Source organism: Elephas maximus, chromosome 19 (genome assembly GCF_024166365.1).
Source record: "Elephas maximus indicus isolate mEleMax1 chromosome 19, mEleMax1 primary haplotype, whole genome shotgun sequence".
Taxonomy (NCBI): Eukaryota; Metazoa; Chordata; class Mammalia; order Proboscidea; family Elephantidae; genus Elephas; species Elephas maximus.
In genome coordinates this window covers 46,332,434-46,449,347 of record NC_064837.1, presented here as the reverse complement: position 1 = coordinate 46,449,347, position 116,914 = coordinate 46,332,434, and the positions used below count along the sequence as shown (strand labels likewise).

General features: G+C 47.8%; 5 protein-coding genes and 5 non-coding genes across 10 annotated transcripts; 8 read left to right on the top strand and 2 right to left on the bottom strand.

Moving 5' to 3' along the window:
- Positions 1–4,004: 4,004 nt before the first annotated feature.
- LASP1 (LIM and SH3 protein 1) lies at positions 4,005–45,024 on the bottom strand. The gene is made up of 7 exons (XM_049859756.1): positions 44,796–45,024; positions 37,300–37,394; positions 27,757–27,841; positions 20,268–20,375; positions 8,871–9,027; positions 8,320–8,423; positions 4,005–7,039 (listed from the first exon to the last, which is right to left on the bottom strand). The coding sequence occupies exons 1-7, from the start codon at positions 44,862–44,864 to the stop codon at positions 6,866–6,868; spliced, it is 792 nt and encodes a 263-aa protein (XP_049715713.1). The 5' UTR covers positions 44,865–45,024; the 3' UTR covers positions 4,005–6,865.
- A 706-nt stretch (positions 45,025–45,730) lies between these two features.
- TRNAC-GCA (transfer RNA cysteine (anticodon GCA)) lies at positions 45,731–45,802 on the top strand. Its single transcript has one exon. It is a non-coding gene; the product is annotated as a tRNA-Cys (tRNA).
- A 1,761-nt stretch (positions 45,803–47,563) lies between these two features.
- TRNAC-GCA (transfer RNA cysteine (anticodon GCA)) lies at positions 47,564–47,635 on the bottom strand. Its single transcript has one exon. It is a non-coding gene; the product is annotated as a tRNA-Cys (tRNA).
- A 1,644-nt stretch (positions 47,636–49,279) lies between these two features.
- On the top strand, positions 49,280–49,351 carry TRNAC-GCA (transfer RNA cysteine (anticodon GCA)). The gene has a single exon. It is a non-coding gene; the product is annotated as a tRNA-Cys (tRNA).
- Positions 49,352–52,611: 3,260 nt separating this feature from the next.
- Positions 52,612–58,276, top strand: RPL23 (ribosomal protein L23). The gene is made up of 5 exons (XM_049860822.1): positions 52,612–52,683; positions 53,264–53,347; positions 53,631–53,759; positions 57,808–57,921; positions 58,050–58,276. The coding sequence occupies exons 1-5, from the start codon at positions 52,671–52,673 to the stop codon at positions 58,130–58,132; spliced, it is 423 nt and encodes a 140-aa protein (XP_049716779.1). The 5' UTR covers positions 52,612–52,670; the 3' UTR covers positions 58,133–58,276.
- Positions 53,378–53,513, top strand: LOC126063353 (small nucleolar RNA SNORA21). Its single transcript, XR_007514293.1, has one exon. It is a non-coding gene; the product is annotated as a small nucleolar RNA SNORA21 (small nucleolar RNA).
- Positions 58,277–60,983: 2,707 nt separating the features above from the next.
- C19H17orf98 (chromosome 19 C17orf98 homolog) lies at positions 60,984–64,331 on the top strand. Its single transcript, XM_049858723.1, has 3 exons — positions 60,984–61,190; positions 63,195–63,294; positions 64,174–64,331. Exons 1-3 carry the CDS (start codon positions 60,984–60,986, stop codon positions 64,329–64,331), a joined length of 465 nt encoding a protein of 154 aa, XP_049714680.1.
- Positions 64,332–65,338: 1,007 nt separating this feature from the next.
- TRNAC-GCA (transfer RNA cysteine (anticodon GCA)) lies at positions 65,339–65,410 on the top strand. The gene has a single exon. It is a non-coding gene; the product is annotated as a tRNA-Cys (tRNA).
- Positions 65,411–67,979: 2,569 nt separating this feature from the next.
- CWC25 (CWC25 spliceosome associated protein homolog) lies at positions 67,980–89,532 on the top strand. The gene is made up of 10 exons (XM_049860126.1): positions 67,980–68,158; positions 70,971–71,143; positions 78,603–78,839; positions 80,645–80,714; positions 81,411–81,538; positions 82,258–82,321; positions 82,973–83,184; positions 83,742–83,840; positions 86,553–86,714; positions 87,230–89,532. The coding sequence occupies exons 1-10, from the start codon at positions 68,141–68,143 to the stop codon at positions 87,342–87,344; spliced, it is 1,278 nt and encodes a 425-aa protein (XP_049716083.1). The 5' UTR covers positions 67,980–68,140; the 3' UTR covers positions 87,345–89,532.
- A 68-nt stretch (positions 89,533–89,600) lies between these two features.
- Positions 89,601–112,456, top strand: PIP4K2B (phosphatidylinositol-5-phosphate 4-kinase type 2 beta). Its single transcript, XM_049860128.1, has 10 exons — positions 89,601–89,885; positions 100,106–100,203; positions 102,406–102,502; positions 105,021–105,173; positions 106,602–106,748; positions 108,652–108,690; positions 109,238–109,351; positions 110,832–111,090; positions 111,560–111,663; positions 112,299–112,456. Exons 1-10 carry the CDS (start codon positions 89,727–89,729, stop codon positions 112,377–112,379), a joined length of 1,251 nt encoding a protein of 416 aa, XP_049716085.1. The 5' UTR covers positions 89,601–89,726; the 3' UTR covers positions 112,380–112,456.
- The last annotated feature ends 4,458 nt before the right edge of the window (positions 112,457–116,914 follow it).

Below are 116,914 nucleotides of genomic sequence, written 5' to 3'. Positions count from 1 at the left end.
GACCAGGCCTATGATGGCAAAGAACATCAGGATGAAAATATCCAGCATTATGGAGCCCTTGGCCGATGAGGCCCCTGGATTCCAGGGAAACGTGAGCTGTGACAGGGAGGTTGCGGTCGGCGAAGAGAAATGGCTCCCTCCTGCCTTCACTGCTCACCCCTCGTTCTTTCCCCTCCCCCTCCCGAGGCCTGAGACTAAGGGTGCAGCAGCTCCATCAGCAGCTTCCTTCCCTCCCCTCCATCTCTACCTCACAGTCAGCCAATCACAAAGCCCCGGGGGTGAGTAACCAGGGAACTGCTAGATTTAGACCAGGCAGAACTGAAGAGGTTCACATTCTTCCCAGGAACCCTACCCACCAAATGTAGTCTGTATCTAAATGTAGTCTGCATGATATGGATGTAGGAGGGGGTGTATCTCTATCCAGACCTTGAGATGCTTTTTTTTTTTTTTTAAATTGTGCCTTATGTGAAAGTGTACAGAGCAAATTAGTTTCCCATTCAGCAGTTTATACTTAAAGTGTTCCAAGACATTGGTTACCTTCCCCTCAATGTGTCTGCACTCTCCCCATTTCCACTCTGGGTTCCCCATTTCCTTTTGCCCGGATTTTGTACCCCTTCCTGCCTTCTCATCTTTGCTTTTGGGCAAATGCTGTTCTTTTGATCTCATATAATTGACTGTTCTAAGGAACATGTTTCTCTTGGGTGTTATTATTTATTTTATGGGCCTGTCTATCGTTTGGCTGAAAGGCGGTCTCCAGGATGGATTTAGTTCCAGGTCAGAAGGGTGTCTTAGGCCGTACCCTTGAGGGTTCCTCCAGTCTCTGTCAGCCCAGTAAGTGGGGTCTTTTTTGTGAATTTTATTTTTTGTTCTACATTTTTCTCCCGCTATGTCTGGGACCCGAGTCAGAGCTGTCAATAGTGTTAGCCAGACACCATCTAGTTCTGGTCTTGGGCTAGTGGAGGCTGTGGTTCATGTGGTCATTACTCCTTTGGACTAATTGCTTCCTTGAGTCTTTGGTTTTCTTCACTCTCCTTTCCTCCAGGTGGGAAGAGACCAATAGTTGTATCTTAGATGGCCATTCAGAATGAATTCTCTTGACTGCCTCTCTGCGTCCTTTTTCCTTGCTGGCAAATTGTGGCCAGAGAATAATAATAGTTGGGAATTGAATGGGTCATTTGCAAGGTCTAAAGTTCACTTTCCAACGCCCGTCTGTTAGTTTGTCTTTTTAGTTTATGGTGGCTTGCATGCTGCATGCTGGAAACTATGTCCCCAGTATTTCCAGCAGGGTCACTCATGGTAAACAAGTTTTAGCAGAGCTTCCAGACTAAGATGGTCTAGAAAGAAAGGCCTGGTGATTTACTTCTGAAAATTAGCCAATGAATATCCTGTGGAATACAACAGAATATTGCCCCAATACAGTGCTAGAAGATGAGCCCCTTAGGTTGGAAGGCACTCAAAATACACAGTGGCCACAACAATGGGCTCAAGCACATGAACGACTGTGAAGACAGCCCAGGATCGGGCAATGTTTCATTCTGCTGTACGTGAAGTCATGAGTCAGAGCTCACTTGACAGCAACTAACAACAACAACAGTAAAGGTCACTTTAGCGGGGCGGGGGTGGGGAATAAAGGTCTCACCACGTGAGTGTCAGCTGGCATCCCTGGTGATGAAGCTAACATTTATGGGATATCTGCACCAGATATCACACACATGGTATAATTTCAACCTCCCTACAACTCTTCTATCGAAAGGCTCAGAGATCCATCAGTAACTTGCCTTATGTTCCACAGCTTTGAAATGGCAGCAACCAAGATTCAAACCTAGGCTTGGCTGACTCCACAGTCCATACTCTTTCTATTGCCCACACTGGTCTGAAAGGCCCGTCAACCCTACCTGTGCTGCTCAGTTTGCCAGGCATTTTGCTCACATCCATTTACAGTACGAGTTTGGCAGTCTTTCCATCTGTTCCTTCATCTCTTTGTAGCCATAGCCCATAGGCTTGTTTTGTTTCCTCTCTGGAGAGCTCAGCAGTGTATACATATAGAGGACACTGAAGAATTCCTTTAGCCCCATACCTGTGTAAGTAAGAGTTATCTAGACGTGAAAATTCAAGATAGTGGTTTCCTCTAAGGGAGAAGGATTGAGTCTTTTTTAAGCTGGATGGTGAGTATTCAGTTATATCTTGTGTTGTTTCTTGTTCTTATTTCAAGTTAAAAAAAATTCCCAGTGACATATCTGAGGCCTTCTCTTTGGCTCCAATCCAAGTAGTTTTTTTTGGAGGTCCTGAGGGTAACGGTATTAGTACCCACGCACCGCCCCCCCATGCCAGGCCTGAGGAACTTAGGCCACTTCTAGTAGGGTGTCTAGAGACTCTTCCCATTGGCCCACCTCCAAGAGGCAGAGAACAGAGCTTTCTGTGAGCTGGGAGTGAAGACTTGGCACCTATGCTCTCCAAAGCTTCAAATCTCTCTGATAATGAATGAAGCCTCCTGGGGAGAGTGGGCTACAGCTGCAGACAAAAGGGGGCAGGTGACAGAAGGCACAATTTGCCAACTAATTCCCCTTTATTGGGAAAATATTAGGCAGCCAGCTCCTTTGGAGGGGAGCAGTGTCAGTATTGTCTTTAATTATACCACCCAATGACACAGACACTCCCACACTCCTTCAGTTCTGCTGACTCTGTACATATCATTCTCCTGATTACAAACGCTCAGTTCAAGGAAAACCCCTCTCTTCTCCCTGCTGCTATCCTGAGGCGAGAGAATGCCTTAATTCTGAGCCGAAAACGGGAAATACCCCTCTCCACAAAGCAGCTGGATGTGAGGCTAACTGGTGGCACAAGGCTGGAGGGGCTGAAGGTGGAAGGGACTGAACTTCTTGCCCTACCCGTACTTCCAACCCCACACAGAAAGAGGGGAGGTACCTGGCCTTCTGGGCAGAGGTCACAGACCCTGGGCACCTGGGGCAATTGGTGCTGATAGCAGAGCTGCAAAAGGCATGAGCACACAGGGAGCGTAGCATAAGACTATGAGTGCTGCCCCGGCGATCCTAAGACCCACAGCTCTGCTCTTATCTATGCAACTGCCACCAAACCACTTCCCTTTTCTGAGTTTTGGTGAACCTCATCTGTAAGATGGACATCGCGGTAGTTACTTCTCCCACAGGGCTGATTTAATCACAAGATTAAATGAAAGAATGTGAGTTAAAGATCATATTCACATGGCACTGTGGATACTCCTTTGGGTTGCCAGACCACCCTAGTCGGGCTCAGGCCTTATCCATGTTTTATCCCATGGCAAATTGTCCCAGTCTGTCATTTCTTTAATTAACCAGGCAGTGGTAGAGAGTTCTATAACCGTTCCATTCCCAAGCTGAGCTCATTAGTTAATTGAATAAATATTTATTGAGCAGGTATGTGCTCGTCCTTGGGTAGGTTCTGGGGAATTAAACCCATTACCTGCCCTCATGGTCCCTTGGGTGGCACAAAGTTTAAGTGCTCGACTACTAGCCAAAAGGCTGGCAGCTCGAATCCACCCAGAGGCACCTCTGAAGAGCCTCAGCAATCTGCTCCTGAAAGGTCACAGGCTTGAAAATCCTATGAAGTGTTGTTCTATTCTGCACACATGGGGTTGCCATGGGTTGGTATCAACTTGATGGCAACCAATAACCTGCCCTCATGATCGTTTGGGGAGACAGAAACATAACTAAGTCAAAACACTAATGAGATTACAGGAGCTAAGGGAAGCTTCTGGCAGCATCCACAAGCTGGGCAGAGAGGGATGAATGGGCCGTAGCCAGGAGCAGGCTGCTGGGAAGAGGGTTCACAAAGGAGGAAGTAGGTACCAAGGCCTCAGTAGGGAAGGCAGGCAAGCTGCTCTTTTCTCCCTCCCTCCCAGGCTGAAGTCTTCCAATGGGCTTGTTCTTCTCGCTGGAGGGCGTCCCAAGCAGACAGGGTAGGCGCACACACACCAGAACCTCAGAGCCAGAGAGGAAACCAAGTCAGCAGGTAAAAATTATACTTTTATTTGAGTCACCAGGAGAAAGATTCACTTGTGGTTCAAGTCAAATGTTCAGAATAACAGGCCAGAGAGATTTGATCCCAAGCACAAGCCCACAAGGGAGGGGACCAAAACAGACCAAAAAAGACAACAATCCCATATAAAAAGATGAATGGACGGCGTCACACACACAGATGAAATGTTTAGACAGAGGCAAATTTTGCATGGTCGTTTGTTTCTTTTTAAATACAGGTTTGTGGGGTGGCATTTTTTTTTCCCAGCTATAAAAAAAAAAGGCCCAAAAGTGCATATGTGAGGGGAAAAAGGCAGAAATTAAGCAACCGTATTCCCTGGAGGGACATGAGGGAGAAAACAGGAAGCAGTGCTAGGAGAACTCACTTTTCTCACCATTGGGCTTCTTGTATTTTATTATTGGTCCACTAAAGTTATATTCACATTCTAGCTTTGATGAATCTTTTCTGGGATTAGATTTTGGCTAAGAGACCTCTGTGAGCTGTAAGAAAAGACCAGGGACTCGGCCCAGCCCTCAGGGTTCTGTGCTCTTCTAGGCATGGAAGGTTCTGGCAAGCAATAAGGACTCCCAGCAGCCCCTGGGTCCCTCAGCACCAGTGCGTCAGTTCTTCCTCTCTCTGGGGGTGTGTAAGAAAACGTTACCTCTATTTTTAGGACAGGAGGAGTATAAGGGCAGGCACCAAGATTCCAACGGCTGTCTTGCCTTGTTTTGGAAGGAAAATTAAACTGAAGGAAAACAGGTTGCTTCTTGTCCTCCAAGCCCTCTCTGTGAGGGGAGGTGGAGCTCCTCCCATCCACTCACCCTCCCAACCCCAGGTCCTCCTAACAGATGTGTGCCTGTCCTTTGGTCCCAGAATCCACATTGTGCTTTGAGATCAAGAGGAAATGGAATGGACCAACCTCCCCCAAGGCTCCCAAGATTGCTTCCTCCTGCTTCCCTCACCCCCCAAATTGCCCAATATAAGATACGCCTCCTGCCCTCACCCCCATCCAAAAAGGGAAAGGGGATTGGTCAGGCAGGGGCTCCTCCCCCAGCAGTCATTTCCTAAATGCTCGGATTTGGGGAGAATATTTCCACATCAACTAACACACCGTTGATAAAAATACCTGTGATGACTTGGTTGGATAAGCCCCCCAGTACCTTCAGGTCTCCTCCCTCATCAAAGGCCCTGCTGGGTACAAGTAGGCAAAGGGACAAGATGTTAACTGTAGAACTTGGTTGGCCTCAGGGTTATGATAGTGGAGTAGGGGGCAGAAGGGTGACAGGAAAACCCAGAGATGAATAAAACCAAGAAAGGGCTGTCACAGCTGCCAACAAGCAGAGAGAAAGAACTTGGGTATAGCACCATCTTTTTCTTCCTCATCTCGGAGTCTGTACTTCCAGTTATGTAGCCCTGGGACCCTCTCCCTCTGCTCCAAGGGGGCTTTATGCAAGCAACGGAGAGGCCTGAGGGGAGAGCCCACAGAGTGAGGCACCCAAGAGGAAAGTAGGAGTTTTCAACCCAAAGAACACAAAAGGAACTTTGCTTCCCAGGGCCCTCCCCTCTCACTGTGGGTTTTGAGGAAACCTCCTCACTGTGGGTTTTGAGGAAAGTATCAGATGGCGGCTCCAGGTACCCTCACAGGTACCCACCTGCACATAACCCTAGAGATACCTGCAGACACACCCCTTTGCCTCCCTTTCTCACATTCACACACTCGCCTTTCACAGACACCTACAGACAAACACACTCCTTCCTCCCCACATACTAGGTCCTGGAGACACACAAGTTCCTGCTGGCTTTGCACAGCACCAAGTCTGTTTGGCTTTGGGCCAGAAGGGAAGGCTATGGAAGGCCCTGGGCATCTTCCCATGAGTAGTAGGGAGGAGCAGCTCACCTAACCTGATCACAGGGAGCTGGGGATGGCATGGGCAGAGAGGCCCCAAGCCTTCCTTGCCCTACTCTTTAGGACTATGGGCTTCTGGCCAAGGAAGCAAGCCAAAAGGTCCCTGGAGATTGAGAGTGGGAGGGAAGAAAAAGGGCTACAGGAGAGAACACCCTGTTCCCCTCCTTCGTCACAGCTGTCCCTAAAATTAAGAAAGGCAAGAACTTAACCCAAGCCATGCTTCCCAGCGAGCTTTTCACCTACACCAGGTTTGCGTGGGTAGGAGGGCAAAAATCACAGTATGAGAAGGAAACACATGTGGGGAGGGGAGTGATTAACCCCAACACAGGAACTTTACCCTCCTTTGCTGTCCTTAAGAAAGGGAGACGGCAGTGAGGGAGACCCACTGGTGAGCCAGCAGCCCCATCTTTGAGAAGTAGAGATAAAGCCCATCGGCCTGGTCCCTACACAACAGCAGCCCCCTGTCCCCATCCCAAGGACAAGGAGGTAAGGTTCCACTCCCCAAAATGTGTGGAGCCCCTCCCTCTGGGGATCCTGGGACTCATCCCAGTCCTGGAATGTTTGGGTGTGTGAGGGGGTGGGCAGGAGGGTCTGAGGGGACAGAAAAAAGAAAAGGCAGCCGAGGCCTGCCTCCCATTCCACCCAGCCCTCCAGGCCACGCCCTCCCCCAAAGAAGCCCACACCTGTTCCATCCAGAGAAAACCGAGAAGTTGGTCAAGGAGAAAACTGGCCAGAGGAAGGAGCCTGCAGGAGTGGCAGAACAAGGCTTCAGTTGGCAAAAGAAGCTGGGGCGCCGGGGGGGAGAGAGAAACAAGCTGCTGCAGATTGAAAATAACAGAGACTCCTGAGGGGCGGACAAACGGATGGCCGCCTCAGGACGGATGCAATGCTGTGGAATGCACTGAAGACGGAGGGTGGGGCAGGGGCGCCACTGGCTGGCAAAGCTCAGATGGCCTCCACGTAGTTGGCTGGCAGCATGCCCGTGTCACCGGTGCGCTCCACGGTCCCGTACATCCAGCCGTCGTCGATCTGCTGCACGTTGACGATGGTGTCCCCATCCTGGAAGGAGACCTCGTCCTCGTCGGCTGCGCTGTAGTCATACACGGCACGGTACCGCTTCTACAGAAGGGAGCATAGTCAGCCCAGTCCCACAGAGCCATTTCCTTCTGCTACCCTAGGACCCCCAGTAGAGCCCTGGGTCAGGACTGAGCCACGAGCTGGGAGACCAGGGCTGAACTCTGCCACAAATTTTCTTAAGTTACTTAAGCTCCATGTCTCTCTTTCTAAAACCAATCATACTTTTGACAATGTAGGGTCGCTGTGAGTCGGAATCTACTTGACGGCATTGGGTTTGGGTTTTTTTTTTTTTTTTTTGGTTTATGAAGGAGCCATTAACCTGGTGGTGCGATGGTTAAGAGCTTGGCTGCTAACCGAAAGGTTGGTGGTTCAGACATTCAAATCCACCAGCAACTCCGCAAGAAAAAAGACCTGGCACTTTGTTCCCGTAAAGATTACAGCCTAGGAAACCCTATGGGCACCTCTACCCTGTAGAATCCACTTGAGAGGAATCATTTCAACAGCACTCAACAACAACATGGGCCAGACACAAGATACATGCTGAGCTCACAGTCAGTTCTGCCCCACCACCCAAACACCAATGCAGTTAGGTTCAGTGGACATGATATGAACGAAATATTTTTAAAAAGACGACACGCCGTATAAACTACTGTTTTTATTATTATAAGCACCAACATTTTCTTTTAGAAGCGTAGGGTCTAGCTTCTCTCACAAGTCAGGACAAAGACCTTTTCTTGGAAGAAGAGTCTCCAGGTGACACAATAGGTGTCTAATAGGTTCTACTTTCCAAACCTCAAAACCAAATAACCTGTTTCTAGCTCCAGGAAATGTCTAGTAAACGCACCCGGAATCCATCAGTTGTCTCGGAGGTGGGCGTGCGTCTAACGTCCTCTGACCTTCATTGCCTTTGGCATTGGCTTGTCTCTGGGATCAGCTCAGCCTTTGTTGCCCCCCAAGTCAGGCCCTGGGATCTGTATGGCGTGAGGCAGTAGGGCAAGTCCCTCAGGAACCTTCTCAATCTGCCCCTACTCTCCACCCCCACTGATGGGACCTAGGGAGGGAGGGTCTCTGAATTCAAAGTTCTCATCTCAATACCAGGCCAGGGCGCTGACCACTACACCACACTTCCGCTCAGCTCAAAAGGCTGAGATTCCTCTCACCAGCAGATAGATAACAGGGGCCAGGGTCAAAGATCAGGAGAAGCCAAGCCTCCTGGGTGGGGTTTTTAAGGAGAATCCACGAGCTCTGTCCAGGAACCCTTCCCTGAGGCCAACCACCTCTGACCTCTAGGATCCCTCCCCTACCCCAGGATGGCTACTCACCCCACCACCGCCTGAAGAACTGCGCTGTGTGGACACTGGGGCCGCAGGCTCCTTGTAGCCACCGTAGGACTGGGCCATCTGCTGCTGCTGGGGCTGCTGGTAAACTGGAAGATGGGCGGAGACAGGGCCTCAGAAACTGTCCTGCCAATCCCTCCCTCCATGAAGCCCACATCACATACTTCCCCTGAGGCAAACTACACCCTGCAAGCCTCATCCCGCACCCATCAGCCTGTGATTTATCACTCTTGCTCAACCTCCACTTCTCAAAGGTTTATATCTACGTGGGCACATTTACATGTGTTGTGGATTCTCCAGAGGGACCGTGTCCCCAGCACACAAAGACCTCCGAGGTGGAGGGGGAGGCTGTGTGCCCCTATCACACTGGGGGCCTGTCTTTCTGCTCCCCTGGCCCCAGCACAGGCCTGACCTCAGTTCTCACACCCTTGGTGGGGTGGGACCTAGGGGTTCTGAAGCAGTGGTCCACCTGTGTGTGGACAAGGGTTCTCTCCGACCTCCCTCCCACCTATCTGCCCCCACAGGCTGGCCCTCACCTGGGGTGCTGGTTGGGACGTGGTGTGGCTGCTGCTGCTGATGGTCCTGGGGCCGCCGGTAGCTGCTGCTGTCCTGGGAATCCCGGCGCTCTGGCTCTATGCCCTCGCCCCCACTGGGGCCCATGCGGCTCTTCTCAAACTCCTCATGGTATTTTATCTATAGAAGCAGAAGGTGCTCAGTGAAGAATCCCAAAGCAAACCAACCTAAGCACCCCTCCTATCACTGCTCAAGACGCTGGGATAGAGGAGACTCCCAGGGGGGCGGGGGTGGGGGAGGGTTGGGTAGAGAGAGCTAGCTGAATTTAACATTTATCCCCAAAGCCCATTGAACAGTGCTGTGATATATATGGCCAGTGTCCCCCACTCGGTGGCAGCTCCTGGAAGGTGGTGAAGGATCCTATCTTTCTAATCCCCAGGTCCAGCCCTGCACCTCCCATGGCACTGCACACTCCAGGCACTTGGCAAGGGTTGGCTGAATTGAACAAACCAGAACCCTGGAGACCCTCCAGAGCTGGGTTCTTCAAGGACTCGTCTTTGGACCAATTCTTTCTGAAACACCTGTGATCCTTGTTTGAATGCAGGTTCTGGGGCTTCCACGGACCTTAGAATCAGTGCTGGGGTTATGAAATATGCATGATTGAAGCTTCCTAAGTGAGTGTGAACCAGGCTCAACTTTGAGAACCGGTGGCCTAGAGCAGAGGTCAGCCAACTATGGTCCATGAGCCAAATCTGTCCACTGCCTCTTTGCATAAGGCCCATGAGCTAAGAGTAGTGTCTCTATTTTTTTTAAATGCTTGAGGGAAAACAAATCAAAAGAATATTTCATAACAAGTGAACTTTCTATGAAATTCAAATTTCAGTGTCCATAAGTAAAGTTTTATTAGAACATAGTCACACTCATTCATTTACCTATTATCTATGGCTACTTTCATGCTACAACAGCAAAGCTGAGTACAGTCATGAGCCGCGTAACATCCGTTCTGACAGTGTCTGACCACATATATGTCCGTGGTCCCATAAGGTTATGACAGAGTTCAGAAATCCCAATAAGAGGACAGAACATAGCGGATGTAACCGGACACAGCGAACACAACAGCTTCCTGCACACAATACACGTATCTCATGTCTCTTGTATACAAAGTGACTGCACTGCTAGGTACACTACAGTATCCCATATAACTTTGCTAAGTGTATAATATGGTGTCTGCACAACGTCCAAATTAAGCACCGTCCTGTTTCCTTATCATGGATGTTATTCGATGCATGACTGTACTTGCATCAGAGACAATATAGCCTACAAAGCCTAAAACATTTATTATCTGGCCCTTCACAGAAAGTTTTCCAAGCCATTTGCCTGCATACGCCTATTGGTAAATTATTTTTGAGCACAATTTCCAAAATGATGTAAATGTTATACATTACATATATGTATCGCTTTACAAATATGGAACGTATATTGTAAAATTTACACAAACAATATGAATTAAAAAAAGGATGAGATGAAAAAGAGCCAGAACCAGGAGTTCTAAGGTTTTCTTCCTGCACCCTCAGTGGGAGATGTTGCCCACACCCCACTTTGAAGACCCCTGATGGGGTCTATTCTCTACTTTTCAGAAAGGAAAACTGGTGTATGGGGAGTGGGGGCTGGGGGCGCAACCAAGGAAAGGTGCTAAGGCCCACAGTTTGAGGCTCTGTGGGGCAGGTGTGTTGGGCTGGCTGCAGGCCCTGGGGAGGAAGTGGGATAAAGAGTGACAGGTAGAATAGCCCCTCCTCTCCCCTGCCCAGGGGAAAGTTGGAAAGCAGGACACAGCAAGAAATCAGTCCTGTTCCAGGCAGGCCCAGGCCCTGAATCCCCTCCAGGCGTTGGGCCACTTGACTGGAACCTCCCTTCTCACCTCCTGTCACCAAGATCCTGCCCTGTGACTCTCCCAGTGGAAAAACGGATGGGGAGGGATAGGAAAAGGAGGAGGGCCAAAGCTTTCCTAGAGCAGAAGGAACCAGTGACCCTGTGCCCCAGGAGCCTCTGGCCACAGCCTGACCCAGTGCTATCCAGCCCCGGGGGCAGACCCCTTGGCCATCCACTCCCCACTTTCTCTGCTGCCTTCTCTCTTCCTTGCTATTCACTGTGCAAGGACAGCAGGAGTCAACACTCGGCCAGGCAGGGCTTGAACATGAATAGCTGGGCTGGAGGTACAGGCCAGGCTGGATTGGGAATGCCTGCATCATTTTGTCTCTGCTGGCTAAATGGCCGTTATTTGCCTCCTTGGGCTGACAGGTCATGCAGAACAGCCACAAATCCCAAGACAGAGTTGGGGAGGGGTCTGGACTGGAGGCAGACTGTCTCTCTTAAGAGTCTGGATCAAGACCAGCCCCCTCCTGTCCCTGCCCTTTCTCTTCATGACCAAGTGGGGACCTACCCTTAAACGGCAAAAAGATTTCCAGGTGAGCCTAATCCTGAGGGGGAGATAGTCAGTCCTGGCCAGTTTGAAGACCCATCTGTGCCCCCAACTCCCACTCCCACTGAGAAGGGCACCAGGGGTGGACTTCTCATGGACATAGGGCCAGTACCCTGCTCTCAGATCTTTAAAGACAAGGACAAAAGGTTACTCTCCCCAGCCCCACTCCTAGTTTCTCCTGTCCACTGGCGGGGGAGAGGAGGTGATCAGGGAAGAGGACATCCCTCCAGAGGCCTATCTGTGTCACTTCTTGACTCAGAAGGCAAACTGTCCTTCTGACTTTTGTCCTAGGGGTGGGACAGGTTAGTTTCCCATTTACTTTCTGTTAATGAAAAGACCTGACCCCTGAAGCTGGTGACCAGGGAGGAAGGTGCTCATGTGAAGATGGGTGGAAGCCTGCACTGAGCCCTGAGGACTGAAGGGACAACTGATGCTGGGGCACAACTACCCTAGGTGACCCAAAAAAAAAAAAGACGCACCGTTGAGTCCATTCTGATTCATGGCAACCCCATAGAGTTTCCAAGGCTGTAAATCTCTAGGAAGCAGGCTGCCACATCTTTCTCCTGTGGAGCTGCTGGTGGTTTCAAACCACCGACCTTCCAGTTAGCAGTCAATCGCTTTAACCACTGTGCCACCAGGTCTCTTTACTGGGGGACAGACCTTTTTTGGGTGTCTGCATTACTGAAGGGGTGACAGGGAACCCTGGGAAAGAGCACATGTCTAGGCCCTGGCTCCTCCTCCTTGCCAAGGGCGCAGGCCAGCTAAGGAGCCTAGGCCTGGTTCTATTCCCCATCATTGTCCTGCAGACTCAGTCCTTAATCACAGGCTGTACCCCTCTCCCTGACCCCCAACTCACATGCCTCATCCCTCGGGGATCTGAGCCCTTCGCCTGACTCATGTGACCTTGGGTGAGTCCCTTTTCCTGCTGGGTCTCAGTTTCCTCATCTGTAAAAACAGCCATGGTACCATCTGTTCCCACACGGTCTTGAGGATCCTGACCACTCTAGGAACCTAAGCAAACTCTAGAGCTGAAAGTAAGTATGGACACATGTGTATCTCCACAAGTGGCTGCTGGAATCGATCTTGCTCCTTAAAAAGTCACTATGCGTGGAAGGATATATACATAAAATTAGAGCCAGTTGACTCAGGTGGACCAAGCTAGTAGTAGCTTGAATACAGACGACACATACCACTGATGTACACACCACCTGTTATAAAAATAATATTAGTAACCCTTCATATTGGCACAGCTCTTCACTTTGAGTTCACAATCACGAAAGCTCCTCTCGTTCTCTCCCTTGATCCTGGCAAAAATCACCCTAAAAAATAAGTCAGACATACACACTTTAATTCCCGTTTTATGGAAAAGGAAAATGAGGCTCAGAAGTTAAATAATTCCCAGGCAGGGCTTTCATTACTCAACAGCTGAGGATGGAAACCCAGGGACAAAGTCCCAGCCAGACAAGCCCCAGTTCACACCTGTTGTTCTAGAATAAATATTAAGAGCACCCCCTTTCACTCACAAAAGGGATGATAATCATAAAATCACCCTAATTTGAGTGAGAAGGACGCCGGGCATGTGAACCCAGGAAAGGCAGAGTGGGAGGATCAGTGGACTGAGAGGGGTGACCTGCCGGTCCCTTCTACCTGAGCCCACCTGGATAAAATGTCAGTACTCTTCACTTCTTCACCCTCTCCTCCCCAGCAAATGAGGAAATGTGTTATTATTTTGCTGGTCAATTTAATGGCCTATTAAAAAAACAGGCACATTAGAGGGTGTTAGCACATCAAAAAGGTAAAGAAACATTTTCCGGACTCCAAGGGTCTGGGTGATCCCTGTTTCAAGCTTCTCAAAGTTCTGATCTTCTAAGAATCCTGAATGAGGGGCCACAAGCCCAGAAATGTCAGGAGAGCCTTGGCTTATCAACAGAACAGTCCCAGGCCTCTGTGGAAGATACCAGAATCTAACTGTGCCCGTGAGATTCAAGTGCACATGGGTTTGGGGGCTCACTTATGACAGGAGCAGACGCTGAAGGTCCTCACCCAGCCAGGCCCCTGCTGGCTGGAACTTCAGGACAACTAGGTGCGGGTCCATTCCAAAGCTAGAGAGACCTCATTTTCCATGCTAGCTGCTGCTCTCAACACCCTGTTCTCCCGACTCTGGTGGAAAACAAAGGTCTGACCCTACATGTTACTGCCCACGTGATTGAGCATCACAGCTAACAAAGGGACATCAGGCTTTGAATGGAATAATCAACTCACCAGCCACGAGCTGTTTTTACAACAATATCTTCCATTTGCCAAGGGCCTATTTGGTGCTCTGATATGCTTATACTCATTTCCTTTTCTCAGCCACGCCAGGAGCAACACACCATTATTATCCCCATTTTACAGATGGAGAAATCAAGGCTCAAGAGGTAAGTGGTGGCTATGTCAGAATGCCGTTCTAACATCAGATCCTTAGTTCTCAACCACCGTGCAATACCCCCCCCATTAGAGACTAACAGTATTTTATTTTTAAAACAAATTTAAATCTGTGCTCCACTTCATTAGCAATCAGAGAAATGCAAATTAATACCATAACGAGATACCATATGCACAGCAAAACGGCTAAAATTAACTAAGTTTGAGGATGTAGAGCAGTGGTGGTGGGAGGGTAAATCAGTAAAGCCTCTTTGGAAATTATTAATCCAGCATAATCTGGTAAAGTTGAAGGAATATAGACTCTAAGATGCAGCAATTCTACTCCACATAAGCACTAGGACACATATCTTATTTTTATGCAGATAATGTGTGTCTTCTACGTTTGTTTACCAACTGCACCCTTCCACCCTGAGGTATTTTTGTAAGCATGCTATGCTAATTTTTTTTAACAGCAGCATGTAAAAAAAAAATTGGCATAATGGCACTTAAGAAAATACCTCATGGGGGGAGGGCACGGTTGGCAAACCAACGCAGAAGACCTGCATTATTTGTGTAAAAATATGGTATATGAAGATGTCCATAGCAGTGTGGGTACACCCAAACATTCATCAACCTCAGAATCAATCAACATGGTATATAATCAGACAACTGAATAATACATAGCTACAAAAAAGAGTGAACTACAACTACATGCAAAAACATAGATGAACCTTCAAACCCAGTGTTACAAAAAAGCAGACAGACATAAAAGAATATATATTACATGTTCAAAATAAAGAAAATCAAAACCATATAGTGCTTAGGGATATGTACTTAGGTATTAAAAGCATAAAGAAAAAAAAGCACACACTTTCCAAGTCAAACTAAAGGACCGTCTAACAAGTCTGCCGATAGGCCATCTGACTCTGGAGAATGACCTTTGTTTGACTTAAGTATTTAACTACTGATTAGGTTCACACTCTGAAGGCAGAATCTATCTTACATAATAAAAAAATAGTTGCTGTCAAGTCAATTCCTACTCATGGCAATCCCATGTGTGTCAGAATAAAATTACACTCCACAGGGTCTTCAATTCTTGATTTTGTCAAAGTGGATCACCAGGCCTTTCTTCCGAGGTGCCTCTGGGTAGACTCAAACTGTCAACCTCTTGTTTAGCAGGCTAGCCCTTTAATCATTTGTACTACCCAGGGACTCAGCTTGTAGAATATAAGCTGCTAATTATTTTTGACTAATAGGCATGCAAATAATTTCTGCCTGTAGAAAACACAGCTTCAAGGTTTATGGTTTCACTGCTTCGTAGGGCATTAACTAGTTCTGTATCTAATCGGATCCAGAACTTTCTTTTGCTGACTAGGCATCTGCCTCTGCCTCCCATTATCCAGCTTTATTCCGCCAGCTGGTTCCTTCGTTAAGCGCTCACTACATGAGTGTTGTTTTTTTTATTGTGGTAAATATATATGTAATGAATTGTTTCCTTTATAGCATTCTTCACAAGCCCAATTCCGTACATCAGTTATGTTTATCATGTTGTTCAACCAGTACCATTATCTGTTTCTAAATTTTTCCATCACCCTTAACAGAAGCACAGTGAACTCTAACTAGTGAGTTCCCCTCCCTCCCACCCACCTCTGGTAACTACTGAGATTTGAAACCTTTTCTTTTTAAATAATTGCTGTGCAATGGATCGCTTTTTGAGGCCTTTCTCACCAAGGTCTTGTAACTCACCCAATCATAATCACTTGGGTGGGACCATACAAATAAGGTCTATGGAACTCTAACAAAGGGCTGGGTCAGTTTTGCCATCCCACTAGGCTTAAAATAAGCCATCCCAGAGGCAAGAGCTCACCACCACCAAGGAAGAAGAGCCAAGAGTGGAGCATGCCCTTTGGACCTGGGATCCCTGCACTGAGAAACTCCTGGAACCAGCAGACTGAGAGAGAGAGAGAGATCTGTAACAATGAAGACGGTGAGAAGCAGTGGCAGAGAAACAGTGGCAGGAGAGACCAGCAGGAGACAGCATGGTGGGCAGGGAGCGAGAAAGCTGAGTGCCTTCGGGCAGGAGGATTGCTGGCAGAGTAGGTTGTCTCTGGGCACTTGGTGGAGCTAGGCTTTGCTGACTCAAGGACCTAGAGCTGGGCACTTCTGGCTAGAGGCTTATTGACAGAGTGGGGTGCCTCTGGGCATTTACTGGCAGAGTTAAAAGAGCTTTGTAACACTTGCCTGACCAGGGCAGAGGGCAAGAGGCCAGAGAGAGGCCTGTCTTCAGGAATAGCTGAAAAAAAGCTGTCCTGATGGAAGAACTGTACCCTGAGTGTTTCCGAACCTGAATTGTAACCTATTACTTCCCTAATAAACCCCGTGAATATGGTCTGTGGGTTCTGTGTGGCCACTGCAATCAATTATCGAACCCAGCAGAGAAGTAGTGATTGCCATGGGAGGGACAGTTGGTGGCAGAACTGGTAAAGACGGCAGAGAGGAGAGGCATGTCTGACCTCTGCCTCATTGGAATCAGCCTTGGGATGCTGATCTTGACTCTCCTTCCCCCACGTGAAGTTAAGGGGGTCAGATGCTGCCACCAGTCATTGCTGCAATAATATTTTATTGTGCTTTTGGTGAAAGTTTACACAGCATTTTAGGTTCCCATTTAACTAATATCACCGAATAATTTCTACACAAATTATTCGATAATATTAGTTACATTTTTCATAATGTGTCAACATTTTCTTTAATTGCATTCTGGTTGTTCCGTTTCCAGTACTCTAGTTTCCTTGAAAACTATATTTTGATCAGGGTATAGGAGTGTTCTATTTCTTGATCTGCATGGTGAATACACAGGGTTTACTATATGTGTGCTACATTTCAGAAAAGAAAGTAAAAAGTTACAGAACAAAAATTGTCTATAAAAAACAACCTGTAACTAAAAAAAAGGGAGATCCTCTGCCTAAAGGGAGCGCTGAACCTCTCTCCCCAGGGGCTCAAAGTGGCTCCAGCAACTCAAGTTTCCAATCCATTTAAGCCATTAGAGCTCATGACCAAAGACCAGGATTCCCAATGTATAAACTTGCATCCCATAACTTCACGCACAGGCCTTTCAACTCTATAGATGCCTAATGAAGATACAATTACCACAAATGTATATAACTTACTAGCATAGCATCTTTCTTCAAAATTTTCCACGTTTTCTGTACTGGACAATGGCCAAACTTTAATCCATGTCCCTACTTTGGCCATGATGTAGAAAGCAGACAGGTCTGCCTTTAGAGTAATAATAATTATATTGATAACATTTATCATATGCCCAGTGCTGGACATTTTCCTTGCAACCGACTTTCAAGGCAGGGCCTATTACCCTCCTAGATGGGGAAACTGAGGCTCAGGGAGACCTGCCCCACAGCTGAGTGACAGAAGGTGGGATTTCTGCCTTTGCTGTCTCCTCCCACCTGCCATCTTGTCTCTTGGCAGGGCTGACATCACACACGTCCAAAGCACACACCACCTAGGGAGACCAGACACTTGTCTTTTCTAATGCTCTCACTGGTTAAACCTCTGGCCTGCAGCATATTCCTCCAGGGAAGCAAATCTTCATTTCTTTTCAAGACGGTCTGACCTTTGGAAACAGCTAGGAATTATTTGGTACCAATCTGGGAAGTGAGTGGCAAGCTATATACAGAAACATTATTTTGGATACAAAACAAAAGGTGTGGCTCTAAACAAACCTTTTCCAAAACTCTTCTGGAAGCTGGGATAACTTAGCAATTGTTCTAAGTATGGCTTAAAGTTCCCTGGGGGTTCTGGGACATGGTCAGGTCTGGCACTGACTTCGGGGTTGGCAAAGCATTTTTGGACTTCAGTGTAACTCAGGGAGTGAGTTTTAAATGCTGGTTCCTGGGCCCCGATTCTGGAGAAGCTAATTCAAGCAGCCTTGGGTTTTTTTAGGGGAGGGGAATCTGTGAGTCTGCATTTTCAATAAACTCTTCAAGTGACTCTGGTAGAATTGTTTGGAGGCTCACATTTGACAGATTCTAAGTGCATTCACTAAAACCAAATCTTCCAGCCTTGTGGTCACACCTCACAGGGACCAGCTAAAGCTGCAAAGCAGCTCCTGGGTCAGGTTCAAGTCACCTCCCCCACCTCAGAGCAGAGGAGGACAATCAGCTAATTGCCCTGTGGTTAACTATAAGATGGTTATCTTCCTAGGTGTGGATGTCTTGGCCAGAGTGAGTTTTGTTACCAGGGATCTCAGACATCAATACCTCCAATAGCTAGGGAAGAAGAAGAAGAAGAAGAAGAAAAAAAAAAAACAAAACACACTGCCACCGTGAGTCAATTCTGACTCATAGTGACCCTATAGGACAGAGTAGAACTGCCCCATAGGGCTTTCCCAGTTGATTGTTTTGGTTAGTAGCCACAGCTCCTAACCCACTGTGCCACCAGGGGTTCCAGGGGAGAAATGTAGGTAGAATAGGCTAGGTATGGAGTTTTCTGGAAGCTTTCCAGAAAGGGAGGCAGAGATGACTGGGCTTCCTCGTTAGTCCAACCCCCAGCCCCCCAAGTCTGAAAGCCCACAGGCCGGAAGCATGAATGAGTGTGTTGGAGGGTGGGAGGTGCAGACCTGCAGAATGGGGGCAAATGTCAACCAAAAAAAGACAAGAGTCTTCAAAAGGAATAGCCACTGGCTGAAAAGTCCAGATTCCAGTTTTGTGAGCCATTCCAGGTTTTCCCCATTACCCAAGGCAACCCCCTCCTAAGGAGTCACTGGATGGTGACTACTAACCAAGAGGTAGGCAGTTCGAACCCACCCAGAGGCGCCCCAGAAGACAGGCCTGTGGATCTACTTCCTAAAAGTCCCAGCCTTGAAAACCCTCTGCACACATGGGGTAGCCATGAGTTAAGAGTACTAGGTAGCAACTAACAACAACAACAACCACCTCCCTTCCATGTTAATAGCTTTAAGGCTCACCTTTTGTATTCTCTTGGTTGGAGCGTGGGGGGGTCTAGGGTATGAGCCCAGGCCTTTACTAGGCCCTGATTTATAAAGAGATCTTTATAAATGTGACAGGTTTTTTGGGGGGAAGAGCCCTCGGAGGTATGCCCTCCTAGCCAAGGGAAGCACTCCACTTCCTCAAGCCCCTTTTTTCAAGCTGCAGGTCAACAGCCAGACTGCGAAACTCATTTAGTGGCTCTGCAACCAGCATCTTTAAAAATAAAATAGAACAGAAAATATCTGAAAGCCCTCCAAGTTATAAGTACTCTTTGGTGAAAACTTTTGATTCTGTTTTCTCTCTAAATAAATACATGCCTGTTTGGCAGGTCACAATGTAAAATGTACTTCTTACTGTAGGCTGCAGTCAAATGAAGTTTGAGAGCCACGGTCATAGGCATGGCTGGCCTGCTGTCTGCCTGGCTGCTCCAGCTTCAGAAATCCACCTGACCCACTGCTGAGGTCCACCGGAAGCACGGTCTAGCCACCCTCCAGAAGGAGCACCTCACCAAGGAGGCCTGGTGGAGGGGTAGAGAGGGGTGCGGAGCCTGGGGGTGGATGCTGGGGGCCAGCTGAAGCCTGGGGCCCTTATCCAGCCTCCATCCTCCACCCCCCAGCCCAGAGTAATACTGGGCAGCTTGCCAATCCCCTCCTGTTACAGTTGTGAAGACAACTACTTGCCCAGTCCCTCATTGTGGAGGGCCTCCTAGCACAGGCTGGCTGGGCACACCCTGCCACTCTGTCCCCAGGCCCTGTGCACGAGGCCTTGCCCTCTGTCCTCTGCTCACAGCAGCACCGTGCCCCACAAGCCTGGGGCCACAAAGGGTGCTGGTCTGTGGCTCTGCCAAGCAAGAAACTGAGGCCTGCTCTCCAGTCATGGGTGCCACGGAGGGTGCATGATGCTGGGGGCTGTCACAATGCCCACTCTCCACTTGCACTCCAGCTATAGCCATGCCCTGCTGACCATCCCAGGCCCAGGAGGGGCCAGGCCAGGGGGTGAGGGGAAGAGGGCAATGTAGCCTGGGGTTTTTACACAGGAAGGAAGAGCAAGCCAAGGTGGGGGAGGAGGTCGAGGGAGGGCGGAAATGACTGCAATGTCAGCACCCAGAGCAGACAAGGAGGAGACTGGCCCCTCCCTGCCCCTACACCCAGTTTTGACCTTTGTGCTAAGATGAAACATCCAGCCTGCACCCTGACACCCACGATATCTAGGGAAAAAACAGCTTCAGAGAGAGTGGGGGTGATTTCACCAACAGCCCTCCTACACACCCCCACAAAAATCCAGTACCTTCAAGCGGGACATACTCGGTGGACTGAGGGGGCAGTGAGAGGGAGTCTGGGGGCACACAGAGAAAGGGTGTCTGGAAACTCCAAACCTTTCCCTTTCCTCTGCTCAAGCAGCAGCCAGCCAGGCCTACCCAAGAGGGCAGGGGCAGCAAAGAGAATTGGCCCCATTCATGTCTGCCACGCTGGTGGGAGGGTAGGAGCAGAGAGGATAGTGGGTCAGGGTAGGTACCTCAGGGGCAAGGAGCTTACATTACTAATCTGGTCCTGGGTCTTCTTGATTCTCTGGAGTTCCGGTGTGTCTGCCACCACGCTGAAGCCTTTGCCCTTGTTCTTCTCAAACTCTTCCTTGTAGCGCACCTGGAAGACCCAAGAAGTAGGGAAGGGGGACTGGAGTCAGGCCAGGGTCAGCAAAAAGGGCTTCAGCCCATGGCTACCTCTGAGGCAGCAACCAGCCAAGAAACAGGCACAGGGAGCCAGGAGCAAGATGCTGACCAGAAATCCCCTCTGTAGTAATACCCACCCCAACTCAGAACAGAAGCCCTAGCCAAAAAGCATTAGATCAATAATAATAGCCCACTAATATAAATCAGGCAATGAAAACTCTATGGATCACAACAGTCCAACCTGCAACCCATCACGGGGATGGCGCAGGACCGGGGAGCATTTCACTCCCTTGTGCATGGGGTCACCATGAGTTGGGAGCTGACTCAATGGCAGCTAACAGCAGAAACATTTATTGAGTGCATTCTGAATGGCAGCACAGTGCCAAGTGCCTTACATGAATTATCTCACTTAAGTCTTAGTATATATTATTATTAGCCCCATTTTACAGACAAAGAAACTGAGGCACAGAGAGGCAAAGTCCCCTATCCAAGATCACATAGCTTAGTAGCAAATGCCCAGAGCCACCAGGATGCAACCCTTGCCGGCCTGACTGACCCTTCACTACTGGCATACCCTGCCCGAAAGCTATAGGAAGGCTCTTCCCAGCACTCCTAGGACTGCCTGGCCCTCACCACAGCCAGGATGGGGCCCTACCCATGGGGGAGGTTTTGAGAGGCCAGCTGAGTAAAGGCTGTGCCAAGTGACAAAGTTGGCATCCAGAAAGGAGGGCACTGAGACAGCCACAGGAAAACTCAATCAATGAGCTTTTGACAGGCTCTGGCGGCTTCCTGGAGCCTGCCAGGCTGCCTTCTGAGGCCACCACCACAGGAGGGGAGGCAGCTGGTGGGGGATAGACAGCACTTCAGAACAAGATTCCAAGCTCCAAGGAAGAACCAACTACTCCACCCACTGCCCTCGGCTTCTGAGAATTTCACGAAAAACCTGAGTACTAGAGGGACTAAAGGCAGATAACAGAAAGGACTTCCCTGTTACTAAAGGAATTAAAGTATGAGAAATAACTTGTCCTCCTCTGGGGGTTCTGAAGAACAGAATAGAAGCCAGGAGATGCCCACGGGACAGGAACTGTTTCTTGGCTTCCAGAGACTTCACTCTCCACCTCTGTAGCCAGCTGTTCCAGACTCCCCACCCCCCACCCCAGCTGCCTGGATTTCCTCCATGGTGGATGCACTGTCCTGGAAGGCAGGTCAGCCCAGGACATGAGGCCCAGGCCCTTGGGAGTTTCCAGGATGACGAGCCCAGGCGGCTCCTGGGCTTCGAGTCAACCAGCAGCTGTGCTGAGCTGTGCCCCTGACCCCACATGTATGCTGCCAAAGCCACACCTGCCAGTTCCTCTGCACAGCCCTCAGGGCCCCAGCTCACCCATTGTGGGGTTCTTCTTCCTAAAAGGTTCTGGAAGAGAATGGCGGAGTTGTGGACCTGAAGGCCTGAATATGCTGGTTCCCATCAGACTAGAAGTTAACAGTGGATACAGGCACCAAGCCACACAAGGGCCGAGAACCTGCCCAGCGTTGGCCCTTCCAGGAAGCCCTGGGTCAGCACGGTGACTTTTAGTGGGGAGCTAGGGGGTCCTCAGGGAAGAGAAGGCACCAGTCAGAAAGACAGTACTCCAGATAAAGAAGTCCTGAATCCAAGGCCTCTGGCTTCAGGTTGCTCATCTGTAAAAAGGCTGTCACAGGAATCAAAATGTGGGGAGCCCTCCTATCACCAAGTGTGGGCATAGAGCCAGACGGAGCTGATAATCACGCAGGCTCCGTCTCCCATTTACTGAGTAACCTTGAGCAAGTGACTTAACCTCTTAAGCCTCAGTTTCTACATCCATAAAATGGGGATCATAACACTAGTCATTCCAAACCAAGGTGCAGATTATAGACACGGGCTCCAGGGCAGCAAATGTACCATGGAGCGCACAGTGGGGCTCAGTAAACACTGCTAAGAGGGGTGTCAAAGTGCTTCATCAACATTTAAGTGCTGGGCCCATGGCAGTCCCCACTCGTTCCTCTACTTTCCAGCTTCAAAGGGTCAGGCCTCTAATCAGGGAACAATCACCATGGCGACACTGCAATGACATCAACTGGTTCCCAGGCTCAGGAAGTGCCTCTGCCTCCCTGCTGCGGAAGGATAATACATTTCACTCCTGGCTCTGCAGGCCCAGAGGGTGGGGCTGGAGGCCCAGGGCATGAGGCTGGGCGGAGTGGGGCTGAGGAAGGAGGAGGCCTAGGCTCAGCACCACTTTGCTGTGTGTCCCTGGACAAGTGAATACCTCTCTCTGGGTCAATCCCCTCGAGGCGGGCTGACTACTTGATCTCTACAAGTCCTCTAGGCTCTGGAGTATGGAACCATTTTTAAGCACTTCCAGGCCCTGACTATGGAGAATCCAAATGAGGAGTCTCTGAGTGGCCTTTGGTGCTGGTGGGAGTGGCAGAGTTAAAGGGTGGGAGCCAGAGAGAGGTACAGGGAGGGCCCTGCCCAGTGCCCACCATCAGGGCTACTGATCACCCAAGAGGGAATATTTGCCTTCCTTGCCTGGGATGGCTCATCAGGATGTGACGGGGGTGCCTGTGGAGGGAAGGGACCTCCCCAAGGTCATGTGACCAGTTAGAGGCAGGGCCAGGACAGATGCCCAAGGGTTCTCGTCGCCCAGCCCAGTGCTCCCTGTAATAGCGACCGTTGCCCATGAAATCACTCTACTTTCTACATGTAGGTTTATTTCATCACCCTCCCTAGATCTGCCTGCTCATCACTTATCCCAGCACACAGTAGGCATGAACACATGTTGGTGGAATGAGGAATGAATTAATGCAGACAATCTCCCAACCAGGCAGCATAATTAGTTGCTTAAATAACTGCCCCTTGCTGACCCAACATAAAACGAAAGACCATGGCTTAAAAAACATTTATTAAGCAAAATACAATACTAACAATTTCCACTTACTAGTGCCTACTATGTGCTGGGCCCATATAATACATAACCCATCTCTCCTAACAAAAAAGAAATCAGTTTTAGACTAGACACAGTCACATCAGCGGCCACCCAAACGTGGAGGACATTGTGCCCATTCCCCACCAAGCTCCATCTTTTCTCCTTTCCAGGAGATTAATAACGGCAAACATTTTTGAGTGCTTACTCGTTGCCAGTGACTTCCTCCAAGTGCTTAACTATACCAGTAAACTCACAACCACCTTTTGAGAGAGGCAATACTATCCGCATTTTACAAATGAAGGAACTGAGGCACAGAGAGGTTAAATAACTTGTCCAAGGCCATACAGTTAGTGGTAACAGACCCGTGATTTGACCTTAGGTCAGCTGGCTCGGGCAGGCATCCACACTCTTAACCAGTGTGCTGTGTCCCTGAAGTCAGAGGTGCCACGTGGGGAGGAAGGGAAGAGAGGGCCCAATGGACTACAGGGTTCTCACGGCACCCTCTTCCCCCTTCCAGAACAGCACCATGAAGATGAAGGGCACTCTCCTCACAGTTCTGCCTGGGCTCACGGGGCCACACAGGCACCCCTAACTTGGTCCTACCCCAAAGCTGCTGTCACCACTCAGCGTGGTACTAGGGGTGAGGAAGAGGAGAGCTGGGGCCCAGCTGCCAGCTTCCTGCCTTGGCCAGGCCTGGGCAGGGCCACCCAGAGGGTCATTTCTGGACAGTACTGTGGTTACTTCCCCCACAGGGGAGGTTCCAGGTGTCCCAGACACCCAAAGTGCCACTTTGGGAACCAATATAGAGACTGGAAAACAAATAAAAGTTGAAATAACACAGGTAGCTTCCAAGAGCCAGAGAAGTGCTGAGACACATCAAGGCAGGCCCAGGAAAGGGGCCCTGGAAGGATACCAGCTGACACCCTGGTGGGTGGGATGGGCCAGGGCGGGCAGAAGAGCCTTCCACTTCCCCTCCTGCCAGCCACAGGCAGCTCTAGACAGCTCTGCCCCCTCAGCGGCCACAGGAACCAGAAACTGTCACCATCCACAGCCAGGCCAGCTCAGCACCTGACCTCTAAGCAACTGGGGTTTGCTGTCTCCATTACTACTCTTGAGGAAATGGACCATGGCCTAGAGAAGCAAGCAGCCAAACCAAATCACACAGCTCTTAAGAGCTAGAAGAGAGACAGAGCCAGGCAAAGAGGCCAGACCCTAATCAGCCACCTGTCCCTACACCTGTCCCCAGCCCTCGAGGACCAGAACTTCAGGGCATGAGGGCTATGCCCTCAATATAAAGCCCTAACTTTCATAGCGCATACCCCTCAGAACAGAGACAGGATAAGCCTGGTCTGTCTGTTCCTGCTTGCCGCCCTCTCCACCCACCAGCCTAGATCCAAGTCTGCCAAAAGGCCTGCATCAGAATCACCAGGGGAGCATGTCAAAATGCAGATTCCTGGGCTTCACTCAGAGCTGCCAATCAGAAGCCCTTTGGGTAGGGGCTAGGAATCTGCATTCTAGCAAGCCCGTCCTCCAAACCTGCTGGTAATGCTGGTGCATCCTGCAGGTTGAGAACACAGGGCCGTATGACGCAGCAGACTGCAAAACTATTAAGAATAAGACCAGGTTTTAAATCTGTCTCCCACTGGGCTGTGGACAAATGGTGTAGCCTCTCTTAACTTCAGTCTTCCCATCTGTACAATGGAGATAATAACAGTCCCTTCTTCATCAGGTGGTTGTGAGGATTAAATGAGATCAGGTGTACGTGCAGGGCCTGGCCCTCCCCAAGTACCTAAGAGTGGCTGCCGGTCTCACAATTTCCCCAGCCTACCCAGGGGAATGGAACCTGGCAACCTGGAAGCCCCAGGGGTGAACTGCAGGCCGGTTCCCTAGGGAGCAGAGGGCACAGGTGGGGCAGAGGAGCCTTCAGACCCTGTGTGTTGTGCCTGCTTGCCCTATGTGGGAGCAGAAGTGGCCCCTGCCAAGGCACGCCCTGTCTGCCCACTCCATGCTGCTCACCCCTGGGCAGAGGGAATGGCAGAGGTGCTTCCCCTACAGGCCCTGCCTTTTAGGGATTGAGTTCTAGGGGCAAAAAGGGCTGCAGCCGTGCTTTTGTGGGACTGACAAAGGCTGAGGGAATTAAGATCCCTGCCAACAGCCGGGTTTGAATTTCTCCTGAGAGTAGGGTGTGCATGTGTCTGTCCCTTGCCTCTGCTTCTGTGTGTGCCACACTTCAGGACCCACATCTTTTCCGAACACCTGCTGTCTCCTCTCCGTATTTCTTCCTCTAGGTTCCCCTGCCATGGCTCCCACCACCTGGGGTCCTGACTGCTCCTCTCAAGCTGTGGGGAGAGTACAGGCCACCACAGGATGCTCTGGCCTGCCTGCCCTGTGAATGTCACACACTCTGCCTCTGGCCTCAGTGGGCTTCCCACAGGATGGAGAGTATGGAATGACAGGGCCTCGCTAGTGTTGGGCCAGGATCATTCCTGTGCAGACCAGCCCCTAGCTGTCTCTGGCCCCTCTTCCTGCCAGCTGGGCCACCCAGCCCTCCTCAGTTGACAGAGGCCTGGCATTCACACCCATACCCCCAGAATTGCCGCTTTCACACCACAGCGGGGGTGGGGTCTGGGCTGGCAGATGTGAGCTGTCACAGCAGGAGAAGCCAGCTTCCCCCACTTCCTCCCTACTTACTCTGGAAAGTTCCGGAGTGGGGGTGAGCCTCAAACTCCACCAGGCTGTGCATGGGCAAAGTCACAATACTTGGGGTGAAATGACCAAAGCCCAAACCCTGAAACCATCACTTACTGTTGTGTGTCACTGGACACAGCCCTGGGCCTCTCCCAGCCTCAGTTCCCTCATGTGTAAAATGGGGACAACAGGTCTTCTACCTCCCTCCAGAGTAAAAAAAACAAACCAAATCCATTGCCACTGAGTCGATTTCAACTCACAGCAATCCTACAGGACAAGAGTAGAGCTGCCCCATAGGGTTTCCAAGGAGCGGCTGATGAATTTGAACTGCCGGCCTTTTGGTTAGCAGCTGTAGCTCTTAACTACAGCATCACCAGGGCCCCTTTCCCCCAGAGCAGGGTCAAGGAAAAACGAGACGTGGGAACTAAAAGCACTTGCTAAGCTGCAAAAGATCTCACCAGCATAAGGGATTATCATTTTTATCATTAGAGTATAGCATGGGAAACTAGAAAGAACAGAAGTGTCTGAGTAGACAAACCTGCGTTCAAAGCTAGCTCTGCCACCTGCATCGGTGTCCTCATCCGTAAGGTAGGGGTGATACTGCCAACTGCATTGGGCTGTTGTGAGAATTAAACACGCTGATACGTGCAGAGCATTAAGCTCTTGGTACGTTTATATGGTTAATTCCTCTGCTGCTACCTGTTCAATTTTAGCAAGTCCCTTAACGGCTCTGAGCCTCAGCTTCCTCATCTGTACAATGGGAATAACAATACCTTCACCACAAGGTTACTGGGAGTATTAAATAAGAGAACTATGTAAAGCCCTATGCAGTCAAGTCTGGTTCTCCCCGATGGGGCCTACTGGGAGATGGGGACCCAGAGATGTTGTGTCAAGATCGGGCACCAGAAGCCCCACACTGGAGGGATCCAGAGAGATTCTCTCCTCTGTGGCCAGGGGGATCCTCCACATTTTCCCGACCCTGAGCACTGTGCCTTCTTGGCTAAGTATCCAAGGGGTCTTTCATGAAGCCTAGGCTCACCCTGTCCCACCGTTGGTCCAGGCCAGGCTTATCCCAGAAGCCCTCCCTGACCCCTAGGCAGGGTTAGTTGCTCTGGGCTCAGGATCCTGTGTTTATCCCTCAGTGTCCCCTAACGACAGACAGAGTCCTCCCTGGGGCAGGAACCTGTCTCCTCCCCCAGGAAAGAGGCATGCCCCTCTCCCCACTCAGTGGGTGCTCAGGGAAACTGGGCCCAAAGGAAAAGGCAGGGCAGGCCGTGGCAAGGCCCCCTGCACTCTGCCCACCGAGCGGGGCAGGAAGTCTGGGAATGTGGCCATAGAGAAGCGGCTGTGTAACTCGAGGCTGGCATGAGACTGGAGAGGGGGGTTCTCTGATCTTCCCCAAGCCCCTCCTTTGTGGGTAGGTGGAAGTAGTGAGGAGGAGAAGGGGTACTGCTTCCTGGAGGAGGTGGGCTTTAGGGGTCCACAGAAAAAATCAAGGACGACTAGATACCTCCACCTCCCCAACCCAAAGGAGCCCCAACTCCTTTGCTAAAGTCAGGAAGCATGAAGTAACTGGGTAGGGGGGTGGGGGCAGGGAGACAAGGCAAAGGCTAGGATTTTAGCACCTTGGTCCTGCTGAATAACACAGAGGGAGGGAGCCCTTGCCAAATCTGGGGGTTACAACGGCCTCCCCACTGGGCCTTTAGCACTGGCCCTGCCCCTCACCTGACTCTGGAGCTCGCTCTGCTGCTTGAGGCGGAGGTTTTCCGGGGTGTCAGCCACCATGGTGAAGGACTGCTTGGGGTAGTGTCTGCAGGACAGAAAAAACAGTGGGGGTCACTCTAGGGAAGGAGCAAGAATCTCTGGGCTTCTCACAGCCCTTGGACTCACTCCTAAAAAAAAAAAAATAGCTACTTCTTAATCTTGGAAGCCCCTACCCCTGCCCTAGCGGCAGGACCAAGAGCTTCTCAGCCTCAGCCTGGGTCAACCAGTGAGAAGACACATCAAGTTTGAATGGCTGGCAGGCCAGCCAGGGAACACAGTCCTGCACCAAAGGGAGGCCATCAGGATACTCTCTGAGGGTTTCAGATTGCCCTTGGTCAGGAATAATTCATGCCCTAGAGTCCACCACATGGGAGGGAGATGGGGCTGGAACACCTTGAAGGGTCCAGCCAGGTTAGGGCAGAAGATGGGCATGGGAAGAGGACAAAGCTTTCAGTTAAGACCAGAAATGGAGACCTACCAAGCAGAGGAAGACAAGAGGGATACAGAGATAGAAAAAGAGGAAAGGGACATGGATATCTGGGGGTCTTCCTAAAGTAAGTGGTAAGAGACAGTGCACACAACCAAAGCAGTGCTGCAAATGGCTAACATAGTCCAGTTTCACTGGAGGGTGGGCAGGAAGGCTGGCTTGTGGCCAGAAAGATGGTTAGCCACAGGTGACAGACAACAACAATAACAACAATTAATGCTGGCCCTGTGCTAAGGGCTTACATGCCTTAGTTTATAAATTCTCACAACCACCCTAGGTGGCTAATACTGTCATTGTTCCCCTTTGACAGATGAGAAAACTGAAGCTCAGAGAGATTAAACAAAGTGGCCAGGACACATAGCCAATAAGTGGTGGGATTCAAATTTGCAGCCAGATACTCTCTCCAGGGCCCAGCACCCTGAACTAAACCCTCCACTCCCCAGGCACAGGACAGGGTTCTGTCCCCTAGAAAGAGGGCTGGCTTGGGGGTAGGAGGAGCTAGGGTGGCCCACAGAGTCAAGTGTGCAGGGACTTCCAGGGCCACCTGGTCCCACCTCCTCATTTTACAGAGAAGGAAAGAGGATGGTGGCCCCAGGCACTTACCACCTAACGGGCTTCATAATTAACTTATTTATCACAGTGATTTATTGTCTTCTCTCCCACTACTTCTCCATGAGAGGACGGTTTTTTTGGTCTCTTTGGCTCAGTGATTTATTCCTAGAATAGTACCTGGTGCTCAATAAATATTTGTTGAATAAACGAATGTCATATCAGGTGTTAAAGCTGGACTAGGGCTAGAACTCAGGTCTCCTACATCATGACAGGTCCTCCAGCAAGCCAGCTACAGCAGAGGCAGCCCTGAGTTACCATGGTTTGTGTGTTTGTATGTGAAAGAGTTGGGAGTCCTCATGAACCACAGATGGGGGCGCTCTCCAAGCAGGAACTAGAAGTCTGGCCATCTCCAGCACTGAGTGGCCATATCCCATCATAGCTGTGATCCCTGGCTCACAAGCTGCCCCAGGTGAAAAATGGATTACCTCCTGGGACTCCTTTAAGGTATATCCCAGCCCAGTTGGCTATCATGCCCTCTAGCTGGACATGAACTGCCCACCTGTGTCTGTGCTTATGTTTTCCACCCACCTATATCACCCTGAGCCAGAGATACCTGCTAAACACAACTTTCCTCTGGGGGACGGCTCATGGAGGGGCAGGACTTGGGGTTTAGATTTGGAGAACTGAAACGAAAAGGGCAGAGGTGGCTAGAAAATGCAGCGGCTCTGACACTGACTTGCTGGGTGACCTCGGCAAATCCATTTCCCCTCTGGGCTAGTTTCACTGCCCTGGGCCTGGATGATTCTAGCTGTGCCCTTCTCTGCCAGCCACCACAGCCCTGCCAGGGCCCTGCCTCCACCCTTAACCCTCATCAGCCCAGGCACACAGCTCCACAACAGATGGAGGAGGAAACTGAAAAGCAAACACAGGTGCCTGCAGCTGGCAACAAAAAGAGCCCAGGAATGAACGAAGAGCTGAGGCTGTGGGTCCAGACCCCACGCTTGGCCCAGCTCCATGCAGCTAGGGCCACCCACAGATGAGTAGCTCCATTCAAAATTCCTGAGCAGCTCCAGTGAAAGGGAGGATCAACTGGGAATCTGTTTCCAGGGACTAGGAAAAGAACAGCAGAAGGGATTAAAGTGAGATCTCTAGCAGAACTGGCTGGTCCTGAGGTTCTAGAAGGGAGGGTTTGGATATGCCCCTCCTCCCACACTTCTGAGCCATTTGGAAGGTATCGTGGGGCGGGGGAGATGATGAAGAGAGCAACTGTGAGCAGAGACCCATGTGGTGGAAAAGGGAGATTAGGTCCTAAAATGGGATGAAGGAGAAGACCTCTAGACAGCTCTGGGAGAGAGTTTGAAGGGTCAGTTCTGAGAAGACTGTGCTGGTTAGTGTTCAGAGGGGGAGAATGGAGGCAGGCTAGGCAAGCAGATGTCTGTGGGAGCCAGTCTGCAAACCCTGGAGCTTCCCGTTTGCCTGAAGGTATAGAGTTAAAATGGAGTACCAGCTCCCGGGGCCCCAAGGACAGCCAGACATGTGCGCCTGACGTGCCCCACCCACTCCGCAGCTCCTACACACTTAGCATGATTCCCTCACACACAATGAATGTATAGACAGACCCTCTGCAGCGATGCCCGTCTCCTAGACACCGAGGCCAGCAGAGCCACAGGTGACGGCGATCCACACAGACCACACACTCACCTGCTACACCTACACCCTGCCCTCTGCTACCTCACACTGCACCCAAAGAATCTTTAAAATAGGGCTCAGGAGACCCTCCAACATGCAGCAAGTGCCTCTGGACGGGGCTGACGCGTACCTGGTCATCTCTTTGGAGCCACTGCCTAAGGAAACCACCATTACCCTTAGATCCCAGACCCCACAGCAGGTATACTAATCCCATCAGAATGATGGGGGGGCAAGAACAGCCTGAATGTTGGCTTAATCCAGGGGGAGGGATTTTAATCCTGTATCAGATTAACTAGATTAATGGGAGCTCCAGAGCTCCTACCCTCGCCCCCTAAGGCCCAGCCCAGGCCCAAGGGAGGCAGGTGGACGTGACTATAGGCTGTATTACTCCTGCTGGGTCAGCCCTGTCCCCTCCTTACAGCCCCCAGCCCTGGCAAGACAACCCTGCCTTCCCCTTCCCTTGCTCACTGTGCTTCAGGTTTCCATGGCAACCTCATCCTCAGCTCCAGGCAGGAGAGCAGCACAGAGCAGGGAAAGAGAGAGAGAGAGGTCTATGGGGGTGGGGGAAGAGACACAGACAGCAAGGGTGCCCTCAACTGCGGAGGAGCGCATGAAGGCAAAACCAGGCAACTGGGCCTTCAGGATCCTTGTGGACGATTCAGGAGAGGAAGACAGGTGTCAGGGGTTTGTTTTTAGAAAGGAAGGCAAAAGAACATCAGTACTGTACCCCTCCCCCACTGACACGCTTGGCTTCAAAAAGGGCTCCGATTGATGTGACCTCTTTCCAGAAACAACTGCTGGGAATGCTACCTTTTCCCTTCCTCTCTGTGCTCAGGTTGAAACTTACCCAATCCACCATGCTCAGATCCCAGTGGGTTGGATGGATGGATGGATATGCCAATGTGGGCACTGAGACAGATGAGGGGCTCCACTGGAAGCCCAGCCCCACCAACAGACTGGGCCATGGTGAGGGAACAAGGGGCAGGGTGGGGAGACGGGCATTTCAACCCCAGCCTGGAACTGGGTCCAGAGCACAGCTGTCTTTTGTACTTTCTGTGGGCCAGCCTGTCCCTGGCCTTATGTTAATCATTCCAGGCAGGGGGCTTCTCTGCTGATACCCTCCCCACCCTTCATCCCTGCTATCAGTGAAAGAGGGAGGCATGGAGAGGGCCCACTAGGGCAGGAAGCCTGTGGGAGGCAGGAGGAGCAAGGACCTAGTATCCATGAGGGTAAAACCAGGAAAAGCCTCTCCTGCTGAGGAAGCAAGGCACGGGAGCAGGGGCAGGCAATTAGGCAGCTGTTGGCAGCAGTCTAGGCCTCCAGGAGAACTGACAAGCATGCAAAGCAACTTCTTAATATACTGTAACCCATGCACAGTCTCCCTTGAAAACTGTCACAAGGCTTTGAGCTAGAAAAGCCAGACATTAGCAGTGTAGACCGTTTTACAGATGACGAAACAGGCTCAGTGTCAGGGACAGAGATTGCCTTAAACCACAGCTGTCCAGGAAGCCAAGGGCTGGCTGACGTCTCTCTATCAGGCCGACTCTCATCCACCCCCAGCAATCAGAGCTCTGGGGAAAGATGTGCTTGGCAGGATGACTAGGGAACAAGGTAGTTCACCCTCAAATCCAACCCCTGTTTCCAAACTTGTCCAGTAGAAGAGACCACCTGGGGTCTCTCAGCCACCCCCAGTCAGGAGCCACCTGCTACTTAGAACTTTTCAAAAGCAGGTGTTTTAAGAGGCTGGACAACTACCTGTGAGAATATAGGAGAGGGGGGTCCTACCTCAGAAGAAGGTTTATCTCTGAGGACCTCTGAGGTGCCTTTCTGTTCAGAAGGACTACAAGGGCAGCGAGGATGCCGAGAAGCTACAAGGCTCCAGCTTACAAGGCTCCAGCTTATCGGGCAGTAGGGACAGTTTAAAGGACACCACACCCACTCCTCAGTCCTGTCTCAGCTACATTCCAGAGGCAGAAAAATAACAGACCAGAGACCCTGAGAGCCCAGCCCCCCTTTCTCCATGCCCTTCCAGCAGGCTTGGACCTCTTCGAAAACCACAGCTTTTTGTTCAAGGAAGAATAAAAATACATCAATGAAAGCAACAAGGAGCCTTTGGCTTTACCAAAAGGAAAAAACAAAAAACAAACTCTACATCCAGCCCCTGGAAGGAGCTGCAGATTCTAAAAGCCCCTGCTGGGACCACTGCCGAGGGGCAGGGAAGGCTCCCTTCTAACCCAGTTTCTCACCCCAGTCACCAGGCCTAAGGGGCTGAAGTGGTGGAGGGGATTGGAAGCAACAAGGAGGCATTGTTTGACCAGACAAAAAAATGAGCAGCCAAAAAGATCAAGGCTAGACTTAAGAAAGAACTTACCAGCCCTCAGGCCTTGCAGACAAAATGAAAAAGAAAAGAAAAAAACCTGCAGTGGCCCCTGATGGCAAATGAGGAGAAATGATTCTGCCAAGTTGGGTAAAGCACTGAAGCCTCATGCCTCAGTTTCCTCAGCTATAAAATGGGGTTGTTAGGGTACAAGGTGATCCCTGAGGTTCTTTGAGGCCCTGACATCCTTGAGTGTTAGGACTGGGCAGTTGAGAATGAAATGAGTGGGCATCTGCCTGAAGACTGCATTTGGCCACTTGGGCTGCCCCTTTGAGCTTGCCAGGAGTCCCTGAGTGGTGCAGTTAACATGTTCCGCTGGTAACCAAAAGGTTAGAGGTTCAAGTCCACTCAGAGGCACCTCAGAGGAAAGGCCTGGCAATCTATGTCCAAAAAACCAGCCACTGAAAACCCTATGGGGCACAGTTCTACCCTGACTCACGTGAGATCACCACGAGCCTGAATCAACACTATGGTAGCTGGTTGCTGGTTGAGCTTGCTTTCCCCACCCCCAAACACATCACACCCCCCTCCCAGTTCTCTCCAGCTCCCTAAGACAGTTGATCTCATTTTTCCCTGTCAGAGGCAGAGAATTCTGGGGAAACAGGAAATCCCCAAGCCACAGACCTGGATTTGCCACCCACTGCCCCACCCCCTAAAAGCAGGGGGATTAGAAACAGTTTCCTGGAATCCAGGGACACTTGAGCACCCAGGCCTGCCCGGCACAGATCCCGCCCTGCTCCCAGTTAAGGCCTGGGGGAAGAGGCAGGACCACACTCTGTAGTTCTCTAGAACCATGAACATTTCCAGCCTCCTCAGCCCCTCATTCAAAACAGGAAAGCCAGAGAAACTGAAGGATATACCCTAGAAATACCCACCCCCACTTAACAACCCCCAAAAGCTGGTTCCCTAGGATGCAACCCCACTGCCTATCTTTAGCACCCCCCATATACTCTCACCAAAGAGGAGAGAACAGGCATCTCTCTCCCCTTCCCTGTGCTGCCCCAACCTCCGGCTCTTAGACCATTTGCATGGAGACAAAGAAGCAGGTTTGTACCAAGCTGGGTGTGTGGACCAATCTGCCCCACTTTCAGAAAATCCAGTACACAAAACAAAAAATAATAGAGGGCATAAATATTTCTCGAACAAACAGCAGTCTCACCCCACCCACCTAGAAGCTTCGAGAAAACCCGTTTATCAGTGGTGCTTCCATTGCTGGCTATTGTGAAAAGCAAGCCTGCACGCCCCTATCTTGCCACAGCAATGCCTGGGTGGCCAGGCTGGGAACATGCGAACACAAACGCAGCCTGTTCAGTCTGCCTCCCTGGCGCTTCTGCCTGGCCCCAGCATGTGTGTCTGGGTACACACCAGGCACGTGTGTAAGTGCACGTACGTGGGGGTCCACCACTGCCAGGCGGGCACCGTGAGCCCTTGCCTGTGTCCTCTTCTTCCCTCCCTCACCCCAAACAAACCTGACACAAAGACAGAAGGAGAAAAGGCCTTTTCACGGCTTAAAGTTGCTTTCCAGAACTTAAATCCCTGTTCTGAGAAGCCACAGGGGAAAGAAAGACATTCTTCTTCTCTCTTGACCTCCCTCCTGCAGGACCCTGGCTCCCTTCTGGGCTCAGGGACTGGCCAGAGACAGGCAGAAGCAGATGCCTCTGTGTATACCACACACATTCACTTGCTGGCAAAGTGCCAGGAGAGATCACCTGCCCCTCTATGCCCTACACTGGACAAGCCCAGTGTGGAGAGGGTAGTAATGTGAAAAAGGCAAGGCCCAGACAGGAACTAGGAAAATGCTACATCCCAGAAACCCCAGGATCTGGGATCTGGATGCCGCTGAGGGATGGGGCCAGAGGCAGGAAGGGAATGACAGTAAACGCTTGCCACAGTGCCTGGCACATAGTAGGTGCTCAATAAGTACTCCTAGGTCTAAGGGCCAGCATTCATGCATAGGAATTTTTATTTCCATCTCATCAATGGGGAAACTAAGGCTCAGAAAGACCATGAGGCCACTCTGCAGGGCAGTCTGTATCTGGTCTATACCGCCCCACTTCATGTCTGGCTTTCTGGCTTGCTGGCACAGACACTGCTCAGCAGACGCTGGATGAGTGAGTGTAAGTGCCTTGAGCAAGGTGCTACTACTGCTGGAGTATAAGTAAGCTGGCTCACAAATCTCCCTGGCTCTTCCCAGGTAACATTCCTGCCAGGTCAAAGGTCAACAGGGTGTGGCAGGAGCTGGGCTTAGAGGAAGGGGAGGGTAAACCTGCCTCTTGGGCAGGAGGCCAGGAGAGATAGGGGCACCTCTGTCTCAGCAGGTTGGAAGTAGCATCCAGGGAGGGGCACTTCACCTTCTGCCTTCCCTAGAGCCTCCATAAGGAGCCCTGCTGGTGCAATGGCTAAGCACTCCGCTGCTACTGAAAGGGTGGCATTCAAACCCACCCAACGGCTCTGTAGGGGAAAGGCCTGAAGATCTGCTTCCATAAAGATTACAGCCAAGAATCCTAGGGGGCAGTTCAACTCAGTGGCACCTAACAACAACAGAGCCCCCAGGCCCCTGAAGAAGCCCCCGCACCCACTTGCTGCAGCTTCCTCTGAAGGCTGTGGGAAAGGTACGCATGGACTTTGGCACTAGGCTGAGAAAATGCAGACAAAACAAGGACAAGCCTCTGATTTCTTTCTCTAACTCCCAGTGCTCACTGATTCTAGGCTACTGGAGTCTTAGGAAGTGAAAGGAAGAAGCGCCGAGTCCCTGCCACCCCCTGGGCTGATTTCTGCGGGGGGATGGAGGCTTAAAGGCTGCCCCTAAAGGAGCCTAAGCCCCAGAATCCACTTTGAAGTGGTCCAGCAATCAAGGGGTTAACTGCCCCAGCTTCTCTGAACCCACCCCACTCCCCAAAGAAGGGAGGAAGCAGCAGAGAATCAGGGCTTGTGTGAGCCCTTAAGAATTCAAAGAATGTCCCATTTCCCTTGGGGGGCTGGGAGGGGTTGGTAGGGGGAAGAGGAACAGAGAAGAAGCTAACTGGGAGAAGGAGTAGCTAAAGGAGGGGCTGGGACAGAGCTGTGACCCTTCCTCCATCCGTGGCGACCTTCCCAGTGCCCCAGTCCTTTCCAGAAGGGACAGCATTCATGTTTCTTGGGCTTGAGATTTTATCAGAAATCTGTTTTCCCAGTACCTGGCACAGGTTGGACAAATAGCAGCAGACAGGCAATACATGTCTGATGAATGATCAAACCCCCAAGGAGACAGGGCAGTGGTAACAGCAGCTGGGGGGAAGGGTCAGGTACGGGTGAGACAGCCATCAAAGGTGCTTTAGCCTACAACCCCTTTTAGGCAAGTCCCAAACTTCCCCTCCTGGGTGAACTTTAGCTGTAATGAGCCTCATGACTGAGAATTAAAACAAAAAAAGCACTCAAGTCAGATCCTGAATTTGAAGACCGACCCTGCCACCTACCACAAGTGTGACTTGACCTTCAGAAGCCTCAGCCAGCAGTGCGGGATCACGGCCCTCACCCAGCAAGCAGGGGGGCTGTGAGGCTGTACCTGGCACTGAGCTGACACTTGCTAGGCATGAGGTCAACTTGAAGATGGAAGGTGTGACACTCTGGAATTGGGAGAAAGGACTCTGCATGGGATAAGGGTGTCTCTCTGGGACGGGGTACCCCCGCCTCAACCCCAGGCAGCCCAGGTTGCACGTTGCAGTGCGGAAGGAACAGAGTCTAAGCCAGCTCCACCAGGAAAGGAAGGAAGATCTCCAAAGGGGCCTTTACTAGGCAGGGAAAAGACTTGCTCCAGCCACGCCACGCCCTTCATGGCACCTCCACTTCTCAAGAAATGAACACCACGAGGGGCTTGGAGCCAGGGTTTCAGAGAGTTTTCTGAAGGAGGGAAGCCAAAGTATCTAAAACCCTCTGGTCAGGGAGAGGTGAGGTTAGGAGACAGCCATTTGCTGTGATGCAGAGAAATAAGGGAAGAAAAGGGAGAACAAAGCCCCCAAACCCAAATACAGCTCAACAGAAATTAGCAGAAACCAGGGGAGGTCGCTCATCCTTGAAAAACCCAGTCCCTCTCCCAGCAGTGTGCAGTGGAAAGAACATGCTTGATTTATGGCCCAGAGACTGGGCTTGAACCAGCTCCTCACTTGCCATGTGATCTTGGGAAAGTCCCTTCCCTTCTCCAAGTCTCAGCTTCCTCCTCTGTAAAATAGGGATAGTAACAGCCCTCACTTCACCCAGCTCTTGTGAGGACTAAGTATGATCAATATTACCAAGTAGAGTATGGAAGCACTCAGCAACGTCACCTCGTGGTTATTAGATGGGAAGATGGTAGGTAGGGAAGGAAGAACACAGGGAGGGAGCCCAGGTGCCTACCCAGCCCCCTGCCCAGGGCAGGACTCACGCGTTGCAGTAGGGCTTCTTCTCATAGCCCTTGTAGTTCTTCATGTTGAGTGTCATCTTGCAGGTCTCGCAGTGGAAGCATGCTTTATGCCAAAACTGGGGAAAGAGGCAGAGGGAGAACACCCATCAGACACTAGGACTTTAGGAAGAGGAGCTGAGGACAAAGGCTTAGGTTTGATGAGGGGACATTTGGGAGGGCTCCATCCTGGGGTCTAGCTCAGGCCCACAGCTGTGGGGAGAACATCGAATTATGCTGGGTGGGCTGGGGACATTTCAGGTCACAGGCTCTGGCAGCTGATGACACTGCTCTCCCCTTCCCTGCCCTTCACCAGTCAGCCATTTGAGCTGTCAGGAAGGGGAGAAGGCCCAGACATGATGGGTGAGTGGTGGCAAGCAGCCCCCAAAAGGTCAGCTCCACCTCCCCACACCACTCCTCCTGCCCCAGAGTCAGGAAGGCCTAATTGCTTATGCAAACCTGCACTAGGGTTGCTAAGAAGCAGCTGCTGGACATGAAGGGGCAGCTCCTCTAGCTTGATGGGGCCCAGAGAAGGCGAGAAGAGCCCAGCCCCCACACACTCAGGCACTCTCACCTCCCACACCAGGACCTCACAACGTACACAGAAGCCCCACATAAGCCCTTGTAAGTCCCACTTCCTGTGGGGCTCCAACCAGAGGAGTGAGGTGGGCATCCCAAGCTCTAGCCGCCAACACCTACACCCTTTCTGCCCTTCCCTCATCCTTCTCCCACCCCTGTGTGGGATATCAGGTAGGAGAGCACCCAACAGCCTGTCTCCCATGAGAGGAATGAAGAACTCTGCTTAAAAGTCTTGGCAGTGGACACTCTACAATTGGCATCAACTGCCTTTCCTATGTGACCATGGGCAGCATTCCACACCTCTGGGACTGTTTCCACATCTGTAGAATGGGTATAATAATACCTATCCCTTCTGTCTTGGAAGAAGTACAACCAAATGCTCCTTACTTAGAAGCAAGGATGGTGACAATTCGTATCATGTACTTTAGACATGTCATCAGGAGGGATGAGTCCCCGGGAGAAGGATATCATGCTTGGTAAAGTAGAGAGTCAGCGAAAAAGAGGAAGACCCTCAACAAGACGGATTGACACAGTGGCTGCAACAATGGGCTCAAGCAAATGATTGTGAGGATGATGCAGGACCGAGCAGTGTTTCATTCTGTTGTACACAGGGTCGCTGTGAGTTGTAACTGAATCAACGGCACCTAAAAACAACACATCCCTTCTGGGACCGTTGTGAGGAAAAGCCCTCAGCACAGCATCTGGCACCTTTCAGTATTCAAATATTCAGTATCAGGTATTAGGCATTGCAGGTATGAACCTCAGCCGGGAGCTCAGTGGGTCACACTGGAGGTGTGTGTGTGTGTGTGTGTGTGTGTGTGTGTTGGGATGCAGGTGCGGCTCTGCTGTGCTCAACCAGTTACAATGTGTGCATTCGAGAGTAAGGGAGAGGGGAAGACTAGCAAAGTCCAGAGACGTGCAAACGCTCAATCAGAACCGATCCAGGGCAGCTGATGGAGGGAACATCATACAAGGCAATGAGGAAAGGAGAAATGAAGAAACAGAAATGACCCAATCCCTGAGAAAACTGTGCTCCTCAGCTAATGCAAATGAGATACACATCCTCCCCTGGCACCCCAGGATGAGGGGTCCAGCTGTCCAGACCCTCGAATCCAGGATGCCTGGGTAGCCTGGCTGGCCTGTCCCTAACCCGTTTCCCAGCAGCCAAGGAAACTTCTGACCCCAAAAGGAGGGGGTCAGGAGCCCAGGAAGGGTTGAGGGAGACTTTTTAAGGTATCCAGCCACACAGTTGGTTCTTGGCCATCTGTCAGGGAATTCCCCCAAGACAGTGCTTTTCAAAACGTGTTTCCCAAGCCAAGAGGTGCACTTTGGAGGACGGGGTCGAAAAGAAAGCTGAGAAGTTGGAGTACTACCTTCTCTCATCCCAGTCCACTTCCACCAGGGAACATGGAGGTCATTTAGGAGGGCAATCGCCTTCTAATAGGGTACTTTCCCTGCCAAGAAGACCCAAAGGAATCTCTTACGGTGGACTATTAAACACTGTGATAGGAGGATGACTCTTATGGGAAAAAGGCCAGCTGGAAGTCTGGAAGCAAAGGGATGGCTGGTCTATGTTTGGGTCTGCAGTAGCGTTCACAGCCCCCCACCCCAACAAGTCCTTCCAGGCTTATCCAAGAGCCCCAGCCACTCAGCATCTTCCAGACTCCTCCTGGTACATAACCCAATACACACAACCCCCTGGAAAACTAAAATAGGGTAGCCCCTGCCTCATCAGCCTCTGAAATGACAGTTCCTTTCTCTTCCCAGGACTGTGAGGCGCTGGCAGAGTGCCCCAGCTCTGTCACCACCCAGTCTGCTGGCCTCTGCCTTCTTAGCTGCACATGCCCCTGCCTGGGCCCCTGCCTCCCCCCACCCCCACAGGGGCCTGCCAGGAAAAACATTCTCTGGAATCCAGACCATGACCCAGTTTCACACACATACAAGGGAATATGCACTGTCCTAGGACTGGGGACCTCCAAAGGTTGCCTCTTGATTGACTTGGGGGAGACAAAGACAGACAGACACTCCCTGCCCCAGCAGAAGGCCAAGTCCCCACCTTGGAGCCAAGCTCCTTGGGGGAGGGGGACAGAGTACACTGACCAGGCTGGGGGGTTCCACAAGATGCCTCCAGGTTGCCTTTGTAAAGGGATGGTGCCCACTTCCATCAGTAGCTTTTCCCCACCTCACCCTCAAAGAACCCTTGCTCTCAGCTAGACACATTAGAGACTGTGAGGATGGGGTGTTGGCCACCCGTCTCCTTGCTCAGGGAAAGCAGAACACAATAACGAAATTGAGTGGATTGAGTGCCTTCAGGCTTGCTACTGACTGCAGTCTTCCACATGGGAACAGTGAATCTAAACCCACCATCTGGGAATGATGGCAAGAGTGATGAGGTGATGCAGGCTCTGCACCTAGCGTGGTGCCTTAGCTGCTTCATGTTACTTCCCTCTCCTCTCTGGAAGAGTACCCCAAGACTAGAGAAAATCAGCAGCTCCTGCCACTGCCCTCTTTAGAGTAAGAAAGCAGTGGGGAGGGGAAGCAGAATGTGACAAGTCACTCAACAGCCCCTGTGGGCCAACCTAGGCCAGGAACCAGGGAACTCAAGATTAAAGAGACCCAACCCTGTCTCAAAAATGAGGGGGTCTGATGAAAGACACAGTCATGCAAATAAGTCAGTATGTTCCCACAGTGACCCTCTGCCTGCCTCCGTCCTCTTCGCAAGGCACCCAGCCATGTCCCAGAGCAAGAGTACCCCTTTCACAGAGGCCCCAGGTAAGAAGATTTCAGAGAAGCATTCCTGAAACTTGTGACTCAAGAGAGCAAAGAACAGCTCTGGGTGTGCAACTGTAATCTATCCTGCTTCCTGATAAGTCTATTGTTTCTGTATTAACTGCCCCCAGGCGAAACCTGTGAGGGCTCTTAGGAGCCTCTCAGCCCAGCAACCAGGCTCTAGCTGAGCTTCACCTTCACACTCTGAGGCTCCAAAACTACAACCCACTCCACAGAAAGGCAAACTGAGGCTGATAGAGGCAGAAGCTCTGCATGAGATTTCCCTTAATTTGGGCTGGACTTGGGCCCGCCCCACTCTTTCAGAATCACCATTTGGAGCTAGGGAAGGGTGGCCTCATGAGGTTCTCAATGGTGGGGGGGCGGGCAGAGGAAGGGTAGCAAGCTTCAAGTAGCTGCTTCGACTGCAGCCTGGCTCTTTGCCCTCTGCACCCGAGCTATGACTCAGGGTTGGAGTATGAGCTCTCTCCTCCCTTCCTGTCCACCAGGGTTACAGTTTCTCCCTCCTCCAGGGGCAATACCAGCCCCACCCTGGCCAGGTCACCAGCCTAGCTCAGCTGGCCACCTGGGCTGCTGGCTTAAACGCACAGACCCTCTCTGAAACTTTGCTGCATCTCCACAAATTCCAAGGGATTTTTATTGCTAGGGTCCCAACTGCCCAGGGTCAGGAAGAACTGGGACCCACTTCTGACACCAAAGAGACAGTGTAACTAAACATACTTTTTTGCAAACATACTAGGCAGAATAACAGGGCAGAAAGAAGTGTGGAAAGTCAAGCCACATTACACATCTGAGCCTCAGTTTATCAGGTTCATAATTTACAGTTGCAGTAACACCTGCTTTGTGAGGTTGCTGTGAAGACCTGGCACCTCATAATAAGTAGTAGCTATTGTGAATGGAGGGTAATCGTGGGGTCTTCTTAGCTTCAACTTGGAAAATCCGGTACCACAGCTCCAAGGACCTGTCTCCTTTTCATGTCCTTGAATCCAGGGATCCCACTGTCCAGACCAGCCTCCTTCTACCTTGCTGTCTCCTGCCCAAGGGCTCAGATAACAAGAGGCAGAGAGCCCCACCCTAGTGGGGATTCCAGGGGAATTATGGGCAGACCAATCTTCCATCTATCTTCCCAAGTGTCTCTACCTGTTTCCACGCACCTGGGAAAGCTAGGGAAGAGGGGCATGGCAAGATTCTTGACAATGTAGGTCTCCAGAAACAAATGTTTCCCAAAAAAGGCTTGTGACAGAACTTTCCACCTCAGGCAAAACGTAGAGGACACATGGCTGACAGGAAAGAAAGACAAGGCCTCTCTCCCTCCCCAAAGGCCCTGTGGCAGCCCTCCAGAGTGCCTGACACAAAGTAGGTGCTCAATAAGTATTTGTAGAATGAATGTGGGAATGAGGTCACCTTGTTTCTCCCCCAACCCTAATCCCAGAAATCCTCTGGGGAAGAAGTAAATCTCAACCTCCTTCCTCAAACATAGTCATCAGCGAATACATATTTATTCACCGTGCAGAGCACACTGGGTACTGCAGGTTGGGGGCAGGGTGGCCAGTCAGAGGCGACAGCATTTACCCACCTATACCTTGGGGAGATATGGCTCAGGGAGGAGAAAAGGCTAATCCAGAGGAAGTAGCTTGTGCTTTGGGCCCCGTTGGGGATTAAGTGCTGTAGGGGACTTGTAGAGGAACGGCCAAATCTAATTTGATTTTCCTGTTGTAACAACCTCTTGTTGTAAACGGGAAGCCTCAGGAACTTGGCTAGAAACAGTGCTTATGGGACGGAATTTTCCCCCATCCCAGGTCTCAGCACAGTGTCCTCCAGCACCAGTTCCTGGGTCCAGGTGCCTGTCCTTACTGCCAGGAGGGGGTTGGGAAGAGTAAGTCTGATACCTGGATATTCCAGGCCTCCTGCTCAGTGCAGGGGGCGAAGTCTTCCTGGGGTCACCTCCTGTAGGGAGAGCTCTAAAAAGAGGGAGGAATCATCAGCTCCCACTCCCCTGGACAACCCCCACCTGACTGTCCCCTTCCAGCTTGGGGAAGTGAACAGCTGCGGAGGGCACCTTGAGGAATCTCTGCCCCCTCTCCCCTTTGACACACAGCATCAAAAGTCTTTACAAGGGAGCTGGGTGTGGGGCTAGACACAGGATCTCAAAAGGTAGGGAGGGCATAGCCTACCACAACCCCTTGTGGGCACTTTGGCAGGTGCTTTCCAAGTACACTGCCCCACCTCCAAGGAAATGCCATCATCATACCCATCTGACAGATGGCAAAAACTGGAGCCCAGAGCTGTTCATAAAGCTGACAGGAGCAGACTAGAACTAGGACCCAGTCTCCCAACTCCCAGCCTAGTAAGTCCTCCATCATATGGGCCTTACATGGATAAAATTGTCTACTGCCTCTTCCCAATTCATGACTGTGGAGAAAAAGGGGGCACAGGGAATTCAAAGTGCAGAAGCCAAAATCTCTACCTCCAGAGAAGAGCAAAAAACCCAGGGTGCAAAGACAGATAAACTTCTCAAGGGAACAATTCTTGATCTAGCCCTCCAAGCTCAAGTCCCACCCTCCAGAGGCTGGAATGGTCATTGGGAAGGTCAACAACTTCCCCTTCTGCCCACACATCCCCCCCTCTCCCCGCCCAGCCAACCCAGGACAGACAGTGAAACAGCAGCAGTCTTATATGCCCTCTTCCCCCAAGAGCAATTTCAAACGTATTTCTGAACCTCAGAATCCTATCCCCTCACCCTGATCCAGAACCAAAGGTCACAGAGGAAGTTTCAGCCCCAAAGGGGAGGAGAGACACAAAGTATCCAATGAGCTATTCTTTCCCAAACAAAACCAGCTTCAGGTCGGCAATGAACTTGGCCCCAGGGCTCTGCAGCCTTCTTCCACCCTGAACCCCCTCACCCCTGCCAATTCAAACAGAAAGGTGGGAATATTTGCACTTGGGTCCGCTTTGGGAGGTGGGTGGAAAGGCACAATGGAGAGAGGAACAAAATCCCAGTGGCCTCTGCTCCTGTCTGGGGAGGGGATGTGGAGGGGGTCAGATTTTGCCTTAGGGTCCTAAGGAGCTTCCAAGAGGACCGGATCAGACCCAAACTGTGCTGGAAACACCCAATTCTATTCTTCTCCCCCCCCCCCGCCAAAGTATAATGGCAACCAGATGAAGGAGTCTAGGATGGGGGTGGCGCGTATACGGACCCCCAGGGGACAGTGAATTTCCAAAAGGCCACCTTCCTTTCCCCCCAAATACCTTCCCTTTTCCTTGGATTCCTCTGAACTCAGCCAACCCCACCCTCCATTGGGGAAACCTGCTTTGAAAAGTTAGCTCTTTGTTCTACAAACCGGTCTCCAAGCTCTGAGCACAATTTCTGGAGATCTCTGTGAAATATTCCCCACACACACCCCACTCCAGCACCCGACCCCGCCCCGTTCAGGCTGGGCCTCACAGCACCCGGAATTGGCTTTTAATTTGAGGTGGGGGTTGGGAAGCGAAAGGAGGAGGTCTGATAGTTCATTAACCACCGAATCACCAAAGGGACCGCATGTCGTGCAAAAAGGGGGTCCCGCTGTGGGGTGCGTGTCCTTATCCGAAACCCCCTTCACCATATGCAACACTCGCCGACTCATATTCGCCGCCTCCCAGTCTCCAGCCAAAAAGCTGGGCCATCCGCGACCAGAGGGGACGTCTTCGCATGCCACCCCCCGTCTCTGCCCCGCCCCCTTGCCGCCCCCTCCCCCAGCGCCCAGCGCTTCCGCCTACTTGGCGCTCCGCGCAACGGGGAAAGGGAGCGGCCGTCTCCTCTCACTCTCCCGGCCTTAGGGGGTGGGACTGCACCCCTAAATACCCGCCACACACACAACCGGCTTCTCCGCTCCCCTTCCATTCTCCCACCCCCGGCGCACAGAGCCCACTCTTCTCTTGGAGTGGTCGCCCGCCACGCGTGGACTCTCCGTCTCGCCTCAGATCTCCTGGATTCCAGACTGGGGTCTGCCCCCATATCCCATGACACCGCCCTCCCTCCCACCTCCCGGGATCGCCTTAGACCCGGCCCCTCTCTCCTCCCCCAACCTGAGCACTCCGGGATTGTAAAAACGCGCCTCCGGTTGCGGGCTCACCTTATCCAGGCAGTTCACCTTCTCCGTGGGGTACACGATCTTACTGCACCGGGCGCAGCTAGGGTTCATGGCTCCGGGAAAGGCTGGAGCGGGAGCGCCCGAGCTCGCGCGCGTTCTCTGTCCCCGGCGCGGGCTGGCGGGAGGCGGCCGCGGCTGCGACTATGCAGACAGCGACGACGGCGGCTGGAGCTGGGGAACTGGCCTCCGCCTCCGCCCTCCTTCCCCTAATAAACACGGCGAGGAGGAGGGGCTGCACCGGGGCGGGGACGCGCCGCAGGCGCGAGCAGGGGCGCGCGCGGAGAGGCGCGCTCCCCGGGCGACGTGGGGCTGCGCGGGGGTGGGTTCCGGGGAGGGCTGCGGGGCTGCGGGTGCGCGCCTAGGTGTGTCCCAAGGGCCCCCGCGCCCCTGCATGCCCTGGCAGACATCCCCGGGAGAGGCGCCCCCGAGCCATTCTAGCGCTAGGAGCAGTGCGGAGCGCGTTTGGGCGCACACCTGGGGCGCCCGGGCTGAGGGAGGTGGCCAAACCCCGCGCACCTGTCCTGAACGCCCGACCAGATTCACCGTAGGGCATTATTCGGGGACTTTCCTTGTACCCGTCGGTACCTGGTGTGACCCGCAGACTGAGCGGGAACCCTCCCCGCCCCGCCCCTCAGTTAGCACCCCTCCCCCATATATCCGTTCCCACATTTGTAAGGCGGGACCTGTCGCTCCCATCCCAACTCTACGCCTGGCGGCCCTGGGTGGTTCTTCCCTCCCCGCGCCTCTGCCTCGTAGCTTTCCCCCGGGTTCTTCGGATTCGGGTACCTTCTGGTTACCGCTTCGCCCCCATTCCTCCTTCGTTCCTTTCACCTAATCCCCACGTCTCACGCTCAGTGTAGTAGCCGCAAGTGTATCTTAGCACTTAAAAGAGCGAATTTCAGGCGGTGGAACGGCGCGGGGGTATAGCTCAGTGGTAGAGCATTTGACTGCAGATCAAGAGGTCCCTGGTTCAAATCCGGGTGCCCCCTCTAAAGTTTTTCTCTCTCCCTTCCTTATAACTACTGTAACTTTCTTTTTAGTTTTTCCTTCACTCTCATATTTTAACACTGGGTCCTAGGTTAAAAGAAAAAAGCCCCTTCCTCATTTTCCAGCCTCAGCGGAAAGCCTTCGGTTTTGCTTTGTGCTCAGCGGAGGGGGAGGGTGCGCGGACAAATCAGGTACAAAAGCTGCCGGAGGGGTCGGGATTTCTGCGGCCACAGCTGCCAGCCCCAGATGTGTCAGGCAATTTGAGGTGCGGGATCAGAGGACAGGATGACTTCCCCAAGTTGCCATTCCGTTCCCAGTGGGGTGTAGGGAGGTGGGTCAAGAGAGGAAAATCCACAGAGACAGCCCTTCTCCAACTTCAACTTCCTTTATTATATCACCGGAGACAAGGGCGTGCTGTGGTCACCCTTCCCTATTATTCATGACACAGGCAGTGCGAAACCACTTCGAGAACGTTAAAATGCCCAATGCACACCCCTAAGCTCATTTTTAAGTACAAACTTAAAAGTTTTAATCTGATGCAACCGGATACAAGCTAATACAGTGGTTCTCAAACTTCAGCGTGTATCAGAATCACCCCCTGAAGGGTTTGTTGTTTGAAAAAAAAAAAACAGTTTAAATATCCCCAGAAAAGCACTTTTCTTTTTTTCCTGAGCACCCTAGATCTGATTCGGTAGGTCTGGCCCCGATAATTTGCATTTCTAATAAGTTCACAGGTGATGCTGATGTTGCTGGTCCCCGGGGGTCACCCTCTGAGAACCACTGAACTAATAATAATACCAGGCCATCGAGTTTCATAACCTAATGGAAACATATCTGCTGTCTGCCTCACTGACAGTATCACCGTTGGGCAGGAGGGAAATGTAAAGTGTGAAAAAAGGAGAAGCAGGAACGTCCCTCTCCACTGGGTTTTGCCCAAAAAAAGGAAAAATAAAGGAGAAAGGGAGAGGCACGCTGCCTGGGTCAGGGGGCAGCGGCAAGATATTTTAGATCTGGAATCTGGTTGTGTCATGCCTCCGGCCCCGGGGGAGTACTCGGGAGCCTTTTTTTTTTCTTTTCTTTTTTTAACATGGTTTCCATTACTGTGAGCTGCGTGGCAGAACTGGACATGAATAGAGAGCGAAAATTCTGTCTGATACCAAACACTCAAAGAATAAACTAGTTTTTGCTTATTTCCCCAAGACCAGGCCCCGAACTTAGAGCCTACAAGTTACGCAGGCAAAAGCTCTAATCTCCATGGCAATGTAAAGAACGGAGAGTATGGTCTTTCACCTTGTCTTCCATGTGTGCTGTGTCCTCTTAACGGGTGTACAAATCTTGTAAGTTTGGATTCGTTCTTTTAGTTTTCCTGGTTAGAATACAGGCTAGGCAAAATAATACTATTTCCCACCACGCCCTGCTCCCAACACGCCATTTTCATCCAGAAACGAAATTACAATTAACATTAAACCAGGTAATAACCAGTGGGTTTGGATCAGCCTCGGAGTTCGCTCGGCGCCTCGATTCTGCTTTGAAACAGCACGCGTGGATTTCTCGCCGGCGAGTCGGGGTACGCGGCTCAGACTTCTGGGTTGCTGCTCTGGTTCTCTGGCTCGGAGAACATGTGAAAAGGTAAACCAGGTGAAAAACGCTGCTCACGGATCGAGAAAAACGTCGCATCTGTGGGCACAGATTCAGATTCTGAACTGGCTGATTTTTAATTCGAGTTTTTGTTGTGACTAAATTCCTGCCATAAAAGTGAGAAGAGGGGGCACCCGGATTTGAACCGGGGACCTCTTGATCTGCAGTCAAATGCTCTACCACTGAGCTATACCCCCGCTCTTGGCAACCGTCTGGTAGATTCTTTTTACACCAATTCCAAAACCCCTTTATGCTGGAGATTATTTGTAAAAAGTAACTTTCTTCTTTCTCATGACAAGACACAATTTTAGACATCAAATTCAAGACATGGTAGTTAGAAAACATGAATTTATGTACCAATCTGCCTTTTCTAGGCTCAATTCTTTATCCACAATCCCATTCATCTCTCTCCCCTAACAAGTCAGAGAACAACGTCTTTCAAAACTAGATAGGGAATGTTTTCCCCTAATCTCTCTAAAAAGAATACAAACACCAGCTTAAAAAGCATCTCCGTTTACACTGAGAATAATTCCCTGGCCATGTTCTCTAGTGGTCTCCTTTCTTTCTTTCTTTTTGGAGCACTTATGTGCACGTTTAGCTCTAGGCGCAGGAGTTACTTTCAACAGAGAGAAACAAGGTTCTCATTCTCACTGCCTTAACAGTCTAGTGAGGAGTATACATTAGAAATAAATCCACAAATAAACGAGAAAATACCCGGCAGTGATAAGGAAAATGACTGAGGAATCTGGCCATCTGGGGAAAGTGTGGCATTCAGGTAGAGGAAATGACTACTACAAAGGTTCTAAGCCCAGAACGGCTGGAGAAAGGCGGACAAGGGGGAGAATGATTCAGGAGAGCTGGAAAAGTAGCAAGGTCTGTGGAGGGCCTTGTAGATCTCAGTAAGGAGTTTCGATTTTATTCCAAATGTATAGAAAGCCACTGGACGGTTTTCAGCAGGAGTTTTTTTTAAATCGTCACCTAGACTGCTAGAGATAAACACTCAAAGGGAAAAAATAACATACCACGAGAAAGCAAATGCAGAGGGTAGTAGAACTGGGGAGACAGGCCGTTGATGAAAAGGGAAAAAAAGTCACAGACTTTCTTAAAATTTGGCATTGAGAAAGAAACCAATGGGGAGGCAATCACAGATAAAACAAGAATTTCCCAATCTAGGAACCTGTTGACACTGGAAAGAGGTGGAGTGGTGATTGAAGATACCGGGGAGAATAGAGACAATGGGGGCAAGTCTGGGATGGGAGCAGAGGTGGTCTTAGGAAAAGCGAGAGAAACACTTCCTCTTGTGTGCAAATCACTGGGTTGGGGATTCAGTGTAGATCAGGTTACATGCAGAGAGGATGGAAAGTAGACTTAAAGAATTCCCAGGTGCCAGAGTAGAAAAGGCTGTAGTGATGGCGGAGAGACACTCCATTGCACATGGCACGGACCTTTAAGCCTGGGTCAGAAGCGACTTCTCCCTACTTTCCCACCATTTGGGCCCAGATTGTTTAGTGACAAAAGCGTAACAGCCTCTGTGATTTTTTTTTCCCCCCTCCAGCATCATCCGCTCTTTTTTCTGGCCCTGGGAAACCTGAAGTAGTTAATTATAGCCAAAAATCGAAACAAAACCGTTGCTGTTGAGTCGATTCTGACCAAGCGGCCTCTTAGATCAGGGTTCCCAAGGAGCGGCTGGTGGCTTTGAACCGCCAGCCTTTTGGTTAGTAGCCAAATTTCTAACCACTTGGCCACCAGGGCTACTTGTATTAAGCTGCTATCAATTACCAGAGGCACTGTCCGTTCAGGAGACATGACAATTAAGCTGTAATCTAACGCTTTCCAGCAGAGGGGGTATAGCTCAGGGGTAGAGCATTTGACTGCAGATCAAGAGGTCCCCGGTTCAAATCCGGGTGCCCCCTAAAGCTTCAAGTTTTATAAAAGACTACGTATCTTATCTACCCTCAAAGTGAGCCCTGGCAGTGCAGCAGTTGAGCGCTCGGCTGCCAGGTGACAGGTCCGTGGTTTCGGTAAAGATTTACAGCCTGGGCAACGCAATGGGGGCAGTTTTAGTCTGTTTTATAGGGTCGCTATGAGTTGAAATTTGATTTGGTTTGGGGGTTTGGTTTGCTTTTGGTTAGTCATCCTCAAATGAACAAAATGGAAGACAATGGAAGATATTGAGTGAACGCAGTTTAAGGCAGAACCAACTAGAAATTCTGGGAACAGAGAAAAGTTAGCGCTGCTTACCCCGCTGACAATTTTACAACCAAAAAAACCCCCAAAAGATCCTCCAATCCAGGAAACAAACTTCTCCATCGCCCAGGTGTATACAACTGAGCAAGTATTCTGTTTCAAACACTCTGGGAATACAGAAAGGAATAAAAATGCCTTATCCTCCTGAGCTTCACCTTCTAACATCAGATCAACATACAACCAAATAAATTACTGTACAGTGTGGTATCTCTAACATTTCATTCATCCTCTAAATCACTGGTATCTCAAGTGTGGTCTGAGAACCCTCAGGTATCTCGAGACTATTTTAGTGAGTCTTCCAGGAAAAAGGAGCTATTTTCATAATAATACTCACCCATTATTTGCCTGTTTCATTCTTTCATGAGTATACAGTGGTACTTCTACGTGAAGGGTGATATTGCAACAAATTAACTGTAGAAACAGATATGAAAATCCAGCTGTTTTTCATTAAGCCAGACGTTAAAGGGATTCCTCGAATATATAAAGCAATGCCACTCTTCTCACTAAATTATTTTTGTTTAGAAAAATATTATTTTCACTCAAAAATGTTATTTAGATTAACAGGATTATTGTTATCTTCAATTAATAAATAAACGTTTAAGCATTCCTCAATTTTAAACTCTAATTCAGTAAATGTCGATAGATAGAACCCATATAAACCAAAATTCTTTGCGGCCCTCAATAATTTAAGAGTGTTAAGTGTTTTTAAGGTCAAAATATTTGAGAACCGCTGATCTAAGAGGTGGTTCTGGGGGAGAGAATGCTGGGTTTGTGAGATGGCAAAGGGAAGAGGTGACATTTGAGCAAAGTGTTGAAAAACTCATAGTGGGTAAAGCAGAAAAGAGCACGCACAGATACAAGGAGGTGTGAAGCAGAAGAATGTGTCCAGAAATCCTAGGCAGTTGGGGGTTGCTAGAGTATGAAGTGTGAGAGGCAGAATGGAAGATGAGGCTGGAGAGACAGACAGACCAGTTCCTGAACAGACTCCAGTGCTATGCTAAGGAGCTTGGACTTTTTTCCCCAAGCACTGGAGGGCCAGCACAGGGTTTTAAGCCAGGGGAGGTTATGGTCAGACCTTTCAGAGGCAGTTGCGATAGTTCACATGAGAGCCTGAACCGAGGGCAGATTGGGAGTCATGGACAGAAAAATTCAGGAAGTAGAGTCAAGTAAACACCCGTGGAGACTAGCTCTGGGAGCCTAGGGGGAGAAAACGAGAAGAGGACAACCAGTCATGTCCTAGGTTTCTGAACAGTAGTGGTAGCACCAACCAAGAAAGCTAATACAGGCAAAAGAGCAAATTTTGGGAGAAAATGATTCTTCCTGTTTTGGTCATGGTACGTCTGAAGTGCCTGAGCAGTGGAGATGTCCCAATCAACAATTGAAAATATGTGTCTAGAGCTAAGCAGAGATGTCTGGGCTGGAGAGGAAGACTGGAACATTTTTAACACCAAAAAAAACCATAATCCCAAATAAAAGTGAAAACTTCTTAGAAGGATGCCGATGTATGGAGACCATTGAGGTAGACCTCTCCATTTATTAAGCAATCATTCAACATAAATTTATTGAGCGAGGCCAGGCCCTACGCTAAGAACTGGGGAAAGGCTGTTGACCAAAAAAGACGTGGATCCTGCCCTTATGGAGCTTATAAACTTAGTGGGGGAGTCATTAAATAAATAATCACCGAATACATATTTAAGAATTGTAATAGATGATATGAAGAAAAAATATAGGGTACTAAGAGCTTGGAAACCCTGATGGTGAAGCGGTTAAGAGCTACGGCGGTTAACCAAAAGATCGGCAGTTTGAATTTATCAGGCGCCCTTTGGAAATTGTATGGGACAGTTCTCTGTCCTACAGGGTCACTATGAGTTGGAATCAACTCGACAGCAACAGGTTTTTTTTTTTGTTGTTGTTGTTTTTAAGAGAGCTTATAACAGGGGAACCTGAGCTAGTATAAGGATCAGGGCAGGTTTTCTAAAAAAAGTGACATTTAAACTGAGATTTCAAAAATGAGAGGATGTGAAATAGGTGATAGGGGTAGGCAGGGTAGTGTATCGAGGTAAAATTATATATATGTCTTCCTTTGCTTTTTTTTTTTTTGCCCATTTTTGAATTGGGTTGTCTTTTTGTTGTTGAGTTATGAAAGTTCTTTATATATTCTGGACACTAGACCTTTATCAGTATATGATTTGCATATTTTTCCACCATTTTATTTTTTAGGTTTGTCTTTTCTTTTTGATAATGTGCTTTGATGTACAAGTTTTTAATTTTGGTGAAGTCTACTTTTTGTTTCTGCTGTTATTGTGTTATCTAAGAATCCATTGCCAAATCCAAGGTCATAAAGATTGACCCTTATGTTTTCTTCTAACAGTTTTATGATTTTAGCTTATATTTAGATCTTTGGTCCATTTTTTGAGTTCATGCAATGTATTTTCATTTTTATTCTAGAAGCAATAGAAACAGAATTTTAAGAAAGCAATATGGTAATAGTTACATTTTTGAAAAATTATTCCTGGCCACTGTATGAAGAATGAATGGAGCTGGAGCGCTACAATGGCACTTCTCAATTTTAACACTTTCTAATGAAACTGCTTAAAGTTCTCCCCCTCCTACGCCCTAATTCACAGCACATATAGCCTTTTAATCACTCTAGTGTCTGGAGAAGTGCCTGACGTATATAAAGTTCGCAAAAGAGTTGTTGGATAAATTAAGAATGTTTCTACGTTCCCAACTACTTTCGAACTCGTAGAGTTGATCTCTACCAGGTCTCAACAGCTTCCGCAGCTCTTAAAACCTGCACCCCCTACTTCCCAGGGAGGCTTAGTCGCAGGTCCAGGACTTATTACGTAATAAGGCAGCGCCCTGGGGAAAGAGGCGGGCCTAACAAGCTCCGGTTCACGTGACAGGAGAGTGGGTGGGACCTTAAAGTTCATATCCCAGTGTCCTTTGTATCTACTTCCTTTCTGTCTTTTTCCGGCGTCCAAGATGTCGAAGCGAGGTGAGGATTCGTCTTTTCCCAATCTTCCGCCATCTGTCGCACAGTGACTGCTGGCGTCGCCAGTAATGACGGCCCTGGGCAGCTGGGGCACTCCGCTCTCCTCGGGCCGGAGAGAGAGGCGGGGCCCCGCGAGAGCGCTGGGGAGGGCCCCCGAAAGTGGCTCGGGGGCAGGGGAGGGCGTTGTGGAGCGTTGACCTAAGTAGGATCCCGACCTGATTCTAGACCAAACCTAGCGCGATGGTCACGACGCTCGTAGCGCTGAAGTAATGAGGCTAAAGTTCGACGATCGTGATTCCCAGATGGGGCGACCTGTGGAGTCTCCCGTCTTACTGAAGGGACTGTGTGGTGCAAAGGTTGGAGCAAAGATTCAGTTGTCCAGGCCCTCTAAAATTGATTAAAAGTGTTAGTGAGGAATCGATTATTTGCCATGAGAACAGGTGGCACATGGGGAGGGGGCTAGAGAGAGCCAACCTATAGTGTACTTGCGCGGGCGAACCTAAAACGGGAGAGTGTGAGCCTAAGTCTGAACCGTGTCTTCTCAGTTATCTTTCTCCTGGTTCCTTTCCCTTCCTATTCACAGGACGTGGTGGGTCCTCCGGTGCAAAATTCCGGATTTCGTTGGGTCTTCCGGTAGGAGCTGTGATCAACTGTGCTGATAACACAGGTGAGAGCTTAAGCACGCCTTGTTGCACTCCCCCTTTTAAAAGCACTCATTGGGGCTTTTGCCAGTGACCCACTGAGCCGTCAAGAAAGGGCAGAATAAAAACACTGCTTTTGGGTGAAGCGGCAATATCTTGTGTTGTTTTGCTTCAATCGGTGGTGTGACAAGGTGTTCCACCTTGGGGACTAACTGCTGTGTGAACGGGTGGAGAGGCTTTGAACTGGGTGTTAGGAAAATGTTACATAGGCCCTGAAAAAATGGGATTTTTGTTTACATTCTTTTATAGGAGCCAAAAATCTGTATATCATCTCTGTGAAGGGGATCAAGGGGCGACTGAACAGGCTTCCTGCTGCTGGTGTGGGTGACATGGTGATGGCTACCGTCAAGAAAGGGAAACCAGAACTCAGAAAGAAGGGTAAGTAAAGAGACAGAATCGTTCTCATCTCCTGGTAGACAATTGAAGTACTACTCCCTTTATTGGGAAATGAAACAATATAGTTCTTAAGACCTTTTAACAATTTGATTTCCTTTGAAGAGAAGCTTAGTAGACTTAATTGATCCCCTCCTATACTTTTACAAACAAAAGCCCTGTCTCTTGGGATTCCCACTCCAGACCTGTACTTCCAGCCTCAGATCCTTTGTACTTGCCGTGCCTCCTACCTGGAATACTGTAATCCAGTGATTTTTCACTGTTAAATCTATAGCTCACTTTGGTATTGACATCTCCCTCACCAACCCACAAAAAACTGTTTGGTAATTACTATGGTATTTTATGATATTTGTCCCTAAACAGTTATACTTAAAGTTCCGTGAGAACAGATGACTAGTTTATTCTTTGGTTATAAACATTGCTTAACACATGGTGGGTATTTTAAAAAATATGTAAAAAAAAAAAAAACCCTAAGCGAGACCCACTGCCGTCAAGTCCATTCCGACTCATACTGACCCTATAGGATGGAGTAGAACTGCCCCATAGGGTTTCCAAGGAGTGCCTGGTGGATTTGAACTGCAGACCTTTTGGTTAGCAGCCATAGCTCTTAAACACTAGGCCAGCAGGGTTTCCAATATGTATGCATACAGTAAATACGTGTCCATATTTTTGATTGGTAGAAGATTTAGAACTAAATGGGTGGAATCACAGCTTTGAGACTTATGTCACCGTAAGTGATTTTCTGGAATTAACTAATTTTAAAAAGGATAGTGATTCTTTCTCCAGTGGTTGTGAGAGTCACGTGGTGAACTGCCAAGCATGTAGAGCATCTGGCCTGTTACCTAGCATTTTTAAGTCCAGAGTAACATGCTATTCTCCTTGCTGTAACACAGGTTTTACTTATAGGTGAAATCAAGATCGTGGCTTGAAAATTTGGCATGATGTGTTTCAAATCTCTTCTGATAGAAACTAAAACAATGAGCTGTTCATTGCCTTATCATGGGCTACGATCCAGAACAGCTTTTCTTGCCAGATAGGTAAATTTAAAAAAGGGGGAGGCATGGGAGCACTTCTGACTTGTGATGTCCTATCTGGCTTTAGAGTTTTAGATGTTTAGTGTTCTTTAACTTACCAGCTCCTGAACTTTTCTGCCTGGCACAGTCTGTCTCTGCCCTGGAATATCTTGCCCTTACAGAGAAGTCCTAACCATCCCTGACATACAGGACAAGTGTGACTGTATTGTAGTTACTCCTGTATACCTGTATTCTACCACTAGACCGTTAGCTTCTTGTTCAGAAATCTTAGTTCATTCACCTTTAGTATTCTCTTGAGGGTTTGGCAGGCAAGGAGTAAGTAGCATTGGAAGAGTCAGTGTGTTGAGTTAGAATCAGGATGCAACTGGACAGGCTTTCCGCTTTTCAGAACACTTGCTGGGCCTGATTGGTGGCCTGGATAGCCGTCAGGGAAGACGACCAGTGCTTTATGGGTCAGATGGCAGCAGGATGTGCTGTTGGTCTCAATCGGTGGGACAGGCCAGAAAACACATAACAGTCTTAAAAAATACTTGTGCATTTCCAATCTGTTAATGTCTTTTTTGGTTTTTGTTTTTATAAAATAAATCACATTACCTTGGTGTTAAGTAGAACAGTCACAGAGATGTGGAAAGGGCAGGACTGGAAGTCCAGAGACCTGGGGTTTTGGCCTTTTTTATCTACTTAGGGCCTTTGGTTAGTTTGTGAGAATTAAAAGGGCTATAAGTAGAAAAGAATCCAACAGAAGAGGTTCTTGGTAAATATTAGTTTGCTCCCACACAGTGTGTATCCCATGATTAAAAACTTGATCAGTCCATTAACAGATGAATGGATTCTTTAAATGTGGTATATACATACAGTGGGATATTATCTAGCCATAAAAAGGAATGAAGTTCTGATATATCCTACAACATGGATGAGCCTTGAAAATAAATAAATGAAATAAGCCAGCCATAACAGGACAGATGTGGTATGCCATTTAACATGAGATGTGTATAGTAAGCAAATTCACAGAGACAGAAAATAGATTAGAGGTTACCAGGGGTTGTGTGCAGGCTGGGTGGGCCTGGGGAGTTATTAGTTAATGGGAACAGAGTTTGGGGTGATGAAAACATTTTGGAATAGTGGTAATGGTTGCACAACATTGTGAACGTAATTAACGCCACTGAATTGTACACTTAAAAATAGTAAATTCTGGTATGTATGTTTTACTGCAGTTTTTTTAATTTTTGAAAATTTCATTAGACTGTCTACTTATGTAGCTTTTTGTGCAGTACTTGCCTGAAGAATAGCCAGGATCCTTGTCCTCATGAAAATACTGCATTTCCAGTGTCTGGTCTTGAATGTAATTGACTCGACGGCACTGGGGTTTTTTTGGGTCTTGAATGTGGAGGTGTAACTATTATCCCGATCTTACAAGAGGAAAACTTTAACATCCAAAGATTAAATAACTTGCTTAAGGTCTCCAAGCTAGTATTAATCAGGCTTTGAACCCAGACATGTGAATCTAAAGTTCCTTCGACCGCTGTCATCTACTGCATTCTTTTTTAGGGAATAATCTGCTTATAATTGCTTTTGGAGGTCTGGAAAAGTGTCCTGTTCACTTCAGTGCAGGTAGTTTTAAAACGTTACTTTTGACAGACACATGGCTCAATGAAGACCCATATTTTTTAGGTGTTTCCCCCCTCTCTTCTGGGTATAGATCTAAACTTCTATCATGAAGTAATTTTAAGCATACTAATAATAACAAGTCTTTGTAAATGTCTTAGTAACAACTCAATTCTTGTTTAATTATGTAAGAAATACTGCATTTCACTCACGCGACTCTTAGACCTCTAAGAGATGATCATTAATATTTTTGCTTTTCTTTCCTGCCTCTTATGCAAAAAAATGGACTTGTAAACTATCGTATATAACCATCACCATTACCATCCATCACCTGCTCTTCAAAAATATGATGGTCCTTACAGGAAAACTACAGATGTGGATAATTATTCTAATGGTTTGTACAGGGTCCATTGTATACTACGTGTGCCACAGGATCGTTCTAGCAAATTCTTGGAAGCAGTTAATTTTTAGATAAGGTGTGTGTACAGTTGGCCCTCCGTTTCTCCAGGTTCTCCATCGTCAGATTTAACCACCCACGGATTGAAAATATTTTGGGAAAAAAAGTGATGCATAGGCATACCCTGCCGTAGCCTCTAAGTGTTTCACAAATCCTCAGTCTCTCTCCAGCACCCATTGTTGGAGCATTCATCCCCTCGCATCTGACGTGTACTGTGCAGTTAGGCCTAAGATGGTTACATCTGTACTAAACGTGTTCAGACTTTCCTTGTCATTTTTCTCAAAACAATACAGTATAACTTTTTACATCGCATTTATATTAGGATTATAAGTAATCTAGAGACGATTTAAAGTATGTGGGAGGATGTGTGGGGGTTATATGCAAATAGACGATTTTATATAAGGAACTGGAGCATCTGCAGATTGTGGTAACTGCAGGGTCAGGGGGAGTCCTGGAACCAATCCCCTGCGGATACTGAGAAATTGAGAGGTTTGGGTACCTACTGTACTATTGCAGTATACGGAGTATTGCCTCGGGAGGGGTTAATAGCTTGGCCTCTGGATTCGTTGAGTCTGGGGATCCCATATCCAGTTGATCATAATAGTAGCCGCCTATTAGGTGAAATGGCTAAAAGTATAGGCAGTGTTTGGCAGCTTTCCTGCTGTTATGTTGTTAATTGTTCTCAAAGAAGAGAGTACAGTTTCACACTTGGGCAAAGATGCCGGCAGTTTTGACAACACGTGAATAGGGTCTTTGAATAAGAAGTGATTTTATGTTTTAGTGTTTTCGTGTGCTTTTAGAAAATGAAAAGCTAATGTGAATACATTCTGTTCAAACAGGGAAAGGAATGTGGGAGAGTTGGTCAAGGTGTAAACTGCTTTTGTGGTGGCACTGGGACTTGACAGGTTAATGACTGCTGTCCTTTTCCCCCTCTTAGTACATCCAGCAGTGGTAATACGACAACGAAAGTCATACCGGAGAAAAGATGGTGTGTTCCTTTATTTTGAAGATAATGCAGGGGTCATAGTAAATAATAAAGGCGAGATGAAAGGTAAGAAAGCAGTGCACATTATTCCTTAGGTCTCTGAGAATGGATAATTTGACTCCTTGGTCTGTGAGTATAGGTAAAGGACCCTCTGATTTACCCTTTGATTCCCACCTCCCTTTTCTTTTATGTAGGTTCTGCTATCACTGGACCAGTTGCAAAGGAGTGTGCAGACTTGTGGCCCAGGATTGCATCCAATGCTGGCAGCATTGCATAATTCTCCAGTGTAATTGTAAAAATAACATCCACCTTGTATGTTTATTTGCCAACCATGGTCCATTATAAGGTTGGCAAACAAATATAGAAGCAGTGTTATTTGTGTAAAAATGTGGTACAGCTATTAAAAATTATTCTTTCCCAATGTTTGTCTTCCTATTCATTTCTACATGTCACTCTTAAAACCACCTAAATCTTGCCTTCTTTGTGAAATGAAACTATACCCACTCCTTGCTTACTGGACATTGACATGGTTAGGGTCCAAAGACCAGGTCATGCAAAAAATGTAGGATAACTACATCGTTACATAACTGCCAGACTTCCGAGAATCATGGCCCAGCTAAATTGACACACAACGTTAATCCTTACAGCCAGCGTAACTGGCCTCATACCCCAGCCAGGTAAGTTGCAAGTGCCATCCAATAAGTATATCCTGAGGACGATGGCTATGGTTTTAAAAGGCTGTCTGGAGCCCTTGTCCCCTCTGCTGATGCATTCTCAGGGACCCTCACCAACCGCCTCCTCCCCCACCAATTTCATCGGGTGCCCTCTGGACCATGGCAGGCGGACAAACAGCACAGACCCAGCTGCTACCCTGAGATTTAAAATGCAAGTTCTGGACCCCAGCCCTAATGCTTCCCCGAGGCCACTCACTTAACATGCTTATTGGTCCCACCACCCTTTGCTACACTTAAAGAGTCTGCCTCACAGGAGCCACTACCAAAGTTCAAGGAAGAATTCTACCCCTTAGTTCTACAGAACTAGCTTACAATGGGCAATGCCCAATCACTTGATTGGGAAACTTGCGCCAGCCCTGTCCAGCCTGTCCTGCAGACTTCTGTTGAGGCAGGATGCCGTTACTGCCTGTGGAGACTGCCAAACCTCCCGGGCCAATGCAGAGGGGGGAGACTACAGGCACTGGCCAATGGCAAGTGAGAGCTGCCTATTATTAGGCAAAATGTCTCCCGATAACTGAGGCAGGGAATTGCTAAACTTGATATGTTAGCAATTTTAGTCAATGAGTGCTTGGGCCAGTGGAAGTGCCATGGCCAATGCGAAATAGGAATAGGATGGTAAATTTAGGGGCAACCATGAAAAGTTTATCATACCCATAGTTACTAGAGGGGTGGATACGCAGGACTACAAGGGAGCACTCTTAACCATTCCTTGCATTCCTTACTGCCAGAGGTACGTAGTTAATGTGCAAAAAAATAGTGGGATAGTAAATTTTTTATTGTAACTTAAATATATAAGTAGACAATCACAAGTGAGGAGTGAAAACAGCATTTTGGTTTGTTCTAAAGCCCTTAACCCCTTGTTAGCTTACAGAGCTTTTGGGACTTATAATTTCTGCTGTAAAAAAGATATTTGAATACAGATAGTAGATGGTACCTGATAATTGGTAACCAAGTGCCCTACAGTTAGGTATTTGAAAGAAATTACCGTGTAGGTTCAGATCCCGGACACACTCGTGGAGTTAAAGGAATAATGTGGGTAGGAGCCAGGCATGTGTACATAACACATAGCAATTACAGATTTCCTTTGGGTAAAATGGTATGTAAATGAGTCAATACTTGTAAAACCTAACACGTGGTAATTGCCAGGTAAGTTTACTCATCTTAGGCCAAACCCACTGCTGTGTAGTCGACTCCAACTCATAGTGACCCTATAGGACAAAGTAGAACTGCCCGATAGAGTTTCCAAGAAGCACCTGACGGATTCGAACTGCCAACCTTTTGGTTAGCAGTCCTAGCACTTAACCAGTAAGCCACCAGGGTTTCCCATCTTATGGCAGATGGTCAGATTGTTAATGGTACCTGCGTGTTATCCGTATTTTCTGACTCACAGGTAGGATGACTATAATTTATCCTTCAAACCCTCATTTGAAAAGGAAAAGGGATAGAATTATGCCTTCACGACAGGCATAAATCCTGTTGTGGACCAAGGTGGATGGTTACCCTGCGAACAGGTAATTCTGCCAGATTGTGTTGAGATTGTCAACATTCTTTCCAAACCGTGAGTAGCATATCAAAAAAAAAAAAAAAGCATATCAAGGGCCTGGTTTAAAAAACGGACTCATCCAATTTGCATCAATGTCACCACTGACTCGTGGTGACCCCATGTGTCAGTAGAACTGTGCTCCATTCGATTTTCGATGGCCGATTTTTCAGAAGCATATCACCAGGCCTTTCTTCGTAGGCACATTTGGGTGGGCTCCAAATTTCCTGTTAGCAGCTGGGCATGTTAACCCTTTGCACAAGAAATTAGCTGTAAGAAAAATTTAGTAATGTGTCAAACTACCAGGACTAACAGGAATACAAGCGGAAGAAAATAATTGAGGATGGGAAGGCGTGCTACTAGTGGACTGACTGGAAGTCAGGAGACCCGAATTCTGGTTCCGGCACTGCCACTGACGGGATTTGGGGAGTCTTTCTTAGCTTCAACTTCCAGCTCTGTAAAATGAGAGTTGGAAGTAGATGCCGTCTGTACACTGATGCATACTGAACATAAACTTTTCAAGGGAACTGAGCTGAGGAGAGTGGAAGGGAACACCATCTTGCTCGTCTTAAAGGAAAACTTGAAAAGCTGGGCCCAGTTACACTTAAATTTCCCACATTTATTGGTTCCCTCCCTCCCCCCCCATCTCCCACTCCTCGCGCATAGTTGGTCTCCTGGTCACCGCTAACCTAAAGGTCCCCGACTGGTCAACCCAGAGGGGATGAGAACAATACCGTTTGTGTTGCTGGGGCCTCAACAGTGGCATCACGTAACAATGCGCGCAGGTTCAGAGGGAACCCCCACCAGGGCCCTCATTCCCACCAGAAATACTTTCCCGGGTTGCGGTAGTTGGGATGGCGCACTTGTGCGCGTGTCCTCTGCGGCTGGAAAAGGGCTTCATTTTGGATGGGGTGGCCGTGAGCAGCATGGCTCGAATCTATGAGCGCACGAGGCCCAAACTCTGGTCTGCAATCCCGCCTTACAACGCGCAGCAGGACTACCACGCCCGCCGCTACTTCCAGAGCCACGTGGTTCCTCCCGTTTTGCGGAGAACTGAACAGGTATAGGAGCGCCCGAGGACCCTGCTCTCTCCTGCAGAGGATGGCCCCGGTGGCGGGGCCGACTTCCAGTAGCCCAGTCCCCAAATCCGAGTGTCTCACTCCAGTGCCCTCACACCAGGGAGGCTCTCCTATTCTCAGCCCTTCAGTTTTCCTAATGAAACCCCGGGACTGGAAGAGGGAGGTGACAGGTATTGCCTTGGAGCTCAACGAGCTCACAGGATCACCTTCCACCTCTGAATTTCAGAAAAATCTCCCTGGGGTTTCTGCAGGGCTAAGGAAAAAAAAAAAAAAAAACTGTTCCGTCGAGCCAATTCTGACTTACAGTGTGACCCTATACGAGAGAGATACAATTACCCTATAAGGTTCCCAAGGAGGGTTTGGTGGATTCAAAGCACTGGTGTGGATTTGAACTGCTCACCTTTATGCCTAACAGTCATAGCTCTTAACCACTAGGCCACCAGGGGTTCCCTGAATCAAGGAGCCAAGCTCAAAACCCATCTCTCCCAAACCAATCGGTTTCATTGTCCTTTGTGACGTCACTGACTTGCCCTACCCGGTGACCTCCTGCTGAAAAAAAAAAATGAAGATCCCCTAAAAACGCGAAAACCCTTGTGACGTCAGTGGACAAGACAAAGTGGCCTGACTTGACCCGCCAGTCCAGGGGCCTTCCGCCCTGTGACGTGATAGTTGCAAAAATGTTCTTGGCCTCCTGCTTGTCTAGGGCTTCATGCTGCCTCAGTTCTCACCCAGGCCTTTTCCCTCAGGGTGCTGGACCATTTCTAGCTGAGTACTTTCACAGGATCAAAGATTCTGAGACCATTTGCTGATGGTTCCAATTTTTTTCCAACACTTTTGCCTCCAATATTTGTGTTTTTCTTTATGTCAATAAGCAGCTCTGGTGGTGCAAATGGTTAAGTGATCAGCTGCTAACCAAAACGTTGGTGGATATAAACTGCCCAGCCATTGCTCTGGAGAAAGACCTGGTGATCTCCTTCCTTAAAGATTAAAGCAAAGAAAACCCTATGGGTCAGTTCTACTCTGTCACATGGGGTTGCTATGAGTTGGAATCAACTCAGTGGTACCCACCAGCAATGACATATACATCAATGGTGTGGAGAGGCAATGGGGTATTAATAGGGCTGCTCTGTGAACAAATCTTGGAGCGTTTTGTAGTCCAGGGAGTTTGTGTGTGTTCAGTACCTGTATATGGACATACAACCTGTGTGTGCTGTACTTGTGTGTACCTGCTGTCTACTCAGGTAACTTTTATACACAAGAAAGGAGCCAGAGTCTGGGAAAAAAGGGAAGAACTTGAGTATTTAAAAACTTTTAAAAAGTATGTTGTACACACTTTTGAGACTTTGTATGTTCAATTTTATAAGCAACCTTTAATCTGCACAACAACCATTGTGGTAAGTATTGTTTTCATTTAAATAAAGATAATGTTTACTTTATTTACAATGCCAGGCCCTTTATCTGAACCACCTCATTAAAGTCTCACAGCAACCCTCATTTTATTAATAACAGGACAATAAGCTTCCTTTTCACATATACATGTCTCTCTAAGAAAAGTTACAAAATTGTGGAACATAATTTGGTCATATTCTTAGATCAAAACCACAATAAAACAAAAAGAAAGGCATTTTGAAGTAACTAAAACTTACAAACTATTAAATAACAATATCATTTTATTAATGAAGAAACTGAGGCCTAGAAAAGCTGTGTAATTTGCCCATGAAAATTACAATTTGCCACCCAGCTTGTTAGTGACAGAGCTGGAACTGGTACCCAGCCTGTGTGGCAGCAGAGACTGAACCTTTAACTGACAAGGTATTCAGCCTCTCCTCTTCATATGTCAAAATGTGTATTTAATCTGTCTAGCTCAGTTTCCTTGGACCGAAGCCTCTTTCCCCTCCTCCCATCAAGCCCCAGGGGAGTTTGCTACTGTGCACCTCTCAGCAGCACCGAAGCTAACCTCGTCTGTGTTTTTTCTCTCACCTTCAGGATCATGGTGGTACAGGAAGGGACGGCTGGATAGTAGATTATTTCCATATCTTTGGGCCAGGACAGAGATACCTCAACAGGAGAAACTGGGCAGGGGCAGGTAAGTGTGCTCTCACCTGCCAGCCTCACCATGCTCCCAGCTAGGAAGAGTGATGTGTGTCCCACAGTTCAGAGAGAGCAGCTGGCCAGAGAGGCCTGGTTAGGGGGAAGAGGCCCAGGGACCTACGTCCTCCAACTTTTTCTTCTCATCCATGAGAACACGGCCACAGTGCTCCCTAATACTTAGCTATTGAGCACCTACACTATGTCAGGTTTTTTTTACCCACATATTTTTCCCATGTTACAGCTGAGGAAACTGACATTTAGGAAGTTAACATGATTCATTAAGAAGGCTAAGCTGGGATTCTGATTCCACTCTTTTCAACCCCAATGCCTGGGCTCCATTCGTTGCTCCATGAGCAGGCTGAATTCTGCCCATTTCCAGGCCTGATTTAGCAGCAAGGAGAGAGAGTTGAGAGATGTTCTGAAAGGATGAGCCCTCCTCCCACCCCAAGTCCACCGCCCTTCTGCCATATCGTTAGTCACATGTTCCTTTGCACCATTTGGCTAAATTGATCTCATCCATTTTGTCCAAATGAGTCAGAAGCACGGGTGAGGTTTTCTTAGTTCTCCTGGGAGTAAGGCAAATTCTGCAAGCCCCGAACTTTCTGGCACCTTCTGCCTCAGCACAGACCATTCACCCTCCTCCTGCTTCTAGTCCTAGTACAGGGTTTGGTTTCTAGGAAGTCCTCTGTCTCCTTGACCTTACCAGCCTTGGCTTTTCAATCAAGAAGCTGGGGAGATTTGAGGACTGAGGATTCCACTGTGGGCTTGAGGACCACAGTGACTGACTGTAGTTGGGTTGGCATCCCATACTGGCCCTTTGAGAAGGCAAGAAGGAAGGTGAATTCAGGTTCAGGTCTCTATCTTTGCCCCCAAGGGCATTCCTTCCAGCAGGTGACTGGGCATGACCACTACAATGCAGATCTGAAAATGTTCAAGGGATTCAATGGTCAGTTTGGCTACCGACGGAACACCCCAGCCCTTCGCCAGCGCACATCCGTCTTTGGAGAGGTCACCCAATTCCCTCTCTTCTAACAACATCTCTTCTCTTCACAGCCCTCAACTTGAATTTCTAAGACAGATGTTTAGATAAGCTCCAAACGTTATTTTATATTAAAAAAAAAATGTTATTCCTGCCTCCAAGTGTGCAGTTTCTTCCTTGAGGTTGGGGTGGGGACTAAATTAGTTCCAACATCCTCAGCTTCTGTACTCCATGGAGATGAGATGAGAGCAGAGATGGCTTCTCAGGCCTACACCCTTACACTGCATGACAGGCTTGAAAGGAGATGCCTCAGTTCTCTCCCGCCTTGTGATAAGAAGAAACAATACTACTTAAATCCATTGCCCTTGAGTAGATTCTGACTCATAGTGACCCTATGGGACAAAGTAGAACTGTCCCACAGGGTTTCCAAGGAGCAGCTGGTGGATTCAAACTCCTGACCTTTTGGTTGGCAGCCAATCTCTTAACCACTGTGCCACCAGGGTTCCCAAGACTGCTTAGTCCTCAACAAAGCACTTCCCAGTTTTCAGCAGGGCCCCAGGTTGGAAACTGGCTACTGTTTCCACCAAGAATAGAATAGGCAGCACAACTGCAGGGATTGGTGTTGGCTGCCCTAAGAAGGATTTCCTGATTTTCCCGATAGGGTATTCCCACCAAAAATAACTGACATCTTCCTTTTCCTTTCCACCCTCAACTCATTAGAAGGCAGGGGATGAACAAGATGAAATCTAGGGGTGCTTTTTTGCCTAAGGATTCTGACACAGTGATACTGTGCTTGTGGGTAGCTGGGGACTGTGGAGTAAAATCTCTCTGCTATGGTAGTTTCCTTTTCAGCTAGTTTCCAGGCTGTCACTTTCCAGGATGTCCCTTTTCAAGCACCCCCACCCAGTTTATTGGTGGCCAGGAGAAAAGCCAAAGCAGATGATGGATACAAAAGAAGGTGGAGCTTTAGAACACAAGCTTGCCAGAGTCCCAGTGTGGGTGGAACCTGATTGTTTTGAGTCACCATAAATAGACAAGGAGGAGACCTCTAGAAGGACCTGGGGGTATAGCTCAGGGGTAGAGCATTTGACTGCAGATCAAGAGGTCCCTGGTTCAAATCCGGGTGCCCCCTCCCTAGTACCTTTTTCCCTGACGTCCTCCACCCAGAATATCACTAGAGAGAACAAGGAACTTTCAACTTATTCGTGTCCTGAAATACTAGTTTTTCCCACATTCCAAATGACAGCTTAGGACAGGCCCCTTAGATTGCCCATCCCCCACTCCACCACACCCAGGACTTCAATTAAGACAAAGTCCCTGAGGCGATTCTAAATTTAAGATTAGATTTGAGGGTTGTGAACATAATTTGGCCATCTCTCCTGTCCCTGTAAAATTAGAGATGTTCATTCAACACATATTTATGAGAGCTTAGGGTTCTGGGTAGTAGATACAAGATGTATTGAACCAAAAATTAAAGAGTATCCCTGTCCTCTGGGAGTTTTCAGTCTAGTCCAAAAAACCAAACCCACTACCTTAGGGTCAATTCTGACTCATAGTTTCCAAAGAGTGGCTGCTGGATTCAAACTGCTGACCTTTTGGTTAGCAGTTGAGTGCTTAACCACTGCACCACTAGGGCTCCTTTCAGTAGGAGTTGACGTATTCTCAGGTGGCTGTAAGATAAACTCAACAAGAGCATTTGAACCCACCCAGCAGCTCTGCAAGAGAAAGACCTGGAGATCTGCTCCAAACCCATGGGGCAGTTCTGCTTTGTCATGTGGGGTCACTATGAGTTGAAGTCAACTCTGTGGTGCCTAACAACAACAACTACTCAAAAATAAGAGTTGCCCAATCTTCCGTGGAAACCCTGGTGGTGCAGTGGTTAAGTGCTACGGGTCCTAACCAAAGGGTTGGCAGTTTCATCCATCAGGTGATCCTTGGAAACTCTATGGGGCAGTTCTACCCTATCCAATAGGTCGCTATGAGTCGGAATCAACTCAACGGCGATAGGTTTGGTTTTGGTTTTCAAATATTTTCCACCACAAAACTATGGCACCACTGACTTTTGGGACCATTTCTTTCCTTCTAATCTCTGGTGTCAATCAGGATGGAGCCCTGGAGGAGAAGTTACTATGGGTATTAATAACATTGTAGATAGAATTGTTATAATTTATTGAGCACTTACTGTCTGCCAGGCACTATGTGCAAAACAGTATTGAATCTAAATCCCACAACAACCCTGGACACTAGGTTGTATTATGCTTATTTTAGAGATGAGAAAAAGTCCTCAGAGAGGTTATAAACCTAACTTATACATGATAGAATGGGAACTCAAACTCAAATCAAAGCCATTGCCTTTTCAAGTACACAGTTCTCTTTATTATTGTACTATTATTAATACTATATTAATGATTACTACTATTTCTAAGACGTTATGCCCCAAGGAAACACCGTGGTCAACTTTTGACTCCAAAACACAGGGCCTTTAAGGATGCATGCATGCGCATCCATTCATTATTTAACAACACTTCATTGAGCAACTACTACGTGCCAGAAACTGTACTATGTGCATAAGGGACACAAAGTGAACAAAGGTCTCTACCCTTATGGAACGCACAGGGATACAAACAAGTGAACAGGCATATGGTGTGAGAAGACCTAAGAGAACCTAAGAGACAGGATAAAGAAAAACAAAAGTATCCCCTGAGAAGGGTACAGAAAAGTAAAAAGAAAATCAGGAGAATGGTAGGGAGAAGTCAAGGAAAAAGTGCTTCAATAAGAAGGGAGTGGTCATCAATATCAAAGGCTAAGGGGTGTCAAGATGCAGATGAAATATGTCCTTTTGGATTTAAATACAAGGGATTAGTGAAGACCATGAGGAGAATCAATGAGGTTAAATGGAAGATGAAGCAGAAGCAGGCCCTGAATGGAGATAATTTCGCTTGGCTTGGTTAAGTTTGATTAAGAAGGAGAGGATAGGGCAGCAGCTGGGGGGAAGAAATAAGTATTTTTTTAAGGATAAATTGAGCACGTTTAAAATGCTGAGGACAAAGAACCAATATGGAGGGAGACTGAAGATATAGGAAGGAGGAATCAAGCAATAGGGAGGTCTCCCAGAATGGGAGGGATGGGATCTAGAGCACAGATGAGCATTCGGGCCTTAGGAGACACGCCTCTTCCACTGTAACTGAAAGGAAAGAAAATGGGGACATTGGCAGATTCTGCGGGTTTGGTGAACGCAGGCTGATGGAAGTTCGGCCTGATGGCTTCTATTTATTTTTGTAAAGTAGGCCTGAAGTAAGGGGTTGACCGTGGGTCGAGGTTTAAATAGAGCGCTGGCTTGAAAAGCCGCTTTGGAGAACCGGGGTGTGTGAATGTTGCGGATTATAGTGGGGAGGTGGCCTGGGCTGGTGCACACCGGAGTCTAGCCAGGGAGATACTGAGTTGAGCTTCGAGAAGGAGGCCATGGTGCACTGTCATGGCAACAGAACCGGGGGAGAGGCCCATCGCTTCTGTAACTGAACAGAGCTGTGGCATTTAAACTGACAGTCCAGGAGAACAGCTGCAGTACGGATCCGAAGTGGCCAAAACGTGATCACAGAGATAACAACATAAAGACCTCAAACTCTGCGTGACGTCACCGTCATATAGCGCGACGGAGAGTACTAAACGCCATTGTTCAGCGACGCAGACGCGGAAATATGACGCACTCCCGGAAGTGGTCTCTGTATCGGTCAGTGAAAGTAGCTGTCGGTAGCCTCCGGGACCACACTCCGGGAGGTCGTACCTGAATTATTCTGTGCGTTTCCTCTCGATCGTTCTTGAGTCTTCCGTTTCCGCGTTGTGAGGAAAAGTCTTCACCGACATGGGGGGCGGAGACCTGGTAAGTGAAAGGTTTCGGCGGGGGAGGACTGAGGCCGGAGACCCACTGGGGCTGGAGTCCAAAATTGGCGGGGAGTGGATAACTCTGGCAACCGAGCCTTGGTTTCGAGGGGAGGGGACCGTAGCCGTGAAGACAGGGATGGAAGGCTAGGGCCTCGGGGGGGACCGGTCCTCGGTTCGCGATACTCTTGAATAAGGTGTGCGAGGTGTGTCGCCAACCGCGGCAGGTGATTGTGTTTGTTGGCGGCGGGGGCAGGGGAGAGGGTGGTGGGACTCCCAGCTGGAAATTCTGGGAACGCCGGGGAGGGTGGCCGCTGGAACCATTGCTTGGAAAGCAGGCAGATATCGAGGCCTTATCACGTAGACTTTGTTTTGTATGTCTTATTTTGGGACACATCGCTCTTCCACAATTAGGAGTTCAGAGTCTTGTCCTGAGCCATAGCAGGGGTGGTTGGTGCCCCAGTCTCCCAGTCCCTGAGCTATGCCTCGGAGTCCACTTTAAGTCTGAAGGGATCTTTTTCACGTCCACCTTTCTTACCTGGTTTGTCCTTCAATGCTGTATCCTGATTTGTCCTGACAGAGCTTTATTTTGAGTTCATAGCACTTAAGTTATGTGGCAATTTCTCTTAAACTGTGTAGTTTATTTGTAGGAGGCTAAGATCCCAAATAAGAAGCCCTAGTAGCGTAGTGGTTAAGTGCTGGGCTGCTAACCAAAAGGTTGGTGGCTCAATCTACCAGGCCCTCTGTGGGAGAAAGATGTGGCACTCTGTTCCCATAAAAATTACAGTCTTGGAAACCCAATGGGGCAGTTGTGCTCTGTCACATAAGGTTGCAGTGAGCCGGAATCGACTAGACAGCAACGGGTAAGGCCCTAGATAGGGTATGCGTACCCACAAGAGTGTGTTGCAAGATAAGGAAAATACTAACCTCCTGAAAGTCAACTAATTGAATTAGCAAATAGATCCCTTTAGTCACCTGCCCAAGTAATTTGTTCTATCAGAGCTTGTCAGGTATTATCAATTCAAGGGAGTTCTAAGACTATCAAAATTTGTCTAATTTAGTGTTTTCTTCAAGCAACTGCCCTCGAGTTAATTGCAACTTATAGCGACCCTATAGACAAGAGTAGAACTGCCCGGTAGAGCTTCCAAGGAGCGCCTGGTGGGTTTGAACTGCCAACCTTTTGGATAAGCAGCTGTAGCATTTAAGCACTACACTATTTAGGCACAGGGAAGCTCTAATCCAGGATTTCTCAACCTTAGCACTATTGACATTTTAGGCTGGATAATGTGTTGGTGTGTGTTTATGGCGGAGTGGTGGGGAGTGTTGTCCATGCACTGTAGTGTTAGCTGCATCCCTGGCCTTAGCCACTAGATGCTGGTAGCACCTCCCTCCCCCAGATGTGACAAGTAAAAATGTCTCCAGACATTGTCAAATGTCCTAGGGGACAAAACGTTTATGATTGAGGACTACTGCTCTAATCTATTTAGTGATGACATGACCCAAGTTAAGGATGTGTTAACCTGAGCATAGACTTGCCAGATTTAACCTCCTCCCCTAAAGCAAAACAAAAATAGCAAAGAGTGAGAGAAGAGGGAAGGAAAAAGGCAAGGAGGAGGGAGGAGGGGAGGATCAGGAGGACAAGGAGAGGTGGGGAGGAAGGAAAGAAGGAAGGAAGAACAGAAGGATGGACCAAATGAGGGGAAGGAAAGACAAGGAAGGAGAAAGAAAAAGACAAAAGGGAACTCTCATTGACCTTCCTCATGCCAGATACCTTGTGTTCACCATTTAGACTTCTTAGCTGGTCTCCTGGTCTCCAGTCTTGGCTCTCTCCAATCCCTTCTTCACATGATATCTAGTCATACCACTCAACTGCCTATGACTACTCAGCGTTTCCTACTGTCAACAGGATAATGTCCAACCCTGTAGCATGGCTTATAAGGCCCTTAATCTGTTCCTTTCTTAGTTGACTTCACTTTGTGCCCCTTCCATGTCAGTGTACACTGTATCTCCTGCCATGCTGAATTATTCGTTCTATGTTCTTTCTCACCACTGGGTCCTGAGTTGCATATCAGGATACAGCTGTTCCCTCTGTTTAGAAATCTACCCTTACTCTCCCCTTCCCATATCACTGGGCTATCTTATAATCATTCTTAGATGTTACTTCCTCCAGGAAACCTTCCCTGATTGGGAAGCCGAATTAAAACAGTGATTGATAGGGTGGAGGAAGAGGAGAAGCATTCCTTGAAGGTGAAAGGGAGATCAGAACCAAGGGGAGTTACCTGGTAAGGGAAAAAAAGAGAACTTGTACATTGAAGGTTGAAAGAGGTACTATGTGGGGTTGTAAACTCTGTAAGTTTAGGGCAGGTTAAGTGGATTCAAGGAAAAGAAGGCTGTGTTCATAATAGTGAATGTCCACCAATGTCCAGTGAATGTCCAAAGGTGCTTTGAGTTCTCCTGTCTATCAGAATATATACCTTTCCACCTCCTTGTCGCATTCCTCCTGTATGGTCATCACCAACCCCCACCTCAGACATGGCCAGTAGAAGTCAGATTCATATGTTTTCAAGGTCAAAACTTTTTGAAGGGAACCCAGGAAAGACCTATCTGATTCTGTAACTTTATGGACTTGAATAAAAACTTCCCAGATGTGTGGGAGATTATTGGGTACAAACCTTGCCATTTTAATGACTCCTTGTCCTTTATGTGCCTGCCCTGGCATGAATGGGGTACAGCGAGGTGAATGAGGCAGAGCCAGTTATACTCACCACCCACCCACTCCCAAATTATTCTCTCCCTCCTTTCATTTACCACAGAATCTGAAGAAGAGCTGGCACCCGCAGACCCTCCGCAATGTGGAGAAAGTGTGGAAGGCCGAGCAGAAGCACGAGGCGGAGCGGAAGAAGATTGAGGAGCTTCAGCGGGAGCTGCGAGAGGAGAGGGCCCGGGAAGAGATGCAGCGCTATGCAGAGGATGTTGGGGCCGTCAAGTAAGCCAGAAGCTGAGGGGCAGCAGGGCAGTTTGGGCTGGGGGTGTCCTGTTGTGTAGGGAGTTGCTGCAGATGCATCATCCTACTTGTCTCATTGCAGCAGAGCTGAGTGATTAAGAGCAAGGCCTTTGGCCCCAGACTGACCTGGGCTTAAGCCTGGCTTTGCATGTATTAGCTGTGTAACTGGGAGTGAGTTTGGGAGTCTTGGTTACCTCAGTAGAAGCATGGAGTGATATAATACCCAATTCCTTAAGGTTTGTCGAGGATCAAGTAACAGGTAAAGGACTTGGTGTAGGCCAAGCCCATAGTAGGTGACTGATCAATAACTGTGATTGAAGATAACTTAAAACCCAGGCTGCCTTTACCTCGCCTCTCAGAATGCGTCGGTAACTCATAGTCCTGCTTTGTGTTTATGTACTGCAGGCTTATTTTAGGGGGCAGTGAGGTCCCAGGGAAGAATGTGTGAACTAGAAGTCAGATGTAGATTCAGATGGCGTCTGTCGGTAAAAGCTGTGTGACTATGAACAACCTTACTCAGTTTTACCCTGCTTTGGTTTCCTCTCGTGTGTTTCAGAGGTAGTTGTTGTTAGTTGCTGTCGAGTCGATTTTGACTCATGGCAACCCCACGTGTGCAGAGGAGAACTGCTCCATAGGGTTTTCAAAGCTGTGACCTTTCAGAAGCAGATCACCAGGCCTCTCTTTGGAGGCACATCTGAGTGGGTTCGAACCTCCAAACTTTCGTCTGTTAGTTGAGTGCTTAACTGTTGGTGCCACTTAGGGACTCCATTGATTTAGAGGTAGCAGATAATAATCACCCTACCCATTCTCATAAAAGGAGATGGCAGTAAATGTGGTCTAAGAAAATAAGAAACGTAAACCATGCAGTGCATTCCTAAATCAGAATTAAACACAAAACAACAGATAGACTACAACTGAGTAATCTGTAGTATTGTTCTGCTTTTTCTTAATGCCCTCGCAGGCAGGTCTTCGTGGTGATGTATGGGATACTTTCTCCATTGGATATGCAAGGGCTTTTCCTTATTAATTTTATGACACAAAGACTTGTGATATTTATGTTTTTTTGTGAGACTTAGTTTCAATTCATGGAAATGGCATTATGGAATTTCAGGGAAAAGATCACGTTCTTCCAGGATAGTGGATGGGGGAGAAGGTCATTCTGACTTAAGTATGAAATTTGGGACTTTAAAAAGAAATGGAGTTTTGGATTTTTTAAACATAACACAGTACATCTAGAGCATTAATAAATAAAGCAGGATGAGACATTGAAATTTTATATATATATACATTTTTTACCATAGACCCACGTTAAATAATTTTACATAATTTAATGTAAATAAAAGATCTTCCACACATTAGAATTAATTCCTGAGCCGCTTATAAGGCGAACACACATTGTGATACATGAAGTTTTAGATTTTATGAACCCTTGATTTTAAAATGGCAGTTTTAGACTGAATGCCATTTAGTCTTAAGAGTTTATTTTCCTACTAATTTGAAGGATAACAGATTATTTGGAAGTTTTTATTCAGCACGTTGTTACATTTCATGTGCCTGGCGTGTCAGAAGTTTGGGTTTTGTAGAGCCTGACCAGTGAGGTCGGAGTGTAGCTGGACGGCTTCAGAACTGGCAGTCAGATGCACCCCCTGTAGCTGACCCTCATCCTGCTCATCTGCAGTGAATGGGGGAAGGGGATTTTATATTCTTTTGATTTTTATTTATTTATTTTTGTTGAGAATATACACAGCACAACAGTTTCTACATGTACAATTCAGTGACATTGATTATATTCTTTGAGCCCTGCAACCATTCTCACCCTCCTTTTTTGAGTTGTTCCTCTCCCATTAACATAAACTCATTGCCCCCTGAGTTTCCTATCTAATCTTTTGAGTTGTTGTCAGTTCGATCCCATATAGATATACCTTTTTTTTTTCAATTCTGCTTTAAGTGAAAGTTTACAAATCAAGTCAGTCTTTCATACAAAAACTTATACATACCTTGCTATGTAGTCCTAGCTGCTCTTGCCCAACGAGGCAGCACAGTCCTCCTCTCTACCAGGTATTTCCTGTGTCTGTTCAACTAGCTCCTATCCCCCTCTGCCTTCTTATCTCGCCTCCAGACAGGAGTTGCCCACATAGTCTCTTGTACCTTTGAGCCAAGAAGCTCACTCCTCACCAGTAGCATGTGGCTAGATCTTAAAAGAGCATAATGCTCAAGGCAGACGTTCTTCACTAGTTGAGCTAAACTATTGTTTGGTTTTAAGAAGCCTTCAGGGGATTATTTTTGGCCTAAGGTTTAAAAATGGCCTCAGGCAGAAAGGGCCACGTGAACTAGAAACTTAAATCATCCTGAGACCAGAAGAACTAGATGGTGCCCTGCCACAACCGATGACTGCCCTGACAGGGAGCACAACAGAGAACCCCTGAGGGAGCAGGAGAACAGTGGGATGCAGACCCCAAATTCTCATAAAAAGACCAGACTTAATGGTCTGACTGAGACTAGAAGAATCCTGGTGGTCATGGTCCCCAAACCTTCTGTTGGCCCAGGACAGGAACCATTCCCGAAGACAACTCATCAGACATGGAAGGGACTGGACAATGTGTTGGAGAGAGATGCTGATGAAGAGTGAACTGCTTGTATCAGGTGGACACATGAGGCTGTGTTGGCATCTCCTGCCTGGAGGGGAGATGGGAGGGTAGAGAGGGTTAGAAACTGGCAAAATGGTCACGAAAGGAGAGACTGGAAGGAGGGAGCGGGCTGACTCATTAGGGGGAGAGTAAATGGGAGTGTGTAATAAGGTGTATGTAAGCTTATATGTGACAGACTGACTTGATTTGTAAACTTTCACTTAAAGCACAATAAAAATTATTTAAAAACAAAATGGTCTCAGGGCAATAGTTTTGGGGGTTCCTCCGGCCTCCGTGGCTCCATAAAGCCTGGATTCCATGAGAATTTGAAATTCTGGCCTGCATTTTCCCCCTTTTGATCAGGATTCGTCTATAGAATCTTTGATCAAAATGTTCAGTAATGGTAGCCGAGCACCATCCCTTTCTTATGGTCTCATGGCAGAGGAGGCAGTTGTTCATGGCTACGCTTTTGGTTTTTGCCCCCTCACATAGCCTCCAACATTAAAACACAAAGGTGAGGATGTGGGTTCTTTGTCTGTCTTTCCTATGGGTGTATTTAGATAATGTGCTTGAATATGACAGAGAATTGTCCATCTGGTAGGTTTGTGTAGTTCTTTGCATGGTATCTTGCTTTTAGAATAATTTATCAAATAAAACACCAATAAAAACTCTTTTACAATTTCCCTCTACTGTGGCTCAGAGCATCCTCTATGTTTGTAATGTGTCTCTTTTAGAACATTCTTAGAACAAATAGAAACCTTTAATACATGTGTTATCCTAAATCTCCAAGTCTCTCTGCAATAAAGCACTGCTCTAGCATTTAATGATGATGTTAGGAAATGATGTTTCCTAGACAATGGTCTATATTCGTGTTTTTCAACCCTTGCACAAAATGGGCTTGGAAGCTTAAAATTAGGATGGTGGCAATTCCAACCCCAAGCTGACTCCCTCAAATGCCAGGGGGTATATGGACAAGGGCATTTGTATGTTTGAAGAGCTCCCCAGGTGATTCTAATGTGCAGCCTAGACTGAGCACCTGGTCTATATCCTTAATGGTAGCAGCAACAAAAATCTGTAGATCACTTTGTTTTTATGTGGCTTTCCCCCAGAAACTTAAAACTCAGAGTAACAAGGAGAGGCAGGCGTGATTAGCTTCATTGTAGAGATGAGGATGTCAAAGTGCATGGAAGTTATTTACCCAGAGTTACTCAGCTGGTTAGTGGTGGAACCAGAAGCCAAATCCTGTGGCCCTGGATCTCAGCTGTGTGACATGTTCTCTTACTAAAGGGCCTGAGAGAACTGGTTAGTTGGGTCTTTTTAAGACTAGATTCTCTGGATTGTGCAAATGGTTTGTGCTTGGCTATTAATCGAAAGGTTGGCACTTTGGCACCACAGAAGAAAGTCCTGATGACCTACTTTCATAAGATTTGTTGTTGTTGTCTTGTGCTGTCCAGTTGATTCTGACTCATAGCAACCCCCTGTGTTACAGAGTAGAACTGTTCCTGTCTTGGTTATCTAGTGCTGCTATAACGGAAATACTACAAATGGGTGGCTTTAACAAACAGGAACTTATTTTCTTACAGTTTAGGAGGCTAAAAGTTTGAATTCAGCATGCCAGCTCTAGGGGAAGGCTCTCTCTGTCCACTCTGGGGAAGGTCCTTGTCTGTTTTCAGCTTCTATTCTTTGGCTCCTTGGTGATTTTCATGTGGCATGGCATCTGTCTTCCCCCATCTCTGCTTGCTTGCTTGATTGTTTGCTCAATCTGCTCTTTTATATCTCAGAGGAGATTGATTTAAGACATACTCTACACTAATGGAAACCCTGGTGGTGTAGTAGTTAAGTGCTATGGCTGCCAAACAAAAGTCAGCAGTTTGAATCCACCAGGTGCTCCTTGGGAACTGTATGGGGCAATTCTACCCCGTCCTATAGGGTCACTATGAGTCAGAATCGCCTCGACAACGTTTTTTTTTTTCTATACTAATAATGCCTCATTAGCATAACAAAGAAAAACCATTCCCAAATGGGATTATAACCACAGGTATAAACTCCCCCCCTCAAAAAAAATTAAACCCGTTGCTGTCAACTCGATTCCTACTCATAGCAACCCTATAGGACAGAGTAGAACTGCCCCGTAGGGTTTCCAAAGAGCAATTGGTGGCTTTGAACTGCTCACCTTTTGCTTAGCAGCCAATCTCTTAACCGCTGTACCACCAGGGCTCCAACCACAGGTATAGGGGTTAGTATTTACAACACATATTTTTGGCGGACACAATTCAGTCCATAACATCTCCATAGAGTTTTCTTGGCTGTAATCTTTACGGAAGCAGATCACCAAGTCTTTTTTTCATGGTGCTGCTGGGTGGGTTTGACCCGCCAAACTTTAGGTTGTCAGCTGTGAGCAAACTATTTGCTACCCAGGGGCCTTCCATAAGATTACAGCCATCGAAAACCCTATAGAGTACAGTGCTACTCTGACACACTTGGGGTCAACATGAGTTGGAATCGACTCCACAGCAACAGGTTTGGTTTATGGTTTTTTAAGACTAGATAGAGCCATGCAAATACTGTTTTATGGAGGTGTCTGTCTCCATTTTTTGTATCTTTTCTTCTGTATTTGACCCCATTAGCCTTGAAACTTTCTCCTCCTTTGCCTACAAGTTCCTGGTCCTTCAAGCTCTTTATATCATCCTTTCTCTTTCCTTCACTTACTTAGCTTCCATCTTCTCATCCCTTAACTGCGAATGCTCTCCAAGGCTCGCTGCTCTTCCCCTTTATTCTCTCCTTGAAGAGCTCCTTTGTTTTCCTGCTACCAGTTATTTATTTCGTGCTGATACTTCCAAATTTGTTACATACAAACTTCAGGCTGTTCTACTTTGGGTCCCAGAGTTACCTCATCTCAGCATGTGCCAGCTCTCGGGAGCACCGTTTTGTGATTTGTTCGCCTATGTTCCTCATCCAGTAGCCTATAAACATCTCAGCTGCCTCTATATTTTTCATTCTTCTGGTCTTACTCATCTGCCTGGCACATAGGAAGGGCATTGAGTAAATGTCTGCAAACGAATAGGCGAATATTCATTCCCAACCTTTAGTGTCAGGCATGGTCCCAAGAGTCATCTTTAGTCACCTTTGATGTGTCCTTTTAAAATTCCCTCACCCAGTCACTAAGACCTGCTTTTCTTTAAAAAAAAAACTACCGCCTAGTTCCATATCCATTGCCATGGAACATCAAACACTGGACTCATGGTAATTAAGCAGTTGTCTAAACTTGCTGGCAGACAAACACATACATAAATAACAAAAAGAACAGCTAACATTTATTTAGTACTTTGTGCCGTGGAGTCTTCTGAGTACTTTAAAAATCCATGCACTTAATTGTATGTTATGTGAATTTCACCTTGATTAAAAAAAAAAAAAAAATCCGTCGATTTATTTAATCCCCAACAACCCTGTGAGGTAGGTGCTATTTTATTTCCATTTTAGAGGTGAGAACACCAAGTCCCAGAAAGGTTACTTGGCTTAATTTCCCTTGAGCTGGTATGGAAATGTTGCCTGACTTCCAATGTTGTGCTCTTAACCATTGTGCTGTACTACCTCTCAGGTAAGTGAGCTTCCCAGAGTATTCTAATCACCATTGATCTTCCTCCTCAGACCTCCCTAGGATCTGATGTAGACTGTTCTTCAGAATCAATTCTTAGGTATTAATAGGTTTTGGGGATTTTTTTTTGGTTTTTTTGTTTGTATTTATTTTATTTTTCATTTTTTTATAGACAGTAGTTTTAATCAAATTGATTCTTTTGATAGGAAAAAAAATTAAAAGGTCATAGACCATCCAGTGTTGGTTTTTATTAAAAATGCCTAAGCACGCAATAGAAAGAAATTCTCTATCCTTATAACAGTTCAAATCCACCAGGCGCTCCTTGGAAACTCTGTGGGGCAGCTCTACTCTGTCCTATTAACCTTAAAACAAAAACAAATACACAAATTAAATTTAAAAAATAATTTTAAAAAATGTAATGTTATGGCTGGTATTGTTTTGATGAAATGGCATCAGTGTTTCCATCATGAATATGATACGGGCTGCATCACCACATGCCCTTATGAATTCATTATGCCTTTACTGCCTGTTGTGTGAGGATTCAATTGTTGCAGCCCTTTTTTCTCCCAGAACCACTGGCATATATTTGTTGGACAAGATGTTATGACATAATCTGCCCCCTCCCTTTTTTTATTCAAAAGCATTATTTACTTACTAGGCTATCTCTGTTCTCTTCTCATTATCCCCCTAAGTGCCACTGGTGCCAAGTGACAATAAGCAACAACAAAAAAAACACAATAAATACAATTGTGTATGTGATCACTGAAATTGTTCTTGATAATACAATGATCTAGAATATGCTTATTGTTTTAGATTACCCTTGAATGAAAGCATAACATAAAGACTTTCTGAAAGAGACTCAAAAAGCCCTGAGCAAGGATCCTTGCTCTAGATTAAAGAACATTGTTTTCCTCATAAATTGCTTTGTGTGTAAGAGAATTACCACCTTAATAAATTACAAGCTGCATGTAGGCAAGCTTGCGTGCCACATGGAGTCCCGTGCTTCACCCTTGGAAAGTGCCAGTAGAATGAGTCCTGCTCGGACTAACTGTGTTTATCTACCCCTTACGTTCAGGTTTTGTGTGTAGGTTTGCAGGAGCCTATTTTCGTTGTATTTTTTTTTCTTTCTTTCTTTTTTACTGTGCTTTAGGTGAAAGTTTACAGTTCAGGTAATTTCTCATATGAAAATTGGTGTTTTGTTTTTTTTTTCTTGAACCAGGAAAAAAGAAGAAAAACTAGACTGGATGTACCAGGGTCCCGGTGGGATGGTGAACCGTGATGAGTACCTACTGGGGCGCCCCATTGACAAATACGTTTTTGAGAAGATGGAGGAGAAGGAGGCAGGGTGTTCTTCTGAGACTGGACTTCTCCCAGGTTCTATCTTTGCCCCATCTGGTGCCAATTCCCTTCTTGACATGGCCAGCAAAATCCGGGAAGACCCGCTCTTCATTATCAGGTACTGATGAGGGGTAAGGAGGAGGGTTTTGTTACAGAGACGCTTTGAGACTGTGCTAAGGCCACTCAGTCTCTGCTTTACGGTTGGTTTCCCCTGGGCTCTTATCTGCCATGCAAGAGGACTTGTTTCCATTTGCTTCTTATGTTGGGCAGGAGGCTCCATTAAAGGTGCCTCATCTAGGAAAGGGCCACATGAACCAGCAACTACATCATCCTGAGACCAGAAGAACTAGATGGTGCCCGGCTACAAACGATGACTGCCCTGACAGGGAACACAACAGAGAACCCCTGAGGGAACAGGAGAGCAGTGGGATGCAGACCCCAAATTCTTATAAGACCAGACTTAATGGTCTCAGTGAGACTAGAAGGACCCTGGTGGTCATGGCCCCCAGACCTTCTGTTGGCCCAGGACAGGAACTATTCCCGAAGCCAACTCTTCAGACATGGATTGGACTGGACAATGGGTTGGAGAGGGATGCTGGTGAGGAGTGAGCTTCTTGGATCAGGTGGACACTTGAGACTATGTTGGCATCTCCTGCCTGGAGGGTAGATGAGAGGGTGGAGGGGATTATAAGCTGGCGAAATGGACATGAAAAGAGAGAGTGGAGGGAGAGAGCAGGCTGTCTCATTAGGGGGAGAGTAATTGGGAGCGTGTAGCAAGGTGTATATGGGTTTTTTTGTGAGAGACTGACTTGATTTGTAAACTTTCACTTAAAGCACAATAGAAATTATTTAAAAAAAAAAAAAAAATGTGCCTGATCTAGGCCATATGGAAAGATACTGGCAGAGGTACTGGTCTAGTCCACATTTGTTCATTTACTCTTGGCCTTTAAATAAAAATAGGGGGCAGAAGCAAGATGAGAAAGGCTAGCAGCTTCTTGCAGATTTGCTGACATGTATAGAGCTGGTTAAGTGAGTGCACAGGTCTTCCCTTGCTTTTTTTCTGACAGCAGAATCCTTTAAAAAGAAACTTTAGAACCTAGCTTAAAACCCTAATATATAACAGATTAAAGTCCAGCTGCTCCTGAGGTACTAAGTGGGATCATACTGTGCATATTTTTTAAGAATTTCTTTTTTTCTACCTAATCATATATTTTGAACATCTGTGTCACTAAGTATACTTCTGTAACATCATTTTTAATGTCCATATTATACAGATATATCATGATTTATTTTATTAATACTTTCTTGTTGGACCCCTAACTTGTTTCCAAATTTTCATTGTTAGAGTATGAACAACTTGGTAGTGGCCTTCCTTGATTATCTCCTCACAGTAACAAATTCTAGTGATAGAATTTGGGGGATCAAAGAGTAAGAGCAGGCTGTGATAAATGCTGCCAAATGGTTCCCCAGGAAGGCTGGCTGATTTATTACTAGCAGTATATGGGAGTAAGACTTCTCAAAAGAGGAATCCTCTCTTTATATTTACTAGCTGGTTATCATGCTAAACAGCATAGGTAGTATTTGAGATATTGCTTTTCAATAAGCAATTGACACACAGGATGACACTCGTTTACCCAGCCAGTTGGGGATCCCTGAGCATGAGGCCTGTCAAGAAGCAGGCCAAGCTCTATTTCTTGCATAGAGGAGAACCAGTCTGGACTCTCCTCCTGCCCCCTCCAAATTCAATCTCTTACACCGGCCTGGGAAAGATTTCTGACTTCCCCAACATCAAGCAGACTTCAGCGCAGAACCTGTCAGTGTGCATTTGGAATAAAGAGTGCTGTATAGACTTGTGGAGAGTACAATGACTTAATCCCCTTTGCCAAAGAAATTGTCATGATTTTCTTAATATCCTCTCTTTAGGAAGAAGGAGGAAGAGAAAAAAAGAGAGGTATTGAATAATCCTGTGAAAATGAAGAAAATCAAAGAATTGGTAAGCAGTGCAGCAAATAAGCACCAAGAATAGCTTCCAGCTACTTAATATGAGAATTTCTCTCTACTTACTCTTCCCTTACAAGAGGGAAAACGGAATGGTGTTTTCACTTTTTGTCTGCTAGAGATCATCTGGTGGTTTTATGCAATTCTAATTAAGCTTCATTTCCTCTTTTATATCTTTTGGTCGGACAAAACACTATGTGCTGTTATTTTTCCAGAAAAAGAGGGGTATGGAATATGCTTGTGTAGAAAGCATGATCATTTAGTATCTTCAGAATCTCAGAGTGTGTCCTTGGTTGTGATATAGAAAGCCTCTAGGGCTTTCATGTGGCATGAAAGTATTTCTTGCTGCAGCTGGTAAGGAAAATGTAAAGATTAGCCTTGCTTTCAGTGGAGCTGAGCTACTCTGACATACAATGGAAACTACTTGGCAGTGGTTCTGGGGACTGTTTAAAAACACAAATTTCGAATCTGATCCACTGGAGATTCTATTCAGTAGTCTAGGCCGGGCTTGTGTACAACCAGGGTTGAGATCCTTTCACTCGTGGTCAGGGAACCCCTGATAATGTCCTGGACCCCAGTAGACCCAGAGGCATATAGTCAGGCAATTTTGCTTGACACAAGCAAAATCCTCAAAGGGGACTGAGGGAGGGTTTCAAGAATCTTACGTGGGCATGTTCTGGGCATTTTCTAGTTGCAAATGAGTCTGGAAAAAAAGGAGAAGAAGAAAAAGAAGGAGAAGAAAAAGAAGCACAAGAAACACAAGCACCGAAGCTCGAACAGTGAGCGTTCCAGTAGCGAGGATGAGCGTAGCCGGGGGAGGTGAGCATGTGGAGACAGGCCTCCCTCATTGATTCACTTGCACGTTCGCTCATTCATTCCACAGATATTAACTGAATGCCTGCTCTATGCTGGGAATTGTCAGCCACTGGGGTTTCAGTGGTGAACACTCGGACATAAGCCCTGTGCCCACAGAGCTTGCCATCTAGCCCTGGACTTTCTTGGAAATGTTAAATGTGGGTGGGTAGCATGCTGCTGGAGAGAGACCCCTAAGAGCGCTGACGTTAGCCTTGTAGATCTTAGGTCAGACATCTTTGGTGTGATTCCTCCAGGACCGAATTGGGTTTTGTGTCAGCTTTTTTCTCTTTTTAATGGATTAATGGGCCCATCTGGGCCTGTTCTATGTGTCTTCCCCATGGGAGCAGTCGTCATTGTTGCTGCTGACTCACTATTAGTCCCCAGAATAGCAGCATGAGGTGAGAGGAGAATGTATTCAGGGCTTGGGGCTGAGAAGCTAGGCCCACGGTTTTTCACAGGAAAAACATGACTATGCTGATGGATCTTCCAGCAAAGATGGTCCAAATAGAGTAGAGCACTCCAAGTAACAGCTGGGGGAGGGGAACAGGACTAGGAAAGGTCACACGGGAAACAGGAAGTGTGTTTCACCACAGGAGATTTAAACTGGACCTTTATGCAGTTTCTTTTTCAATGAGTGTGTGTGTTTTCATCATTTGTTTTGGGTGTGTGTTTTGATCTCTTAGATCTCAAAAGAAGATGGCCAATTCCTCCCCCGTTTTGTCCAGAGCCACTGGATATGGCTTACAGGTAGGGATGTGGGCTTCCCAAAAGAGGTGGATGTAGAATGTGCCAGCTGGACAACGTTTTTGGCTGTAGGGCATTTTTAGCAGCCAATCAAACATCATGTGGATGGCATGGCCGGGGATACTGGGGAATAGGCCGACTCTTTTCCCGGAGCCTCTTACTGTGGCTGAGGGCCCTCTGAACAGAGAAGCTAAACCTCCAAGAGGGCATTTGGGCTCTCTACTGGGCATTTTGCCCATCCCTCTGCAGATAATTTATATGAAGTGCACACATTTTAGGTATACAGATTGATGATTTTTAACATGTGTACATCCTCTGTATTGTGAACCTTTGGTCCCATCCTCCATGCTTCTAGCTCTTGTTCCTTATTAGGGTGCAGGGAAGAGCCAAGCAAAAAAGTCATTGTAGATGGCTGAATGGCTGTGTCCTTTTAGGGGATTCTAGAAATAGCATTTATCAGTTTGTATGGTTCTTGGCGATAACTCGGTTATTGACGTGCCTGTGTCTGGCGTCTTACATAGCCCCAGTGCTCATTCATTTCCCTGTTTTACCACACTCTTTCCTGAACTGGTGGCCTTTCTTATGAATAGTTTTTCTCTTCCCTTTTTTTTTTTCTTAAATGAATAACTTTTCTACTTTTTGTTAATGTTATAGATCAGGGACTCCAACCATAGCCAGAGACTGCAGGGTCCTCTGATGGCTGAGCCAAAGGGAGTGCACAACTTGAAGAACCATTCCAGGTCCAGAAGCTCCTCCCATTCACCTCCCAGACATGCCAGCAAGAAGAGCACCAGGGAAGCAGGGTCCCGGGACAGGAGGTCTAGGTCCCCAGGCAGACGGTCACGGTCTCCAAGGCCCAGCAAACTGTGAGTGGGGGAAATAACTGGTGGATGTGGAGACCTGGTCACAGCAGGCATTTGCTTGCCATGATGTCCATTCATCGACTTTTCCAGATGTCTTTGCTTTGTTATTTCCTTTATATCATTTTTTTTTTAAACTGCAATTTAAAGCTCAGGTTCCTGGAACGATGTATTTGTAGGTATATACAGTAAAACCTGTGAGAGCCAGAACTTGACGAGATTGCCTCGGTCTTGCAAGTCTCCCGCCTTTGACAGGGTGCAGTCTTCTATCGCCATTAGTGGAAAATATTCAAGTTTTCCTTCTCTGACATGTTTCCGCCTTACACAGGTTCTGGCTTCTGTGGCTTTTACTGTATTATGCTAATGGAATCTCTAGGGTCAGTTTAATATCAAGTCTTATGTATCCCTGTGCCTTTGTTTCACTTCCACTTCTGCCCTTTACTGTCCTCAATTTGGATTATAGTTTTGAGACTATTAGCTCTTATTCCAGTGTTTGAGGAGCATAATATAAGCCCCTGTATTGAAAAGGCTTTTCTGCCTTCTGTTCTCTGTGTCCATTACAGGCACAATTCTAAGGGAAACAGGAAAGAGAGGGGCCGAACTAAGAGCCCATCACCTAAAAAAGAGGTCTACCAAAGGCGGCATGCTCCCGGATACACCAGGTAAATCAGGAGCCCAGTAGATTACCTTTAAACTCTACAGGCCTGAGTCCAAGAGTGGCTCACACCAGGGCGATGGATAATCTCTATCACTTTTTTACCATACCAACTTTTACTCATCTTGCCAGCTTTTAGTGGTCTGGTCCCAGTGTCGTGCCAGGCAAACCGTAAGGACAAAATAAGTAGTTTTGACTTAATGAACAATTGACTAAGTGACTTGTCTCTCAACATCCGTGAACATGTTAATTCTCACAGAGATTTCCGCAGAGAAGCTTTTCTTAAGAGAATATTCCTTTCTTGAGGCATCAGCTAGAAGGGAAACAAGATGCTCTCCTTGAGGGCAGACATCCTAAGGCTGACTGTGTGCTTTTGTCTGGGGAGGGGGTCAGACAGAGACAGGGGCATACATCCCTGGGACCTGAGGAGGGAGGGTTGGCTGTGCCCATGTAGGCTGTCCCTGAGGGTCTAGGTTGCTCTTAGTAGAAGTTTGGATGAAGCGGGCAACCTTTGTGAACTTCGTTTTACTCCCCAGTGGGATGTATAGACTCCTGCGGAGATTAAAAAAAAAAAAAAAAAGTCCACTACCTGGCCATACACCAGCCCAATTACATCAGATCTAGGCTTCAGAGTTTTGTAAAACTCCAGTTTGCAGCCAACACTGAGAACCACTGATGTCTACAATGTCTTTTGTATTCACTATGTTGTTAGAAAAGAGGCGGACCCCTAAGGTCCCTTTCAACTCTTAATTGTCTAATTCCCTGAGTTTTCAGGGAACGGAAACTTTTTAAAAAGGTTTAAGTGTTTTGATTGGTAATCTTTAAGATATGTTACATATTTCCCTGCTTTCACAGACAGAGGTTATTGAACATAATTTAGTCTTCTGTTATCTTCTGTTGGTGGCTTGGGGTCAGTTCTTTGGCTGTGCTGTCATTCATGCTGTCCTTGGGAATGCTAATGAGTGTATTTTTTTATATTTTTGTCTAAGGCTGTTGGTCACTACATGACTGTGCTTTTTCAGATCCTGCTTTATATTTTGTATTTTTTGAAAGAGAAATAGTACAAAAATATACCATAAAGCACAGTCTTCTGACCTACATGCCGCCACATGAATGAGCCTTGAAAACATTATGCTCAGTGAAATAAATCAGACACAGAAGATCAACTGTCGTATGATCCCATTTATTTGAAATATCTCTAATAGGCAAATGCATTGAGACAAAAGTAGATGAGTGGTTACCAGGTGCTAGAGGAAGTTATAATTTAAAAAAAAAAAGATCACCAATAAAAAGAAAAAGAAAAAAAAGCTGAACATACTATATGTATGAGCAGGGCTTGTATACTGGTGATTGGCTAATTACTGGCCTTTTGGCTCAGGGACACTTAGGACTCAGTATTTTTGGTTCTCTTGTCTGGGGCCATTCAGTTTCTTGAGAGAAAAATCATCTGGTTGCCTGATGACGGGCTATAAGTCTGGCTGCTGGCATTTGGGAGGCAGCATAGATCCCAGTGGGGACTCAGGTGTCAGTGTTGAATATGTGGACTTCTTCATCCCCTCTATGCAGTCTGGTGGCCCTGCCAGCCCCCTCTGCAGTGCCTGAAACCTCTGCATCCTCTCACCTCCTGCCTGGTTCATTTTCTCCCAAGGGTGAACCTCATGTCTCCGGTAGAAATTGGGGAGAGTTGTCCTCTGGCTTCCCCTGGCTGGGCATTGCTCCTTATAGAGCCTTTAAACTAGTTCCTTTGTCTTCAGCCCTGTACCTCACCATCATCCTTCCTGGTACTCGATGGCTCTTGTCCCTGAGCCTGCCCTGCATTTTCATCGTGAATCCGTTTGCTTCTCATCAGTATGAGCACTTAGGATTCAGCTTTCTCTGATCTGTAAAAGTAGTCACCACTCCTTCGTCCATGTCCATCTTCTAACAATCTGTTGACATCACTTATCCAATGTTCTCTCTTCTCCCATTCTCTTTATGGTTTTGTAGCTTTGATTTAGTGCAGTTTTTGAACAGGGTTCACACTCCCTTATGGAGCTCCGATAATTATTGTTCTTTTACAAGGGGGATCTGTACCTCACACCCATTTGAAAAGCAGTGGATTTGGATGTCTGACATTGTTAAACAGTGATGGAGCTGCTTCATCTCTCTTCTTCTGGCTCTCTAACTTTATTTGGAGCAAGTGACAGGGAAGATCGACCTGTTACTTTTTGAGGTTAAGTTAAATTCTTCAGGCATTCTGGCCTCTAGCTTCACCCTGAAGTGGGGTACTCATGGGCTGCATTCATGAATTTCTAAGCATCTCCAATGGGTAGATAGATGGTAGATGTCAACAGTCACGTATATAACCTAATCTTTTATTCTGTAACTTGTTGAGCTTCTGTAAGTCGTTGGGATATAATTGCTGTAGGTTTATGCTATTGATTAGTTTTCAATTTATCTCATATTTAATGTTTCAGAATAGTTATTTCAGAGATTACTGAGAGTATGAAATCCTTTACTAAAATTCTTTGAAATTTGGATGAAACCCCTTGACCAATATGTTAAGAAGGAAGGAAACTTATGCTGCGCTTGACCCTGAACTGGGCGTTTCCTTGGAAAGAGCAGTGAGCTGGAGATCCTGGAGTTCTATCTGGTTTCTGTTCTCCCTGTGCTATTTCTGTTCGTTTGTTTGTTTTTTGCTGGGAGAGAAGACTTGATAGAATGGTTTTGTGTTCAACAGAAAACTCTCAGCAGACGAACTAGAGCGAAAACGGCAAGAAATGATGGAAAATGCCAAATGGCGGGAGGAAGAGAGGCTGAACATCCTCAAGAGGCACATGAAGGATGAAGAGCGGGAGCAGAGGCTGGAGAAGCTGGACTCCCGGGACGGGAAGTTTATCCAGTTAGTGCATCTCCTTTCCACCCAGGGGCTTTCACGGGGACGAGCTCCAGTAGGCAGCTTGGCAGCTGGCTCTTTGTGTTCTCAGTGTTTCTGTGCCAGTGCGGAGAGAGCACTGCTCCCAGCACTGAGCTCAGCCTCCAGATGGCTTCTGTTACTACTCCCAGTTTCTGGTCAGATAGTGGGGTGTTTTTGAGGAGGGGAGGAGAAAGGAATTGGTATTTTCTAAATCACTGAAAACTCCGAGGCCTTCCTTTTAAATAAGAATTTATGGCTCAGGAAGCCCTTTTCCAAAGGCCTTGACTTATTTTCCAAAACAGGTAAATTTCCCCTTACGGACACTATTTAAAACAAATTTAGATACGGATGGAGTGACTTGAACGTTATCTACGTGGGCTTAAAAGTGCTTGTGTTTATATAGCTGCTTTAAGGCTAGCAACCTGTTTCTTTGAATTCTGCCCGACAGTTGACCAATTGAAAACAAATGGTTTTGACTTATATTTGCCTTTTGTTCCTAGCCGCATGAAGCTAGAGAGCGCATCTACTTCCTCCCTGGAGGATCGGGTGAAGCGAAATATCTACTCTCTACAGAGAACTTCAGTAGCTCTGGAGAAGAACTTTATGAAAAGATGAAAGTCATCCCCTCTCTTGCTGGTTTTCCTGAGTTTTCCAGGGAGGCTGCTGACCCCTTAAAAATTCTCTTTATAAGAGTTCAAATGACTTCTTCCAAAGATGTCAGACCACCACTGTTCAAAGTGACCCTCCTCCATCGATTCCTGGCACAGCTCACTCCCTCCGAGAACAGGTGTGACTTGCTTTATGGGACCTGTCAGTCCCTCAGGAGCTTTGGCTGGGTGTAGAGTGAGTTTGACTGAGTTTTTTGATGGGTAACTGTCTTGGTGTGAGTACCTGTCCTGCTCTGGAAGGCTGCTGCCTGGGGTTGTCACACTTACCTGGACCACCTGTGTGTCCAGGCCCATTCCACCACCTCTGTAGACCGGACTTTTCAGAAACCTCTCTCTCCAGAGTCACCCAGGTAGCTTGCACTTAGTAGTAATATACCGCTTAGCTGGGGTAAATGAAGATTCACTTGATTCGTTAGATAATGTGAGACTGATGTCAGGTTAAGGAAGAGTGAAGAACCATTTGGAAGGGAAAATCATACCAAAAAAAAAAAAAACCTCTGAATGGACTGTTAAACTCAAGTTTGGTCTTTCTTTTGAACTGTAAAAGTGTAGTGTGTATATGTGCGAAAGTATAATTTTTACATGCTTTTAAAACATTTTAATTCTGTGAGAATATCTTGTTTGGTAAGTACTTTAATATGTAATGGAATCACACTGAACCTTACTAGTGAGTAGTACAGTAAGGCAGTCAGTTTTTTTTTTTTTCTCTCTGAATCTGGCTGGTTTAGGAAGTAGTGTATCTGTCCTTTCACACAGCACTGTGTAGGGTCTCTAATGTGGTCAGTGCAGTGGTAAAGTCAAAGGATTTTAGGAGTCAGGACCAAATTACCAATGTGGACCCGAGTTCTTAAAAGAAAATAAAGTAGAAGCTGTTTATTTCATGGTTTCCCTTTTATCGTGTAGTAACCTTATTACAATTTTAGGATTTCAGAAGTTGTTGGCAATTTTTTAGTCAGATATTAAAAAAAAAAAATCCTCAAGGGACCAATCTCCTGTCTTCACTCCTTTCTCTCCTCTATTCTTTCACTAGGAGTTGGCACTTGACTAGGGAACTTCTAGGCACTCTTGACTAGAATGACTGGGAGGATTCATGTTTTTGAGCATTTATGATGTCAGCCACTTTCATACTTAAAACCAAGTCTTCCCCAGAATGTAACATTGGCTTGTTATTCATTTAATCACCTCATCCTACTTCCCTATTTTAGAGTTAATTGCTTTTATTTTACTTGGCAATAAATGCTACATTTATTTTTGTAACTGTTTAAAGAGCAACTATGCCATCTCTGTGCAGACTACCGACTTTATGAAATCCCGCACAAAACAGTGTTGACGGGTAATTTGTACTAAATATACGGAGATATCTTCATCCAAGATGAATTATGTAACAAAGCGTGTGCAGTTTACTCAAAGATTTCATGAAATGAGCTAGAGAGAATAAGACGGTTATAATTCTCGGCTGTAGGATGGGTGTCCTAAGGTGCTAGCGGCCTCTTAACACGACCCTTTGGCGGGAGGCGGCCTGGCGGCAGGTGGGTGAGTGTCAGACCCATTCATAAAACCCAGGGTTCCCGGCCGGCTTCTCTCATTGGCCCTGGAGGAAGGGGCGTGCCCTGCGGGCGGACCGGGCCCTAGGCCCAGGGGAGTGGGTAGATCCACGCCTGGGTGGAGCGAGGGGGCCGTTCCTTGGTTTTCCAGGCTGGACTTCCTTTTCCTCTTGCTGCGTTCCTACTCTGTCCCCCGGGTGGGGATGGTACGTCCCACCCTCCTCGCATTGCCGCCCCTCCTCCCCTCTCGGTGCCTCGGTACGGCCGCCATCTTAGCACGTCAGGTTGGGGGAAAGAGCCAAACCTTGGCTTTGGGGGGCCCGGACGGGAACCCCTTTCAGTGGTACACAGCGAAACCTACCCATCCCCGTTCCCCTCCCCGCTCCGCCGCAGGGCTTTGAGGTGTGCGGCAACCAGCTCGGCTCGGTCCGGCTCCCGTCAGGCCCGGGGAGGAGGGCGGGCGAGGCGGCCGCTGCCTCCCCGGGACGGGCGGTACCATCTAGGCGGGGAGGACACGGCCTGGTGACGGCGGGACGGCACCGCCCGGGGGCGGGGTGCGGAACGGCACGGCCGGCTCTCTGGGGCGGGGCCCCCGGGCCGGGAGGGGCGGAGCGTGGGGCGGACGGAACCACCGGGGCGGGGTGGGGAGGTAACGGGACGGGCGCGACCATGGCGCGGTGAGAGAGCGGGGGTGGGGATCGGTCCGGGGGAGGCCTGGGGCCGCTAGGTTGTGCGCGGTCTCCGCCGCCCCCCCTTTCGCCGCCGCCGCCGCCGCCGCCCCGGGCATGTCGTCCAACTGCACCAGCACCACGGCGGTGGCGGTGGCGCCGCTGAGCGCCAGCAAGACCAAGACCAAGAAGAAGCATTTCGTGTGCCAGAAAGTGAAGCTATTCCGAGCCAGCGAGCCGATCCTCAGCGTCCTGATGTGGGGGGTGAACCACACGGTAACCAGCTCCCCCGCGCGCGCCCCTCCGAGCGCTGCCCCGCGCGCTCCCACGCCCCCTGCAGCCCTGGGCCCTCGCCCCGCGGGCCGTGCCAGTGACGGCTGCAACCCTTTGCAAAGCCGCTTGCACGCCCACCCCACCCTTGCACGTCGTCCCGGCCGAGTGTGCATTCCCCGCGCGCCACGCGAGGCCTGGTGTCTCCGTGGTACGCGGTCGCCTCCTCCCCCGCCCTCCAGACCCTCTTGCTTCCTGCGTCTGGTATCCTCGCTTCGGGCAGCCCCTGAAGTGCAGGGGGAAGGCCTGGGTGCGGTGGAATAGCTTTCATCCCCGTGCCCTCTCTTCTCCGCTCACCCTGTTTGCTGCACTGTTTGCTCTCTTGTTCCTTATAACAGCCTGCTAGCTCACTGTCCAGTGAATGAGGCTGGTGGCATTGGCCTCCCTGAATATTCCTCTATTTCTGGTCATTTTGGTTAGTGTGGCTGCAAAGTTTCCCACCCTCCAGGCCTCCTTACCCCCGACTGTGGATATTCTCCCTGGATTTCCTTTTTTTCTTCTTCTTGAACAAGATAGTTGTACCAGTTGGAGAAGCACAGGCTTCCTTGACTGCTCCTCCTAACCACAGACACTTTATCAGAGTCTCCCTGGGTTAAGGAGAAGAGGGAATGTAACCATTTCAGAGAAGGGGAGGCCTGATTATAAGGACTATTCATAGGAGAAATAATGTGTCTTCCTGTGTTCTCCTATGGTGTTTGCCTCAAAGACTTTGACTTCCCATTTGTTGAACTCTATTTCGTGTGGTCCTGAAGGGGTGATAATGGGTAGTAATTAAGATGAGTGAGAGGTTCCCTGGATCCTTGGAATGCTTTGGGATTGTCCAGCAGCCCCTGCCAGGAAGTCGGAATTCCAGCACAGTGTTTGAGCTGGATGACTTTGTTCACGTGCTGTTTGTTTAGGATCCTTCTTTCTCTTCCAACCACTTGTGCCTTGCTTCTGCCCATTTCATTGTCTGAGAGTCCCTACACCAGAAATGAGCAGAGGAAGTAAAAGGACCTGAAAATACAACTTCACCAAAAAAGTTTGGAGTGAGGAAGATGAACCTAATGGCTTTGAGTGGCTTGAGTTTTCCATGGATTTTAGCCTCCCCTGACTTTTCTGAACACTTGAAATTGCCCACAAGACCAAATCAATGGCAAGGAGCCCAGGGCCAGCAAGACTTTTCACTTAGCTTTGGTAGACATACCTTTGGCTGGATATCGGTGTACCATAATCTGAGAGAGCTTTTAGGTCTTTACATCTAATGTAGAAAAGCACACATGAAGCCTTTGTTGGTTTCTTGATCATGGGCTTTTTACTGTTTTCAGTGTCATCACTAGGGTTAGTGAGGGTCTTGGCCAAGGTAGGGAATACCACTCATGTAAGCCCCAGGCCTGTAGGAGCTGCTTTGGACCACTAGTCCAACAGAATTTGCTCTTCCTGCTTCCTCTTGCCTCAAGGGTCATCAGACAATTTTGCAAAGAAAACCGGGTCATCAGAATATGAACTCTGTGTCCCTGCCTGGAAGTCAGTCCATGATTTTGTTCTGCAGTCTGCTTCTCACTAGAAGGCATCCTGTCTGTATAGTGAACTGACTGGTTGGAGAGTCAGGAGTGGTGCAGCTAGCTGGAAGGGACCATGGGTCCCTTGTTTTACACGTGAAGAGATGACAGCCCCAGGTAGAGGATTAACTTGTTTGTAGTCACATCCAAAGATGCAGCTCTTTGTCCAGCACTGTGGGGCTGTGTTCACCAATGGTGGTGTTGAGTGGCAAGCCTCATTTTCTTTGGCTCCACTTCCCTGTCCCACCTCTCAGTCAAGTCCCAAGACAGATGGGAATTATGGCCTTAGTAGAGAACCTGAATGTATGTTCCCGTGTGTGAGCCTGTGCATGCCAGTTCCTGGGAGTGTGTGGTGCCTGCTCTCCTGATAGGCAAGCAGTGGACCTGCCCAGGTGTGGGCATCAGATGGAAGCCTCTGCCTGAGAGATGGATGGGAATCTGTGATTCCGGCTCTTGTCATGGCTTATTGGATGAGACGTTCATCTTCTTTTTTAAGTTTGTTTGAGGGCTAGCTGCAAAAGCATTGACTTGAAGCAGGACCCATGCTTCTGGGCATAATGAGCCAGTGCCTCAGGGGAAATGCACAGAGTACCACTGCCCTAGACAGGCTGAGCTTTGGAGGGCAGTTTGTCCCAAGTTTTATTGCTTCATTTTGGTCTGCAATAAGATCTAGTACTTCGATGTCCCCATCTGGGAAGTGGAGACATCTCCCCAGAAGAAGAGTGTAAAATCTTGCAACTTTTAGGGAGTCATGACCACTCTGTTCTTGGTGGATTGCTACCGTTCCTTGGGGGTTACTTTCCCTCAAATGCCCACTGTTGTTAACTTTTTGAAATTTAAGAAGGTTTCAGATATCACCTTTTCTTTGATCTTTTTAGTTTCTTACCCATTTAGGGATTTGGCTGTGGTTGTTGTTTTTAGGTGCTGTCAAGTTGATTTCAACTCATAGTGACTCCATGTGACAAAGTAGACTGCCCCATAGGATTTTCTTGGCTGCAGTCTTTGCAGAAACAGATTGCCAGGTCTTTCTCCCACAGAACTGCTGGGTGGGTTTGAACCGCCAACCTTTCGGTTAGCAGCCAGGTACTTAACCATCTGCACCATGAGGGCTTCTTCAGACCCTGGTAGTCTATGGCTAATGGTGTATGTGTTTTGAAAAATATGTGGATATATCCTTACCTGCAGCAAAGGCCAGCTACTTGTTCATGAGGTAGTTATTTTACTTCTAGGTGGAAAAAAAGAAGCATTTGAGCTCAGTGTTGTCCTAAGAGCCCCTTTTGTGGACAACAGATGTAGTCCATGGACTTCGTGGAGGAAGCACCCCAATAACCAAACTCGTTGCCGTCAAGTTGATTCCGACTCATACTGACCCTATGGGACAAAGTAGAACTGCCCCATAGGGTTTCCAAGGAGCAGCTGGTAGATTCCAACTGCCAGTCTTTTAGTTAGCAGCTGAGCTCTTAACCACTGCCTGCACCACCAGGGCTCCTGTGGAGGAGGAATGTGTAGGAAACTAGGAAAGAAATCAGAATGCTTTGAACCTGTCATGGGAGAGCTTGTAAAGAGAGAAAACTGCCATTCTAGGTAATGAAATACAGTTCAGAGGATCTGGAGTTAGGGAAGAGATGGCCTTAGAGAGGAGAATGGAGACTAGGGATGACAGACCAGGCTTGATACCTGTGGGCCATTTTAGGAGCAGTCGATGGTAACTCTATGTTTAACCATCTGAGGAACTGCCAGGCTGTCTTTCAAAGCGGAAGTACCATTTTACATTTCCACCAGCAGTGTATGAGGGTTCTGTTTTCTCCACATCCTCACCAACACTTATTACCCAGTGCCGTCAAGATGATTCCGACTCATAGCTACTGTCTGTCTATTTTATTATGGCCATGAGTTAGAATGGGCTTGGCAGCTGGCCAAGTGGTTGTGAAGTGGTATCTCATTGTGATTTTGATTTGCATTTCCCTGATAGCTGGTAGTGTTGAGAATCTTTTCATGTGCTTATTGGCCATTTGTATATTTTCCTTGGAGAATTGTCTATTCAAATCCTTTGCCCATTTTTAATTGGGTTATTTACCTTATTATTATTGAATTTTAACTGTTCTTTGTATGTTCTAGATACAAGTCCCTTATCAGATATATAATTTCCAAATATTTTATCCCATTCTGTGGATGTCTTTTTTACTTTCTTGATGGTATCTTTGGAAGCATAAAAGTTTTTAATTTTGATCAAGTCCCATTTACCTATTTTTTTCTTTTGTCACTTAACGCTTTTCGTGTCGTATCTGAGAAGGTTCTGCCTAACCCAAGATTGTGAAGATTTACTCCTACGTTTTCATCTAAGAGTTTTATAGTTGTAGCTTTTATATTTAGGTCTGTAATCCATTTTGAGTTAATTTTTGTGTATGGTGTGAGGACCAAATTCATTCTTAAATCTTCTTCCAAATCCTCTCCTACGTTCCGCCCCCATTCTGTCCATTTTTTTTTACTTAAGGCAGACCCAGAACTTCCTTACCTACCTCTTTCTCTTGCTCTGCTGCTTGAAGAATCTTTAGTAAATATTGCTGTTCTAGTAAGGCCGATGGATAAATTTGTCCTTCAGCAGGCCTTCCTATCTCTCAGAGAACAATGGGACTCAGACAGGAGGAGAAGGAAAACCAAGGTGTAAAAAGGAGGAATACACACGGGGTGGATTTGTTGGCACCTGTGGCTTTCTGTTCTTTCACTTTTCCCCTCTGGAAAAGTTTCAGGTCTTGGTTGGAGCTCCTTGGTCTCACGAGTGTATTTCCCATCATGTTTTCTGAGGGTAGCACGTGACCAATGATCACTAGTGGCGACCAGCCCGTGATGGAGCTGCTGCTGTCCGAAGCCCCGGACATGCCGGGAAGGCTGCATGTGCAGCCTGTGCTTTCTGGCTAACAGTTCCTGGGAAGGTCACACGGGGAAGTAGAGGCTTCTGGAATCAGATATTCACCAGACTAGAACTAGTGACTGACTTTTCATCTCCAGTAGGGTAGGCACAGAGTGAACTCTGCCCCTGTGTTGTTCCTCACTCAGCTTGTTTAGCCTCTTCATTATTCATGCCGATGATGCATGCAGTTAATCATGTGGATAATCCAAAAAGTACTTATGTGATACAGAAGACTTACCTGCCTGATACGTTGTGCTTAGCCTGATATTCCAACGAGTTTACATTCCACAAGTGCACTTCTGTTGAAGGTGAAAGAGATTGGCCCAGAAAAGTGCTAGATAATAAAGGAAAGGCAAATCTTCCAGCCACGACCTTTCATGCTTCAGAACTTTTAGTCACTCCTATTTGTTTACCACACAAAGCCCATTCTTCACTTCTTCCCATTTAAGACTCTACAGCCTCATAGATGACTTTTCTTCTTGCCCTCTCCTCCAGACCATGAGCCTTGGCACACTCACAGCAGCTTTGCTGTCTCTTTTCTTTGTTTATCCTAGTGTGTTATTTGTCCTTTGATCCCCAGCTTCCTCCTTTTTTTCCATCCACCCCCCCATCCAGCTTTTATTGAGCAGCTACTTTGTGCCAGTCATTGTCATTGTGCTAGAGACATAAAAATAGGTATGATAGAGTCTCTTCCTTCTGGGGACTCACCACCTAGTGGAGAAGTCAGATAATATAAATAAGTCATTACCCAAGTGAAGATGATACTTGAAAGTAAAGCTGTGTAATGTAAAAATGTGTAATTAATTCAACCTGCAAGAGATAGGGACACTCTTACAGAGGTGTGTCATTCAGCCAGGTCTTAGATGATTCTCTTAGTTTTTCTCTTTTATTCCTGCTGCCACACTCTATCACCTGGACTATTGTAATGGCTCCATAAATGATATCTTTGCCCCTTCCAATCCTTGCTGGATTTTGATTGGTACAGAATTACCTTTCTGTATCACCCATCTGATCATGTGAATTCCCAGCTTAAAATTTGAGAGGGCTCCCCATTTCCTACATAGTCAAGTCCAAACTTCTCATACAGTAGACCAACCTAAATTCACATCCAGACTCTGCTACTTAGTAGTAGTGTGGTTTTGGAGTAGTAATTTTTTTTCTCTGAGCTTCGTTTTTATTTTCTATAAAATGGGCATGAGACTTTCCTTGCAGGATTATTAGGATAGAGGAAAAATGGAAAGCATGACCTCAGTCAGGGTAGCTATCCAGAGGAAGGGTTGCACAGCACGGGATAAAGAGCCAAAGTTTGGGCACCAGACAGGCCTGGGATCAAATCCTGGTTCTGCACATACTGAATGTGTGACCTCAGGCAAGGTACCCAGCTTCTCTGAACCTCTTTTGCAAAATCAGATTAATATAACTATTGTAAGTTTTAGAAATAATAGCACAGAATAGAATATACATAATACATATGATATATAATAATATACTATAAAGCATCGACCATTTAGAGGCAGTCAATAAATAGAAGTGGCTGTTATTTATTAATATTTATAATACGTGAGGCCATCTACCTATCTTTGCAGTATTACCTCCCTCCACTCCCCGTTAACCTCTGTCTTACCCTGCCATCCTCCCTCCCCCCAACACTAACCATTCCTAAAATGGGCATTATGCTTTTAAACTCTGAGACTTGATTCTGAACGTTTCTACAGCCTGGAATACCCTTCCCCACATCTGTTTGAGAGCTGCCATCCTAGGCCTTATTCATCTATATTTATCTGTAGTTTCCTCTAGCATCCAACTTGCTCACTCCCACACCCAGGCAGAAGCAATCATTTTTTAATCAGTTTTTCCACCTTCCTTTATATGGAAACTCAATTATAGTACTCATCACGTTGTACTGGAGTTATTTGTTGTCTGTTTTCCCAGCCAAATGTAGACTATGTCATTTTGTTGTTTCATTCCCAGCTTGTAGCACAGTACTGGCGTAAGATAAGGTCCTCATTACATTGAGTAGAAGTAAATTGAAGTTTGGCAGAGTAGGGCTTCGAACTGAACTGGTTCATTCCAGTTGAGCCCCTGCTGAGAATTTGCATTTCCACGCTATATATAATGAATCAGAATCTACATTTTAACAATGTGATTTTTTTTTTGAGGGGGTGAAAATCTTTATTTGCTTATATTTTAGGTATTGTTTTTACTTGGAAAACACACACGAAGTAAAAATTGACACAATCCCATCATTTTTTTTTTTTTTTTGGTGAAAAATTCTCCTCTCTACCCCTCCAGTTTCATCTTCTATAGGATCCCTATGAGTCGGAATTGACTCAATGGCAACAGGTCTTTTTTTTTTTGGTTTTATGGCAAGGGTTGGCAAACCACAGCCTGAAGGGCAAATTCAGCCCGCTGCATGTTTTTGTACAGCCCGTGAACTAAAAATGTTAATTGCATTTTTAAATAGTTGAAGAAAGGATGATCCTTATGTATAACAGATTTTGAGAACCACTGCTGTACTAGTGGTTCCCAGAGCTGGTCCCTAACCGGTAACAATCGCATCACCTAGGAACTTGTTAGAAGTGCTTGAACCATTTCAAGGCCCTGTGGCAGAGTCTGAGCGAGATCATGAAAGACCTTGAATGCCAGGCAAAGGAGTTAAAACTTTATGCTGAGCTTGGTGAGGAGCCATGAAAGAATTTTAAGCAGGAGTGCAACATGATCCTGTTGTAGATTCTTCCAGTGTCATTGGGTGCACTGTTTCTCGCTTGATGTGTGAGGCCCTTGGGAATCTGATGGACCATGCTAACCTTACCCTTCTTGGAAGCTCTGCTGTTGTCGATGTCTGTATCCCTGTATTCTCACTTACCTGTACACTGCTTTGACTTGGAGCTTCACTGTGTCATGGTTTGCCTCATGTCCCTGATAAGGGTGTAAGCCTCCTATTTCTTTTGTGTGTGTAACACTTTCCGCCTTGAGTCTTCCTCCTCCCATACACATACCTAACACAGAATAGAGCACATAGTAGGTATTTCAGTAAGTACTTGTTCAATTGAAATCAAATAGAGCTCTCTGGAGTTATAAAACACAACTAAAAAGCCATGCAGCTAAGCCCTAGAATGATCTCCATGTTGCCTAATAGAAATGAGGGATAAATTAATGAGTTTATCTAATTCAGATATGTATTTTCCAAGTGAGAAGTGTCCTGCCATTGGGCTGCATAATTAAGAATAGAGGTGAGATGAGCACTAAAAGCTGACCAACTTCCAGCCATTCACATTGTGCTGCACCAGGGCTTACAGAGGGTGAATGCAGAGGGCATTCCTGAATAGGCCCTGTTAGAACAATTCATTCTGGCAGTTGGCCCCTCTCAAGCTGGTGCTGTAGTGTCTTCTAGTTCCCCCAGTGGCAAGACATGACTTTGGTACCAAGTCTGGATTTTGGGCTAACCCAGAATGGGTTTGTAGCAGATACTATAACACTCCAGTATACAGCCTTACGCTTTGAGCCCTGAACCTCTTTGTCCCTATTTCCCTTTAACTCTCAGAGCTAGGCTTGATATGCCAGGAAAAAGGAAGTGGGACAGCTACAATGAATTATTTCTGTTGGCAGGGAAAGGAGGAAGTGGAATGGTTTCCTCCGTAGGCACCAATGTAACAATCAGGTTCTCTTGTGAGCACCCCCTGGAATGGGAACTGGCATGCTGACTTCCCCCACACCTTCCCCCCACCTTGCTTTTTCAGCTGTTGGGAGAGTTTGGCCAATGGAAAGCATCATAGCCCTGGATGTGGGAATATTTTAAATCAACTTTATTGAGAAATAGTTTACATCCAATAAAATGCACACATTTTAAGTGTACAGTTTGATGAGTTTTGACAAATGTATCCACCCATGTAACAATCACCCTAGTCAACATAAAGAACATTTCTGTCACCCTAGAATGTTCTCTGATGTCCCTTTACAATGATTTCCCCCACTCCAGCCCAACCCAGACAATCTCTTACTTGATTTCTCTTATGTAGATTCCTAGTCTGGAATTTCATACAAATGGAATCATATGATATATACTCTTTTGTCTGTGCCAGTCTGTTTTTGCCAGCACTTTGAGTCTCTGCCCCATTGCCAACTTATAATACCACCCACTGCCCCCCTTCCTACACACACACACACACACACACACTCCTGCCCCTTGCTTACACACACACACATACACACACACACACACACACACACACACACACACACACACATACTCCTACCCCTTCCTTAATTTCCCCATGAAGAAGGTATGGTTCTTCAAGCTCCATTACTACATTAACATGGATGTCCTCCATCCTCCCACATTTCTAAAGAAAAAAGGTTTGGAGCATAAAAGCGGCAGCAAATTAAATGCCGTTTCCCCCATTGATGCTCCTGGAGGAGTCCTAATGGCTCTAGGTTATTCCCTTTCTGCCACATGGGGCCTCACTGAGATAACAGGATTTGCAAGGAAAGTATTTGGGAGACACAAGGGTGTGCTCTCCTGCCCCCATCCATTAAGTCAGGGCTAAGATTTCCTTTCTAAATCCTGGATGCATTAGTGGCAACTGGGTTGAGGGTCAAATGTCAAATACTCTGCTGCTATGGGAGAGGACATCTGTGGCTAATCAGACCGCTAATTGGCTAAAATGGGGATGGGGAAGAGCAGGGTTCACCCTGTCAGCTCTGCACCAATGGGAAGCCAGCTCCCCGAAGGGAGATGAAAGACAATGAGGAGGTTTGTTTGCAGCCAGGGCAAGGCATGGTGCCCGACTCCCCCAGCTCAGCATACGGCAGGACATGAACGTCGAGAAGTGGCCCTGCTTGCATCAGGAGAGTCAGAGTGAGCCAGTGTCAGACGTCTACCTCTTCTCCCCACATCAAATTCAGTCCTTTACTTTGAAGATGAGAGTTACACACCCACACATACTATTCAGCCTTTTTTGCTGCCCCAAGCTGATTTCTTAAATGACCTGCAATTTGTATACAGACAGTCAGGGAGTCCTGGATTAATACCAACTTAGGTAGGGTGATGTTTATTCATCCGTTTATGACTCCATTTGATAATTTATTACTTGCCATATGCAAATCATGGTGCCAAGCACAGTAAACCCAGTGCCCTTCAGTCGATTCCGACTCATAGCGACCCTATAGGATGGAGTAGAACTGCCCCATAGAGCTTCCAAGGAGCACCTGGCGGATTCGAACTGCTGACCCTTTGGTTAGCGGCCGTAGCACTTAACCACTACGCCACCAAGCACAGTGGAGCTCCTCAAATCAGATCATCTTTGCTTTACGAAGATCAGAAATACAGTCTTGCCTGCTTTGTAGTCTAGAAGGGGTATGAGACTTACTAACTACAATATGAGGGAGGCTGTGAGGTGGCCAAAGAATGGATACAAACAATGCTTCAGGAGTTCCAAGATGGGAAAGAGCACTTATGGTCTAGAAAATTGTGGAAGGCTTCATGGAAGAGGTACCTTTTGAGCTGCACCTGATCAGGTAGGGAGAATTTAAATAGGTAGAGATGAGGTTGGGGACTTTCTTAAGAGACCAGCAGAAATAAAGACAAGGAGAGAATTTATGGATGTGTTTTTGGCATGATGGTGGCATTTATATTGTATCCCTCTTAAAAAAAAACGTCTCCCTGAGGCAAGCAGCCCCCTGGCTGAGAACCTCACATTCCTCTTGATTTGCAGATCAATGAGCTGAGCAATGTCCCTGTCCCTGTCATGCTAATGCCAGATGACTTCAAAGCCTACAGCAAGATCAAGGTGGACAATCATCTCTTCAATAAGTAAGTTGCCTGCTGAGTGGGCTTAGGTTTTGTGGGCAGTTCTTTCCCTCAGCCAGAGAGCTTCTTTAGCCCCCTCTGTGGTGGTGGTGGTAGGGGGTGCAAACAAGCACTTGGCAGGGTGTGAGAGCAACACACCTGGATCACAGAGCTGATGAACTGGCTGGGAGAATGGATTCGTTATGGGGCTCTATCCCTGGCTTTGTCTTGTCATCTCACTCCTTTATCAGCCTACCTTCAGTGTCCCTTGGGGCATGTGTCTGGGTCCAGTGTAGTTGATCTCGGGTCAGCTCAGGTAGAACAGAGCTGCCCAGGAGCTGAGGTATCTAGTATGAGGCTGGCAGCAGTGGTCTTATCTTGATCTCAGTCTGAGGCAGGAAGCTGCCAGGCATGTTCCTGGTTTGAGATGCAGCCAAGCTGCTATTTTCTCCAGGATGAACACCAGGCCAAGCCTGGTGCCCAAGTGCACTATCAAGAGTAACTTTGCCTGTTTGTGGTTTCTTGGCTGAACACCAGTGTCTGGAAGTTGTCTCAGACTTTGTTGTAGATGTTCTGGTAGCCATCTTACCTGGCACAGTTTGGGGGCCTGCTCTAGACCCTTTCTAGGCCTTGCTGTGGGTCACCTGAGGAATCATTTGCTGCTCATACCCTCCTCCTTTCTGCATTTGAATCCTGGTTCCACTCCCCATTGTCCCATTGTTACCACCTGTCACCCAACCATTCCCAGACTGTTAGCCTGGAGAAGCCTGATTCAAGAACATCTCTTAGCAGCTTCTCTCTGCCATAAAGATAGAAGCTGTCTACCTCTGTAGCTGCCACCTGCTAACTGGCCGCCCATGGAAGGAGAAGCAAACCTTGACTCAGAGGCAGGAAAGGAGGTTGTTCTGTCCAGAGGTCAGGGTTACAGAAGTGGGCGTTATGCCACTGCCACTTGCGGGATCCGGGGCCTCTTGTGAAGTTCCACCACGTTAACATCGTGGCCTAAAGCAGGCATGCAACCTCTGATTTACTTTTCCCTTTCTTTATTCCTTTTGTCCTTTCAACAAATGCTTTTTGCTATTTATTAGACTACAATGCTGTTTACTAGGAGACAATGGTAAATAAGGCAATTAGACGCCAGCCTTCATGAGAAGCCATTCCTTTTCATTTCCTTGAAGTCTATCATCCTAGGGCCAGAGGGACATATTTCTGAAAGTGAGTCCCTAACCAGAGTGGCAGTTGTAAAGATGAAGGACTTGGAGGAGCCGTCACTTCAAGGTGATTCCCTCCTATGAGTCTGCAGATTGGCTAAAGAGGTGAAAGAGTGGAGATTGGTGCCAGCACCCAGCAAACAAGGCTTTGTGAAAAGATGGGATCGCAGTCAATTGACTGAGGACCTTGTCAGTGTAAAACACCCTCTTCCTGTATCCCAGTGGAAGCCAAGGACAGGGCTTCTTGGATGTAACCATTGTCAGGATGTTTTGATAGGAATATCCCTGGAGGAGAGGGACCCTTTGATGAGAAAAGTCTTTTCTGTTAGCAACCAGGCTGGTATGAGCAGATGTTCATAGGCAGCCCCCTACCTGTAGCAAGTTATAGTGCTGTGGGGTGGGGGCTCACTTCCTGATGGGTAAGGCTTTTTTTTTCTTTAATGTAAATTTTATTGAATGCCAACATACACACATAGAAAAGTCCACAAATCATAAGTATACAACTGGATTAATTTTACAAAGTGAACATACACATACATAAACCAGTTGTCGTGAAGTTGGTTCTAATTCATGGTGACCCTGTGTGTGTCAAAGAACTGTGCTCCATAGAGTGTTCAGTGGCTGTGACCTTTCAAAAGTAGATCGCCTTTCTCCCAGTGTCGAAGAACTGTGCTCCATAGAGTGTTCAGTGGCTATGACCTTTCAAAAGTAGATCGCCTTTCTCCCGAGGAGCCTCTTGGTAGATTCAAACCACTAATTTTGTAGTTAGTAGCTGAGCGCTTAATGGTTTGTGCCACCCAGGACTCCAAAGTAAACACAGCAGGTGTAAATTTTTTAAAACTCTGACATGCTTCAGCAGCTCCTGGAGTGTTTGATAAAAATGTAGCTTGCCAGGATTTCTGGGGCCTAGAAACCTATGTTGTGGGCTTTTCAGATCCAGGTGATCTGTGGCCCATACCAAGAATTAGGATGAGCTAGGAGAGGTTCACAAAGACATTTCTCTGCTTTTCCCTAGGGAGAACCTCCCCAGTCGCTTTAAGTTTAAGGAGTACTGTCCCATGGTGTTCCGAAATCTCCGGGAGAGGTTTGGGATTGATGATCAGGACTATCAGGTATGGGGTGTCTTGGCAAAACCGGAGGGGCTAGGGAGTGGGATGGGGCCAGGAAGCCAGAGGACAGGTAGGAAGAAGAAGTATCTGCTGTTCTTGGGCCGTGCCTTCTTGTCACTGTCAGCTCCAGCCCCAGGGAGTCTTCCCCAGTACATGGTGGGCTTTCGGAGGGGCAGAGGCCTCAGAAGTGCCTCCTAGGCTAAGGCTCCTCTCTCTGGGAGGGCGAGCAGGGGGAGGGAGAGGGGCTGCGGAAGCCACTGCAATGTAGTCTGACATTCCCAGTCTAGGCTGAAGAACCTTCTCGTTCGTAGTTTGACTTAAAAGAGAGAAAATTGTTGCCAGCGAGAGATGAGGCCTCTTAAAGCAGATAAGACAGATTAGAAAAGGAAGACTTCAAGGGTAGTGTAACCCCTTGCCAGGTATGAGTGTCATCTCCTGAACTTGTCCCCTGTCCTGGTGGTAGGAGGTGGGGTAGGCATGCCAGAACAGCTGTCCCCTACTGGGGATGATGATGACATAAGACTCTGGGTTGATAGAGTCAGAGGCCATTGGTTTATTGAATGGGATCAATCCCAGTATTCTGGAAATTATAATCTCACTCATAGTTCGCGGTTTCTGTTACTTCTCCACTTAGCACCTCTTCTTGGACCTTCTTCCTCTGGTATATGGCTTGGTGGCAAAGGTGGGAGAGCTTTCCACTTCACCTGTATAGCACTAAGAAATATAGCTGACTTGCAGTTGTCTGTGGGAAAAAAGAAGTGCAGAGCCTAGAGAAATCTAAAATTGATGCCCGAATCTTTTTAAATACTGTAATTCCTCCCACACCACTCCCAGTAAGCCTTTGACAAAGTAGTTTACAAGAAGCAGAAGGGACCTGGGCTAAGAGTCTCCCTCCCTCTCTCCTCCACTCAGGAGGACCTACACGCAAAGGTATTTGTCCTTGTCCTGAAGATGGGAATGTGAGGAGACGAGAAGATACCAGGGGCTTGAACGATTAGGAATGTCTTTGTCTAAGAGATATTGGGAGGTCCCTCCAGTCTCCTCTGTAGGACCAAACCCTAAACTAGACCATGACCTGATTGAAGCCTGAGGTCTTCTGAAGACTTCTTGCCATTGTTGCAACCCCAGGTTGCTTGGACGTCTTCCTTTCTCCATGTTTACTTCCCTTCCACTTGCCAGTTTAACCATATCTTCTCAGTGCCCGCGCTCTGACTCTAATAGCTTGTGAGCAGATGACTGTGCTCAGCTCTTCAGTGGGGCAGGGGAGGATGGTGTTAAGGGAGGGGACACTGCTCTTGAGCCACCAGTGACTTAAAGAGTTAGAAAATGCTACCTGGAAGTAAGACAGGGCTAGAACTATACTTCTCAACTGGGCTTGCAGCATGTAAGTCTTACTGGTAGAAGGGCGAGGCTGGGACAGAGAGACACTCATTCACATTGCCTACTCAACATTCTTTTTGGGGAACACCGTGTTTGGGAAAAAGGGGCATGTTCCTTTAATTTAGTGCCTTTGTGAAGAACTCCCAGAGGCCCTCCCCACTTCAGACTTTAGTTTCCCCTGGGAAGGTAGTGCTTCCTCCTCCACCAGGTTTCATGAGGAGACATTAGGAGAAGGATTTAGAAAGAGCAGGATCCTAAGGAAGCAATGGGGAGAGGGCTTGGAGAGGAGGCATTTCTGTGAGCAGAGCTCCATGTGTGTTTTCTTGGGAGTGGGGACATCTGGGATCTCTCCCACTGCTTTGCCTCCCAAAGGTCTTCTCCTGGCGTCTGCGGGATGAACACATCCCTTTGGTTTACTCACACCTTCCCCCACCCTCCCTCTCGAGGCTTCTACTGCTCTCTGATCCTAATAGAAATGGAGCCTTGAGGAGGAGCAGGGACAGAACCAGAAAAGCTCCCCAGAACTGCCTCATAACCCTGCACTGACAAACCCCAGGCTGAGTTGAGGGGAAGGTATCTGCAGAGATGAGGCTCAACTTCCTTCTCCTTTTCCAGCATCAGGGCCTATATAGGGAAAAGAGATGTCTGTGTCTGTTGCTTCTTTTATGCTAGGTCTTTTAAGTACTCCCTAAGGTTCATCTTTGTCACCCAAGGGACTGGGGAAATCAGCCTCTCCTGCCTCCTTGTGTTCCAGATGAGGACGCTTAGGGGTGGAGATGTTAAATGGCTCACCGGGGTCATAGTGCATGTGAAGGTCAGGAATGGAATCCAGTCCCTTAACATCTTGGGCAGAGTTTTAGCTCGTAGGGCAGCTCCCTGGGATCAGAATGAAAGCAAACTGGTTCACATCCCAGTCTAGGATTAGGAGCATGTGGTAAAGAACAGCTCTTGCCACTCTCGAGGAAGACTTGTGGAGGGATGTGAACTTCCCATGAGAAAAAGGGTAGATGAGGTCCCATCTGAGAGTCCTGTCTCAGCACCATTGGTTTTAAAGCAATCCTGCCTGTAAGAGAAGACTCAGAATAAGTCAGCACCCTTGTTCCCCTCCCAAGACCAGTCTGCTTTTGTCTTGGTCCCTCAGAATTCAGTGACACGCAGCGCCCCCATCAACAGTGACAGCCAGGGCCGATGTGGCACGCGTTTCCTCACCACCTATGACCGGCGCTTTGTTATCAAGACTGTGTCAAGTGAGGATGTGGCTGAGATGCACAACATCCTAAAGAAATACCACCAGGTATGGTGAGTCCCAAGCCTGGGCAGTAGAGTGGACGGGCAGGAAAAGGGCGAAGAGAGCCCCAGATGGAGCTTCTTAGAGAGGGATTTGATTTTTCCTGATAACCAAGCAGTTGGCCTTCCCCTGGCATCTTATTTCTACGAGGTGAAATGCCTACCTTTCAAAAAAGGAGAAAGGAAACCACATTGCTGATTCAGCCCCAGCTGAACAGCTGTTCCCTTGTCAGAGTTGGGATGTTTTCACACTCTGGCACCTGCCTCATTCCTTCTAAAGGAGGTCCTGTCAGCTCGGCAGGTTCGCTTCTTTTCCCCTTACTTCTCTCCACTCATCTGGAACCCGTACAGGAGGAAAGCAGGCAGTGGTGTGGCACCATCTGAATGCCTGTTCTAAGCCTGCTCTGGGTCTTCAAAGAAAGCTGGCTCATTTCTGGGGCACCTGAGAAGTGGTGAGGGGAACTTCTGGTGTCTTGAGACTTACTGCGGAAAGCCCTGGCGCGTGGCATGGGTGGGAGCTTTTAGTGTGGAGCCATTCCATTTTCCCAGACTGCTGCATCACATCCTTGCCCCTGCGTCGCCTTGCTGCCTTTGGCTTGTCCATAGCAGACCCAGCAGGGGAGAAGAAAGGCCTGGATCAATTGATTTTCCTGTGGTCAAATCCTATTTCAAACAGAATCGTAGATGGAATCCCAATAATATGAAACCAGAGGGGCTCTGCACCACTTGCTCAGCTCACTTCTCACTCTGCCAGGCCAACTGGGGTGAAGGGGGTGGCTCTTACCCATTGTATCTCTGGGGAACCCCTGTGTTTCAGGCTGGGTTCTTTAGAGCAAAACCAATAAAGCGTGTATATATAAATAGAGAAATTTATTTTAAGGAAATGGCTCACACAGCTGTGGAGGCTGCTAAGTCCCAAATCTGTGGGTCAAGCATTAGGCTGGAGGCTTCTCCTGACTCACATGGTTACAGGGGCTCACAGACCCGAAATTGGTAGGTCAGGCAGAAGGCTGCTAGCTCACAGGGTTGCAGGAGCTGGTGAATCCCACAATCTGCAGGTCAGGCAGCAGGCTGCTGGCTTGTGTCCCAAGAACCAGAGGTCAGAGGATGACAAGATGGATGCAGGATCGAGAGTGAGCAAGCTTTGCCAGAATATCCATATATATTGGATGCAGACCACACCCTCAAGGAAATTCCCCTTATATCAGACCATGCAATGGAGGGTAATTACATAACACTGGGAATCACGGCCTACCCAAGTTGACACATAACTTTAACCGCTGTATCCTGTTATGCCATAGAACCCACTTTCAAAACCATTAGTCTAGAAGTTGGCATTTCAGGGAGCCAGGGAGTATTTTAGACGAGGGAGAGCCCGTCCATCCCAGGCACCTTCATGTGTTCCTTAGCGTTCCTTCTTCTCTTTCCGTTCTAGTTCATAGTGGAGTGTCATGGCAACACCCTTTTGCCACAGTTCCTGGGCATGTACCGCCTGACTGTGGACGGTGTGGAGACCTACATGGTAGTCACGAGGAACGTGTTCAGCCATCGGCTCACTGTACACCGCAAGTATGACCTCAAGGTAAAAGGCCTGGGGTTTCCCAGCTCTGTGACTTCCCTCCACCTGGGGTTTGCAGGGGCCACTACTCCAGCTCCCACATAATTGGGAGGGCCATAGTGTTGTTTTGGGATGGACAGGTGACTCTCGAGTTGATATGCCTATTTCCTGTGGACCAAAGGCTGTTTGAAGTCCAGATGATGGTGACAAGAGGTTACTTAAACCCTAAATGTACCATGTTTATGTAACAGTTACTGCACCTCAGCTCCTGTCAGAGGGATGAGCATGTGGAGGGCAGCAGTATGGGGCCAGGCTGTGCTGATGCATGCTGGCATCTGCCCAGGCCTCTGTCAACTGACAGCACAAGTGTGTTTCTGGGCACCAAGAAGGACACACTTTGACTTGTGAACCACGGCGCTCCATTGCCATTGAACTCAAGACCTGGCTTCTGAGCTGCTTTCCCCTCACTCTCTTCCCCCTTGTGTTCTGTGCTACAGCTGTGTTGGTTTCCTGTCTGTTGCTGCAGTGCTCCTGTTCCTTCTTCTCTTCCCCGAGATTTTCACACATGCTTGTTTTTTCTGCCTGGAATGTTTTCTTTCCCAGCCTTGCCCTTCTCCAAGCTACCTTCCCCATCCTCGCCTCCCTGTCATGTAATTACTTCCTACTAACCCTTCTGAGCTCAGCTCGAATATCATTTCTTCCAGGAGGTAGTCCCAGGCCATTGCCGCTCCCCAGTCCAGACCAGGTCCCCGTGTTATCCGCCGCCAGGCTGTCCTAGTTCCCTAGTGCTGCAGTAGCAGAAATGGCACAGATGGGGGGCTTTAACAAACAGAGATTTATTTTCTCACAGTTTAGGAGGCTAGAAGCCCGAATTCAGGGCACTGGCTCTGGGGGAAGGTCCTTGTCTCTTTTCAGCTTCCCTTGGTTCCTTGACGATCTTGATGTGGCATGTATCTTCCCCTCCTCCGCTTGTGCTTGCTTGCTTCTGTGTCTAATCTGCTCCTTTCGAATCTCAAAAGTGATTGGCTTAAGATACAACCTATACCAATATGGCCTCATTAACATAACAAAGAAAACCTTATTCCCAAATGAGATCACCCCTACATGTGTAGGGGTTAAGATTCCAACATATTTTGGGGGGACACAAACACAGGGTATCCAGTCTTCTTCCTTGTGTTGCTTACCAGTTGCCATCAAGTTGATTCTGACTCATAGTGACCCATGTATGTCAGAGTAGAACTGTGCTCCCTAGGGTTTTCAGTGGTTGATTTTTCAGAAGTAGATTGCCAGGCCTTTCTTCCAAGGCACCTCTGAGTAGACTTGAACCACCAACCTTTCAGTTAGCAGCCGAGCACATTGATTGTTTGCACCACCCAGGGACTCTCTTGTAATGCTTAGCACCTTTGTAATGAATTAATTGTGTGACTACTGTTTAATATCTGGCTCCCTTGTTAGAAGGAAGGTTCCCTAAGGACAGGGACAGTGTCTCCAGTGCAGTCCTGTTTCCTGAGCACCTAACATGTGTCTTGTACATAGTCAGAGTGCTCTCAGTGCTCTGTGATTGAGTAAATGGACAAGTTGCTGCCTCATGGCCCTTGTAGGAATCTAACCAGCCTGCTAACTTGACTAGCTGGCTCACCTCAAAGACTAGCATTTGTTTTCTCAATCAGTGGAATTTGCTTCAGCTACACTTTTCCTAGGAGCCCTGATGATGCAGTGGTTGAGTGCTACTGCTAACCCAAAGGTCCGCGGTTTGAACCCACCAGCCACTTCATGGTAGAAGGATGTGACAGTCTGTTTCTCTAAAGATTTACAGCCTTGGAAACCCTCTGGGGTGGTTCTACCCTGTCCCCTAAGAGTTGGAATTGACTCGATGGAAATGGGTTTACGTTGAGGCACTTCTCCTAATGGCTCTTATTCCTTTCAGGGTTCTACTGTTGCCAGAGAAGCAAGTGACAAGGAGAAGGTATGCTGGAATCTCTGCTGATCGTCTGGAATGGGTTGCTTGAAACCAGAAACACCTTCTGTTGGCCATTCTGTCGCTTCCCTACCTCAGCCCCTAGCCCAGCTCCCCCAGACATGTGACCTGTCACCATGAAATCCTCTGTCACCAAGCACCTTCCTGTCCTCATCCTATGCCTAGGCTTTGATTTCCAGCCGTTTACCTTTGCCCTCGCTAGGCTCTTCTTAGTGCTGAAGGGATGGTAGATAATTTCTATTTCATAGTCCATCTGAGTCAGCTGGTGGCTGCCTGAGCCCTGCATTAGTCCAGGCTCAGCAGGAAAGAAGCCTTTGGTCAGTCCACAGTGTCTGGTGTATGCCATGTATTTGCCTTCCTTGCCTCCCCAGAGCCTGGGACTGTAGCCTTCTGTGCTGAACCGTTGTTGATTTGGCAGGTTGAGCATCTGTGTGCTAAAGACCCTTCCCCTTCCTCCACCGTTGCCCCCAGCAGAAGACTCCCTGGGGTGAATGAGCCAGGCCTACCCAGGCTAACACTGCTATTGCTCTCCCAGGCCAAGGACTTGCCAACATTCAAAGACAATGACTTCCTTAACGAAGGGCAGAAGCTACATGTGGGAGAGGAGAGTAAAAAGAACTTCCTGGAGAAACTGAAACGGGATGTCGAGGTACTGACTAAGCGTCGTGTTCACTGTGGTTGGGCAGGGCCCCCTCTTGTACTCAGAGCAGGAGCCCCTTTAACCTTAAGAAAAATTGAATTCATTCCTTTCCAGAAGTGTGGACAAAACGAAGGGTTGTGATCTGGGCAGTGCGAGTACTTATTTGTGCCTAAAGCTAGTGCAAATGAGCATCCCATTTTAGGGACGCAGTTTGTGCCAGTAGAACCTTTGTAACTCAATTTGGGAAACTTTTTCCTCACTTCTATAATAATCCATCCCAAAGTCTTCAAATTCCCCTTCTAGCTCACCTTGTAGTGGTGTCCCTACAGTGGAGGGGTCATCAGACCATTGGAGCGGCAGGTCAACAGCCATTAAGATCAACTAACCAGGCCAGAGCATTGGTCCAAAATCCTGTTGTGAACCAGCCAGCCAGCCACTGTCAGCCATGTGCCAGGCGTTTGGCCCTGGACATAAACTAGTCAAGTTGGAGTACAGGTTGGCCATTTCAATCCAGTATCAGTCCCACACTCTTTGCTCTTCTCCAAGTCACGGAATCCCAAATGAAGGGACCTGAGACACCATGTGCTCACAGCACCCACTAGATAGCTGAGAACTCGGGGGCTCTGCAAGGGGAAGTCATACAGTGCCAGGAAGGGTCCAGCCTTCTCCCCCCGCCCCGCACAGCCTATTTTGACTTTCAAGGAAGGGCTTAAGAATGTTGGTTGGCTCTGGCTGTCATTCTTATGTGCTGTTCTGTATCCCCTCATTTTTATCCTGATTGATAAGGAAGCTGAATTGCATAGTTTTTCAAACTTTGACTGTGACCCTGGTAAGAAGTACAGTTTACCTTGCAACTCAATACACATACACATGTAACTGAAACACTATCTACCCTTCATGTGATGCACTTTGATATTTTCTTTTCTGTTCTATAATATTTACTAGAGGGTCGCTATGAGTCGGCACAGACTCGACAGCAGTAGGTTTATAGACTCAGCCAGTTCAGTTGGGTTTAGAACTCATAATGGGTTGAGATTCGTGTTTGAGAGACTGCTATGTTGCATCCATCTCTCCAGCCTCTTCTGCAGTGTAACACTCCATTATTTGTTTCCTCAGACTTTCCGTGGCTTCTCCTGATTCCAGGCCTTTATGGGCTGCTCTCTCTTCCTACCTCTACTCCTGACTTGTTCCTTCTCCTCTTCCTCCTCAACTCCTTTTCTTAGGGAGGCCTTTTCTCAGTGCCTATTGTAAAAAAAAAAAAAAAAAAAAAAAATTGTCATGTCCCATAGCTCCTTCCCTTGTTGAATAACTGTCTTTCCCATTAGACATTGAGCTCACTGAGGGCAGAGACTCTCGTGTCTTATTCTGTGTTGTATCTCAGAACTGTGTGTAGAACTGAGTGGAAAGGAATGTCCCTTCCCCCTTTCTAGGTGACACTCAGCTGTCCCACGTAACTTCTTTTCATCTTTCCTTCCCGCTCCTCCCCTAGTTCCTGGCCCAGCTGAAGATCATGGACTACAGCCTGCTGGTGGGCATTCATGACGTGGACCGGGCAGAGCAGGAAGAGATGGAGGTGGAAGAGCGGGCAGAGGATGAGGAGTGTGAGAATGATGGGGTGGGCAGCAACCTGCTCTGCTCCTATGGCACACCTCCGGATAGTCCTGGCAACCTCCTCAGCTTTCCCCGGTTCTTTGGCCCTGGGGAATTTGACCCCTCTGTTGATGTCTATGCCATGAAGAGCCATGAAAGTAAGTAGGAGCCTGTGCCTTCCCTAACCACCCTAGTCCCCATCCCACCTCCTTCAGGCCTATTTCTTTAACAGTGCCTTTGGGTGTCTGGTCTCTACCCATGGCTGAATTTGGCCTCATTCTACCTCCAGACTCCCTTATTGGGTCCCTACCAGTAACTCTCTTTTCTGGAGTTCCCTCCCCTCTTGGCCTGTCTTAGATGATGAGGCCTGGTAACTGCTATGGTTCATGGGATGGACAAAACCTTATATAAATGCTATCATATCAACCCCACAGGGTAGCTGTGAAGATCAAGTAAGAGCTTTGAAAGCTCCTGAGAAGGGCCCAGTTGGTCATTCCTTTTCTCGGATCCAGAATTACAGGGACGGATCTAGATTTCATATCTGAGGTGTAATGGGTGTGGCCCACACTACTTTCTGCCCTTCTCCTTGGCACCCCTTCCTCCTCTCCTGCTCCCCGCTCCCTCCAGGTGCCCCCAAGAAGGAGGTCTATTTCATGGCCATCATCGATATCCTCACACCGTATGATGCAAAGAAGAAAGCTGCACATGCTGCCAAAACCGTGAAACATGGGGTGAGCTCTCCTGTCTTTGTCCAGGGTGCCTCAGTCCTTCAGGCAGGCTGGTCCAGGTCTCCTGTCTAAGGAAACACTCCCCTCACCCCCTCCTCCCCAGGCAGAGAACAGGAAGAGCAGCCTGCCTGTGTCACTTTGTGTTATCTGCTGTCCTACACCCCACCCCCTCCCTGCCAGTGATATGCCCAACTTGTTTTTCCCCCAGTTCTCTGGCCCTTGGGGCCCTGAGCCCGCCAGCTCCTTTCCCCAGGGTTGCTAGGCACATTGTGCATCTTGTTGAGCGGCCAGTAATAGCTTTGTTTACGTGCCCACACTGCTCCTTGCAGGCCCGTTTCCCCATGGACTTCAGTCTAGGGTTCCTCAGACAGGGGTCCCCACAGAGATGCAGATCCTCCACCGCCTCCCCACTGCCTCTCCCCTACTTCTGTGGCTGCGGGCCTGGGGTTGTGAATCAGGCGAGTGAGGCCAGAGCAATTCTGAGACATGTGAACCACCTCCTGAGGTGTCCTGCCCAGGCTGGAGAGGAGTATTCAGTTCTTATGCCTACGCTGTGTGGCAGATACCCAGGCTTCTACCAGATGTTTCCTGACTGGGGCCAAGGAACTTGACCTGAATTGATCTCTTGTGTGTTACAGGCGGGGGCTGAGATCTCGACTGTGAACCCTGAGCAGTACTCCAAACGCTTCAACGAGTTCATGTCCAACATCCTGACGTAGTTATCTTCTACCTTCAGCCAGAGCCAGAGAGCTGAATGTGGGGTCGGGGATCGGGAGAGGGTGTATTTGTGCTAGATGAGAGGGTGGGGAGCCAGAGTGGGGGGAAGGGGAGGGCTTTAGCAGTGGGGCTGCAGCCTGGGACACTGAAAGAGACACTAGCTGGGGGGAGGGGGGCATGCTATTGTGTGCACATGCTCACAGGATGTAACTTTGCCTTCTGATCACCCTTGAATTTTTTTTTTTTTTTTTCCCTATTTGACCCAGCTTAAAAAGGATTCCCTTTTTATTACTAAGATACCTCGGGGCTAGAGATGGTTTTGTGGGTTTACTTGGGTTTTGTTTCTACAATTTTGTTGCTCCAGGTTTGCTATTTATAATGATGTGTGTCATCACCCTATATGCCCTTTCCACCCCTGCTCAGCTCAGTTCCTGTCAATTAAAGAGGCGCCCCACAGACCCAGCACCAAGGGCCCTCTCAGAGCAAAGTTCTCTCTGACGCTGGAGAGGAGAGGAGAGGAGGTCAGACATCTCAGCCCTGCTGCATTTGAACTTGTCTAGGTTAACGTTTTAATTTTATGGAGTATTGTGCACAACTTCCTCTACCTTTCCACCTTGGATACAAGTGAAATGTTATATTATTTCTCCATCTAAATGCTATCCTCCTGAAGGAACATTCTAGGTCCACATCAGGCATCTTGAATCAGAATCAGAGATCTCAGAGGAGAGCAAGTTCACCCACATGGGGTGGTAAAGGATGGGGAAGCTGCTGGCTTCTCGGACAGCTGGTTCTCAGAGAACCCCATGATCATCACCCAAGCCCCTGGGCTCTTGCGGCCCCTGGAGTTCAGATGTCCTCTCTCTAAAGTCAGACTCCCACTGGGTCAAGAAGAACTAGAAAGCACCTTGGATATAATAGGACGCTGGTGTGTTAATGGTGATTTCCCCTTGGGAAAATCCTGAAGCCGTTGGGTATCCATGAGGCCTGTGCCCTCCGTCCATTTACTTCCTCTGACCTCCTCCCAGGCACCCTCACTCGTGTGTGAGCTTTTAGCAGGGGCAGAGCTCTGACCACCCAGAGTGTCCTTTGCAGAGATACCTCCTCAAGCCCCATAGCTACCACATAAGACATCTGGCTCCCTGTGCCTATGGTTTGTCACCTGGATGGTTACAGAGTCCCGGAACTCCTAAGGTCAGCCAGTGAGGAGTGGTGTCCCTTCTCCTTGGGGGAGTGTAGCACCCAAGCCTGAAGTTGCTTCTGAGTCCCCAGGAAATCCAGTCTAAAGGTTTGATGTGGGGTTTGACTTGGCCCCAGACTTTCAGCAGGTTTGCTACCCACTGGCTGCTTCAGGAGGAGTGGCATCCTGCAGGTTCTTTCAGGGTATCTACCTACCTTCAGAGCTTGCTGCCCGGGCCCTCAGAATTGAGCTCTGTGTGTCATTCTGTGATGTCATCAGAGCAATCTGGCCTGGCAAGGAATGAAAAAGGCCCTGTTGGCTCTGCACTGGGGAGGTACATTCCTGCATCTTCTCACCCCAAGCCAGGAACTGGATATTTGGGGCGAGATACGGTAAAACTTGTAGATATCCCAGAGATGCGAAGATGGTTTGTGGAATCATGAGTGGATGGATTGGTTTCCTGTGGCTCCCTCCAAACCTGACCAGGTTGAGCTTCCAGAGCAGGAACCAGCACTGTCTCTGTGCCGTACCTTTGGGAGCCTTCCCATAGCATCTAGGTCAGGAAAGAATGGAGACAGCATTCTTGGACTCCACTGGGGCTGCCAGATGGGTTGGGGACTCTTCTGGAAGAGGCAGATGGGGTCAAACCACTGCCCTGGCCCTACACATGGCTGTAGGAAGCTCTGAACATACGCAGCAAGACCACTAAGTGACTTGGGGAAGAACCTGGAACCAAGTGGATCATGGAGAAAACAAATTCGACTTAGGAAAGGGATTGCGTAGGAATACTCTTTGGACTTGATTTTCCCACCCCATAATCAAGAATGAAAATTTGGGTCTGCTCCTAGTCAGGCTCAGTATCTCCAAAGCTTGGAAGGCTGCCCTCCAGCAGCCTCCACAGCCTTGGGCTCCCACCAGTTCTCTGCATTTGGTCTGCTGATCATGTTGCCATAATATGTAAGAAAAGTGTAACGCAATCTTACCATTTAAAACAACTACCAGGTATCTAACTTGTTTAACATTGAGTTCTTGGGTTTTTTTTTGTATATTGTTTACATTTTGAGAGGTAGCATTCTGTTCCAAGTGCTGTTTTTGTTGTTCTGACTGTATTGTTGATTGGGTCAAAACATTGAGCTATGGTTTAGTGGATTTTTAAAAAAAGTCATTCACCTTTTTCACTCTGTGCTGTATTCAAGACCTTGGGTTTGGCCTTCTAATTGCTTTGGCATTCAGATCTTGAAAAGCTATTTATCTTAGTTTATACAAGTTTTTTTTCTTTTTCTTCCTTTTATAATGATATTCTATTTGGTTTGCAATCTGAACGTAGAGAAAGCAAACTTATCCCCCAAGGTTTTGTCTCCCCCAGTCTTTTCTCCTTGAGCATCCCACCATTCCCTTCCTGTAAAATGCTTCTGAGGGCAAGTGGCTATCCTCAGTGTCACTCCTTGGGGCCGTGAAGAACAGCTAAGAGTGCTGCAACATCCCAGGATCATTCGAGGTCTCTCGACAACAGAGGTGTAAGAACAGGACGTGGCTGATTGGCTACGTCCTGGATGGGATAAGACAAGGATTCCTCTCCTCCTTTCTCACTGTACCCAAGGAATAGCATCTAGTCACGACTTCCCCCATTCCCATCCCTCTCTGAAAGCCTGCAGCTGAGAAAACTATAGTTTCCCAGCCAAAGTTAGGCATTCTCTGAAAACTCCTCCGAAAACCACTAGATGAAGGCCTCTGGCCCTTCTTCCTGTTAACCGCCGAGTCTTTGTGTTCCCCGGTACACACTCCTTCTCTGTGCCTGGTGATTTGGGGGTTCCAGGCCATGCTGGGAAGCAGCAGTTCCAGGAGCACAGAGTGAAGCCACGCTCAGTCTCTCCTTATCTAGCTCAGGGGTTACTGGTCTGTGGCAGTTGCCACGAGTCGCCCCTGGGGCTTTCCTCAGTGGCACTCTTTAAGTTCCCACCACAGGCAGCTCTTCCTCTTTCTCTTCCAACTTCACTTTCTTTCTTGCCTGTGCTTGAGGCCTCAAACAGTCCCTGGTAGTGCTCAGGGTATGAGACTAGACTCCTGCCCTACTTTCCCCTCTTCACAGTCTGCCAGGGCCTATCCTGGGGAGGTGGACCAAAGACCCAGGACTTTCTCAGTAGCCACTCCCACCCCCCAATTGTGTTTTCATCAACTCAAGTTGGAAGAGGGAAAGAACTTGAGCACCTCCCTGCACCCCTCTTCTCACCCCAGCACTTGAGTACTCAGATGTTGGGGGCTGGAAGGGACAGTGTATTTAAATAACCAGTTGGAGCCCTGGCCTTAGACCTATGGCTCCCCCCAAGTCTAAAGAGCTCACCTCTTTCTGGCAGCAATGTGGGGAGATGGGTCTGGCTTGGCACAGGATCAAAGGGCACACAGTACTCAAGACAGCTGTCCAACAACTGCCCCCAGGTCTACCAGCTGTTCTGCAGGGAGCAGTGCAGGCCCTAGCCTTCCTTGGAGATGTACCGCTTATGAATAGTGCCCCCTAGGGGAAGGGGAGACTAGGTGTCCTTCCAGGGGCTGTGCTGAGATCCCAGGAAGGAGGCTCAGGAGGAAACTTCTAGAGGAGCCCCTTCTTGCTCAGAGCCATTTTGTGAGGTGGGAACCAGCAACCTTTAGGGGGAGGCCTGGTGCTGTTCAGCACACCTTAGCAGCAAGTCGGATCATTGCAATCAAAAATGTGAATGAAGTTTAGATCAACTTTTGGGGGAGCAGGATATACCCTGCCACATGTGTGTGACTTCTCAATTTCCCACTGCAATCCATTTTTTAAATAGGAATTTTCAGCCCTTTGTGTTTGTCTAATGTCTGCTCGGAACAGTTCGAGACCCCGTTACTGTTTTAAAAATGCATGCATGTTAAGATGAATCTCCAACCCGAGGAAAAAATAAAACTCAAAAAGCTTTGTGTATATCTATTACGTGTAAGTCCTTTGCAAAGGAGCCCTTTTTTTTTTTTCCAGAATGAAATTTTGGTCCCGGTTTTCAGAGGCAGCTTGGGCTAAAGCAGTGTATGGCTTGAGTTTGGAGGAAGAATGTGGTCAGTGACATCCCAGTTTCATTTATAAACATTTGAGAACCACTACGCTAATACAAACTTTCCAGGTTGTATGCTGGAATCATTTGGTGAACTTTAGAAAAGACAGATGTCCAGGCCCCTAATAGGCCATTTAAGTCAGAATCTCAAAGGATGGGATCAAGGCATCAGTAGAAGCTCCCCCAGGTGACTTGTCTGCAAGCAGTTAAGAAACAGTGATTGAAAAGAAAATAATTTGTGGGACCTTGGTCATATTTCTACTTGAACAATAAAGAGACTCAGGGGTTTTCCACTACA

Bases quoted from the DNA above. Each gene is read 5' to 3' on its own strand.
- RPL23 (XM_049860822.1), top strand. The intron at 53,348-53,630 runs GTGAGAGCTTAA...ATTCTTTTATAG, and splicing joins CAACTGTGCTGATAACACAG to GAGCCAAAAATCTGTATATC. The intron at 53,760-57,807 runs GTAAGTAAAGAG...TCCCCCTCTTAG, and splicing joins ACCAGAACTCAGAAAGAAGG to TACATCCAGCAGTGGTAATA.
- LASP1 (XM_049859756.1), bottom strand. From the start codon at position 44,864: ATGAACCCTAGCTGCGCCCGGTGCAGTAAGATCGTGTACCCCACGGAG. The intron at 20,376-27,756 runs GTGAGGGGCAGG...TGGGTCTTCCAG, and splicing joins AGAGCGAGCTCCAGAGTCAG to GTGCGCTACAAGGAAGAGTT. The intron at 8,424-8,870 runs GTGAGGGCCAGC...CCCATCTTCCAG, and splicing joins CGTCCCAACCAGCACCCCAG to TTTACCAGCAGCCCCAGCAG.
- CWC25 (XM_049860126.1), top strand. The intron at 78,840-80,644 runs GTACTGATGAGG...TCCTCTCTTTAG, and splicing joins GACCCGCTCTTCATTATCAG to GAAGAAGGAGGAAGAGAAAA. The intron at 83,841-86,552 runs GTAAATCAGGAG...TGTGTTCAACAG, and splicing joins CATGCTCCCGGATACACCAG to AAAACTCTCAGCAGACGAAC.
- C19H17orf98 (XM_049858723.1), top strand. From the start codon at position 60,984: ATGGCGCACTTGTGCGCGTGTCCTCTGCGGCTGGAAAAGGGCTTCATT. The intron at 61,191-63,194 runs GTATAGGAGCGC...TCTCACCTTCAG, and splicing joins TTTTGCGGAGAACTGAACAG to GATCATGGTGGTACAGGAAG. The intron at 63,295-64,173 runs GTAAGTGTGCTC...TTTGCCCCCAAG, and splicing joins GAGAAACTGGGCAGGGGCAG to GGCATTCCTTCCAGCAGGTG.
- PIP4K2B (XM_049860128.1), top strand. From the start codon at position 89,727: ATGTCGTCCAACTGCACCAGCACCACGGCGGTGGCGGTGGCGCCGCTG. The intron at 89,886-100,105 runs GTAACCAGCTCC...CTTGATTTGCAG, and splicing joins TGTGGGGGGTGAACCACACG to ATCAATGAGCTGAGCAATGT. The intron at 106,749-108,651 runs GTAAAAGGCCTG...TATTCCTTTCAG, and splicing joins ACCGCAAGTATGACCTCAAG to GGTTCTACTGTTGCCAGAGA.